The sequence below is a fragment of the Aulonocara stuartgranti genome (genome assembly GCF_965226115.1).
Source record: "Aulonocara stuartgranti genome assembly, chromosome: 7".
Lineage (NCBI taxonomy): Eukaryota > Metazoa > Chordata > Actinopteri > Cichliformes > Cichlidae > Aulonocara > Aulonocara stuartgranti.
The window spans coordinates 38,648,305-38,791,936 of record NC_138945.1 but is presented as its reverse complement, the minus strand read 5'-3'; the positions used below and the strand labels follow the sequence as shown (position 1 = coordinate 38,791,936).

General features: G+C 40.8%; 8 protein-coding genes across 12 annotated transcripts in view; 6 read left to right on the top strand and 2 right to left on the bottom strand.

The window, feature by feature from the left end:
• Positions 1-7,340: 7,340 nt before the first annotated feature.
• LOC309709721 (uncharacterized protein) lies at positions 7,341-9,700 on the bottom strand. Its single transcript, XM_082538503.1, has 3 exons — positions 8,753-9,700; positions 8,385-8,667; positions 7,341-8,293 (listed from the first exon to the last, which is right to left on the bottom strand). Exons 1-3 carry the CDS (start codon positions 9,049-9,051, stop codon positions 7,646-7,648), a joined length of 1,230 nt encoding a protein of 409 aa, XP_082394629.1. The 5' UTR covers positions 9,052-9,700; the 3' UTR covers positions 7,341-7,645.
• A 15,088-nt stretch (positions 9,701-24,788) lies between these two features.
• ier5l (immediate early response 5-like) lies at positions 24,789-27,363 on the top strand. The gene has a single exon (XM_082540574.1). It carries the CDS (start codon positions 24,964-24,966, stop codon positions 25,843-25,845), a length of 882 nt encoding a protein of 293 aa, XP_082396700.1. The 5' UTR covers positions 24,789-24,963; the 3' UTR covers positions 25,846-27,363.
• Positions 27,364-42,419: 15,056 nt separating this feature from the next.
• On the bottom strand, positions 42,420-72,899 carry ptpa (protein phosphatase 2 phosphatase activator). The gene is made up of 10 exons (XM_082541245.1): positions 72,725-72,899; positions 70,027-70,136; positions 68,109-68,195; positions 67,628-67,753; positions 67,424-67,541; positions 67,005-67,104; positions 65,770-65,894; positions 63,385-63,485; positions 49,326-49,433; positions 42,420-43,231 (listed from the first exon to the last, which is right to left on the bottom strand). The coding sequence occupies exons 1-10, from the start codon at positions 72,795-72,797 to the stop codon at positions 43,157-43,159; spliced, it is 1,023 nt and encodes a 340-aa protein (XP_082397371.1). The 5' UTR covers positions 72,798-72,899; the 3' UTR covers positions 42,420-43,156.
• Positions 72,900-73,050: 151 nt separating this feature from the next.
• On the top strand, positions 73,051-82,318 carry crata (carnitine O-acetyltransferase a). Of its 3 annotated transcripts, none has more exons than XM_082541240.1 (14): positions 73,051-73,240; positions 74,139-74,429; positions 75,001-75,119; positions 75,832-75,885; positions 76,033-76,198; positions 77,664-77,838; positions 77,921-78,099; positions 78,583-78,683; positions 78,908-79,027; positions 79,652-79,774; positions 81,104-81,239; positions 81,368-81,430; positions 81,612-81,749; positions 81,924-82,318. In XM_082541240.1, exons 1-14 carry the CDS (start codon positions 73,214-73,216, stop codon positions 82,137-82,139), a joined length of 1,908 nt encoding a protein of 635 aa, XP_082397366.1. In that variant the 5' UTR covers positions 73,051-73,213; the 3' UTR covers positions 82,140-82,318. The 3 variants fall into 3 exon arrangements, with proteins under 3 accessions (XP_082397366.1, XP_082397367.1, XP_082397368.1); XM_082541241.1 differs by lacking the exon at positions 73,051-73,240 and adding an exon at positions 73,268-73,383; XM_082541242.1 differs by lacking the exon at positions 73,051-73,240 and adding an exon at positions 73,546-73,565.
• Positions 82,319-87,758: 5,440 nt separating this feature from the next.
• LOC309711159 (leukemia inhibitory factor receptor-like) lies at positions 87,759-95,318 on the top strand. Its single transcript, XM_082541243.1, has 11 exons — positions 87,759-87,962; positions 90,541-90,686; positions 90,778-90,928; positions 91,015-91,278; positions 91,388-91,514; positions 92,527-92,663; positions 92,745-92,890; positions 92,980-93,133; positions 93,560-93,673; positions 93,774-93,864; positions 94,312-95,318. Coding segments are annotated over exons 1-11 (1,395 nt in total). The 5' UTR covers positions 87,759-87,898; the 3' UTR covers positions 94,313-95,318.
• An 11,579-nt stretch (positions 95,319-106,897) lies between these two features.
• On the top strand, positions 106,898-120,279 carry LOC309711156 (leukemia inhibitory factor receptor-like). Of its 2 annotated transcripts, XM_082541237.1 has the most exons (18): positions 106,898-106,989; positions 107,116-107,250; positions 111,966-112,111; positions 112,203-112,353; positions 112,440-112,703; positions 112,813-112,939; positions 113,952-114,088; positions 114,169-114,314; positions 114,404-114,557; positions 114,673-114,734; positions 115,015-115,237; positions 115,651-115,830; positions 115,911-116,012; positions 116,092-116,250; positions 117,615-117,743; positions 117,845-117,938; positions 118,033-118,099; positions 118,278-120,279. In XM_082541237.1, the coding sequence occupies exons 2-18, from the start codon at positions 107,187-107,189 to the stop codon at positions 118,761-118,763; spliced, it is 2,691 nt and encodes an 896-aa protein (XP_082397363.1). In that variant the 5' UTR covers positions 106,898-106,989; positions 107,116-107,186; the 3' UTR covers positions 118,764-120,279. The 2 variants fall into 2 exon arrangements, with proteins under 2 accessions (XP_082397363.1, XP_082397362.1); XM_082541236.1 differs by having other exon boundaries at positions 106,907-107,250.
• A 4,052-nt stretch (positions 120,280-124,331) lies between these two features.
• LOC309711157 (leukemia inhibitory factor receptor-like) lies at positions 124,332-134,773 on the top strand. Of its 2 annotated transcripts, none has more exons than XM_082541238.1 (17): positions 124,332-124,650; positions 125,865-126,010; positions 126,102-126,252; positions 126,340-126,603; positions 126,914-127,040; positions 127,687-127,832; positions 127,914-128,059; positions 128,149-128,302; positions 128,396-128,457; positions 128,742-128,964; positions 129,364-129,555; positions 129,636-129,737; positions 129,817-129,975; positions 131,455-131,583; positions 131,685-131,778; positions 131,872-131,938; positions 132,276-134,773. In XM_082541238.1, exons 1-17 carry the CDS (start codon positions 124,587-124,589, stop codon positions 132,735-132,737), a joined length of 2,688 nt encoding a protein of 895 aa, XP_082397364.1. In that variant the 5' UTR covers positions 124,332-124,586; the 3' UTR covers positions 132,738-134,773. The 2 variants fall into 2 exon arrangements, with proteins under 2 accessions (XP_082397364.1, XP_082397365.1); XM_082541239.1 differs by having other exon boundaries at positions 124,333-124,650; positions 129,376-129,555.
• A 3,313-nt stretch (positions 134,774-138,086) lies between these two features.
• LOC309709454 (leukemia inhibitory factor receptor-like) overlaps positions 138,087-143,632 on the top strand; it is a gene marked incomplete at its 5' end in the record, with an annotated part of 16,655 nt that continues 11,109 nt past the window's right edge. Inside the window, 2 exons of the mRNA XM_082538072.1 lie at positions 138,087-138,104; positions 138,728-138,773. Of these exons, the coding sequence (XP_082394198.1) occupies positions 138,087-138,104; positions 138,728-138,773 (64 nt within the window). The remainder of the gene's footprint in view (positions 138,105-138,727; positions 138,774-143,632) is intronic.

Sequence of the window (143,632 nt, the reverse complement as noted above, 5' to 3'; positions counted from 1 at the left end):
AAGTCATGAAAGATTTATGCTTTACAGCAGCGGTCCCCAACCCCCGGGCCTTTGACCGGTACCGGGCCGCGAGAGTTGAGGCTCAGGTGTGAAATGTATGGTTTTCAGGGTTTTTATCGGTTTTCAGTGTTATTTTGTTATCGTTTTGATCGTTAACTCTGTTTTCCTGGGTCTTTTCACATGTGTTATGAATAAATCTTCCTTTTTTCGGTACCTGTACTAGTTTTATTTTCTTGTATTTATCCGCGACACCTTAAAGGCCGGTCCGTGAAAATATTGTCGGGCATATACCGGTCCGTGGCGCAAAAAAGGTTGGGGACCGCTGCTTTACAGTCATTCCATCCTGGAAAAAGAAAAAATTCAAACAAATCAGCAAAAGCCCCAAAATACCATAGCATTCATTGCCATGATGAGTGTATGGAAACCACTGAACATTACTGGTTACCTGGGCAACCAGAGCAAAGATTGTGTGCTAGCAAGTGACCATTAGCTAGAAAGGGACGTGTGAATTTCTTCTTCTGTAGATGCCCCTTTATAATGACATGGAAGTGTCTGTTGGGATTTAATTACATTAGAAGCATCTAGTTAACAAATGGAAAATGACATCGCCTGAGTGTCTCCTTTAATAACCAATAAGCACGAAATATCTGAAAGCAAAGACTTTATCAACAAAATCCAGTTCCCTGTAAGAAGAACCTGTTAGTTTTTTGTTTTTTTAACTTCAGTTTGGAGACATTAATAAAGTTGCGGATTTGTGAAATTAAAACCAAAACACAAGGACACTTTTTTATGTGTGTCCTTGTGTTTGATAATGATTTTTAACAGTTTACTCACTGAGGACTGATCTCACAAGCGCCCCCTGCAGTACACCCAGCCAAATTGCAGATATTTTAAATATAATGGTATAAAAAGGAAGTGGACTGTCTCTCTTAGATCACCTTTATCCTTGAGCTTGTCATTGCATTCAACATCTGCACTGTGTGATCGCTGGTCTTATCTAACAATGGCAGTTCAGCATTTTGTCAGATGTTGGCATGTTTGAGGTTTACATGGGCAATATTAAGAGTTTTTTTTTCAGTATTCTTGTAAAGTTTATTTTACTAAAACATTTAGGTTTCATGTTTTACTCCGTATTATGGCAGAGTGAAGAAGAAGAAACCCAATCTAAATAATAAATTTGCTATGAACCGGCTTCTCAACAATGCCTTGAAAATAACAGCTTCTGCCGCTGAAACGATTCTCTGTCTTTCTCTCTCTTTCCCTGCCACACAGAAACAGACACACATTGGAAACACCACCACCACCACCACCACCCCAATCCCTCCCTCCCCTGCTCCCTCTCCTCTTTGCTGTGCTGCTTCTATAATTCAAATTCTGTCATGCTTGTTCCAGACTGCTGGCTCCAGCCTCCCTCCTCCTCCCTCTCCATCTCTTTCTCTCTCTCTGTGTCTTTCTTTCTCCCTCTCTAGGAAAAGAAAAGTGTGGGGGGAGAAAGAGCTCTTTGAGGGACAAAGCTGACAGAACCACACACAGACAAAATACACCAAGCTGCACTGAACAGCAAATGTGGAAAAAAACGTGCAGTGCATTTGGATTCTTGCAGGAACACTGAGTATTGTCTCCTCACTCCTCCTCCATCTTTCCCACTCATTAGTTCAATTTTCCTATCTCCCTCACCCCTGATTTCAGTAAGAGAAGAAAGCCTGTTTCTGGATCACTTTAATTACGCACTTAAAAAGATACTTCATCAATTTAGTGTCACACTTCGAATAATCTCTGGGGACTTGTGAGGGACAGATTGCCATCTTATCATCCACCAGGTTACAGGAAACCTGTCTATAGAGGTAGGATTAGGACTGGGGATTGTTTAGATGTACGCTAAATAGACAGATTTTCAGAAACTATTACATTTTTATTCTTTCAATCTAGGTATCATACAATAATTTAGGCACTAATCACAGGGGATGGTATTAATTAAACTGAAGCCTATGTTGCCTATGATCTATCTAAGGTTAATCCTAGGAGGTTAACAGATACCTGGTCATCAGTTAACCACTTAGTGGTATGTTAAGAGGTAGGTTAGGTTAGCCACATGGTCACCAAGGCTTCAGTTATTTGGGTTTTACAGGTTTTAGGTTTTTATCTGCATATGCAAAATAGTTGAAAATTATATGCAATTGGGTATGTGTGTATCTAATCATAACCCTTAATAGGTCAAAGGTAGCCAGGTGCATGTTATTAAAAGGTCAAATTTATTTGACAGAATGGTCAAACACATGTAATCCTTCTCAAACTGCCAATGATCAGTTTCTAATAACAATTGTTCACCTGCATTTGAGTCCTACAGAAAAAAAAAACTGAACACATCCGAAGACATGTTGAGAAAAAGTCTTCTTGCATCATCAAAAAGATACGCTTCATGATATTTAAGCAAACTCCTCATGATCAGCAGCTTCAAACCCAGATCCTTCCAAACCAAAAAAATCTGATTTCCAACTCTTTTGGTAACTACACAGATCCACATACACAGATACAGAAGGATAAGAAGGCCCTGCGTAAATATGGTTATCCCAGTTGGACATTTGTCAAAGCTGGAAAGGCACCTAAAGAACGCTCCTGGTGATCCAGGAGAGAAGGACAACTGCTGCCTAAGCAAAAACCCGTAGTGATACCTTATGTGTCAGCAGTAACAGAACAGCTGAGACTCATTTTCTCTAAACACTGCATCTCTGTAGCTTTCAGACCCAAAACACGCTGCGCCAAAAATTGGTCCACCCGAAGGCTGGTCCACCCTGGTACAATCAGAGTGATGTAGTGTACACTGCTAAGTTCCAGGAGGATTGCCATGAACATCGGAGAAACCAAACAACCTCTGGCTAAGCGGATGGCACAACACAGAAGAGCCACCTCGTCAGGCCAGGACTCTGCAGTCTATTCACACCTACAGGCCAGTGGACACTCTTTCAATGATGAGGATGTACACATCCTGGACAGGGAGGAACGCTGGCTTGAGCGCGGAGTCAAGGAGGCCATTTATGTGAAAAGGGAAAGACCATCTCTGAATCGAGGAGGGGACCTAAGGGTACATCTTTCACTATCTTACAATGCTGTGATTGCAGCCATTCCCCAACTCTCTGTGAATGGTACTCATGGGCACTGATCAATGGTCGTTGATCAGTGCTTGTTGATCAAAGGTCATGAAAATGTGCATATCAATGATCATGAAACAGACCGCACGACCCATTGTTAGTCAGTGGTGCTATCAGCCATTATGCAAGTGTACATTTTAAAGGTTGGGGAAACCTGCAGTCAGCTGAGACTGAACAAGTCACATGGATGAGCTACGAAACGTTTCTCCCACTGAAAACACTGTCCAGATGAGGATCATGGCTAATGAGAATATGTAATTTTTGTTTTTAATGAACTGTTCTTGTAAGTCTAAATCAGAGAACGAAAGAAATAGTCATCCTAATTGTCACACACACACAAAAAAAAGAAGTCACCTTTCTTTTTTCGGGGTTATGGTAGGGATATGTTTACCACCAATATGACGTCCGAGACTTCAGAAGATGCCTCATTTGTTTTACTGTGAAACTGTTTTTATTCTGAGAAGAAAGAAATAATTATAGAACAAAAGTTTCTCCTTGCTAGGAAACCCAAGAAAGCAAAGAAATCACTTCTAGGTGACATTCAGGAAAGGCACATTATATCTTCAAACAGTTTTCCAACCAAGACCAGACACTGTCCCATCTTGCTCCCCTCGCCCTCATGAGGTTGCAGTAGAGGGCCGCCCCTCCCTGAGCCTGGTACTGCTGTAGGTTTCTTCCTGTTAAAAGGGAGTTTTTCCTTCCCACTGGTGATAAGAGCTTGGTAAAAGGAGCTTGCATGATAGTTGGGGTTTTCTTTATATTATTGTAGGGTCTTTACCTTACAATATAATACCTTCAGGCAAATGCTGTTGTTATTTAAAACTATATAAATAAAAGTGAATTGAATTGAATTGAATTGAACTGAATTGAATTGAATTGAGAAGACAGTCTTTACTGCTGGGAAGAAGCTCATAATGAAAAATAACCCCACAGAACATTAGGTGGCCATTTGATCACAACTAGTGTTTGGATCACCAACACAATGTGATCTAAGCAAAACCTTCCCTTTTGAACCAAATTTGAACCATTTATTTGTGCCATTTGGACAGCTGTTAGACCTCTAATCATCAGAAAATTGCTCAGTGGCTGAATGTGATCGGTGAATGTAATTAGGTTGAATTCACATCTTTGTAATTGCCTTAATAACGTAATAACTTGAAAGTACATCTTTTTAAAAGGCCATGAATGCATCTTGATTTAGTGTAGAAAACAACATCCATGGATGTTTGGTGCTTCATGGGCAATATATCAATTTCATCCTAATAAATTCTGAAAATTCAAAAGAAGAACATTTGTGTTTGCTGCAGGGGATGTATTAACTAATATTACCAAGGATTACCCAAATACTTACATCCAACAAAACCATTTTCAGTACTAGTAAGTGAACTGTGCCCTTACGTTTACCTCGAATCAGCTGACAGGCACACACTGTTCGCCTGATATTATACAATCAATAACTGCATTAATGACCTATTACGATAGCTCAAAGCATTACAGCAGCATACGTGCATGTTCTGCCAAAGAAACAGTAAATGACCAGTCATTATCAGCTTCCTCTCACCGTTACCGCCAGAGCAACCCAACCTGGCTCCATTAGCATGCTAATCTAACCACTGATGAAATCAGCATTATTAGATGGTTCTGATGGTGTCACTAGATAAAAACTTAGCAGTGTAGTGGTCCACCTAATTCTCACATCTGTAACTCATGCGACTGGCATTTCTAATAAAAGAACAAATTGGGAAAACCTAAAAAGATTCATTTTAACAGCAGGAAAAAGCAAAAATAAAAACATATGGTGTGGAAAGTTCTGCACATTTTACAATATCCTGTTCCTAGATGAAATACAGTGGATATGAATTCACTGACCTTGAAACAGAGCTTAGAAAATGGTCAGATCACAGTTTGGCAGTTACTGTTTCAGTCATATCACACGTACACGTACAGTCTACTGGGAAGCCTATGTTATGATTACAGTCATTTGACTGTATCAGAAACTCCAAAAGAGCTACTAAACAGACCCTTTTTGTCATGGTCCGGGTGTGTGCCAGTGTGTCTCCCTCCGAGCCGGCATCTCCACCCCGGGGAGGGGCCTCAGTGTTTTGCTGATCGCTCACACCTGCGGGTAATTTAGCCGGGGACTCATAAGGCCAGCGTACTCAATCTCTCTTCGCCAGATTCTCTGCTAACACCACCACACCTAACTGCCAATCTCCGCCGAAGAGCTCCTACCTGGATATTGGACCATCTGGCAGTCCCACAGGCTGTTTACCCGAATCACCTACCTGCCTCTCTGCCTCCACGCCAGGAGTTTTCGGACTACACACCCGGACCACTCACCCCTCCACGCCATCTCCGACCACCCGTGGCAAGTACGCAGTACGAAGGAGGATTCTGAACGAACAACATATTCATATGTCTCCTTATTCGTATCTGAACGTCTGCACTCTGTTACAGTGACCCTGACCTTTTTCCTGGACCTAATGTGATTCGCTCTCCAGCCCAATCCCCAGAACTGCTGTTCCCTCTGACCAGGACCAGACTGTTACTTAGATTCAGTTGTGGCACGTCGTACTTGTCAAACTCACTTTCCTGTTTATGAATATTTTTGAGTAATTAAATATCATCTTTAAAAACTACTTACGTGCTGTTCGGCGTCCTGCATTTGAGTCCTGTCACCCGTCTGAAGCGGCCCCGGCCGTAACAGTTTTACTGTTATCTCAAATGTATATAATGTCAGAAAGAGCAATAACCAAGAGTCTGCACTACAAGCTGGAGGTCTGGATAAATAAACTTGACTTTTAAGTGCCCTCTTATAAAAAATAAATAGGGTTGATGTCTGGTATTTATATGGTAGTCACAGATACTGAGTACTTCAACCCCCCTCCCGTCTCCTTTCTTCAAGGTCTTGTTCTGTGTAAGAGCCTGAATGTCCTTGGAGATGCAGAGCTGATGGACAAAACGTCCTCCTACTTGTCTGGTGACCTCCACACCTGACTGGCAAGACTCACAGCTCACATACTGTGGCTAACTCACCATTGGCCACGCGGGGTAATTGAATCATAATGGAACATTTACCCCAGCCCAGCCCGGCCCGGCTCATTGCCCACAACTCTCTGATGATGCAACAGCAACAACTTCAGTCACAACTAATGTCATCCAGGACCAAGGTAGCCATGAAATTGCTTCCGTCCCCGAAGCTGAACATTTTTTTCTTTTTAACATGAATTTAAACTTCTTGGATGGATCACTCTGAATGGTAATTTGAAAGATTTCCACAGGTAAACCTTTTTCAGCTCCTGGCTGCCTTTCAGATATTTGTCTTATCCTTATCCAACAGCTCTTAGGTATAATGCAATCTGTCCAGTTTGACATCCACTAGGTCACTACCGAGCCACTTAGTGTTACAGCTGGGTTCTGGGTTTTAGTCACATGCCAAAGATTTTTCAGTAAAAATTTCTTTTGTTAGGTTGTTCCAAACAGGTAACAAAGGGGTTGCTGTTAAAGACTTGACCCTAAATGTTGATCAATCTAAGGTTAACATTTTGCATGTCTACTTCAATTTCCTGTGCTTGGAAGAACCAAAAGGCAAAACTTAACACAGAAACTGTAGCATCCAAATGTTTGAGACTTAACCTTATCCAAATCCATATTACTTTTTTGTCCTTATCTGGAGTTTGTGATGGGCTCTGTTATGTGACACAAGTGATTAGTGGACTAGTCTGCCATTTTGAAGATGTTACAACATTGGTTAAAGTGAATAAGGTCCAGGGACACAGGAATACAAACTGGTGCACAATCGATTGCCAACCACTGGTCAAGAGGAAAAAAAATTATATTTTCCAACCAGTTACAAGTTGTTCCTGGAAGCTAATGGCAGTTGCTGGGAAAAACACTGCTAATATCTTAGTCACTGACAGACGTTTCCAACTACTCTGTTGTAAAAACTGTTTTCCTTCAAAGTAAAAGTTGCACACTTTGCAATATGTTGGTTACAGCACTAAGGCACAACTTCTACTTTGAAGGCAAACCTTCTCCATGTCCAATTTGTATTGCAGTTACAGTTTTTTCTGATTGCTTAAGCACATTTTTTGTAACTATCGGCTAATTTTGCAAAACTCTACACACAAATAAAAAAAAAACCTGTCACCCAATTATCAAAACATTTTAGTTCTCTTGCAAAAACGAACACAGCTAGATTAACCCTTCACACCTTTGTAAAAATGTTGTTTTCGTATCAAACAGTACACACAAGCCATCATCTACTAAGCACACAATGCGCCAACTGCACACTGATGGTATGAATACAAAACACATCTGGCTTTTGCTTTCTCTGTGTACAGATGTCAATTTGAGGTCACACCTTTGTCATAGTGTCATGTAAACATACAAGGATCCAAACGTCAAGTATTGGTGTTTATTCACACTCATCAAAACCAAGACAAAGTCAGAACACAAAATAGGAATTCCACAAATAAAAGGGGAAAAAAAGACAATCAGCCTACATCATGTCGTCTTTCTGGGTCCGGCCACAAAATTTCGTCCACATCGCATGCGATATCCTCCAGTCCAAGGCACCGGGGAAAATATCTCCTTGAATGCCATATCCAGGCCTGACATGATGCCTGGTCAATATCTCCACATGCCTCCTCCATTGCCTGTAAAAGGGCTACCTGTTGATGAAGATGACGGTCATACACTTTCCAGCGCCAGGCAGAGAAGAACTCCTCGATGGGATTCAAGAATGGAGAGTATGGAGGGAGGTTGAGTGCCATGAAGGATGGATGGTCTGTAAACCAGTTGCGGACCAAAGCAGCCCTATGGAAACTAACATTGTCCCATATGATGACATATCGGGTCTGCTCTGGTCTCTGAACAGCGAGCATGTCATGCAAGGTGTCCAGGAATGCAATAATGTGTGCAGTGTTGTATGGGCCTATGGTTGCATGATGGTGAACAACACCATTTTGGCTTATAGCTGCACACATGGTTATGTTACCACCACGTTGTCCTGGGACATTGATGATGGCACGGTGTCCAATAATGTTCTTGCCACGTCTCCTGGTTTTACTGAGGTTAAAACCGGCCTCATCTACAAAAAGTAGCTCATGTCCCATTGCATCTGCTTCTAGTTCCATCACTCTCTGGACAAGACAAAACAAATGCAACACATCAGGCTCATGCACAGCACTACAGTATGCACTTCCAAATTCAGAACCAATGACACTAGCTTACCTGCACATAGTCATATCGCAGTTGCTTTACACGTTCTGTGTTTCTCTCGAAAGGAACTCTGTAAATTTGCTTCATTCTTATTCTGTGGCGCGCAAGTACACGACTTAGTGTAGAAATGCTTGCACTGTGTATATTTTGAAAGATGGTGTCATCATCCATTATGCGCTGCTGTATTTCACGCAGTCTTATTGCATTATTGGCAATCACCATTTTCACTATATGGGTCTCTTGCTCTGGAGTGAACATTCTGCCTCTGCCCCCAACATCTGGACGTCTAGCAATTCTGTAAAGTAACAATTTCAGTATTTTTGCATGTATGGTACTGTTGTGTTTCTCATTAGAGTATGGCAGTGCTACAAAGTACTTACCGATTCTCATTTCGAAATGTCCTAATGATGCTTGCCACAGTGTAGCGGCTCAGTTTAGGCTGAACCCGTTGGCCAGCTTCCCTCAGGGTCATCCCATGGTTGATAACATGGTCCACTATTGTAGCTCTGGTGTCATCAGTTATTCTGTTTCTTACTCTTCTTACCCTTCCTCTTTCCCCTCCTCGTCCTCTTCTTGCTCCTCCACGTCTTCTTCCTCCAACTTCTTCACCTCCATGTCCTCTCCCTTCTCTGATTCTCACTCTTCTCACTCTTACTGCTCCTTCCATTGTACTCCACATAGACAGCTTACCTGTGGCCTGTTTATAGTGCTTAGGCTGATTGCAAAGTGGACTAATTATCTAAAACAGTTTTCACATGTGAAAGTGTGCCAGACAGTTGGCAAATTAGTGTTAATGATAGCCATACATGTGTATACTTTTGCTAGGAGTGTGTTGGAAATTTGGTAATTGAGTGTTGTGCAGTGAATTGTGCCTACAGTTTTGCAAAGTGTGTGTTACAAAATTGCAAACTGAGTGCAAAGCAGTTTTTGTGCTTTTAGTTTTGCAAACTCAGTGAGTGGTTTTGCTATAAGTCTGAATAGTTTTAGAAATTGTGCTACAGGAATCACAGTTAGGGTTTAAGCATTCAGAAAAAACTGTAATCAAGCTTTACTACCACGTGGCTAGGAGTTAGTGAGTATTTGCAGGTATAAACGAAAAACTGAAGGTAACCGTGGAAACCTGTTAGTAACCTCCAGGAACCACTACCAGCCATGTCACACGAACGCATGGAGGACATGGAGTGTAGACTCAGCAAAAGTCTAATTTTTTAGATTATATTGCATATTTGACGCTGGCAATAAAATATGTTTAATGTTAGGGTAGTCTGCGGGAAATTATTTCAAATCAGCTCAATCACGGGCGTATGTATTATTAAATCCACGTCTTAGGATACCATTATTTTTGAACAAAAAAAGAGCACAAATAAAGAATAAAAGTTACTCCTTGTAACTGTTGTTCAGATTTGTCCAAACTGAATTCCACACACATATATTTTCAGACTATCTCTGTCTGCATCTGAAGGGGGTAAAAACAGCTGTCCAGACATAACAGTGTGTGTCCTGACAGTTTGGGAATGGCTTCTATCTGAGGCAGTTTCAGTGGTAATCTGAGTCTTGCATGCACACACACACACTCTCTCACTCTGTGGACTCACAGAGTACATCTACCATTCGTAAGCCTTGCAAACATCTGGAAAATGCAGGAAATGTCTTTGTGTAAGCAAAAAGTAGCACCCATGCCAGAATAGAATGAAAAAGTGCTGTACACTTCCACTAGCACCATAATTTCACACTCAGAATTCAGGCGCTCAAATAAAACTGCCCGGGGTAAATATAGTGCACTGGATCGTGAATGGGGAATAGCTTCAAACAGCCTGTATCAGCCACAGCCACAAATGTTTCCTGCAGGCATTCACTAAGGGCAAAGCTCTATTTTTGGTACCCTTGGTGTCCCTATCTCTCACAGATAATCCAGTAATTCTGTGTATGATAACATTTCACTTTGAATTGGGCTATAATGCATAATGACCATGTTTGATAGAGACATTCAGATGATTTCTTTCTTCTTCTATACACTTGCAGTGAGGCAGTTTTTTCTGCTATTGGATAATTTACTGTGTTGCCAAGTATAGTTAACCCTGATATGCATAGATACAGCATCCTGTGAAACTCCCCCTTTATTTTTAGTTAAGTACTCAGCTCCCTGATATGTCCTTTAAAGCTGACCTGCGATGACTTTCCTCATTTCCTGTCATGCATTTCCTGTTTCAATTTCATGATAATACTAAACCTTTTCAAAGGTGTATGCAGTGGTTCCCAAACTTTTTTCGCTGGGCCCCCCTTTGTTTTACAGAAAAATGTTCGCGCCCCCCTCGCATGTGCGCGCACACACACACGCACTAACACATCCTCCAACCACACACACCCATATTTGCTCAATTGCGGTTTATTTCACACCTCAAACATTTAGTAAACAATTAAGCAAATACAAGTAATCTGCAGGTAGTAAGAAAATAGACTACTAACTCTTTTACGCTACGTCCGCACCTACACGGGTATTTTACAAAACGCAGCTGTTTCATCCACACGTAAACGGCGTTTCGAATCACCGAAAACGGAGATTTTTTAAAACTCTTTTTTTGCGTTTATGTGTGGACGAGGAATACAGAGTTCGTCACGCAACGTTAAAGGAATGTACCTTTTTTCACGTCAGCTGTGCGCCACGTTATTGCTTACATAAGAGGAATTGCAGAATGGCAGATAGTTAGATTAACAGTATTTTGTCTCTATCTTCAGGTTTTACACGCTTACATATAAACACGCAGTTACTGTCCCTCCATTTAGAAAGGCAGAGGCACGGTGTAGTTGTTATTTTCCTGTGTAATAATATTCAACATAGCTATCAAGAAATTTTTCAAAATAAATGCCTCTCTGTGCAAAATGGGTTCAAAAACATGAACAGCTGTGGGATACTGTTTGTCCGTGATTTAGACAAGGGGAACAAATCGTGGCAGGATCAGCCTGATATTATTTGTATCTCACTGTAACTTTACTGTATAAAGAGCCAACATCTCCAAAATGTCAGGAGTAGTTAGTAATTACAACAAGTGTTTGTGAACTAAAAATCAAGAATGTGGGATACTGTTTGTGATTTGGAGAGCCCAGCGAGGAAGGAAAGACCAATTCTGCACTTGTGCAGGTGAAGCCAAAGGAAAGATCTGCTTCACCATATTTTCTAGCCTTTGGCTTAGAATGAAGTTGGTTTGGAAACATATTCAGCTATGCTTCATCTCCTGCTTTGCGTTTGTGTAGGCCCCGTGCTAGCAGTGTCCAAGCCTTGTTTTTCTTTTTTTCCCTTTTCATGCCGCGCCCCCCCCTGCAATGGCTCTGCGCCCCCCCTAGGGGGTGGGCCCCACACTTTGGGAAAGTCTGGTGTATAGGATGAATCCACGTGAGTAAAAAGCTCAGGCTTCACACTAATTTAAAAACAGTTTCAGACTGTTTTTTCCAACTCTTAGATCTGTGTGATGTCATAAAGACTAGGTATTCCTAATATGGTCATCTCAGACACACAGAAGCTCCACCCACTTCTGTTTATGAGGGGCACCCTATAAGAACAATGTTGTCTTAAAGTGAGAGTAGCTGAAACAGCTTGTTTCTGACTGAAGAGCCAGAATTAGATAATAAGGTGCAAATCATGCAAATTATGTAAAGCTGCTGAAAACATGTTTTTTAAGGTGATAGTGACCTGATTACCTTTGATAATTCCATCATTAGGCTGTACTTTCCTGTCTGGCCTGATGGTGGCGCTGTTGTCCCACAGTGATAGTGTTTAAATCCAGACAATGATGCAGTAACATAATTATGTAGAGATATTTGTGGAGTAGCACTTCCTTTGTTGGTAGAATTACAGTCCGGGATTACTGGATAACAATACTGATCAATTGTTGACAAAGCTAGCTACTTTGAGCTGATGTATTAGTATTCCACAGTCTCATGCAAGTATGGTCACTTCTGGCTCCAAAAACCTCAAATGGCAGTGCAAAAATGCTGGTACTAATGTTTCAAAACTAATACGCAATATCACGCTTGCTATGTCTGTCTTTTATGTACAGTCTATGGTTTTAACATGTCTTAAAGTAGTAACCAAATCAGATTTCACTTGGCTCCGAAACACCTGAATGATAACAGCCTTTAAGATAACTTGAATATATATATAGTATTTTATTTATAGTCTCCGGTATCTGCACCAAAAACTTTTGGGGTTTCAAAGTTTGCGCGACCAGTAGAGGTCGCCTATTCAATCTGTGCTGACTTATGCTTCATTAATACAACAGATGAGTAATTAACCCTCCCGGCTATATCTGGGTACCTGGGTACTCATTTGTATAGTAGTGGTGCACAAAAACATAAAGTATTCATTTTCAAAAACATCCCCACCACACATGGTAGAGAAAGAAACTGACTAACAGCTGCAAGAAAATATACTGATATATGCCGGCAGAACCGTTATAACGGCTGATGAAATAAACCAACGGCAGCCTTCATTCAGGCACAGAAGGCGAGTAAAAAGAGGAGACAAAGCTGGAGGGCTGAAAGCAGAATGTTTGCAGGCTTTTCTTTCTGTTTCACTGCTCCCCTCCCTCATTCCCTCCACCCCAGTTAGCTGGAGACGCACAGAAAAACAGAGGCTGTTTGGAAAGGTAAAAAAATGTAGGCAAAACGAAGTCACACAAAGGCAGCGCTCGCTTTCTCCATCGCCAGCTCACTAATCGGCGTCTTTGCTGTGCTGCATGCCTGTCGCCCGTTACACGGCAGCATTGCCATGGCGACCGGGGTCTGAGTAATCATTTGTGCAATGACCCCTATTCTCCAGAGGGAAGACGGAGGGATGGGGGAGGGATGGAGGAGGGAGAGCAGGAGGGTGGAATGAAAGCAGAGCCAGCAAAAGCAGAGGAAGGGAGGGAGGGAGGAGGAGGATGAAGAGGAGGAGGAGGAGGAGGAGGAGGGGTGGGGAGCAGCAGAGCAAAGCAGCAGGGACCCAGACGGGGGGAAAAAAAACTGATTTTCTTTCTACTGGCAGCAGGGAAAGAACCTTTTATGTTTTTATATGACGAAGAGTCTCAGAGAGGAGGAAGAGGGAGGACGAGGCTTCATTATAACTGGGGTTCAGTGAGAGATAATGACGGGAGAATAAATGATGGACCAGAAAAATAGGATGTGCAACTTGTGGGGAAAGACAAAGGATTTCCAGAGCTAATGTGCTGCCTTTATTATTCATTGCAGTATGAAGGTGGACATAAATATAAGGTTTGTCCTGCAGGTGGAGCTAGAGGAAAAGATCACAAGATCATTAAAGGCGATGATCCAGCTCTAGTTATTTATTATTCTTGGACTTTACTGGAGTAGCTTTGTATGATTCACAGCTAAAAATAATCTTTATTTATCTTACACTGGACTGCAAGCTGTTTTAGCTCCACCCCTCTAAGTTATCTTTCGGCTGATTGGCTGCCCTTCGTAAACAGTATGCGTTAGGCTTCCATGCTGTTAGTCAGTGTAGACTGCAATGTCATCCATTTTCAAACTTAAGTCTTAGCATTTTGTCTAGCTTACCACATTCTTTACGGTGGAGACGGTGGCGCACAAAGTTTTGAGTTAGTATTAGTTAACTTGGTTAGCAAGCTGCATCCATAATAAAATAGAATAGATTATACTTTTTTGCCATTGTACATGTATAAAAAAATACAACATAATCTGTGTTGGTGCATCACACAGAGACAGAATAATGCTAAGTTACAGGTAATGCTTAGAATTTCACTCACTACAACTGAAGCACATGCTTTTAAATAGTTTATTAAGATAATTATCTGCACAGCAGTCATATTATTATTTAGCTAGTTACATTATAAATGCTCCAGCTGCACAAACAAGGTTCAAAGGTCAAGTTCAGGGACTCCAGTTAGCTGAGGCTAAATGCAGCAGACACCTAGCAGGTATCTGTGCACATTAACTTTGAGCTTTACCAGTATCCAATTGAATGAATGATAAAATTCACCCCTGTAGAGTAATTATAAAGGGCCAAACTATCCATAGAAAACAAGACCACCTACTGTAGCAGTCTCAAGGAACTGAACTGGAGCTGGGGCCACGCACAAGGTACAGGAGTAAGGATTTAATGGGTTTATTGAGGTCACAGAGTTTGACAGGACTTGATAGTGAGATGGTATTTTTTGGATTTAACTGGTAACTTCCACACAAAGTGTCTGCATAAAAGAGAGTAAGGTTAGTTCGGGGCTAAAACAGGTCTAGTGGCTAAATCAAAGAGACAGAGCATGAGGAGCCGAATTACACAACCATGCTAAGTGCAATGATCTGGTGACAACTGAGGGATTTCTTCAGCCTTAAGTAGCTGGCAAATAATCATCACATCGGCCTTGCCTCTGGAAAACATGAGCAAATTTACAACTAACACACCTATGCACACACTGAAAGAAGAGTAAGAGAGAGCATAAGGTGGTGAATTAGATTAAAGAGGTAGGTCAACACAGGAGGATAAGAAAACCATGACCATGACCTGACCATCTTCCTCTGGAACAGGAGATATGAGACAGGAAATTGGGAACAGAAGATTATGACCCTTATGGTTGGTTCCATATTTGATAGGCTCGGTGCGCAAGAACAATTGACAACAAATATAACAAATCTATTATACAACAAATCAACGCTAAAATCTAGACCAGGTAGTAGTACTTCTAAGGTAGTAATGGATTGTTCGCTCTTGTTACTGCATTTGTTATGCAGGGAAGCAGACGTGTTAAGAGCTTCTTGCAGCGTTCACACCAGAAGAATACTCCACCAGAGTATCCCTGATCTGGACCCATGTCCATCTCTTCCAACTTATGCTCGGGTATGCAGAATTCTACTGATTCTAGTCATATCTAGTGAAAGTGCCTGACTTTGTCCTCAGATATCTTAAAAAAATATTTTTAACAAGAATTTTGTCTCCGTGGGTCAAAATGTTGAAATCTGTTGTCTCTTGACTTCACCTAATGTCACACCTGGCTGTATTCAGGTGTGAGTGCTTTCACCTGTAAGTCGTACTAACAGGTCCAGAATTAAAGAAAGAAAAGCAGACTTGATTCGAAGTGGTCAGAGGGTGTCTCGGTGGATCCCAACTTTTACAAAGTACATTGACTTTGTCACTGAGACGGCATTGTTCCATCTAAGAATATTGCTAAAGTCAGACAGCATCTTGCACAGAAATTGATTGACACCATCTCAGTTCGACTATTGAAACACTCTTTCGCCTGGACTCACCCAGAAATCAATAAAGTGACTTCAACTGGTGCAAAAATGCAGCTGCCACAGTTTCTCCCATTTGTCTCCACAAATCCAGCTGCTATCGGAGCTCATTCAAAACCACAGCGCTCAAAGAAAGAGGAGTTTCAAAAAAGATGAGCTAACACTGTGGGGTAACTGGAAAATTAGTGACAGTATAATGAAAAAAACAAAAAACAAACCCTTCCCAAATAAAGCAAGCAAACAAAGAGGAATAAAAAAAATCAGATTTTCAGAGTTTTTCTTTTGTAAGGGTTATAACACTTAAGTTATTTCTATAACACTATTCAAAAGGGTTCATCAAAAGTGGAAAATAAAAGACTGGAAAACTGATGATGTGGTCATGACTTTCCTGACATTCATACAGTAGGGTCAGAATTTGGTGCCAACAACAATAAAACATGGATCCATCCTACCTTCTAGTTTAATTCAGTTCCATTTTATTTATATAGCACCAAATCACAACAGCAGTTGCCTCAATGTGCTTTATTGTTGTAAGGTAAAGACCCTAAAATAACACAGTTCAAGCTGTTGATGGATGTGTAATGATGTGGAGGATATTGTCTCACCACACTTTGGGCCCCTTATCACCAATTGAGCATTGTTTAAATGCTGCAGACTACCTGAGTATTGTCGCTGACCATGTCCATGTCTATGAAGCCTGCTCCCATCAGGACAACGCACCATGTCACAAAACTCAAGCCATCTTAGTTTCTGTGCTCAGTTGGCCTCCACAGTCTCCAGATCTCAATCTAACAGAGCACCTTTTGGATGCACATCAGGAGATTCACTTCATTGATGTGCAGCCAACAAATCTGCTGTAACTATGTGATGCTGTCATATCAATATGGACCAAAATCTCGGAGGGACATTTCCTGCATTGTGTTGAATCTGTGCCATGAAGAATTAAAGAGGCAAAGGGAGAACTGCACTTTGAAGGACTTAGCTGTAATGCCTATGACCATAATGTTCATTGGATCAGCATATAATTAAACATGGATTATTTAGTACAATGAAATGTTGACTTTATTTTCATTTAATGATATTTTCTGATATCTAAAAACTGTCTCCATGCACTTATAAAGGCCCTGCATGGTTAGAGGTGAGGTCCAACCCTTAAAGTATTTTATTGATTTTACTTTAATTGGCAAGGAAACAATAAAAATGCCATCTATGATTAAGTGGCACTGACTTATAGTGGTACACAAAATAAAAAATTTTCCATACAGTACAGCGCCATATATTGCATGTGATGCAGCCCAAGGCTGATCATAGACAGATATCACTCTCCAAAGCTTCATTAAAATCCAATCAGATAGGTTTTCTGTGATGATAGACGTAAAGAACTGGGTCCCTCCCAAACTTCATTGTGGGAAACAATGACGCAAGTCTTCATCAATAAATCATCCTACTCCATTTTCACAGTTTATTGCCTTCTCCTTTGGAATACATTGGTGAAATCTAATTTCTCAAAGATCAGCTGCAAACACAGAGAAAGCCAGACTGAGCGTTGCGTAGAAGTGCAGTAATTAGGTGCAAGGTAGAAGAGAGAGAAATGAGGAAGCAAGAGGAGAGGCATGGTAGTAATAACTGTGGGTATGGATGCAGAACTGTGGCAGGAGCTGCAGAGACGGATACTTGTGAAATGGTCTCCAGTGCTGACCATGCATGCAAAGGAAGCTGAGAGAAAACTCCATCTACTCTGCTGACACCTGCAACTGTGCTGCAGTGCTGCATTCCTTCACCGGGAGAGAAATAACCATGCTGGGGAAGAAACAGAGGGGAGAGGAAATAAAAGAGCACGCAGAGGAGTGGTAAAAGGAGCCAGAGAGTATCGAGCAGCGAGGCTGAAAAGATGAGGGGAGAACATAAACGGAGGAGATGGGCGAGGGCGGGAGGACGGCTGTGAGCAGGGGGAGTGCAGATACAACGAGGACAGACTGAAAATAGAAAGAGACCGCATTATAATGGAAGAATGTGGAGAGAAAAGGCAGCTTGGTAGTGCAATGAAAGCTGCACTTCTAGTGCGAACATATTCATATGATTTCCATGTGTGCTTTAGGGTACTGTGAAAAGAAGCTGTACGTATGAACTGTATATACTAGTATGTACTTGGAGGTTGTGCTGCATCCTAATTAGAACAAAAGCAGCACCAGCTTACTGAGAACTGAAGAACAAATGTCCCTAGATTATGAGAGAGGTTCAAACAGTGGAAATGTACATTAAAGAAACAGATGAATATTACAATAATGTCTGTTTTCTTCCCCTCTAACAGTGAGATCATGTTAAGCATGTGCCAGCTGAATAGAAAAAATTGACTGGGACATTTTTGTTTGTTTGTTTTTTCAACAGTATCCCTTCAACATTTTGATTTGATCATACTGACATTAATTATGTTGCCCCCCCCCCCCCCCCTTTCATAAGTGAATGTTATGATTGGGTAGGACCCTTTTGTTGGTAAAGTAGGACAGTTGTTTGCTATTCTTAAGTAAATCACAGGGAAGGCACTTTCACTAAAACCTAATTATGCCAAAATTGTTCAGTTCAATAATTTTTCATTATGACACGTTTACAATTAAACTAAGTTATAAAAACAGAAAAAGTAACATCAACATACACGTCATTTGGCCCCCTTATTTTACAATTTTTTGCATTGTAATTAGGTGGGTAATGTGGGACTCTTTAGAGTCAGGTAGTTTGTCCAGTGAAACTAGTGTGATGTTTTTTTTCTTTCTTTTGAACAGTTAAATAAAAGTGTGGAGAGTATTTTAAATTTCATTTGCTACCTTTTTTCTTACAAATGATTGTGAATGTTGTGATAAGGTGGGATATCCATCTGTCCATCGTCTGTTGCTAATCTGGATTTGGGTTGTGGGAGTAGCAGTGTAATAAGTGAAGCCCAGACCTCCCTCTCTCCTTGATTATCTTCTCCAGCTCATGGCGGCACACGAAGGCCAGCTGAGAGATTTAATATCTCTTTTTCTTATAAATGGATCCATAAAGACTTGCATACAGGTTGATAACATTTTCGAAATGAAACTTTTTCACCAAAGTGTAATGTTGCTGGCACCATTACGGTGGTAAAGTGGGACATTTCACTTAGTGATTAAATTTAAATATGCTTCTAAGCAAATTATTCTGAAGATTAGTGGTTCGATTTCCAGCTTCCCCAGTCTGCATTTCAGTCTGGAGACTGGACCAACCAAGTGCTATAACTAACTCATGAATGGACCACTTCCACTCATAAGTGCTAAATAAAAGTGGAAAAGTGCCATATAAATACTGGTCTGGTTACATAAACATACAAGATTGTGGATTCACAGTCTCTGATTTTTAAGTCCATATTCACCAGAGACAGAGTTACAAAGTTCAGTTTAATTAATTTGGTTAATTTGCTCCAGTACATTTTACAACAAAACACTGTACTCTTAATGATGGCGTGAATATTTCTTTTACAAGGTTTTTGCCATAGTTTGACATAAGATTACCATTTTTGATTTACCGATCTGCTGCTCTACTTCTTCCAGTTTGAACAAAAGAGGAGGCTGAGGGTGGAGCTGGTTGTAGAAGTACAGAGGCCAAACAAATGGACCAAACCATCTGCTGTGAAATCATAGGGGGGATAGAGTTTCTGTGTAGTGAGGTAAAGCAGCAGACAGGTAACTCAAAATTGGTAATTTTAGTTATTGTATCTGCATTTCCTGCCTTTTGCATTTATAATATTTCATATTCATAATAAAGCTTCAGTTTTTGGTTAAGATCATTTTTGTGGATTTTTTAGACTATTAGTTCTTAAAATTGCTTACTTTGATATCTATGTAATTTTGGTGTGTTTATAATCTTTGGTTAAATTTTACCAAGAAAAGTTGTAAATTTGGTTTTTTTTTGGTTTGTTTTTTTAGCTGGCTTAATGTTTAGTATTATTTTATTATTATTTTATTATTTAACATATATATATATATATAGGTAATCCCACTGAGAGTCAACAACTCATTAACAAGAGAAACTTGCTGGCCCCATTTATATCTGGCTCTTTTGAGTAGCTAGACTCCTTTATAATGTTTTAGACATTAGGTATAATTTTACTAATTAATTAAAATTTGAACTGTACTATTTGCACCTCCACTATTGTACCTGACTGCTTGGTCTGTCATATTTGCCCAAGAAAAACACGAAGGAAACATGGGAGTGCTTCCTCTGGGATTTGGTCCTTTTTCCTGTCATTATTAGGTTTTATAATGAAGATATTGCGGCCTGTCTTTCTTGTTTTCCATCAGGAATAGTAACAGAGTTGAGATGAACAGGATTCCTTAAAGTTACTGAAAGTATTTAAGAAACAGACCTACAATAATGAAATCCAGTAAGGAAAATTATATCCTTAAACTGAACAGGTGACACATGTATTTAAACAGGTTACCTCCCCCAGAAGCAGAAAGAACAAAAGTTACGTGATTTCAGATTTAACTATCAAATCTGTACAGAACATCTCTCACATCTGGAATCACTGAGTCATGGGTATGTATATAGGTTTAATGTTTAATGAGTGATTGGAAAGTGATTAATAATGTCCATAGTCCTTAACATAGTCTATCCTAGCACATAGATATAGCATTAAAACGTGACCTGATGCTTGATGTTAGACATACTTTTGCGTAAATAAAGGTTTTCCATTACTATTCGATGAAGTACAGGCAGAGATTGCTCAAACAAAACTTCCACCCATGCTCTGTGCATAGAGCACTGAATATCTGAAGCACGGAGCAGCAGAGATTGAGTTTTTGATGTGAAAGAAGAAAAGTGAGTGTTTGAAGGTCTGTTAGCATATGATGACTAATCAGGCTGGTTTAAATCAGCTTGGAGGTATTTCAGTAGTGTAGCTGTAGCATGTGGAAATAATCAGCATTTTGACTTCTTATACTAATGTAATAAGTGTCACTGCTGAAGAGGATCGAAACAGGCACAAATTCTAGCTTTATTTTCCTAATGTTGTAGAAATTTTGTTAAAGGACACCCTTACTGCTTTTCCTTCTTTCCTGTCACGTATACAGCAGTGTTTAAACAAATTCTCCAATAATGAGGTCAGAGTACATAAAGGATATGCAGACCTTATGTGGATGTGGTAAATATTCCAGTAAGTCTTTGCCAAGCAGCAGCAGTAGTCCTCACGTATCCCCCCCAAAGATGCTAAAAACAGGTTTATTCATAAACACTGTTACTTTTTAAAAATGTCTTAAGGCAGATAGTAACCTTCTCGTGTATTTGACCCAAACTGTTTAATTTTTCTGATGATTTTTGCGATGGGAGACCACAAACTCACCAGGAAGATGTTTACTATGGAAGCTAGTTTCTGAAACAGAAAAAAAAGAAAGAAATCACCATCAATAAATCAAAATCTCAAATAACAAATTCAAATAACAGCTTGAATTTCTTACTGCAACCACAGGTGTCGCCCCCTGCTGGCCATTAGAGAGAACAGAAGCTACATCCGTGCGTTTACGGCCTATGGTTTTAAGGTGTGGCTACATAAATTATGCTTGGTTCAGGTTAAACACATTCATTCAGTTCAGTTACCATGTATGTTTGTGAGACACCAGCAGATTATCCGCAGCTTTGATTAGACTTCATGAGAGTGAGAACAGGGTGGGACTTTTTTGTTCCATTTAAAATGGATCTATTCTGCATTTGCTTACTTCTTGTTCCTCCTGTTCCAGTGGTGACTGTTCATATTAAATATAACCAATGTTTCAGATAATGAGGTCAGTGTTTGTACAGGTAATCCCTCTGAGACAAAAGCTTGGCCAGGTCTAGACTGCTATTAAAACTCAGCCCTATAATGAGGATAACCCTAATATGGAAACCTTAGAAACTTTGTTTCACACAGGTGAAAAAACAAGCAAAGGCTTGATCTGACTGATAAACCCAGGATTGACAAGACATTAGCCAATGAGAATTGAGATTAAATTGGATACATTCATCAGGGAGGAAAGTGTTTACTGAGTTTATAGCAAATGAGCTGAAGCCTGTTTCTCCATTACACTTCTTCGGCCAAAGGAATCGCCCTGTGCTAGCTAAAACAAAGAGTAGGGATAAGACAGTGCACTGAGTTCATTTTTCTTTGTACAGATCGGGCAGCCACAGTAAGCACAGAACAGAAGCCCCACCTACCTCAAATTTTGTGATTAAGAAGGGCAACCAATCAGAAGAAAGTTGGCTTAAATAGTGAGGGAATGGGTTTCTGGGCCCTTCATAAGACAAACTGCGGTTGAAATGAGCAGAATGGTCTTTATGGTTTGAATTATATTACAGCTTAGTGTTTCACAGAGCTTCCACTTGGATAAAGTGAGTATGGAGTTCCCTAGTGATCCAGATGTCCTCTCTTGGTCCGATGGCAGACTCATAACTCAGGCCTCTCACACTGAACCCCTTGTGAAACCATGTTATTTCATATTCAGTCCTTTTCTTTAGCTGTCATTAAATTTGTATTCAGGGCCATCGTTCGCAGATTTAAAAAAAGAAAAAACATGCCTGAGCTGTCCTCGTTAGACAAATGTGCCTCGCATGCTTCTTATGTTGAATCTGTAGCTCTTCCATCAAGCCTTTATTTTTGCAGATATTCGTGTTTTTATACTAAACTGAAGGAAACCTTTCCTGTGTCAGGGCTGCAGACCCTCTGGGGCGAGCTCCTCTTTGCAAACAGCTACCTCCTCTGGAAGAAAAGATGAGAGTCTACGTGTGTGTGTGTGTGTGTGTGTGTGTGTGTGTGTGTGTGTGTGTGTGTGTGTGTCACACTCTGCATTCATCATTCACAGAGAACATTACAAGCAGCCATCCCTCAGCATGGTCCTGGGCTCATCCAGGAGGAGCTTTCTGAGCCTTCTGCCGTGAGAATAAATATCTGGTTGCACTCGGTGGGCTGTGTGGAAGCGCTGTCCCACCTCAGAGGGGGGATTTGGAAAGAGTAACAAAACACTAATCACATAGGGCAGAAAACTAGTGCTGCACTGGCCTCTACAGGTTCAACACAGGTTATTGCACTCACATGGCAAGCTTTTGAACCTATAATTAATCTGTAGGGGCCCCTGCAAGGCTGGTTTCCTGCACAATGTGCTCATACATGAGCAGTGTGGGTTTTCTCTCTTTTCACTGCCTTTTGAATTGGGCCATGTTTGAGCACATTCTAGAGGTCCAAACAATCGGGAGGCCGATTTTTGTTCTGATTTTGTCCAAGAGTGTCAAGGGTTTTTCCAAAGCTAATCCACCCCTGTTTACGGTGATAGGTTCAGCAAGCGATCAATCCACCAACCAGTACCAAAGCATACTTCTCTTTAAGCCTCAGTGCACAATCAGTCTCAAATTTCCACTAGAAAGAGCAGCAAACACGACGAAGAGCTGGCTGTCTAATTACAGAAAGATGCTGGGGCTTTTTGACAGGACTCCTGTGCAGCTGGGAGAGTTTGTGGAGCCACCATCTAGTGGCCATCAAGTATTTCTGCTCCAGTTTTCAGCAGCACTGCTTTCTGCTTATGTGCTTTTACTGCATCCATAAAATGGAAATTCTTGTACAGGACAAGCTTGAGTCAGACATGAAATAGTGCGTGATTACTGCAGAACCCTGTGTTGTGCTCTTTTGTCTGCCTACTCATAATGACTAAACCCAACTGTGCGCTTTCAGTTTGCAACACAAACGCACTGCAGATCTTCTTCCAGTCCCTGCGGGCCAGAAATATCTAACAGTCTTATTATTATTGCCTGTGAAAACTCCTGCCTTCATTTAACTGTGTGCAAAATGAAATATTCCGGCAGTTGACCACAGCTTGATTTCTGCCCAACGAGTCAGAGAAACCAGGCTATACTGATATCAGTCAGATATCTGTATATTCTTACTGATATCGTAACAGGAGACTGACAAAGACTCGAAAAGTGCAAATTTCCACATTTTTGTGGAACAAGTGGAGACTTATATAACAATAAAAAAGGTTCATCACTAATTTCTGCCTCCACCCAACAGTCTAGAGAGAACAGCATCCCTACCTGGATAATCTAAACAACTCAACAGTCTTCAAACTGAAAAGCTGCAGTTCCTCTAATGTCCATACTACCAAGTTAAAAAGTCTAATTTTACAGCAGAAGAAAAGTCTGCTTGGATTCACCCCAGCCAGTTGGAGTCCCTGAGCTGGACCATGTTTGTGCTTTTCGAGATTTTTAATGGAATAAATGTGGTTAGTTGACCACATGGTTAATTTTCCTATCAGTCCATCCATTAATTAGCAGATATCTGTTTTTGTATATTGCACATTTACAATAAGCACTAGCTGGTAACTTAGACCTCCATCCAAATATGGTCACTTCTGGCTCCAGAAAACAAATAATTTGTGGATGATGTCACAGTGCATATGTCCATCTTTTATGTTCAGTCTATGGGAATATTTCTTTGATTTAAAAGAAAGTCATGAAAGCATGGTGTTTTATGAATTTATGAAGACTATAATTACCTATCATTATTCATCGTGGATGGATGTTTGTGAATCAACTGAATGAAGCAGGCTTTCCTGCTTCATTTTTTCTGAATATGCAGAATTTGCATCTGTTGTGTTAAAAAGCCAAACTGAGCATTTCCTCATCAGTGAAACCCGCAACCCCCTTATATATATATATATATATATATATATATATATATATGTTTCATATGTATAAATATGTAAGAAAGCACAGTTTTTTTTGTATTTTTGCTTTTATAATTGTACCCTTTTTCTTTTTTTTTTTTCCTATTTTCCATTATAAAGCAGTTTGTTCCCTGCATTATACTGCAGGGAACAAACTTAATATTTATTTCTTCAGCTACTTGATCCAGACGTCAAAATAAAGAAGTTTCTTTACTTTTAAACCTGTGTGGAAGTCTTTCACTCAGAGACTGGCTGGTTTTCGGAGTTGCAGCTACAGGCAGCTGAAATGAGGACATTCCTGGTAGACAGCCTGGGTGGAATTTGAATAGTACAGAGGAACCGCCTGAAGCTGATTGGTCGAGTGCGACATATTTCCAGAGCTCCTGCTTGTCACTCAGCAGATCCCAGGCGGCTGATTGGCTCCCGCAGAAGTGGGCGGGCGCTGTTTCTAGGCTATATATACATTCTGGTTTTAGGGCATCTGCAAATGATTGCTGGCTTTCAGAGGGAGGCGGATCTTTGTGTCCAATGTGTCTCCACAGAGCTCACTTGAACCTTTCTCCTGGAACCAAACGAGCCCCGCTGAGATAGCTGAGAGCCGCTTTCTCTCTCCCGGAGAGGAGCTGGAGGCTGACCGGGGGAACGGAGCAATGATCAGCACCATGGAGTGCGCCGTGGACGCGCAGAGCCTGATCTCCATTTCCTTAATGAAGATCCACAACTCCAGGACGCAGAGAGGAGGAATCAAGCTGCACAAAAACCTGCTGGTCTCCTACGTGCTGAGGAACGCCAGGCAGGTCTACATCAAAGAGAAGTACGCGGAGATCTACAGGATGCAGCAGTACGAGGAGGTGATGACTGTCTGCAATGAGATCCAGGAGCTCAACCCGCTGGATCTGGAGGCGGAGGACGCGGAGAACGAGGAGCAGGCGCGGACTGCTTGCTGCGCAGAGGAGGCGAGCGCGTGCGGCTCTCCGTGCCACAGAGGCGCGGCGCATTGCCGGGCGGCGGGTACTGTGGCCGGCTGCTCCCTGTTGGAGGACGGCTGCAAAGAGCCGGAGCCCTCCTATTACCGCAGCTGCTGCATGGAGGCGCCCCCCGCGCCGCTCTGCGAGCAGTGTCCCGCAAACAGCAGCGCGCACTGCAACAAGACCACGGTGTTGGACCTGGACACGCATGTGGTGACCACGGTGGAGAACGGCTACCTCCACCAGGACTGCTGCTGCGACGCGCTCCAGTGCGGCCAGAGCGCGCAGTCCCCAGCCAAGAAGCGGAAGGTGGAGTTCGGCTGCTGCGCGTCGGACGCGGAGGAAGCGCCGGACTTCACGGCGGCTCGCAAACGGGCCAAACGCGAGGACTGCTCCTACTCTGCCCCGGACTATACAGACACTTCCAACATCTCCAATCTGATCTCCATCTTCGGCTCGGGGTTTTCGGGGCTGCTGAGCAGGCAGGCGGACTTGGAGCAGATCTGTAGCAAGCAAGCCCTAGCCAGCCTCGGAGCGTGGACCCGAGCCATCGTCGCGTTTTGAATGGAACACTTTTTGTTTTGGGGAGGGGAGAGCGGGCTCAGCTGGAGCGGGACTGTGTGATGCGTCCAGCTCCTGTGTGGGTGATGAGAGGGTGGGGGGGTCAGTTTGCTTCAAACTTTAAACGTTCTGAGGTCCCAGAAAGTTTACAGAATCGCAACATTCTAGCAGAAAGTGAGAGAAACTCTGCAGAAATGTGGACGCTTTTGCACCTTCAGTAACATGGCATGGTCACAGGAGAGGGAAACTTATCATGAGACACAAGTGGTAAACAGGGGGTCAGTTTTAGCGCTTGTATTCACAGCAATGCTGCTAACTACAGCTGTCACTTTTCCCTAACAGTTTTGCAAATTTAGCCTCTTATTTTGTGGAAACTAGGTTACAGAAATTTGGGCCCTTATGGGGACATTTAGGGGTCAGCTTGTACTCCCCTTTCTTCAGAATTGGGCAAAGAAAGTTTCCAGTTTTAAGTTTGTGTGTTCCAGCTCCCCCTTCCTGCCCGCCTTTTCCAGTGTCAGCCATAATAAAATCCCATGTGCTAAATAAATCAACAACTCCAACTGAATTGTACCTCAAAGCACACTTGTGTCTTACAAATCAATAGCAATGCTTCTAATTGGAGGAAATGGAGGCATTCCAGCTGAGCCCACTCTCCCCTTACAGTGTCTAAATCGACTTTATTTTTGCAAGGAAAAAAAGAAAAAGAAGAAAAGCTATTTATTAAATGAGCAATTTAATGATAATAGTTCTTTGACAGGGAGAGGCGGGAGAGTTGTTGGTGTCATGTGCAGGCTTTTCATAAAATCTGACAGAAATGGATCCTTTGCCTTAAATCCAATGCACACTACTGCTAGCTATTGTCATAAACAGAAAGTCCATTATTGGAAGTGACTGAATGTGTCTGCCGTCCTCTCCCGTCCTGAAACTCTCAAACTGATCTTGCACACTCCCAACAGCTTTGTCGTCCTGTGAAGCACCACGTTCGAGAACTCACTCCCCAGAAAACACTCTTGAAGGTACACGGACTCTGAAGCAGCTCATATCGCTTGATGGAGTGCCAACACTTTATTCCACGTGGTCGTCTCTGCACCTCCGCTCCCACCTCCCTTCCAGCGTGTGGTAGTAAACAGTCCGGCTCATTTCTGACAGTCTGACATTGTTTTCTTAATCATGGTTGTTGCTCAAAGCCTTTCACAGCAATTCATGATTCCAGCTTTGGTTTTGTGAGTTTCACTTTGTACAAAAATACACAAAAAGTACATAAATAAAAGAGAATGATTGATTTTTAGTCCTTTTGTTTTAAAAAGGCAAGCTCATGTTTTTAGCCATAACCTGAGAATCCATGCGTTAGCTTTATGAGCACTATGTGTACCAAAATAAAGAGAGTATTCAGCCATTCTCTACATATTTTGTTGTTATTCTTGTATTTTTGTGCTTAATAAATTGTATATCACCGGGTAAAACTGTTCAAGAAAATATTTGTTAAAATTTATAATCTTAATAAAAAATGAAAACCTTAAAGCTTGTGTTTGACTGCCACATGAGGTGCTGGGATGCAACCTGATAATCATGCACACACACAGACTCACACTAAATTATTAATGACACACTTTGATGCACAGGCGTTAAAGTTGCGCTGAGCTGAAAGCCGCTGTTTGCCATCAGAGGGGCTTTCCAGCACCGAAAGGGTAAATTTTAACATCAAGCCATGATCTGTTCTCAGACCTAACCAACAGGTTTAGTCATCGACACTCAACCAAACTGCCGCTGAGCACAAGAGCAAAATAGTCTGTCAAAAAACACAACGGCTGAGGATTGATTTTCGTTTCGCATGGGGGACTCTGAGCTCGGTTTTACCAGGTGAAAGTCCTGGGTTTGACCCCTTTTATTCGCCGTGTTCCTCTCTGTGCTGCTCTCGCCACTGCCTGAGCCACTCTTCAGTACTTTTCCGGTGTTTTCCCCCCACCTCCTGAATTGCAAACCGATGACATCACAGCAGCGTGTTTGGTCAGTTGCAACAACACTTCCTGGAGCAACATTACAGTGTTGTAGGAACAACAACAACACAGCAACAGCTACCAGTGTGCTGGTCTGAGGCTACAGTTATGTGTGTTACTGGGTCACATTCAAAGGTCTGTCAGTTATTCAAATCTGGATTTATATACACTCACAGCTAATCACACTTTTGCTGGACAGGGGCGTGAATGACTGGTAGAAAAAGTACAGAGTGACGTTAAGTTCCATTAAAATGACTTCTGTTAGGGTTAAAATAATCCTGATGATTGTTATTTCACTATCAACTCAGTATCCCTTGGTTGTTGTTAGTATTGATAATTGTTTGAATTAGTGAAGTTAGGGAGTGCAATCATATCTTTGGCTCCTGATGAGGTTGGGGGCGTGCTTCAACCACTGGGCGATAAAGCCAGGTTAGCTGTTTCCCTCACAGAGAGGCATAAGATAACATACAAGACAAGAAATACTTTATATCAGTTGAAATAAAAATGATGATCATTATTTTTGTCATCAAATCTGGCCTCTGAATTTTTCTAATCTTGTGTGGTTGCCATTGCCGACAAAGCTGGGCTGAAGACACAAGAGTACAATCGTGACGGTTTATAGTGCCATTTTAATGATATAACACTACAAAAGGTCAGAGATGCACAGATTAGAGACTTCATCTATTCCTACACCAGTGCTGATGTGGAGGTTTTGTCCTAGAGTAGAGGCTGATTGTTCAGGAGAATGCTGAAACAACTAGTTGTGACATCAGCGCTTGAATAAATGGTACAACAGCACTATGGCGACCAATGTGACAAACAAACATTACAGAGCCATAAAGAGGCGTCCACACAGGATGAGGCTGTGGGTCAGAAAGTTAGTGGGTTGATCTCCAATTCCTCAAGTTGGTCAAGATACCGAACCCCGAGTTTCCCCCATTGCATCCCTCTGGTTGTAAGAAATCATTTTGAGTGGTCAAATAGAAAAGTGCTGCATAAATACCAGTCTGGCAAAACAGCAAGCAGAGACCATGAACTACCAAATAATAGGAGAAATATGAAAACCATTCAAAAGTAGAAGAATTCAGATTTAAAGTTTTCTCAGCTTAAGCTACATACACACCACAAGCGATTCACAGCAACGTGACGACCACAACATGGCCAGTGAAAGCTAATCACTTTATATATGGTACTGGCTTTTAAATAAAAAGATCCAAATAAAATAGTAGTAATAATAACAATAAAACAAATGAGTGAGTACCTTTAAACAAAGCACGGCCATTGTCTTGCACTGATTCTTTATGCAGAGTTAAGCTAGGTTAGGCTAAAATAAGCTAAGCTAACTACCTGCTGGCTATACATAGACTAATAAGTTATAACAAGAGATTATAAATCCCAGAAAAAAATATCTAGTCTTATTTATTATCTCTCAAAAAATGACAGGCTAATAATTTAAAATATAGCTTTTAAATGGATTAAACAGATGATTAGAGATTAGAAAACTAGATATAGCATTACTTACTGAACTCTATAAGTGTTATTTGGTGTATTTTAAAAAAAGCTAAGCTAGATTTTACTCTGCGTTTCTGGTAAACTGAGCTTTTTGGCAATTTAATAGCAACCTAACTCCTTATAAAATTCATGACTGATTTAGGTTAGAATTATTTTTAACACGATTTAAGTCAATTTCATCTCCGAGTGTTAACAATATAAAATACTCTGTTTTTCTTCTTTATGACCATATATCAATCTTAATCGATGAAGCTAATATATTATATGTATTCTTTTCATTAGATTAAATAGTATTAAATCCACTAAACATAATATAACAACTAAGAACAGTAAAATTCAGGCTTTTGGAGGCGGTTGTACATACAGTATGTATTGGCCATTGCAAAGGCACAACACTGTTTTCTTAGATTATAATACATTTCTTCATTTTTCTCCAATTTGTCATCAGTAATGAATCATCAGACACTCTGTGAGCTAAACGGCTATCTATTTTGCCTCCTGCTCCCATGATGCACTGCTTCTACCATATGCGACATAGCTCACACTTCACATCTCAGCCTGCAAATTCCTCCTCCAGAAAAAAAACAACAACTTTGAGCCCTGTTATCTCTGCTCTGTGCCACTTGGTGGTGTTCTTTAAAATCAATGAATGAAGATATCAGCCGGGCTGTGTATGCAGAGCAGAGCCACCTCGGGCTGACCCTCCCTCCATCACTCAGACCTCAACACCCTCCTCCTCCTCCTCCTCTTTTTCCACCTCCTCCTCTTCCCGGCTGGCTCGTATTTTGGGGTTTTTTACATCAGAGTGAGGCATCGCTCTTCCCCAGCACATCACATCCATCGCTTACTGCTGCTGCTCCTCCAGCTCTGCAGGCTTTTTCCAGCCGCCGCTACCCATAATAACTTGCAGTAGGTAGGCTGTAATTGAAGTGATGAGGCAATGTGGATAATGCATTGTGTAATTATGCGGAAATTGGAAGCAGGGGGATTTATTTACAGAAAATGTCTGCCTACTGCTCTGAACCACGATTCAAAACACAATAAAAAACACGAAGCGATACCAGAAATGTCTCATGGCTCAGACCTCTCACTGCTGTGTAGATGGTGCTTTTGTTTTCTGGTGTATGCACAGCTCCTCCATCTGGAGTGGGAAAGACTGACACCCATGCACACACACACTAATGCACACACATACACACAAGCAAAGTCAAATGTTTAAATAAAGTTATTTCATGCATTTTGGTTTTATCTGCTAATATTATTCAGTAGTAAGACATTTAGCACTCTTAAAGAATCTGATTATGAAGCAAATTAAACAGCTATCCAGATCAAATCAGGACGTATGCACAATAAAAAAATAGCAAATATTTCACTAATCTCACAATTTTTCTGGTCACCTGGTTCTCCGGAAAGGACAATACCAGGTGTCAGGGGGTGATGTGGGGTTGTTGTTGTTGTTATGTGGGGGTGCTGGAGAAAGAACAACAACAAGAAGGGGGATGAGAAGGAGGAGGAGGGGGAAGATAACAGAGGCAGCACTGAGGGGGGAGGGAGGCTTTGTCAGGAGAAGGGGTTTGATGTGTTGGGGGGTTTGCAGGGGGGGGGGGCACATGTGACAGCAGAAGGGGTGAAAGAGGGGGGAGGAGGTGGACTGTAGGGAATAGGTGTGCTGGAAGGAGGGGGCAGCAGTGACCACACAGGTCAGACAGGTTGTGTGATGGGAGGGGGAAGGGAGGTCAGGGAGGGTTTTTGTCACCAGGATCTGATGCAGACCAGGATCTGGATCAGGATCAGACAAAGTGAGCTGAACTCTAATCGGTTTCTGCTCTGACTATTATGGCTTTGGTAAATTTAGGATTTATTCCCATTTTATAGCACTGATTCACAACAGCAGCCATCATGGAGCACATTTACAGCAGTTTTCCAGAGCAGGTTTGCTCATTTCAGTTTAGTTTTTGTTGTTTGAAGTTTGGTCTTAGTCTTTTTTCATTATTAATGGCACATGCTTGATGCAATATTTTGGAGAAATAAGTGATGAAATAAGTACAACTAACTTTTCAAAATCAGTTCACTCGAGGTCTCGTAGACATCGAAGTCTAACTAAACGCATCTGTTAAAGCCTCATCAGGCAAGCTGTGATGACAGATTTCACTGAACTGACAAATGCTAAAACTAAGAACTTTTTCTCTATATTTTATTTTATTTTAGTTTCCCAAAGTTCATGGAATTTTTTTAGTCAGTTTTAATTTTTATTTTAACTGAATATAAAATACTTTCCGCTACTAGTTTTAGTTAACTTTAATAACCCTGTGTATCACCATTTCTATGTAAAAAGATTGGTGCAAACATTTACGTCTCCTCCACTGGATGTGTTCTTGGGGTTTGGCACTTGCTTCACCCCATGAAAGCACCATCTCATTTTACTCTGACATCATTGTCCTCATTCAGGTTATCTTAAACCTCTTCTTAAAGCTTTCCAACAGCAGTCCGTCTAAAGGCAGCTTTTGGAGCTCTTTCACTGGGAATCCTTAAAATGAATCTGAGCAACCTTAGCCATGTTATCTTAATTTCGAGTTGCAGCTTTTCATCTTCCAAAGGTTGTTGCCAGAGATCTCTTTTTTTTTTTTTAGCTTGTAGAGCCTTCTAAGACAGCTGTAGAAGGCAGTTTTGATCAAACAGTTTGACTTGTATGGTAGTCTTGGCGCAATGGTGCCGTTTCAGAGCTAGAGCATATTGTTTTGACTTCCAGATGTTATAGAGCCACACCTCTGGCTTTGTTAAGTCTTGGCTTGATGTTTTCCTGACTGCTAGTCAGGTCAAGTCGAGTTCTTCAGCATTCCTCTGAATCACTGAGTGGGTTGGCATGTAGATGAACATCACTTTGGCCATCTTTTGGCTGATATATACTGTACACCAGCTTCCTTAGTCTGACAGGTGAGTTTTTCTTGATGACTGCTAGACTGTCTGTGCAGAACTCTTGAAGCTACAAACCCAACAAGAAGTCTGCCACTTTCAAGTCTTATAAAAACTCTCCTTTCAGATTTAACGGGATCGACTTCAATGTTCAGTCATTTTTATCTAGACCTTGGCGATTCTAAATTGTGAAACTTTTGTTCAAGGATATGGAACTGGTGCCATGGCAACATTTAAAGTTTCACCAACAGCAGTTTTGAATTTTATTTTTTATACCTCAATTGTACGTTGTCCAGTCTACCCCAGATTTGCCTTTCTGCATAAGTAGCCAGTCCCAGAAGCATCTAAATGCCAATCTTGCATTTGCATTGTTGGTTTATATATGTATATAAATGCAACAAATAATGGTCCAGAGTAGTCACCATTATTATTTTAAGTTTTTACATACGTTAGCAATCTTAATAATTGTCACTTTCATTATACAAATCAGATATTTTTGTGTCTTTTCATAGAAAGTTGTGCCTTTCATAGTTCCTACACCTGGGTTAGAAGAAAACCTGATTACAACGAGGAGGGAGGGGGGAAAGAGAAAAAAGACCCTTTTAAAAGGAAGGAACCTCCAGCAGGTCCAGGCTCAGGGAGGTCGGCCATCTGCCGCCACTGGTTGGGGGTGGTGAGGGGAGAGCAAAGAGAGCAAAGAAGAGAACAGACACACAACAGACAATAAAACACTGGGTAAACTGGTGGAGGACCAGTAACAACAGATCAGGAACCAGCTGGAGACACATGCAGAAAACAAAGGTAAGAGGGGAAAAAGATGCAAGCTTAAAAAGGTATAAATCCACAGAGAGTGAAGGATCATAGATAATCATCACCTTGGGTTTGTAGCAGCATAAAAGGAAAAGGTAAAAGACTGGACCAGTATGATGTAGCAGTCCTATTTCACAAGCACTTTATAGATGAAGCATAACACAATAACTATAAACTTTATCCAAAAAACACTTCCAAGCTGGTTTCACAGAAGAGTAGTCTGACAACTAAAGGCTATGCCTCCCATTCTGCTTTTAAAAGCTCTATGAAGCACAAGTAAACCTGCAGTCTAAGAGCACGGGGATAAAATGTTTTGGACACGAGGCTTGACTTTGCATCCAACCAGAAGGATTCTAAATTCAATTCTGGATTTAACAGGGAGCGAATGAAGGAGCTTTCATTCTTGTTCCTGTTAGTGCTCACAGTGCAGCATTCTGAATCAACTGAAGGCTTTTTCAATTCGTTTTTAGAACGACCTGTTAATAAAGGATTAAAGTAGTCCAGCCAAAAACTAACAAATGCATGAATTTGTTTTTTAGCACCACTCTGAGACATCTTGTTTCTAATGTTAGGCATTTTATCGATATTGTGCAGATGAATGAAAGCCGGCTTACTGATCTAACTATAATATGTCAAACCTGTTTATTTGTTTGTCAGCAAACTCCTCCTACAGCATCAGGAATTGAGCAATCTGCCTTGGTACAGTAGCATTGCTACTGTAGCATGTTGTAGCATGTTATAGGATTTATGCACCTATAAAACCTTTTGAATGCACTGTTTCATTTTGATTTCACAGTAGTAGCATCTAAAGCATGTGTTGAGTCACCATGTTTCTAAATACAGGAACCTCAATTTTGTCTAACATTAGGAGTAGAAAACTTAATGTCATTGGCCTTTGTGTCTCATATAACATCTGTAGTTAACTAAATTATTTGAGTCTGGGTATCATCTGAAAAGCAATGAAAATCTATGTTTTCTGATAATATTGCCAAAGGGAAGCATACCTAACATAAAAATTATAGGTCCCGGTACAAAACCCTGCAGAACTCCATGACTAACTTATATGTTTGAGGATATTTGCTTATTTACATGAATCAACTGGAATATATTGGATAATAATGGCTTAAACCAGCCTAATGTGTTTAATAAAGAGTTGTGATTTATTTGTTAAGGTTTGGGGATGTTTTCTGAGACTTTTGTCTCCACTCAAATATAGGAGGTGAATGGGTGTCATCACAGTGGGGTTTTTTCAGGGGACTTTTTAAAAAAGAAGTAAATAAAATAACTTTTCTGTCATCAAAATAATCAATGGCCAGTTAAATATTTATATTAAAAAAGCAAACAGAGCGATACCCTCTTACCTACATATTGAGAAATTAAAAATAAATAAATCAACCATGTCTGTATTTACATACAGACCACCCCTGTATTTACATACCAGGGTGGACCACTTTGTTTTGCATTCACTGTAAGACAACTGGACCCCGCCCTCATTATCATAAATTAGAATGAAAAAGCAGACCACACCTCCTGTGCATACTTAATGATGCATATTGATGAGAGAGTCACATTTTGACATTAAAACAAAAACAAACAGGTCACGTCCTCGTTTCAGTGTCAGATAGTCTGCTGGATGTTATTCTACACTAAAAACCAGGTTGTGACATCATTTAAAAATGACAGTTTTATCCAATCAAAACTTTATAAAGACACAGTTATGGTAAAGTGGTTTAAAAGCTACTTGATGTTACATAAAGTACCCATAACAGAAATAAGAAAAAAAATAAATAAAGTATATATAAAAATAAAGGACATGTACATAACATTAGATGTAAATAAGCAAAATACATTAAAAATGACACAAAAATGCATACATTTACAAAAAGATTACAGAAATTGCTGGTATAAATGACAAAATAATTGAAACTAAAAAAATTAAGGTTTATTTCCTGTTTGCAAGAGCGAAATCTCAGAAGTGGAATTAACAGTTGATTTATTAATGCACTTATGTGCAGAAATACGCATCTTGCGCTTTATTTTGTTGTTTTGATTCTCTGCATTATTGTGAAGCCCTTTGGTGTGCCTTTGGCTTTTTCAATATGCTATATAAATAAAACTGTATTGTATTGTATTGATTTGTATTATATGGATAAAAAAAGTAAGTAACAAATCATTAAATATGACATACATACTAGAAATGAGTATAACCCACAAATGTTATTAGAATACATGTATTATTAAAATGTCATCACACCAACATTATTAGCTCATCGACACATTTCTGACACATAGAATTAATTAATTTATGTCCCCAAGTGGAAGAATAAAGTTACTGTCCATTAAAATTCTGATTTTTTTCTAAATTATTACAAACTAGAAAGCTGAATAAAAGCGAAATATTTCACTTTGCAGTGCAGTGGAATTAGAGAGACGATTCAAACTGGAAGACAAAGGCTTTAAAATTAAGAACAATAGGTTACTTGAATATTTGGTTTCTTTCCACTGCCACTCTACCCCAACTTAAGTCTGCAGCTGCATCCCATTTCAGAAACTGCCTCCATGCTCGACCACATTTCAAGCCCAAACATGTCAGAACGGGTCGATGCAGCTGTCCCATTCCAAACATTCCTCCTAATGAGGCCATGAAATCCAGCCTTTCTTTGCTTCACATTTCTGCTCCAAAAGAATTCACCAAGCTGCACTTAAACTTCTGAACGATCAATTGAGACAGTGGTTCATAAAGCTCTCCATGTTTCCAGGTAAAATAATTCTGATGCTTCACCTAAAGACGACAGAAAATAGGCAAACATCTCTCTGGATTCATGAAATTTCTCTGTCTCTACATGTGTGAGTGTAAAACAACAGTAAGAGTATCAGTTTGTTCACAAACCCACGAGCAGAGAACAGAAGGTTGGTTTAACAGACCACATGCGGTGTTGAGCAACGTGTTCAGGCTGCTAACAGGAACAAACAGGGGAGTGTATGCCTGGCTTTTCTTTTCTTTCTTTCTTTTTTTTTTTAAAAAATGGTGGCTTTTTCTGTGGAGCAGTTCATGTTTCAGTACAAAAGTCAGGCAGCTCAGTATTATTGCTATAAATCATTTTCAGTAAGGGCCATACTTTCTATGTCTGCCCCACTGGGAGAGGGCCAGGCACAGAGTTTATTAACATGCTTAAAACTCTGGGTTATACTGGCACGTATGACCTTTTTCACATAGACTGTATATAAAGGATGGTCAAAGCGACTGCATCATCAGCAGAGTCCAAAGTTGTTTCTGTAGAAGGCTGTAAAAATGGTTATTTCTCCTGTAAAGTTGGACTTTTTAATAAAATGTCAAAGGCCTCAGTCAGGAGAGGGCCCCAGTTTGTCACTTATGGGTGAGATTCTTGAGCTCTGAATCTTCACTGGGGTTTCCTGAATCACTCTTTATCTGTCGATTTTACATGTCGAAAGGAGCCAGTTGAGGTGGTTAGGATGCCTCCAGAGGTTTTCTGGGCACACCTAACTGAGATAGACCCTGAACCCAGTGGAGAGATTATATATCTCATCTCTGTCTGGAAATCCGTTGGGATCCTCCAGCAGAAATTGGAAAGTGTGGCTGGGGAGAAGGACATCTGGAACATCTTGCGTAGCTGGCTGCTACCACAACCCAACTTCGGATAAGTGGAAGACAATGTATGAATGCAATATAATACCTTTTTAATTTTCTGCTTGCACATATTTCTAAAGTCTTGAAGTTACAACTCAAAAGCTATATGAGAAGTTTAATTTAATATAATGCAGGAACCATCATGTAGTTTTACTGTAAAGTACAGGATGTAACGCATAAAATCCTACAAATCACAAATTACATTTCAGGTCATGTGACCAGCTTTATAGAGACTGTGGAGCATTTTCAAAAGTTTTTATCGTCATTTAGTTTTCATAGTTTGATCAATGGCCACTATGTTAGGTACACCTATTCGACTGATTGTTAGTGCAAATATCTAATCATCCAATCACATGACAGTAACCTAGGTTTATAGACATGGTGACGATGACCTGTTGAAGTTCAAACTGAGCATCCGAAAGGTGATTGAAGTGACGTTGAACATGGCACGGTTGTTGGTGCCAGACAGGCTGGTCTGAGTATTTCACAAAGTGCTGACCTGCTGAGATTTGCCCACATAAACATCTCTCGGGTTTATAGAGAACACTTCAGAAAGGAGAAAATATCCAGTTAGCAGCAGGTCTGAGTGAAAATGCCTTGCTGGTGTGTGAGGTCAGAGGAGAAAGGCTAGACTGCTTTAAGTTGATAAGAAGGCAGCAATAACTTAGATAACTTAGATAGATTGACTCACTCTGTGTTAATAGACCTCTCTGCATTGAATCATATCTGTTATTACCCTCCGTCTCTCTTCCACAGCATGTCTTTTATCCTGTCTTCCTTCTCTCACCCCAACCGGTCGCAGCAGATGCCGCCCCTCCCTGGGCCTGGTTCTACCGGAGGTTTCTTCCTGTTAAAAGGGAGTTTTTCCTTCCCACTGTCGCCAAAGTGCTTGCTCATAGGGGGTCATATGATTGTTGGGTCTTTCTCTGTATCTATGAAGCGCCTTGAGGCGACTTTTGTTGTGATTTGGCGCTATATAAATAAAATTGAATTGAATTGAATAACCAGTCATGACAACTAAGGCATGCAGAAGACCATCTCTCAATGTGCAATATGTCAAACCTTGTTCTGGCAGCAGAGGACCACACTGGTCCTTTAAAAACAGAAAACTGAGTCTATGATTCACAGAGGCTCACAAAACACTGGACAACAAAAGACTGAAAAAATGTTGTCTGGTCTGATGAGTAATGGTGTGGCATACTTTGGACTCCTCACTAATGACTGAGCATCATTGAAACCCTGCAGTCTGCCTGAGTATTGTTGCTGACCATGTCCATGACCACAGCGTACCATCTTCTGAAGCCTGACGAACCTAATAAAGTGTCAAGTGAACACTGATTTCTTCTCAAATCTTCAGTGTCCCACACAAACATCACTCTTTACCACACATTTATTTTTGGGGCTTTAGTTCTTAGCCCCACCAGGGAGGGACAAAATTTACTGAGAACCTGAAGAGACAGATGAAAGGGCAGATTTTCAAATACGAGTCTAATAAAGAAGAGCAAATAAAAACCAAACCAGGTTGTTGTTGTTGTTGTTGTTGTACAACGGACTGTTTTTTTCTGAGAATGTAGGAAAACTTGGCACATTTCTTCCACCTCTTCACGTCATCCCAGGCCAGCTCGACGATGTTGCATCAGTTGCAGATGTTCTCCAAAAGTTCCGGGAACATTCAGCCCCTTTGTTGACTGTGTTTACACTCTGATCAGAGGCCTGTACTACGTAGCAAGATACTTCTATGTAGTGATCAACACATATAAAAATAACCCTCACACCTCAGACTGCAGATACTTGAGAGTCTAAAGACAGAGGAATGCCCAAAGTCTTACTTCAATTGGAAATATACCCCTGCTGTATGCAGAGGTCGTAACGCTGGGGAGAAATCTGAGAAATGTTCAGAACTATAATCTCAAAAAGTCCTGAACCTTTCTCTAGCACCTAAAGTTCTCAAACTAAGTCAACACAAAGACCTGGGACTCGTGAGTTAGAGGGAGTTTATGACTGTGAGTCAGGGAGCAGGGCTCGTCATACTACACTGACTCATGTGTGGAGCTTTTAGCTTACGGCAGTTGAACAAATGTGAAAGGAGAGCTGCTTTTCTGGTTGAACAGCATTTAGTCTGAAGCCGCTGCTTCGCCTTTAGACTTGTTTTACTCTCAGCTCTGCAGTCCTGGAAGTCAGGGGATTTCCAGGACTTTGCTTTTTTTCCCACTTTTCTCAAATAAAGGACCTTCACAGTTGTCAGAGCTCTCTTTTACTCCTGATAGCCACATCTGAAAACTAAAAATCTTCGCCTGCATGAAGGAGCAGTGTAAAGTAGACCGACTCATGCAATATTCAACACTTTCCCCCCTCGTTTCAGAATCCATCTGCCTCACTGCTCAGTTCATCTGTGGGTCACAAGCAGGACGTGTAAAACTCACACAGGAACCGCTCGCACCAGCAGACCGCGCCTTCGGTCACGTGAACGAGCGATTTAAGAGAATTTGTGACCTCTCACTCCTCCTGCTTTATGACTCGCACTGTACGAGAAGTCAATATCTGAGTCAGCGAGACTCGGCCTCTCTCCGCAGAGGGGAGAAACACTCGTTTGATTCAAATGTCTCGGAACAGAAAATAATCAAATGTAAAAGTACCACGGTGACTGATAACAGCCAAAACAAAGAATAAAAAGAGGTGTAAAATAACTACAAAAAAAAGTCCACAAAGATGTAAAATGTTCAAAAGCAGAGACATCAAAGAAGTGAAAGGACATGTAAAAAAAACTAAACCAAGACTAAAATTCACGAAAATGACTACAGAGAGATGTTAAATGACAACGCAGATGAGGAGTAAAACAATTCAGAGATACAAAAGAAAAAGAGCCAGAAGACAACCACGAAGAAAAAGAAAATAGCCAAAAAAAATAGCCTTGGATGACTGAGGAGTGATGCGAAATAATCCACAAAGACAGCTGCAAAATGAGGGAAAACAACTGCAAAAGACAAAGAAAGTCTGAAAAGAGACAATAAACAAAAAACAACTATCAGAAATTAACTACAGTTTTTTAAAAAATTGAAGCGAGAAGGATAAAACAACCAGAAAGAAACAGAAAACTACAAAAATAAAACTACAAAATGACAAACACAGAGATGCAAAGAATGACTGACATGACATAAAGCTAAAAATACTGCAAAGACACATAAAAACCACTGGGAAGGAAAACAAGCACAGGCATAAAACAACTAAAATAAGATATGAAATGACATAAGAGAAAAAAATGATCTCAGTGAGATTTAAAATTACAAAAAAAGACATCGAACCACAAAAACACAGATGACAAACAGCTGGAGAAAAACATAAATGAACCAGAAGCAGACATAAAGAATCCACAGAGAGAAGTCAAATCACTGAGATGAGGTTTAAGAAGAATCTCAGAGACATAAAATAGCTGGAAATGAAAGAGACAATAATAAATCACTGCACAGAGAAGACAAAATGACTCTAAAGAGATATTAAATGACACTGAAGATGCTGAAATCACCACAAAAATGTAAGATAAACAATTTAGACATAAAATGATGACAAAAAAGATGTAAAAACACCCCAAAATTGACATATGATGGTCATAATGAGAGGTGTAGTGTCTGTGAAGATGTGCACTCTCCTGAAGAGACACAAATAAAAACAAGCAAAGAAAGGAGTGAAGTGGAGCAATAGATGACGAGATGTTTTAAGGGAAGTAAAACGACTACAAGGAGATGCAAAATGATGCGGCAGGGATAAAAGAATTAAAAGAGATATAAAACTACCAAAACAGACATGAACAGAGATTCAAATGAAAACATCCCAATCTGAAACAGTTGTAGACACATCAAATGGAGCAAACCAACTGCAAAGACGACAAAAAAAGACCCAAGCAGATGCAGAAATGACTAAAAAGAGATTAAAAGATCCACAAAGCTGTATGATGAGCAAATGACAGCAAACTGACATAAACTAATGAAGGGAGACACAAAACAATAAAAAATTAACATAAAATAATCACAAAAACATTTAAAATTACTGAGATGAAGGGTAAAATCATTCCAAACACACAAAAATGATTACAAAGATAAAATCAACAGCAAAAAGCCAGAAAACAAAATCTAAAAAAAGAGCAATAAATGACAAAAAGATGCAAAGTGACCACAGTGAAGCACCTGAAAGAAGACCTGAAACAAGAAGTTATAAAACTAGCTGGAAAAAGTTTTTTTTAGTCCCTCAAAACCCACCTGCTCAACATAGCCTACTCTATATAACTTCTCCATGCTCTTAAACTTTCTTCTATTATTGTGTTTATTTCCTGTTTTTATGCCTGGAGTATTTGCTCTGTACAGTGTCCTTGGGTGTTTTGAAAGCCACTTTTTAATAAAATTTATTATTGAAAACGTCAACTTCAGCAACTAAATGAGGGGAAAGAAAAGAGATTAAAACGAGTGAAAGCAGACATAAAACTAAAAAACTAAAAAAAAGATGTAGTAATGAAAAAATGAAAAACATTTCTTGCTCCTGAGACGTACCTCTCAACATTTAGGTTCCAAAAGCACCTGCATACATGTGTCTGTCGACCTCATCGTCTAATAACACGTCCCTTGAACTCACCGTACTCTATAAAAGGTGGGCGTATTTTTTCATCAACAAGGCGATTCTCAAAGAGCTAGTAGTAGAAAACTTGGTCTACTTTGACATGGAACGCATTCTGGAGCTTCAGTTGATCCATCTACCATTCACTGAACCCTCGTCAGAAATGGTCCCAGTGGAAGAATGGCCACCAAGAAGCCATTACTGAGAAAGGGAGACAGGGCTGAGATATGAGCCACATCACATAATAACTGGACTGAAAATCAGTGAAAACCGGTCTGATGGAGTGATGAATCCAAATTTCAGTTTTGGTTCAAATCACCGTCAGTATGCACTGAAGTACAACAGTGACTAACTACAGCCATCTGTAAAACACAGTGGAGGCTCTGTCATGGTTTGGACTGCATTTCAGCCAATGTTGTTGGAGAGCTTGTCAAAATTGATAGCAGACAAGTACAGTCAGATTTTGATACAAAATGTGATACCACCTGGAAAGCATCTGATTGGCCGCACCTTCATTTGTCAGCATGACAGTGATCCCAAACACACTGCCAATGCAGCAAAAGCATACGCTGACAGAAAAACACAGTGGGAAATGATCAGTCATTGACTGATCTCCTCAGAGCACAGACCTTCGCAGAGGTAGGGCGGGATCATAGTCACAGAAAGTGTCAGCCAGCATCCCACAAAGACCTTGGAACGTCCTTGAAAAAGAACTATTTCTGAAGATTACCTAGTGCAATTATGGGCAGCTTGATTAAGAGAGTTAAGGGTGTTTGCACGTTTCAATAAAATGGTAAATGGCACGTTTCAATAAATGCATTTCATACTTTCCCCCCAGAAATTAAGAAATGAAGGGTGGCTCAAGACTTGTGCACAGGACTTTATATAGTGGCTTTAATGTTACACTGAAAATATGAAGACAAATCAAGTGCACAGAGAGGTGAAATGTATGAAATCAAGTTTTGGGGGTCACAAAAATAGCTTCTCTTTTATTAAATTAAAACGGCTTTAGAACACGTAAAATGTAAAGCAGGAGAGAGAAATCATAAATCTTTTGTTTGTGGTGAGCGTTTTCAGGAAAAAGCTGCACAGAACAACCACAGCAATTTATTCATGGTTTGTCAATTTACAGTATTTACTATTGGAGCTGATGTCAGATGAAATAAATGGATTCAGACTGGGCCGGGATTGGAAGAAGACACCGGTTTACACTACTGACGGTGACAGCGAGGGACAGAAAACTAATGAAAAAGAAAGCTTTCATGCAAAGACAGTCAAATCTAATCCGTTACTTTTCCCACAATACATTTCTTAAAGTATAAAATATAGAGTACATTTTTCATGTCAAATTATGAATGAGAAGTTTGGGCAAAATGGGAAATTTAATTATTGGTACATCTGCAAAAAAGAAAACAAATGCAAACATTTGGTTGAAAAAGCAGTAAAACCGAAGATGGAACTATGGCAGAAGATTATGAAGAAGTCATATTTTTATCCACTCCAGTGTCAAATTTAAATATAAAGCACCAATGAGCAAACCTGATAACAAAACAAAAGTCCCTCAAACTCTATCCATCACTTAAATAACATGACAAAAATGTGATGCTCCAGATTCACAAAGCTCTTCTTCCACCTTTGCATTAAAGTTATGGATATCTGCAAGCTTTCATGACCACACGCGTGCCCATGAGGGGATGAGGTGTCACACTACATGTGGTTGTCTTTTGCTACTGTCGGATTTGCACGTGAGGACGCCAGAGGAAGGGAAACTGCAGGTTCCAACGAGTTGGGATTTTGGTCTTTTCCATCGTGTTTCCTCGCATGAGAGTCAAGGCTTTGCTGGCTGGATGGACAGCAAGCTACCGAACTTGAAGTGCTGGATCACGGGGAACTTTTCCAAACACTGAAAACAAAGGGGAAACAGGCAGGAAAAAAGACTTAATATCTCAGTTTGCTTCAGAGAAGTAGCAAGCTAACTGTGATCTGAAATATAATATCAAAAGTATCTAAATTTGTCCATTTGAACATTTTTTGTGACAGCTGAAACAACAAAAGAACAAAAGTGTAGATGAATCGTATGGCAGACGTAAATGAAAACAAATAATCTAAAAGGGGATAATAAGGTCCAGGTGAACTCAAGATAATATCACAAGTGGAACTACTGTGGGAAGAAAATATACAAAATATATTTGAGAAACTAAGACAAAGATGTATATGACAGGTTAAGGGGAAGAGAAACACGAGTCAGCAAACAGATGTAAAAAAAGTAAAATGGCTAACTGTGATCTCAGGGTTACTCTGAAATACTGTCAGAATGTGTACTTTCTGTGTGACAGCGAACACACATTTGAAACTAATACACAAGTGCAGAGAAACTGGAGAACAAGTGTGAATGAAAAACATGATTTAAAGGGGACAATAAAGTACAGGCGAACTCAAGACGATGAGAAAGTGAGGAAAGAGTACGCATGTAAAGGAAATGTAAAGGAAATATGAACCACGCGAGGACCAAAAACTTGTAAAATTAATGTCAGCAGATATCAGAAATAGAGAACTACGTAATTAAGTGGCTGACTGCCATTTTTTAGCTAATTTGAAACAGTGTTTAGTAGGGCTGGGTATCATCACTGATTTCTAGAATCAATTTGATTCCGATTCACAAGGTCCTGAATCGATTCGATCCACGATTCGATTCAATTCGATTTGAATCTGGGAAATTTTGCCTCAGACAGTCAGAAATATTATAATTCAGATCAGTACAATTACATATTTTTGTATCTATAAAAAGGAAGCTGACACACGCAAGACTTTATCAAAGGTGTGAGCATCACAGCAGATGCCTTTGTGTCAAAGTAGCTGAAGATAAAACACAGAAAAACATGAAGGTGATTTTCCTGACCTGGGAATTTATAAAAATATTCTGCAGTACATCAAAAATGAAAGAAAACCATTAATCAACATATGAACGTTGCCTCTGAAGTTACAGCGGTTTTGTTAGAGACACGGCTGAGCGTTTTGCATTTTGTATAATTTTAAAAAGTTTAAATTTGTTCAGAAGCCTATTGAACGGCAGAAATTAGGTTTTCTTTTCGGAAGTGAGTAAAAGGAAAAAAAAACATTGGCCGACAGCGCTGTAAACACCATAGGCTTGTGCGTAACAAGCAAGCGAATAATGCAGAAAACAGATTTCGGGGATAGACAGGAAACTGTTCTTGAAGTACACTGAGAAAGAGAGAGAGCTGTGCATGAAGTGTGATTTTATTGTGGTGGAAGCAAAACAGCAAAAGTCAGAGGGAGTCCATGACGATGTTTATGTGAAGCTTAGTTTGGATCTTCTTTTGCTGCTGGTTCGGTCAATATTGTTTGGAGAGAGATAAAACTAACAGCTTTAGAATCAGCGCAAAAAGGGCGTAAACACAAAGCGTGGACCCGCCGAAACATCAGAATCAGCGAGCTGTCGGCTTTCAGCCCCGACCGTGTCCGTGCCGTCGGGTGAGAAAGCCACATCTCACCGATTCTGATCCGCGGTCCGTGCTTTGTGTTTACGTCTTTGTGCAGAAGCCGTGTACCTGCTCTCATTTACTGTTTAAAATGTTTGGTGGTTCTCAAAATTTTGAGACGTTTCACCTGAGATTCTGGAATTTTGGGCAAAATACATTTATATAAAAAAATCGATTCAGGATTTTAATGAATCGATATCACGTTATCCAAGCCAGAATCGATTTTAATCGATGATTTGCCGTGTTGTGGCATTAACGTCGTTTCAGATTGTACCTTTACGCCGACATCATCCTAGTGCAAAGACAAGTGAAAGCAGACAAAAACAACAAGCACGCATGCTACAAACTACCCAAGTCATTTAGACAGCCGTTAGCACATGATTCTCCTTATGGGGACCTGATATGTTTAATATGCTGCTGAGAATATAGCCCAGAAGAAGCGTATAGTATAGCTTTTATTTTGGAAAGAGACATTTCTCTGTAATAAACTCTCTTTTCCAAAGATGAGTGATTTCTCGATCAGACAGATTTATTATTTTATCCCTTTGTTGTTTCAGCAACAGTAAATTTAAAAACTGTGCTTTTGAGTTAAAATATATATTTATAATTTTAATAAATGACAAATTAAAAAGGCATGAACATTTTTTTTGTATTGAAAGAATATCGAACCGTGACACCAAAGTATCGAACTGAACCGAACCGTGAATTTTGTGTATCGTTGCACCCCTAAAATTTTTATTTATACATATATACACACACACACACACACACACACACACACACACACACACACACACACACACACACACACACAGACCAGCCACAGCAAATGGCTCGCCCCGACCTGAACTCTTTCCACCGGTCTTTCATGCCGACTCCGTTCAGAACAGTTGTGGAGGAGCCCAGAGGAGGCTCTTTGTGTGCACACACGGACCTGTTTTTTGGGGGGGGGAGCGGCGGTGGGGGGATGGGAGGAGCGTTCGGGCTGTCTGTGCCGTGACACTATCGGTCACGATCATGTGGGCAGAACTGGGGTGGAAAAACACGCCTCACAGACCTTTTGTCTAAACAGATATTCAATCAATGTTTAACTTGTAAAAGCATCAAACGGTCATTGATCACAGCCCAACTCTTCACACACAGCATTAAAAGCCTGTGTAGGTTATCTGTCACAGACCGTTAGCAGGACAATAACACACATGCAATTAACGCTACTGAGAAGTTACTTTGATAAACCATCACAGCAGTTAACCTACAGTGGTTCATTTTGTTCTCTAATTAACTGCTGACCATTTTATGTGGTGATAACTTCTATTTTTCCTGCAATCAAGGGCTGTTTACGTTTCTTTTCCCAATCTTCACAGAGCTCCGCTGTCCTCCAGGAACGATTAAAAACACATCAGCGAGCCGCACCGCTGCTCAAGAACACTCGCCAGAGTCGCTTACTCACCCACCCACCGTCTAATTTAATCAGAGAGCAATTTAACAGCACCCTGATCGCTTTATAATAACCCAGGCAGTAAACTCCAGACCTGAAACATCAAGTGCCAAAGGCTGCAGTTCCTCTAACATCCACCAGAGGCTGGCTTTACTGGTCACTCAGTCCTCATAGACTCCCATGTTAAAAGGGACAACTTTACAGCAGAAATAAAAGAGTTTTGGCCTCTATGGATAGTTTAACCTGTCATAAATGTACAGGGGGTGGATTTTTTAAAATAACTTACCTGTTTACATTTCATTAAGGCTTAAAGTTACGTATGTTTCAGGTCACAGCGGCTTTGACTAGCACGTGGGCGCTGTGTGAGCATTGCTGGAATTTCCATTGTTAGCATCACATACACCAATACAGCTATTTTTTTTATTGTGGACTCATTTTTGAACAGTGAGTGGTAGCATTTAGCCATTTTAGCTTTTTATTGGCTGGTCCTAGTAATCAGAAGGGCCTGGGTCTTTTGTGCTCAAGTTGCCCATATAAGGGTATATGGGCAACCTCCTCTCTCTGTGACAGCATAGAGGTCCACTGGGTGAAAACGAGTGTCTGAGTAGCCTATTTTAATATCAATGTGACAGCAAAGGTAGAATAGTTGCTCTTTAACATGTTTATTAATCACCTTCAGGAAACACTCCTCAGCAAATGCATGACCTTCCTTCAGTTTGACTTGAAAGTACCTCTTTTAGCAAATTACACACTCACTGTGATCTAACAAAAAGTATGGCCTGTGTTTTTTAAAGCGTTTTCTACCTTCCAGACTTAATTTTTTGCCTGATTTCAGAAGATTATGGGGAAAAATAAATATGTCACTTGTAAAAGGGCTAAAAATCACTGGCAACTAGGATCCTGGCAGTTTCTTTATTTAAACTATTACAATACACACTCCTCTAGTCCCTCTAGCATTGTTTTTCCTGTGTTTGTGTTTTATTTCACAAATTCAGATGCTTCAAAACAGCCAGCGAGGCCCCAGAATGAACTCCTCTCAGACTAAAAATGGTGAATTCGGCTCTTTCTAGGTCTACTCCGGCTCTCTGCTCGAAACCCTGTGTGGGGCCAGGAAAAGGGAGAGAGGAATGCAAGTCTGCTGATGGTTGCTCCAGGCTCGGAGGAAGGTCGGGACAGAGGGAGGGGAGGATTTAATGAAGGGAACGGCAGAGGAGGAGGAGGAGGAGGGGAAGGCAGACAGCTTGGCCCCTCAGCTCTTTGGGAAGACTCACAGGCTGCTCTGGAAAACACAGGATGTGGGCATGCAGGCGGGGAGAACGGGCTTAGACAACCCCCCCAACCGCCCACACACACACACACACACACACACACACACACACACACACACGTAATTCCATTCTCTCTTAACCCTTTCCTGCCTCGCTCCTCCGCTCCCTAAAAGCACAGCCAGTCTGGGCATTTTCTGGTCTCAGTCGGCGTTAACTTGACTTTTTAAATGTCACATAAACAAGAAAACGCAGTTTCCTGAGTCCGGGTGAAGAATTACAAGAAATCCAGTTTACAGAAGAATGTTTTTTTTGTGTGCATTTCAGTTTTTTGACTGCATGTTGCCTAACTGGGTTCACGAAACCACAAAAGCTACAGCAGTGCAGCAGGAGAAAAGAAAAGAGCTTCAGACGTCACTAAATCTTTCAAGAAATCAGCCGTGACTTTCAGTTTGGAAGACCACACATTCAAAAAGATCCCACTTGGGAAGAAACAAACATGGCGGCTGCAGTTCCTCTAAAATCCACTTGAGGCTCCCACAGCGAGTCCATACCCATAGACTCCCAATTTAAAATGTCCAACTGCACACCAGAAATAAACATTTTTACAGTCTGCTGCAAAAAACATTTTAGATCTTTATAACTTATTTCCATCTTTCCTAATAACTATACAGTTATATATTTTTTTTATAGTTCACTTATTTAAAAAGCATTATATGGTCTATGCCCACTATTTTCACCAATAATATGGCTGCTGTGGGGTTAAATGTATTGACAGGCAACCTAAGATGTTTGAGAGCTAGTATTTGTGTATTATTGCTTTATTACAACCAAAATTACTGCAACTGCGTGTATGAATGTGTTACAATTAGGATTCAAAATGTGGAAAAAATTGAAACAGTAGATGTGATCTGTTAGCATGGCTGCAGATTTTCAGTTCAACACCACACAGCAGTTAATTCTGCTTTAAACTGGAGGAATATACCCTGCAGTATACCTGTCACACCATCCATTTCACATAAACTGGTCCACCTGAGAGATACAGCTCCCTTTGCAGTATAAAAAAAGACAGGTATGAGTGGTACAAACACACTAGAATAAATGAAGTAAAGTGCTTTACATGGATTGACGAGTTTAGACCCTTTTGGCAGGGCTCGAGCAACCCTAACTTTGATAACATCACCCCTGAAAAAACAAAACAAAGCATTGCCCAACTTCTCTACTGGAGACAGGTTACAGGTTATAGCAACTCTAGTATTCGTTTGTATTTTGTCCAGATGTTTAATGTGGCATTATGAGCTTTTTTAATTGCTTGGAGTACAAGGGACTGAAAAAAAGCTATTATTCGCTTTCCTACAAATTGTTCTTTTACTTAGTTTGGAAAATTATGGTCAAAGTTATTGAGCTTTTGCTTCAGGTTCACAACTAAAATTCTCACGTTAAAACCAGTAAATTATATTAAGAACTGTGATTATTTATTCCCAGTCATTCTTAGACACTACATTTTAAGACAAACATTTAAATGTTTATCTAGTTCAATTTAGGTTTGCAAAGGTGAAAAGGACTGAATGTGTTTGCAAGAAGCATATTACATTAATATTAATTGCAAGGCACCATGTGCATGAAAATATGAGGTTTGATCCTAGAATTGCCCCTGTTTATCTGATCTGTAAACTTCTGATTTGAATTGTTCTCTCTGTGTTTTGGATTTGGATTCTACAGCAAGCTGTTTGTCAGACTGATGAATGGTCAGTGAGACTGGGGGGTGGGGGATGGGGGGGAGAGCAGGCGTACCTCAGCTTTGTACATTCTGATCAGGCCCTGGTTGACTTTGGACCAGGAGGGAACGGCACTGATGTTCCACAGCTGGTTGGAGTGTTCAGCAAATGGACCCGTCTTCATCTGCACACAAAGAGAGAGACAGTTTAAATTCTACATCTCCTTAATCCACTTCATCGCAATGCCTAAATACTTTTTTAAAAGATAGTATTTCAACCTTTTTACTCCAAAATCTGTCTTAGAGCTTCAAACAGCCCCCCTGTGGGTGGTAAAGGTAGCTTTTATAAGGCTAGAGTTTCTCCACTGATGGAGCTTTGGCCATTTTAAACTGAATCAGATGCAGAGGATTCCAAATATAACCCATTTACTTGGTAGGAAAGGTTTCCACGGCCATTACTTCTTTTCTTTTACACAGTGAAAACTCTAAATGTGTAAACTCCTGCAGACCTTAAAAGACTAAAAAGTCAACATTTGCCCAAAATTATTTATAGACCTGTAAAGGCGAGATAGGGACAACACATGATGTGTATGGTACAAACAGACTGGCGTAAGAGGCTTTGGTGAGTGTTCAATCACTTTGACCAGATGATGGCACATCTTTGAAACCACAGGGGTTGTTGGGGGCATGGCCATTTTGAAGCAATGTCAAAAGAAAGGTGATTGGTCAGTTCCATTAACGATCTAGGAACAACACTCATTATGAAGTTGGAGGAACACTTTGTATGGCTATAGCTAAGGAGGTAGAGCAGGTCATCTATTAATCAGAAGGTTTGTGGTTCGATCCCTTGCGTACCAAAGTATCCTTGAGCAAAATACTGAAGTTTTCCAGAGTGTGAATGTTTGACAGAAAGTATTAAGGTGTAGAAAAGTGCTTGATGATGATATCATATCATGTGCTGGGAGTCACTAAACTGGACATACAGTCCTTTACTGACAATAAATATGTAAACAATGTGAAAAAGATCAAATAATTAAAGTTTAAAAGTCTTAAGTTAGCTAATATCTTAGCATGTCACCATCTCATCTAACTACAATCAGTTCTGGCTCTAAACACAAAGACGCAAACAACAAGGTTGCCAAAATGCTAACACCAAGGCTCCAAAACATGGATTCCAGAAACCAAAGGGTCATGTCCACCTTTTGCAGACAGTCTATGGTTGGCAGTCACGTGAAGCTACTGACAGCATTCCAAAGAGTGACAAGCTATGAACAAAGGATCGAGTTAGGGAGAAAAAGAAAAAGCTCAAATTAGCTGAACTTCCGCCTTAAAGAAACTGATGCAATCTCTTGATGCCAAAAAGAAAATTCTACTTTCCATTTCTAATGAAGAACTGTTCTGATTGGATGTATAGAACCAACGACATGTGATTAACTGTTTAAGGTACGAAAGACTCCGATCAGATGAGTAAAAGCGCACACAACTTCAACAGGTGATAAGACATCAGTTAAATGTTTATTGGCTGAAAATCAGCAGCTGATAAAGCTGTAAAGACTACGCTGCAAACCTTACAACCAAAACAATGAGCTGAAAGACACAAACAACTGCAGGGTCTTCTTCCATGACACACAGTCATGTGATCCACTGCTAACACCAAAAGGTTAGTAATTAGAGTTTCAAATGTGACATTTCAGAGTTTGAAGAGAAACTGTTTTGCAATTATAAATAACTGATTAACCTCTAATCAGGGTTTCATGAGACTTTTTTTAAGCTGTCACCCTCCTTTCTTAATTCCATGCAGAGAAACATGAAGATAATGTTTGAATTCATAAAATGCTGATTTAAGATAGAAACTGTGGAGTCCAAAACATGACAACAAACTGTTTCATTATAAATGGTATCATCTTAACAAATATCAGCAGTCAAAGGCTGAATCTGTGAGTTTTTGTTTCTCTCGCTTTAGCTTCAATGGCAGCACCACTCGAGTTGTTTGGACTCCACGGAAGATCCTAAAGCTCCTGTGATATCAGTCTCGATTAGGGTCCAGTAGGGTCAAGGTCATGGGACTTGAGAGGAAGTGTGACAACCTCTCGGTCTTCTTTAGTCTTTGAGTCATTTTTGAGTCAAGTTGGGAGGTGTGGTTGAGCACGTTATCTTGCTGCATGTTGAATCGTTCTACACAGAGATGCAAACCAGAGCAGGCACCTAAGGAATGGAGTGATACCATTTGGTAGGTTTTCTGCCAGATCCAATTTACACAATTCGTTTAATCCTCATTTTCAAGTCTGTGCCAAAGCCTAATCTAGAACCAAGTCTAAGATTTGAGGCCTGTGAAAAAAGACTCCAAAAAACTCCAAACGAGAGAGGGCTACTACAAGAAACTGACCAACGGCTGGCAGGCTGAGAGCCCACAGTTTCTATTTGCCATGATTTCCTGATTTCCAACATTTTGTTGACCAAAACACTGCAAACCCATGATTTGTAGCTACACTGTGAATTATTAAAAACTGAGCTTAAAAGATGTGCTGCACATGAATGGTGCTAAAAAGAAGCCAAAGAGACTGGGAATGAGCCGGAAGCAGAGCTGATATGTCATCACTTAACAGGTGGATTGTTCCTTTTCAGCTATGATACCAAACATTACATGAGATATAAATCATAATATAATTAGTTTTCATTTCACAGTTAACTTTTATGTCTCTCTGTTACACGAATGAATAATGAGCTTTCAGTCACACTTTTAACAATAAAGACATGCAGAAAGCTTCTGATTACAAGCTTTTTTTTTAATAATAATAATTATTGCTACATTGATTATGGGGCTTTTAGTGATTTGATGAATGTTAAAAAGAACAAAAGGCTGATTGTTCATCCAGCAATCACCTCAAAATTAATACATTCTGCATAAGCTCAGAAACACACAAACAAAAACAAATGTATGAATTTCTAAATGCATAAATTAAAAAGTGAGGCGCATCAACGGCTTTCCCACCATTTTCTCCCAGGAGGGCCGAGGAACCCAAACCCAGACCCTGAGGGGAATCAATCTAACAACCCCCTCCTTTTTTTCTTTTTTTCCTTCTTTCCATCCCCCTCATCCAACCCCCGGCTCCTCACACAGCTCCAGACACTTTCCAGGGCCTCGCATGAGAACACATGGGGGGGGGAAGGGCATGGAGGAGGGGGTGGAGACAGCCCGTATTCCCTGGAGGAAGGAGTGATTCACAAGAGCATGTGGGGAAGGAAGTGACTCATGTTTAGGACGCACACACACACACACACTCTCACACACACGAGAGCCTTGTGTTTAAATGAAAAAAAAAAGAAAAAAAAAAAAAAGAGTCTGAAGTATCCACATGTGTGTGAATGGGAGGAAAATCCTCGGGTATGGAGTGGAGTGTATGCTTACAGGCAACAGTAAACAAATGAGGACAAACACGCCGGCAGTCGAGACTGAATTAGGCCAGTAACACATCCAAGAAAGGAAAGGGCGCTGAAGATGTGTGTTATCGTGTGTATCTCAGACTGTTTACAAAGAAAAACAAAGTGTGTTTAAAGTGTATTTATAGACACAAAGAGTAAGCTGGAAAGAAACCTTGCATTATTTTATGGACACACAGGCAATCCCAAGCTAATCCTGTCTTAAATCTAATGGAAAGTGTTTACTTTGAAGGGTTTTACTGAATATTTCCTTTCAAAATAAAAGTTTTTGACCCGCATAATGGTGCAACTTCAAAACAAAGGTGGATAAAGACACTGTGACTTCTCTCATTGGTTTTTGGGCATATTTTGAAGGTTCAACATTAACTTCCTGTTCTTGAGTATAACCGGTGGTTTGCTCTTTGTTGTAAACCTTGGGTTTACACTCCTTATTAGGGTGTCTCTCGAGTGTAGACGCCGACCTCTTCGATACCAATCTTGAGTTGGTAGATGCTGTGAAGTTGTTTTTACTAACAATGAAAACGATTCTGTGATCATCAGCTTTAAATCATCTTGTGACTTGGACTAAATGAAGACATGGATAGGCTCAATACAGCGGGAACTCAGCGTAATTGGCAGTCCATAAATATAATCAAACTGTATATGAGCGACTTTGGTCTTTGCGATGCATGGCGCTCCCTTCACCCCACCAGTAAGGAATATACTTTTTTCTCACATGTCCATCACTCCTACTCTCGTCTGGATTATTTTTTGGTCAGCAGCTCACTGCTGAACGACATTTCAGACACTGAGATTCACCCTATAGCTGTCAGCGATCATGGTCCTGTATCTTTAACACTAATGCACAAGAATAATACTATGCCAAGAAAAAACTGGAGATTTAATATATCACTACTTAAAGATGAAGACTTTATTAAATATTTTAAAAAAGAGTGGACTTCATATTTGGACTATAATGACACTCCCGAAACATCAGCTTCTGTTCTATGGGAAGCAGGGAAAGCTGTGATGAGAGGTAAAATAAGTTCTTTCTCATCACATAAAAAGAAAAAAGAAAACAAAAATATTCAGGAATTAGAAAAAAAACATCAAATCACTAGAAGAAGCCTACGCGTCCCACCAAGATCAGGAAACATTGAACAAAATACGCAAGACAAAACTAGAATTAAATGAGATAATTGATAAAAAAACAAAATTCTTAGTACAAAGACTACGCCTACAAAATTATGAACAAGGTAATAAATCCGGTCAATTTCTAGCAAACCAGCTAAAAATAAATAAATAAATAAAAACAACTATATGTGCTGTTCAAGATTCATCTGGGAACACAATATATGATCCGATACAAATAAACAACATTTTCAGGGATTTCTATAAAACGTTGTATTCACCACAAATAAACCCATCTAAAAAAGAAATTGATCAGTTTTTGGACAACATAACTCTTCCAAAATTATTAGACACTCAAGCAATGGCACTGGATTCACCACTGACACCAGGTGAACTCCAGGAAGCCCTGATAAGTATGCCCAATAATAAGGCTCCAGGTCCAGATGGCTTCGCTGCAGAATTCTACAAAGAATTCTGGTCGATTCTAGCACCAGTTTTCTACAGAACGTTGTTGGAAATTAAAGAAAAGGGCAGACTTCCATCAAATATGAATTCTGCAAACATTAATCTCCTGCTAAAACCAGGCAAAGACCCTGTATATCCCTCAAGCTATCGTCCAATATCCCTTATAAATGTAGACCTTAAAATAATCTGCAAAGCTCTCTCAAAGAGACTGGAGAAAATAACCCCCCTCTTAATTCATCCTGACCAAACTGGTTTCATAAAAGGTCGGCACTCATCAACAAATACACGTAGATTACTTAATTTGATAGACTGCTCATACAGTAAAAACATCGAAAATACAATATTCTCTTTAGACGCAGAAAAAGCATTTGACAGAGTTAACTGGAAATTTCTATTTGCAACTTTACACAAATTTGGTTTTGGATCCTCTTTCATAAACTGGTTAAAAATATTATATAATTCCCCAACAGCTTGTGTTAGAACAAATGACCAGACATCCTCCAGCTTCTGTCTCTTGAGGGGCACCAGGCAGGGATGCCCACTCTCCCCTTCACTGTTTGCAATTTTTATTGAACCACTAGCAGCAGCAATTAGACAGAATTCAGTAATTAAGGGCATAAAATGCAAGAACGTGGAACATAAAATCAGCCTTTATGCGGATGATGTGTTACTCTTTCTCCAAAATTCACAAACCAATATCTCTGGGGTGATTGAATTGATAAACTCTTTTGCAAGAATATCAGATTACTCAATTAACTGGTCAAAATCTACAGTTCTACCGATTAATTGCTCCCTCCATAATTCCTCTTCTACACCACTGCAATCGGGAAATATAAAATATTTAGGTATTAATGTTTCTCCCAAGCTTGCAGATCTAACTAAATTAAACCATATCCCACTTTTAAAGAAGGTAGAAGATGATCTGGCTAGATGGAAATGTCTACCCATATCACTCATGGGAAGGGTTGCCGCTATAAAAATGATGGTCTTACCAAAAATAAATTATTTATTCTCAATGATCCCAACTAAACCGCCACAAGATTGGTTCAGATCTCTAGATTCATGTATGTCCAAATTCCTTTGGAAAAATAAACCCCCACGTATAAGCTTAAAAACACTACAAAAGACCAAGGATAAAGGAGGACTAGAACTGCCTAACTTTCAGCACTACTTCTTAGCCAACAGGCTTCAGTTTATCTCAGGATGGCTAAAACATACCCTCTTAGATGAACCTTGGCTAGATGTAGAACAAGCACTTTGCAATAATCTAGAGATTTTCAGATCTACCATTTATCAGCTCAAACATCCAACGACATGAATGCTTTAAAAGCATCAACATCAGCTCTTCTCTGACAGCATGGTGGGAGTTTCTAAAATTGACGGCGTCTTCATTAATCCCATGCAAACGTACACCTATCTGGAACAACCCTGACATATTACAAAACAATAATATGATAAACTTTTCAGATTGGAGTGGTAAAGGAATCAAATATTTAGAACATATACTAGAAGGAACAGAATTTATTTCATTTGACGGACTAGTTACACAATATGGGATCAACAAGAAAAGATTTTTAGAATATCAACAAATTAAATCCATAGTAAAAAAGAAATTTAAACCGGGTCAAGTTGAACTACAAACACCACCAAGTGTGGTTCAATTTCTTACTCTTAAAACCCCCAAATTACTTTCCAAAATATACAGAATGCTTTCTAAAACAGATGAATCAATATCACTTCCTATTGCAAAATGGGAAGCGGATTTATCAGTTAACTTAGACCTAAACTTCTGTCTCAGATTTGCTTAAAAACCTTTCATCTAATTAGAAATCCCAGTCTTCAATTAATTCAATACAAAATATTACATAGAGTGCACTATACAGGTCATCGGATGTTCAAGATGGGCTTTACATCTACCAACAACTGCTCACACTGCCAAACCAATTCACCGGACAATTATATCTACGCTCTTTGGTTCTGTCCACCAGTTCAGAAGTTTTGGCGCGAGATATGTGAAGACTTATCGAATTATCTGAAATGTAACATTCCAACTTCCCCCCTAGTGTGTTTGTTGGGCAGCTTAGATAATGTCACTTCAGAAAAGAATATCGCCCATATGGTTTTCACTGCCCTATGCATAGCCAAGAAAACTGTCCTCATGAACTGGAAAAATAAAAATAATCTTAATTCTAACCAATATAGAAATTATCTATTAGATTACATTAGTCTTGATACAGCCTCTGCCACCACATCAGATCAATTGCTCTGGGCTCCTTTGATCAGCTCCATCACCTAGTGGGGGTGGGGGGTCATAGTTTGGTCCCGCCTTCACTGTTGTGATTGGTGTGGGGGTAGGGACAGGCTTAGGGCGTCGGGGGGTTCCCCGGAGGCATCTTCCTTGGGGGGCTCAACCCGGGGTAGCGGTCATGTCCGGTTAGGGGCTCTGTTGGCTCTCAGGTGACTGTTTCCTCGCGGCTGCGTGCAGCGGGGCTAGGGGAGGGTCTGTGCTGACGGACGTGGGTTACTGACCTGGTAGCCTGGCTGCCCCTGGGTGGGTCCGGGATGGGCGTGAGGTTCTGGGGGCGCTCCGTCTCTGGGCTGGGGCCCGGGCCGGGCCTCGGGGGCTTGGGTCCTGGTTGGTGTGTTGCCGGGGTTGTGGGCGGGTGGGCACTTGCCTCCCCATCTCCAGCTGCCTCCCTCTTCCCGCTCCACCACAACCACCCACACATGCAGGACCTTGGAGTAGGGGTATGTCACCAGGGTGCAGAGGAGGCTATCCCCCCCCCGTCCCCTTCTGGCTGCCTCTGCCTCAATTTTATCCCACAACTTAGACATTCACATTACTCACACTCTCATTACACATACATATAGGATCTTGGGGGTGGGCACGATACACGGAATCCAAAGTACCATCAGGGTGTACACCCCACCCCTGGCGTCGTTGCCCACCTCTCAATGTTAAATACACGCAGACATTGAGGGCTAGCAGGAGGGACTATGCGCTTACCTGCTGCTCTCTGGCAGGTAGCTCCATGCCCTCCTGGGTTTTAAATGCACCTTAGAACACACATGCATCAACATTACAATGAGTGGGTGGAGGGAGGTTTGGAGTCTTCTCTCACCCCCGTTCTCTGCGGCCTGCTGGAGCGGGGGGGCTAGGAGGAGGAGTTGGCCGTCCGACTGCGGTCTGGAGTGTGGGGCCTCCCTGCTGCTGCGGAGTCGGGGCGGTCTGCCTCCCCCCACCGCAGGGAAAAGGGTAACACCACCTGGGTCTGGGTGCAGTTCCCCCCTCCAGGGGCAAGGGTACCTAGACCCGGTTTGTAGAGTACGCTTGGGGAGTGTGATCGTGTGTACAGCGTCTCTTTATGTCTGTCTCCACGTTGGTTGAGTGTGGAGTAAGTGTATATGAGAGCATGAGGGTGGGAATGGATGTTTGTATCTGTGTGTGCCTGTATGTCTGTGTCTATATGTCAGGTTGGGTATCAGACGCCACCTCTCTGGGGACATCTCAGGCCCTCCAAGGTTTGGAGGCCTTTCTCCCCCTACCACCACTTCCCCTGCCAGTGGCGGACTCTCTCAGACATCGGTGCGTTGGTGGTTCTTTGTGTCCGGGGATGGGCGTCAAGGTACACACCGGCTCACTCCTTGGCGGCCGCTTATCGGGGCCTGGGGCTCGCTCGGGCCACTTCGGAGGTGGGGTGCCCCCGGCCTCTCGGCCTAGGGCTCGGTCACTCAGGCACGGCTGGCTGCCGGCGGAGCTCACTGCAACTCCCCCTGGCTTCTGCTCCGCGGCTGCTGAGTGAGCCCTCATCTGGGACTCTCCTCAGCTCTTTCTGGGACAGTGGCGCGGCTGCCCCTCTGTTGGTCTTCCTTGGTCTCTTGTGTTCTGGGGGCCTCTGGATGTCTGGAGTTTTGATCTCCTCCATACCTGCTTCATGCCCTGGAGGACGGGGCTGTGCCCCCCCCCCCCCCCACACCCTCTAGCAGATCATTACACGAAGGAACCTTTTAAAAAAACAAAAAACAAAAAAAACAAAAAAACAAGCGCGTCCATGCTCACAGGTGTACACACGGGTGCTCACACCCACAAACTACACCCTTTTTGGCTGCTACCTCAAAGCACACTGTGTTCTGTTGATCTTATGTGCTGCACAATAATGTTTAATATTTAGTATTTACTGTTATATTCCCATATATCATTGTGATGTTGTTTATTCTATTACTCTTGTTCTCTTCTGCTTGCTTTCTTTTTTCTTTCTCAGCAGGTGATCCAGGTGATTGATATATGCATTTTTTTCTTCTCTGCCCGTTCTGTTGGTTTTTGTTTTTTGCCCTTCTCCCCCGTCCCTCTTCTCAGCTGTTTCTCTTTCCCTCTTTCTTTCTCCCCTTCTTTCCCCCAGTCAAGTCTGTCCCGTATTCAGTAAGTGAAAATAAAATAAACAATAAAAGGTGAATCAAATGGACCATTACGGCAAGGCTGGGATGGTCAATTTGGTAAAGTAAATCCGTTGGGCATCTTTCTTTGCCTTTAGACAACAATTCTGATGGCAAAAGAGCCAAACGGGACAGGCAACAAAAAAAAAAAATCATCTTGTGATCTTTCAGGGTTTTAGATGTTGCTGAGCTGGTTGGTGCTTTCCTTATTTTTAAGTGTACCAGACTGTTGATATGGCCACAGCTAGAGTTTCTTCTTCCTCTCTGACAGGTTTGTTTTGGTTTCACAGCCCAATGATGGGCCTCCCTCACTTCCATCAACATCTTCTTGGACCTCATATTGAAAGTTCATGCGAAAAGCTACCAGTTCAGTTGAAATCAGCTTCAGATCTTTAATCTGCTTAATTCAATTATGACACTATTTCCTGGTGAACTGTCCAATTACTTTTCAAAAGGAAGAGTATCTGTATCAACTACCGTCTGGTGGCCTTCAGACTGAATGCAGGTTTTAAGTATTTCGGCAGGGACTTCCTTTTTCAGACAGCGAAGTTACGTCCATGTGCTGCCGATTCAACTCAATTTTATTTTATTTATATAGCACCAAACAGACAACAACAGTCACCTAAAGCTGCTTTATACTGTAAGGCAAAGAACCTACAATAATAAGGATGTAATACTTGTGTTAGAGCTCCTCAATTAAAGTCTACACTTCAATCACATTTGGACTGCTTGGTTTATAAACCACTGTGGTGGTGCACACAGGCAAAACTAGAAAAATTGCGCCATTGTCTAAAAACTTATGGATTGTCTCTTAGTCTGTTTCACTTCAGCTAACTGGAGCCCCTGAGTTGAATTTCTCGATCAGTTTGTGTTTGTGGTGTTGGCATCTTTGGAGATTCGCACTAACAGAATCTTCAAGAAGTCTGAGCTCCAGTTTTGGTGGGTGAAATTGTTTGATTTTTTTATCTGTGCCTGTGTGATGCCATCATACAGAAGAAAACATTTATTCTTCCTTTGCAATGACATGCTATGGTGTTGCTGAGGTAAGTGTGGTGCGGCTGGAAAGACTTTCTTTTTTCCCCCTCAATCTCAAAACCTTTTTAACACTGAGACACAATACATATTTTAATGGGAATATTCTGGTAGTTTCCACAGAGGAAGATCTGTTGCTTTAATACAACTTTGACAAACAACCAAAGACAGCCACAAACATACAGAATCAGCCTCGTGCTTGTTGTGTAGGCTAGTATCTAATCAACACACTACCTGCTTTAAGTTTCACATAAAAACGAACCAAAGTTGAAGAAAAGTAATAAAGAAGAAAACAAAAGCTTGAAAAAACAAGCTGTGAGCCAGCTGACGAGCTCCGTGGACACAGCGGCAGCATCCTTCCATGACCGTGAGGAAGAGGAGGAGGAAGAGGAGGAGGGAGAGGTCAGGGAGGAGAGGGAAGGAGGAAAAGGATGTAGTCACTCCACCGACGCCCTCATCTACTTCCCTCCCCTCCTTTTCCTCCAAAAACCCCAAACAAAGCAAACGGTTCCTGCTCTGGCATGTTCCCAACAAAATCCATCTGCCTCCTTTCTCCCTCCTCCTCCCTCTTCATCTTCCTTTTCCTGGACAAAACCACATTCATCTGTGGTCCAACTATTTACTTCTAACAGCTAAATCTACATGCAATGTCTCACGACACACACAGATTGTATACCAATCAGAAATGAGATTAAACCCCCTCTGATGAAGTGGTTTATAAAAATCTTAAATGCATTTACAGTGGTCATGCTGTCCATTAGATGGCAGCAGCGCACACGTGGACAAACCCACGTCCTATTGTGATGCAGAGCGAGGAGACTGTTGAGCCAAACGGTGAAGGTGAAGAAACAAAAATAAAAGCTGGGAGCTGACGTCCTGCTAACAAAGGTCATTTACAGGCTCGCTTAACCTCTACATCTACAAAAAGGCCAATTCTTGAAACACTAGTTTTCCAATGTTTCTTTCCCTCTTAAAAGGTTTTTGCTTATTTTTTAGCTTTTTTATTGCTTTTGATCTGAAATAAATCACAATCACAAAAACAAAATAAACAATATGACTCTTCTGTTAAACCAGCTTAAATGTGATTAAAGGGTTTTTTCAGCTGCTCCTATTCATGAAAATAAAATCTGATTGAATGCAGACAAACTGCTTCAAAACACGTGTGTATCTACAGGACGGTGACAATACATCTACAAACATATGTTACATCTAAAATGCTTAGTTGTACACTGCTAACAGTATAGAATATGAATTCACTGGTCAATTTATTAGGCACACCTGCTCAGATGGTCGTTAACCGAATCAGCCAATCACATGGCACCAAGTCTGTGCATTTAAGCAGGCAGACATGCTGAAGACGACCTGCTGAAGTTCAAACCGAGCATCAGAATGAGCAGGAAAAGTGACTGGAAGGCAGCTAACTCAAATTACAACCAAGGTGTGCAGAAGATCATCTGAATGCATAACATGAAGCAGATGGGCTAAAGCAGCAGAAGGCCACACCACTCCTACGCCACTCATGGCAGGTAAGACCTGCACAGGCTCACCGAAACTGGACAACCGAAAATGAAAAATGGTGCCTGGTCAACACGAAATTGGAAATTTTGACCACCGTGTAGCCATCCTATGATACCCACTACCACAAGCATAACACACCATGAAACAAATGTTAAAGGACCTCAAACTGGTTTCTTGAACGTGACATTAAATTCTGTTTTCTCAAACAGCCTCCAGAATCGTTAGGATGTGGTTGATCAGGAGACTTACATCATGCAGCTATCATATTGACCACAATTTCTATCTTGCATGGCAAGATTATACACAAAGTTGATGCTATGAAATTAACTGACCTCAATTCAAAATTTTTTGTAAAAGTTAAAATATTTCCCATCAGGCAACAATCAGAAATGGAGGAGCTGGAGCTCAGAGTCGAGGCTTTTAGATTGAGAGAGAAAAGTGAACTAAACTGTTTGTAATGGTAAGTTCTGAAAACATGTTTCCATAATTTGATACCAGCTGTTGGTTGGAGTCTTCCCCCTATTTGCTGTGGGAGGCAAATATTCAAACTTTGCTTTATTTCTGTTACAAGAGAAGAGTAGAAATTCCTGTGAAGTACCTCTAAATATAGTCAGGCAACCAGAAAAGAAAAGAAAAAGAAAATTATGATCTGTCATATAACCCTGTTTAAAAGTAATAACATTTAGTTTTAACAGGGGTGTAGGATGGGTCATAAAAATATGTCCCAATAAATAAACACATCCCAAAAACGTTGAACTGAAGCAGGTTAACAAAACAAGGTTGTACCAAATAGGGCTGCCACAAACGATTAGTTTGATAGTCGACTAATCAGATCATGCATCCACTGGGCGTAAAACGTACAGCTTATTGCACCAGCATGCGTCTCCTCTTATATAGCTATCATTAGCGTACAGCTTGAAGTGTTTAAGGTATGTGCTAACTGAAAATAAAGACAAGATGATAGTTTATTAAACTTTTAAATGAAATTTGCAGATTGTCTCGGTGGAGTTTAATAAACTCAGCCGTCTGTTCTTTCTATGTAAAATTTAACAGGACACTGGAGTAAATTCTCGACCATTTCACACTTCTGTTTAATCAGTTCTGTTTGACGTTTATTCAGCTGTGTAAAAACTATAACTTTAATCTCAGCCAAACCAATTTACTGAGGAACAAATAAAACACTGAAAAAAGCCAAACAATTACATTTTTAAATTATCTGAGTGACTTATATATCATGTTTAACCTGAGTAGGGGGTTTGAAAATAATGTGCCGGGAGATCACTGTTCTCGCCGGCTCTAGTGAGCCTTGAACCCTCTAGCTATTGAGCAGGTGGGTAAGAGACATCTCCGAAAACGTCAGAGCACTTTTGCAAATATGTGATGTCTTGATAAACTGAGCAGATATTTGAGATTTACACAGCTACATTCTCGCCTGAAAATATATTAAACGTTTATTTTGTGACCCAGAAAGAATAATAAGAGTAATATTAAAACTAAGTAGCTGCCGCCATTGTTGAAAACTGGAATTGGCTGGGCCGCTTTATGAACTCTAAGATAGGTTGGGCCACGAAGGATACACCCGACCCATTCTTCAAATCTGGGGAAATGAAGGACTCATTTTTCGGCCACGTTTGGGGGAGTCTTCGAAATTTGGACAGGCTTCATCGTGTCGCTGTAACGTAATTGGCCTACAAATCCGGCATCCAAAGGATGCGGCCGCTAAATTTGGACACAGCTATGAAACCGGACACTGCTTCTTCTTCTTCGGGGTTTAACAGCAGCTGGTATCCCAGGACATGTAGTGCTGCCATCTTCTGTTTCAGTCTGTTATTACACTCTTAAATACTACCACTTATTCCTGCGCCTTTCGGGATCTTACAAAGCGTCAACCGACGCGTCGACTATTAAATTAGTCGTCAACGATTTTAATAGTCGACGTAATCGTCACTAGTCGACTAATCGTGGCAGCCCTAGTACCAAATGAGGCAGAACAAACTGAAGTAAAAAAACCTAAAATTAAATTTTGTGGGGCACAACCTAGAGGACCTCAGGCTGTTAATATTTCCTCTAACCAGTGGGTCACCCAGGTGAGTAAAATGACACAGGTGGACGTTTGCTGGAGTTTGATTTCCCCACCTCATTGATGAACTTGATGCACTCTAGAAACATGTAGTCCTGATGGTGCTCGTTCACCACCCGCTCGTCGACAAAGTGCCGAGGCTCCAGTGTTGGGTGATCTGAGGAGGAGATTTGGACCGTAAGTGCACATGCTCAACAACGCGTGTCACTATGCACCTGAAGTACAGCAGTTTTAGTTCATTTTAAGTGTTTTTAAAGAAAAGAGGGGGAAAAAAGGCTACTTCCCTTCTTAATTTCATATTCATTTCAGGCACAGAAGGCCCACCCACTTATGTTTACGAGGGACAGCCAATCAGAATAAAGGTGGGCTTAAACTAGGAGGAGGTACCAATTTGTTATACAGACAAAGGGTGACTTGAAGGGCTGCTTCAAGGTCCAGGATAAGATAAAGAAGGATTATTTTAAACTGATGATCATGCAAAGCTACTATAAAAGAGTCCAAGTACAAAAATATGGAGCTGGAAAAGTTTAGTAGCGTCCTGCTGAAATATGGAAGGCCCTTCCTGAAAAAGATGTCTGGACGGTGCATATGATTCTCTAAAGCTTGTATATACCTTTCAGCACTGATGGTGCCTTTCCACTGATGATGAACCCACATACCATCAGAGGTGCAGGCTTTTGAACAGAGCGAGAGGAACATTTTTTTTTAATCTGTTTCAGTTAGTAGATGCAGTGTTTTGCATCATCTTCTGCCCACCTTTGCTTCTGATAAACCTTTGAGCCATGTTGCTAAAATCAAATTCCAAATAAGCTCCTATTTTTCTTAAAAATGTCAGTTTTCTCAAACACCTGAAGTGGTTTCTGTGTTCTAATTTGAATAAAATAGGGGTTTATACGATTTTTATTTACACTTAAAATCATTGCCTGCGTTTATAGAATCAGGCTTTGATATTAAAGTGAGCTTCAACCTTCACACGTTGAAGTAAATAATGCAAGTCTTGCAAGTGTTTGCATTATTTTTAAACTGGGTTATGAGTGGTGTTTTTTTTTGTTTTTGTTTTTTTCTTAAAGTTTAATGTAGTTGGGGGTTACGAGTTAAGTTATGAGAGCACAGTCGTGGTAAAATAATTTAAAAGTACCAAATTTCAACTTGCATATGTACACTTTGAAGGCATGTAACTGTGAGAATATTTAAAGTATGAGGGTAAAACTGCTTCATTAAATAAAGTTACTGTACATGAAAAAAATCAGCTGATTCATGTGGGAGTCACTGATTTTTCACGCACTGACCCAGATATAATATGTTTACTGTTAGCAGCTGCAGTTAGGCTGGTATGTCTGCCTCTGATCGATAATGGACTGAGGACCCCTAGTGTACAGGGACAGTCACTGCACGACATGTATGCAAACTTAAAAAGCCTTCACATTTTCAAAATGTAGAAAATAAAAATAAATAAACAAATAAGTGTGTGTGTGTGTGTGTGTGTGTGTGTGTGTGTGTGTGTGTGTGTGTGTGTGTGTATACACACACACCTATATGTATAGTTCAGCTTAGGTTTGAGAAATTTACTCATACTGTGTTGTCCTGAACTTCTTAAATCTTACAATCTGACAAATACTGCCATCGTCACCATAACAAGCAAAACTATCCATGAAACTTAAAAATGACACTAAAACATAATACTTTTATGCTAAAAGTGAACAGAAATGAGCAAACCCACATAAAGCAAATAAAAACGAATGAAAATACAAAGACCTTCTGACAACAGCTGCCCACTCAGCCAACCTCAATGAGACACTGTCTGACACCAAAATTGAGGATTATTTTCTTTTCTCTTTATCTAATTGACATAAACTAAAACTGCTAATTTACATCTGTCATCTCACATAAAAACATTACACCAATCAAATAAGACAAAAAACCATCAGATATAAGTAAGATGGTCAAAGGTACAAGGTTTCAGCTGAGTCTTAAATGTGGGAATAGTAGACCGCTCCTTTATTGCCACTGGAAAACTGTTTGAGTATTTATTTCCTTTTACTGACACCGCAGTTTGTCCTAATCTAGAGCATCTATGAGGCACCTCACAGTTCCCTCTAGTGGTGGCCAATAAGTTATAATCTTTGAGGTTTGCATCATATGTTAAGTTCCACAGGAGAAAAGACACCTTTCCTGGAATAAGGTACATGGATCAGGTAGCTTCTTCCCTCGAAGCCACCAGTTATGTCATCCTTAGATGAAAAATTTCTTCTCACTTCTATCTCAGCTTGTAAATAATCATGAATGAGCTGAACAAATTGATTACTTTAAAGGATTTTTTTTTTTTTTGGAAATGGAGGAAATGAAGGAGTGCTCAGTTTAGACTTAACAAGCAGACTGGTCTAAAGATGTAGAGGAAATCTCATGTGCTTCCCTCCACAAAAACACCTGATGGCTCTTACCTATAAACTGGGAGCTGCCCCAGATGAAGGGGAGAAACTGGAAGTCATCCAGCCCCCAGACACCCTGACTCCCAGCCGGCTCCATTCTGTAGGTCTTCTGCAGTTTCCGCATCACTTCGAGATACCTGAAAACACAATCAGGACAATGTTCACGTGCATGTAGTAGGGATCAGTCTCAGCAGCGACTGTTTCATTCTGGCACAGGTCTGTAATAACGTCAGAAATAATGTTATTAGAAAGAGAAAGAGAGCAAAAACTATGGAGAGTGTAATAAAAGCAGGGAGAGTTTAAAAAAAAGAAGAGAAGTGCGTGGGGAGTATAATAAACAGTGGTGCAACGGATCAAAAATCTCACGGTTCGGATCGGATCAATTTCGGATCAGCAAAAAAAGAAAAAAGACAAATTTAACATTTACTTATTGAAGTATTTTTTTTCCTGTTAAAAACATTCAACTCAAGACTCATTCCACGCAATTATTAAAAAAAAATTAAAAATGATACAATATAGGGCAGTACAGTCTTTGTATCTACCACTCAATTCAATTCAATTTTATTTATAAAGCGCCAAATCACAACAACAGTCGCCTCAAGGTGCTTTATATTGTAAGGTAGACCCTACAATAATACATACCGCTCATTATGAGCGGTCACGGTCACGTAGCTGTCCGTTGCCCTGGAGGTCCACCCATTTGTAGTAGTTAGAGCAACAGAAGTTGCCTGGGACAGTTCAGCCATAACTTTAAACTTTTCCTGCTCATACATGCTTGGAACAATCTTGCCACTAAAGTTGACGCGCAACGACATATCATAGCGTGGCTCGAGCACGTTCATCATAGTTTAAACCCCTTGTTTTGGACAACTGAATACGGCCTCCCATCTGCAGCTAAACACCCAACAGCCTTTGTAATAGCTTTAGCCCGGTCGGACTGGGCAACAAAGGGCTGCTTAAATACCGCAAACTCCTCTGCTCCTCCACTTGGACCGCTAGCACTGACCATAACTATCGCTTGACAGACCCACCACGCGCACCATACGCATACTTTTTTTTCTTCTTTTTCAAATCTTCGGATCACGTGGGATCGGTTTGGATTATGGATCAACCGTGATCCGTTGCACCACTAATAAACAGGGAGCAGTGCTTTTTGGTAAATTAAAGTTTGTAACAAAATCAGATTTTTAAACCTGAACATTTACCATTGCATTAACAGCATACTGCAGTTTAGTGTGACAGCTCACCTGTTGAACACCTTAAAGACGATAGCGAGCTGATCATCCACCCTGAGCGCTCCAACCTTACAGAGACAGCAGAGGAACGCTGCGAAAGCTGCTTCATGACCTGAAGAGACAAACGAACATTAAACAGCTGCAGGATTAGTCTGCAAAGTGTGTGAGCTGCACTCAAACGCACCGCTGAGATCACTTTTCGGCATCTGACTACAGCACCAGGTCTGAGTTTACTGCTGCTGTAGACCAGAGCAATGCTTTGGGCCAGCACTGATGAGACGATGCAAAACTACTAAAGAACAACAACAACAGCTGCAACAAGTTCAGGTGGAGCAACAACTTTTTTTTGATTTGTGGAGGAAATAAAGATCCGGTAGCAACATAACCAATCAAAGCTAACTGATAACTGGAGTGACATAGAGCACTGTTACCTGTGCCGTAGTCTATCCTGGTGGAGTTTCCCACAGACTCTTTGAGATAGACAGCAATCTCTGGAGCTGCTGCACGTTTATCAGCAGGGAGGACCACCGACACCAGTGCCTCTGCTTCCTACAAACAAAACATACAAATAAATTAACTGCTAGCCACAGCCCATGTGCATGGATGTGTGTTAGAACATGTGTGAGCGTACCGACCTGATCTAGTTTGGCGAACCAGGTTCTGTACGCCTTATTTCCGAAGCGTGACGGCTGGTCGACGGGAGGCGTCTCATTTATCCATCGGTCCAGAGTTCCCAGAAGATCCATGAGCTTCTCCACCGTCTGGGAAAAGTAACAAGGCAGTGACTGCAGCAGGACCATCGTGAGTCGGGGCAGATAACAAACCAGCTCAAGCCTGTTGGTTTCTCTAAAATCGAAATTCTTTATTTTAATGCTTTCTTCATTTTTGTTGCTCTTACTTGTAGTGTGGTTATATGTGACACATGCACGAGGCCACATTTTCTGGTTAACATCACCAAACTATCAGCTTGGCACTTTAAAATGCACCAAATATTCTCTACAGACAAAGTTTAACCTGACAGGCGTTAAATGACAGCTGATGCTCTGCTCTGCTGCGTTTCTCTTGCTACGCAGCAGATCTGCTGGTTTAGTATACAAAAACCAGCAGATCACGTACCTCAGACACTTTATATTCACATGTGAGCTTCTTTCCCTTCACACCTTCGTTCAGCGTCAGAATAAAGCCTATGTAGTCAGCGTAGGCCTGAAAGCAGAGAGGCAAGTTAAAAACACACATCAGACCAGTGTTCCAGCAGTATGGCATACACGTGACTGCTAAACATTTGATGTTAACTTGTCCTCCATTTTGGCAATGTGACAAACAAGGTGACAACGTAAGGTCAGTCACACAAGCCTAGAGAACAGTCTGCAACCATCTGGCAACTAGGGCTGGGCTATATCATACCGTTCACGGTAATACCGGTGTAATTTTGGGCAACGATAGGAAAATGAAATATCGCGATAGAATATGGGTAAAACGCGCATGCGCAGTGCCTTTGTTTACATACGCATATGGCTGCGATGCAGAATGAGAAGAGCGAAAGCGGATCATTGAATGAAACTGATGAACCAGAATTAGTTTGTAAAAATGCTCCAACTTCAGTGGTGTGGAACTGGTTTAGCTTTCGCCCGTCAGATACGCAACAAAGCACTATTTTTGGTAGAGCATGCTAGCAGGCCGTCGTTATTACCGTGTTGTTTGGAAAATACGGCACACTTAAAATCAATCCTTTGATTTTTCTGAAAATCAACAGGTCCCCTTATAATCCCGTGTGCCTTATGTATGAATTCTGGTTGTGTTACTGACCTCGAAACGGTTTTATGTACACGGCGCTCGAAAATCTGTCAAATGTTTTAGTACGACTTTGCTAAGCTACAAACACGCACCGCTTGATGGATTGTCGGAGCATTACGGCTATCGTAGGCAGGAGCCTCGCGGAGTGATACGTACAGTGCTTCAACATAATATTACCGTATTGTGTGTGTATAACCTCTTTTTAAGTTTTGTGGATATTATACAAGGTTATGCTGAGGATCTGTCGGCCAATTTCCACTGGAAATGTCTTTTATTTATTTATTTATTTATTTATTTTTTGTTTCACACATGGTACAGCAGTAATTCCTTTCCCATACGCAACCTTTTGGTTAAACTGTCAGCAAGGAATTTGCACAACTTTAATGCACATAAAAAAAAAAAACAGCAGCTTGTTTAAGTGAAAATACATTGATGGGGTTTTTGCACTAATAAAGTTGTGGAGTTGTAAAGTATTTTGTCTAGTGTCAATTATATCGTCAGTTATATCGTTATCACAAATTTTCAAATGTATATCGTGATAAATATTTTTGGTCATATCGCCCTGCTCTACTGGCAACCACTGGTGGCAACGAAAAATGAGTATCCTCTAACAGGTTTATTGAGTGTTTGCTGAAGTTTGGAGAATTGATTACTAAAGTCAGTCAGTAGGGCCCCCCACCAGCAACCATGTCATTGGGGAAAAAAACATGTGCTCCTTGTCAGATTTTATTAGGGAAACCACCTGGTGATGGATCTGGTTGCTAGCAGATTGCCACAGCTGCCGATATTTTTCATGAGGAGGACTTCTCTTCAAACACTCTGGGAAAAATCCTTTGCTTCCAATTTTGAGATCTTCTCCTCCTATATCAGAACTCATGTGAAGATTTTGTCTGAGTGGCGAGTGCTTGCGCCCTCAGTGCTGGCAAAGTAACCAAGGAGGCGACCAAAACTGGAAAATCACTGAATACTTGCTAACAAGTTTGTTGCAGATGACATCTTCCTCACAAATTACAGGCAACAGAGGCAACCTGGTAGCATCCAAAACAATCAGAAGGCGGTTTCTGGTGGCGTGCCCTCTACAGCACCATCTTTGTCACCAATTTCACCATGTGACAGCCGAAAGCCTCCAGAAACGACTCACAGCCACACTTTTCCTTCATAGTCGATGGTTATATCACGTTCAATATGACAGACAACTCTCGAAGAAGACACGTGCACACGCCCACAGGGAGGAACCAACCTGAGAGCGCTTCCACTTTCCCATGTCAGGCACCATGCTGATTTCTTTCTTGGGCACCATAAAGGTGAAGCTGGCCCCCTCCTCGGGGGCTTCATCTTCAGGAGTGGATCCTAAAAAATAATTCAGAACAGAGAATTTTCATGACATCAGTGCATAAATAAGTAATCCCCATGAGCCAAAAGCTCCGGCTGCACACTGCTCTTAACTAAACTTCAACCACTCGAGCTGATAAGTGATGCACCAAAAGCTACAGTTCCTCTAATGTCCACTAGAGGCTCCATAAGCAAGCCAGTCCCCTAGAGTCAACATCTAATTTCACCCTCTTGTCCTAATATGGTCACGTTGGCCTCAAAAACCTAAAATGGGGGCGAATAACAATGAGGCTGAGTCAAAAACCAGTGGGTGTTTCCATCTTTTCTATACAGTCTGAGATGTAAACCTGCACTCTCTGTAATGTCCAGCAGGGGGTGGCTCCAGGTTGCAAAGATTAGACTGTATAGCCGTTTATGAGAAAATAAGCCTACTTCAGTCTTGATTTATGATCTGAGTAAACACTTTCCCGATGATGTTATGGACTCAGTTACCAAAACAAACATGAAGTTTATTTAGTAAATGTTATCGCCATTTAGAGTCAAAAATCAATCGCTTTCTCACTTATGTTTGGTGACAGCCAAAAAGTTAAACTCAAAGCATCAAAAACAGATTTTTGAACTAGTGGGTGACATCACAGTTACATTAATCTTTTATATACAGTCTATGGTTAATGCTCTTTCAGCTGCTCCCTTTAGGGATTGCCACAGCTGATCATCTGCCTCCATCGAATCCTCGTCTGTCACACCAACCCTCTGCACGTCCTCCTTCGTTTGATCCACGAATCTTCTCTGTGGTCTGCTTCTTTTCCTTCCATGTTTAACATCCTTTGTCTCCCACACGTTAAACCTGATCGGTCCCTCTGATGTTCTCCTTTCTGAACCTGTTCATTCTGGTCAACCCCAATCAAAATCTGAACATCTTCATCTCTGCCACCTCTACCTCAGCCTCCTGTTCTTTTTTGTCATCGTCACCATCTCCTAACCATACATCACAGCAGGTCTTACTACTATCTTGTTAATATTTACTTTCACTCTTTTTGCTACCCTTCTATCACAAATCTCCGACACCAGTCTCCAACCTCTCTTCAGTGTTGTCTGGTGCTTTGTATGGTTGACAACCAGGTATTTAAACTCATCCATCTTCACTACTTTTATTCCTTGCAGCATCATCGTTACACCTGCCCCTCCTATTCGCACACATGTATTCTTCCTCTTCTCTCCAGACCCTCCTGCACCTGTAAACATTATAGTCCACAGAGACCTGTGCATCAACATCAGGTCTTAAATAATCAGACCCCATCTTATCTTAATGACCTTGTAGTACCATATCACCCTATTAGAGCACTTCGCTCTCGCACTGCAGGCCTACTTGTTGTTCCTAGAGTATTTAAAAGTAGAATGGGAGGCAGAGCCTTCAGTTTTCAGGCCCCTCTTCTGTGGAACCAGCTTCCAGTTTGGATTCGGGAGACAGACACTATCTCTACTTTTAAGATTAGGCTTAAAACTTTCCTTTTTGCTAAAGCATATAGTTAGGGCTGGACCAGGTGACCCTGAATCCTCCCTTAGTTATGCTGCAATAGACGTAGGCTGCCAGGGATTCCCATGATGCATTGAGTTTTTCCTTTCCAGTCACCTTTCTCACTCACTATGTGTTAATAGACCTCTCTGCATTGAATCATATCTGTTATTAACCTCTGTCTCTCTTCCACAGCATGTCTTTTATCCTGTCTTCCTTCTCTCACCCCAACCGGTCGCAGCAGATGGCCGCCCCTCCCTAAGCCTGGTTCTGCCGGAGGTTTCTTCCTGTTAAAAGGGAGTTTTTCCTTCCCACTGTCGCCAAAGTGCTTGCTCATAGGGGGTCATATGATTGTTGGGTTTTTCTCTGTATCTATGAAGCGCCTTGAGGCGACTTTTGTTGTGATTTGGTGCTATATAAATAAAATTGAATTGCAAATAAGCTCAAAGACGACCGCTGATGTAAACCCACCTTCAACCCAGAAGTACCACGGTTCTTCTCTTAGCGCCCTATTATCATAAGCTTTCTCTAAATCCAAAGACACAGTGAAGCTCCTTCTGACCTTCTCCATCAATACTCTGAAAGCAAACACTGCATCTGCAGACCTTTTTCTCTGCTTGAAAGGATATGCCTGTTCACCGACATTCAATACCTAGTATTAGTAATTTAATAATCTTTCCAGTGTGTTTTCAACAACTTTATTCAAGCACAGGAATCGAGGTCCCCTTTAAAGACGACACTAATCAATGTGCTGACTCCGGTTAGCAGCCAGAAAGTACTGAGTACTTTTTACTCACTGTGTGCAAGCTGACACCTCACACACAGCCAGGTAAGGAGACTGTGTCTCTGTCAGACTGTGCTAAAGTCTGCTAACATCACCGTATTTGCGCCACAGAGTTCAAATACAACCAGCCCAGGTGGAGAACCTGCAGTCAGTGAGTGTGGACAACTCTTGGCTTCCAGGTTCATCTAACAGCCCTTAAATCAAACCCTAAAGCCTCGTTTCTAAAGGTCACTGCCTTGAAAGCGTCAAATAAACATCACACGACACACTGCTGACGCCGAGCACGAGCATCAAGCCGAGCTTTACCTGACTGCTGCTCTGTTTCCGCCATGGCGAGCCTGACAGTCTTCTTCGTGGTGTGTTTTCCCGGCAGACTCATTACTCATGGCTCAGTACTGCCCCCACATGTTCGCATACTGAGTGGCACCCCAAGATTTCTCAAATTGTTGAAAATCAAACTTTTATCTTAAAGTACATTTAATGCTTTCGTATAGTGGAGGTAAAACGAGAAACTAAGAGGTTACATCGAATTTGTACTTATAAGTGCGCATAACTGCTACTCTGCCACTTATTTATTGCATCTAGGGCAGCCGGCCACCCCGGCTCTTTTCCAGCTGAGTAACTTTAGCAGATAAAGCACTGAGCAGCTGCAGAGAGGCTGTGCAGTCAGGCTACAGCACCGCCCGCCTGACGGATAAAAAAAAATAAAGCTGTGTAAGATCGTGGTGGCCGGACTCTGTGCTTCATTGGACTGCTCTCTGTGTTTTTGTGGGCGTTTCTACCTCCGACTGCAGAATGTGGGGCATTTGCAGCAGATCTGTGGTGAGTAACGGCAGCTTTAGCGGACTGACTGTTGGTTTGTTTGTGTGTCCCCCACCCCCCGAGTTCAGCTTTCACACTCTGACAGAATTAATGACATCCACGTTAATTAATTCACCCGAGACTCGATTTTTTTCTGAGCTAGAGTAAGTTAATTAGCTCGCTGCTGCTACTAGGCGGAAAATTCTGTTTGTTAGCTGTTAGCTGTGGCTAATATTTAACGCACCGGCAATTACAGAAGTGGGTGAAAGGTGAATTTAGCTCAAAGACAGTGGAACACCAGCGTGACTGCAGCTTTAAAGATACCTTTAATGTAGTCCAAGCCTGTGTAAGTTGGATTAAAATCAGATGCTACAACATAAATACAATAAACCGATGAGATTAGCATGTGTGCACACCTTTTAAACACATTAAATACTCTTTGGTTGAATCATAATCTGGTTTTGTAGGTTTGCTGTTGACCCTCTGCTCATTATCCTGTGATGTTAGTTTTCCCCATGAAACTAATATGCAAAGCTGTAATAACTACAGAGGTATAAAGCTGGTGATCCATACCATGAAGTTATGGGAAAAGGTTGTTGAAGCTGGGTTAAGGAGAGAGTTGAGGATCAGCAAGCAGGAGGGTGACTTCATGCCAAGAAAAGAGCACTGTAGATGTGAGGTTTGCTTTGACAGTGTTTATGGAGAAGTGGCTATAGAGAAAGCATATGATAGGGTGCCAAGAGAGGAAATGTTATAGTGCATGAGGAAGTCAGGAGTGGCAGGGAAGTATGGGAGGATGGTGCAGGACATGAATGAGGACAGCGAGAGGTGGTGAGATGTGCTGTGGGAGTGGCTGATGATCCGCTGTGGCAGTCAAACCTTTTGTCTTAATGTCATTTCTCTTATTTCTCTGTTAAAGGTGGGGATGATGAAGCCCTGCGGTTTTGTGAAGACCAGTTTCTTGGTCAAACCGGTATCAGCCACTCGAGCCGCTGGCCGATACTTCACCCACCAGAAGGGGCTGCCATGCCTGCCTGTCCCCACTTTGCAGCAGACCTGTGAGCGATACCTTGCCGCCCTAGAGCCCATTGTGGAGGCAGACGAGCTGAAGCACACCAAAGGGCTGCTGGAGGAGTTTCAGCGAGCTGGAGGGCTTGGAGAGAGGCTGCAAAGGGGTCTGGAGAAGAGGGCATCCAAAACTGAGAACTGGGTGAGCTCAAAAAGGGGACCTTGTTTTTGGCACTCTGGTCCTTTAAATATATTAAACTAGACTTATGGTGCTTATTTCCACCTCCATACTCTCATTTGTGGACTCTGCTAGAGTAGCTTTGTTTGAATTTCAGTTCAAAATAATACCCCTTTTTCTTACTTTGGGCTTTTAATTCTTCCTCTGTGTGAAATAAGTCAGATTTCACTTCCTCACACTCCTCACAGCCAACTTTCTTCTGATTGGCTGACCCCTCTCAAAGAACAGGAGGGTGTGACTTCTGTGCCTGATTTGACCATATTAATGATATTCCTGTATGACATCACACAGACCTAAGAGTAGAAAAAAACTGACTGTCTAGAGCAGTTTCTTCTCAACCTTTTTTATGCAGTGTTGATGTCAGACGTCCTGCCTCATCTTAGTTTTTGTTGTTGGTGAGGAAGAGGCTAAGGGGTCTTTCTGTAAGATCTAATATTTCTTCTTTAAAGGAAAATCTGATAACAAAGTTATTTTGTGTCCTTCTTCTTGGTGTGTGATCCACTCAGTGCCTATCTGTGTGTTTGTCTCTCTTTAGCTGTCACAGTGGTGGGTTCAGGTGGCTTACCTCGACTATCGTTTGCCTGTGGTCGTCCATTCAAGTCCTGGGTTGGTTTTGCCTCGCATGAACTTCAGTGATAAGAAAGGACAAATAAGGTGATCACATGCAGCTTCTTCCAAATGTCAGAGTCTCTTTATTGCTCTGAATCCCAAACAGGTTTTCGGTGTCTCTTTCCCTGCAGTATAAAGTCATGCACCTTGATTTCCCTGATGATGACTGAATTGTTTGTTTTTACAGGATCTGGTTGGACCAAATTAATTTTGTCCATTTTTTTTTTGGCTTTTTGAAAAAAAAAAAAAAGATGCAACAAATAGATTTTGACTAAATGTCATGTTTTTAGACTAAAATGTGAACGCCACTGAACATGTGGTGTTTAGGGTTAGGTCTGAATCCATGTGTCCATCATAAACACATTCAGTTCAGTCATTGAAGTAAATAAAAGATGTGGATCTTTGAACCTTCCTTCCTTCCTTCCTTCATTCCTTCCTTCCTTCCTTCCACCCACTCATAAGCTTGCATCATCTTCCTCTTCTTCTTCTACTCTTTCGTCTACTTTTTCATCTACTTTTTTATCCTTCATTTCCTTTTTGTTCTCACTCTCACTTCCTCATTTCCTCTCCCTCCCTTTCCCCTATTTTTTCCTTCTTTTTATTTCATCTTTCCTTTCCTTTACTCCTTTCCTTTTTTCTTTTCCCTTGTCAAAGTTTCATGTTTTTTCAGCATTTTCTTTGGCATACCCTGTGAATCTCTGGGCTCCTGTCACTGAAACTCAATAGATTATATTGATCTCTGTCTATCTGTCTTCAGGTTTGCAGCTAAACTGATAGCAGGCGTTTTGGACTTTAAGACAATGATTGATAAGTGAGTACGTATTTTAAAATGTGGTTTTTATTCAGTTATGTTCAGCAGGGATGAAATTTTATATTTTAATGAGATAACATGATCCTGAATACGTTTTAATCAGTCAAACCGAAGCATGCAGTAAATGATAGAATATTTTTCTTTCAGTGAAACTCTTCCGGTCGAGTACCTGGGAGGGAAGCCTCTCTGCATGAATCAGTACTACGAGGTGCTGTCATCATGCCGGATCCCTGGTCTGAAGAGAGACTTGGTGGTGAACCACGCCAAGAGCTCACGACCCCCCAAACACATCACCGTAGTGCACAACTTCCAGGTAAGCAGCTCGCCTTCTGCAGCCTGACGTTAGAGATCAGCAAACACGGTAAACTCGAGTTTTCCAGAGTACACTCGGCACTTTCATGGGTCTGAACGGAGCAGCCACGTGAAACCTGTGTGGTGTTCTGGCCACGGAAACAGGCCGGCAGGCTATGTTTGAAATAACAGATGTTCAGAAGTCCAACTTTTTGTGCGATGGTTAGCATCTTCCTCTGCCTTTTGTGTGCTACCAAAGGTGCCTTTGACAGTGCAAAATGTTTCGTCGACATTGTTGCGTTTGTTGGGGAGAAAACTTACAAACATACAGTGCAACACTTCAGAGTCAAAATTGCACACAAAAAATCAGTGAGGACACGAAAGGTGAACGGCGTTATACAAGGGGACCGCTGTAGTTATTAGTTTGAATTCTTTTTTTCTTTTTTTTTAATATATATATATATATATATATATATATATATATATATATATATATATATATATATATATATATATAATTTTTACTTGCTCTTTTAAAAAAAGAAGGATTTCCCGGAGGAACCTACTTGAGGGATTAATAAAGCTTTATCTAATCTAAAACCACCGGGGCTGAAATATCAAAATGCATAGGCTATGTATTTTCTCTGCTTCAGATTTTAAGATTTTGAGTGAACACACTCATAGCTTGATTGAACAGTGATGTGTTATCTTTATCACCTATCCTGACTGGTGATAATAAATGAAACTAGATGAGTAAAGCGATCCTGGATATGTTAAACTTGCTTTGTAGTTGGCACATCTGAGCGAGCATGGCCTTTAGCAGTCCTGGCACTGCTTTACGCATTTTAGAAACAATAGAAAAGCACAGTCAGTCAGTCAGCCATCCTATTTATTAAGAGTCTAGCTGCTTGCTGTTGTTAGTAATTAATTTTAAGGCTGAGAGTTTTAAACACTGGGACCTTTTGGGGGGTTTTTTCTTCACTGCATCCACCATTAGGGGGCGATATTCAGCTAATGCCATACAGTATTCCAGGGTTTGTTCCAGGCTATTAGCCTGCAGTTAGCAATACCCCCTAATACATTCTTCCAAAGTAGTAATATTTATATAGGTTTGCAGATCTATACCCACAGACATAAACCTTTTGTGATTCATATAAAAGGAGGAACTGAGCGCTCTTCTAGTTTCAGGATCATTTCCTTCATCTTTTGCATTTTTGATTCATAAAAAAAAAACAACTTTGACTGGGCTTGTTTTTAAGAAACAAATTAGTATATTAATCACTTGTGATGGATGAATGTTTGTATGTCACCCTAGTAGAAAGATTAACAAATCCCCCAAAGTTACCACTCTAGCACTTTTGCTTCCTAATTTAAATCAGGAACTATTCAAAGAATGTGTTAGACACAGGTCTGGACACCAGCTTTTGTTGCATCTGCATCTGGCAGACTGATTTCTGACTTAACCTCTTTCTTCCACTTGGATCCAGTTCTTTGTGCTGGACGTGTACAACAGCGACGGAACTCCGCTGACTGCAGGTCAGCTCTGCGTCCAGCTGGAGAGGATCTGCAGTGCCTCAGCAAACTCCAACTCGGAGCCTGTCGGCATCCTCACCACGCAGCACCGAGACTCGTGGGGCAAAGCCTACCTCAACCTCATCAAAGGTGAGCCAACAGGACGCTGACTGTGTTATGAGAGCTGCTAGTCTGTGGAGCAGTTTAGTCACTTTTTGTTTTGTGTGTGCAGATAAAACCAACAAAGAGTCGGTGCTGGCTATCCAGAGGAGCATCTTCACACTGTGTCTGGATGGAGCGATGCCTCGGGTGTCTAATGAGCTTTACCGCAGCTGTGCCGCCATCCAGATGCTGCACGGAGGAGGCAGCCAGTGGAACAGTGGCAACCGCTGGTTCGACAAGACGCTGCAGGTGACCTGCACGTGCATACAACAGTGATCACAAAAGACAGCAACAACCTCATTAGACAGCCTGCACGCCAAGGTGTCTGTACATGCAGATGTTTCTCTCTCACTCAGCCTAAATTCAGCTTGAAGTGTTGTAAGAGAAACATCAGTATTACAGAAGAGCCTTTAAATCCCTCAAACTCTTAACAAACAACAAGTTTAACTGAAGGAAGGTGGCTGTATCTTAGACTGCAGGACAGTTTTAGCTGAAAAACATGAGTGGATGCATGTTTTCATGCATCAAGACATTTGATGTTTCTGAACCTGTCTCCTGCAGCAAGGCCTGGTTTCCTCACCCTGGTGGTTTGGTCTCTCTTCAGTGGGCTTTGATGTTTGATAAACTGGAACTGTGGTTACTGTAATAATAATATAATAAGGCCGTTAAATCCCTCAGCAATAGAGAAAACGTGCAGTGTTTTCCTTAAATGTTTTTTCTTCTGTCTTCCAGTTCATTGTTGGAGAGGATGGGGCGTGTGGAGCAAACTACGAGCACGCTCCGGCTGAAGGTCCACCCATCGTAGCCCTGATCGACCACGTTGTAGAGTACACGTAAGTAGGTCACAGATTATCTTCAGTTTATTTTCATAGAGGAACCCTTTAGAGCCTCTGGTATGGGAATGTTCACCACAGCGTGATTGGACATGTTTGAAAGCACTACATTTGTTTCAGTTGCTCTCTGCAGCTCAATTTCCATCTCATCCACTCATTCAGATTTCTTTTTCTGGTGTAAACACAGAGTCTGTGTATGTTTTGTTTTCTCTTTGTGTTTACAGGAGGAAGCCTGAGATGGTGCGGTCTCCCATGGTGCCTTTACCCATGCCACGGAAATTAGACTTCCACATCACGCCGGATATCAAGAAAGACATCGAGGAGGCCAAGAACAGCATGAACACGTGAGGGCAGCATTTGGGATGAGTATCATGTTTGGGCAATATTTTATTTTTTCAGGACAATATTTGTGTTAACCCAGGTATAATTTGATATAGATTTGAGCAGTTGTGTGTAAAACAAACATAAAGAGATAACCTTGTTCAGTACTGACATGTGAATATGAAAAAGCTAACATATGGGTTGTGATTTTTTTCTTTTCTTTTTTTTTTTCTTGATTTTCTTAACTTGTGTTTTTTTTCTTGGGGACTAAAAATGAATCCAGTTAGAAGCTTTACCCTCTTTATCCAAAGTTTTCTTCAAGCTTAATCTGTGTGACCTAGCTTATCTGTATCGGTAGGACAAAGCTAAATATACTGCCGCTTTAATACGCTTTGTGGCCAGTTTCACATCTCGCTGAGCTCAGCAGATTGTTTACAAGTACATACTGCCCTCTGGTGGGGCTTTTGTGCAGCACACAACAAGGCAAATGGAAATATATCATCTCCTTATGTAAAGGAAAGAAGAACATCTTAATATGATGATACTGAAAATCATAGTCTAAATACTCTGGTACAACAATGTTGTCCAAACTTGCTGACTGCATACGTGTTAACAGTCAGTGTAAATGTGACATCTTTCCCTTACAGACTAGCCCAGGACCTGGACATGAGGGTGATGGTTTTCGGACACTTTGGAAAAAACTTCCCAAAAGCCCACAAGATGAGTCCCGATGCCTTCATCCAGATGGCGCTGCAGCTGGCCTACTACAGGTGAGGCGCTGGTTGGTGTTAGTGCCTGGCTTTCTAACTGTAGCACAGAGGTTGGACTAGGGGTGGGTTTTTATAATCGATTTATCGATTAAAATCGATTCTGACTTGGATAACGTGAAATCGATTCATTAAAATCCTGAATCGATTTTTTTAATATAAATTTATTTTTCCCGAAATGCCAGAATCTCAGGTGAAAGATCACAAAATTTCAACAACCACCAAACAGCTAAGACAGTAAATGAGAGCGGGTACACGGATTCTGCACAAAGACTTAAACACACAGCGCGGACCCGCCGACGGATCAGAATCAGTGAGATGTCGCCTTTCTCAGCTGACGGTCGGGGTTGAAAGCCGACAGCTTGCTGATTCTGATCTGTTGGCGCTTTGTGTCCACGCCCTTTTTGCGCTGATCATAAAGCTGTTAGTTTTATCTCTCTCCAAACAATATTGACCGAACCAGCAGCAAAAGAAGATCCAAACTACAAATGTAAACTTTTTAAAATTATGCAGCCGTGTCTCTAACAAAACCGCTGTAACTTCAGAGTTAACGTTCATATGTTGATTAATGGTTTTCTTTCATTTTTGATGTACTGCAGAATATTTTTATAAATTCCCAGGTCAGGAAAATCACCTTCATGTTTTTCTGTGTTTTATCTTCAGCTACTTTGACACAAAGACATCTGCTGTGATGCTCACACCTTTGATAAAGTCTTGCGTGTGTCAGCTTCCTTTTTATAGATAGAAAAATATGTAAATGTACTGATCTGAATTATAATATTTCTGACTGTCAAAATTTCCCAGATTTAAATCAAATTGAATTGAATCGAATTGTGGATTCGGGACCTTGTGAATCGGAAACGAATCGATTCTAGAAATCAGTGACGATACCCAGCCCTAGGTTGGACATCATATGAGCCATTGCTCTGTCTGTGTAGGGGCTTTTAATTTAAAAATTTACAAGATTTTCCCTGTTATTCCTCTGTGTGTCTTCTAGCCTTCTTTATCATCTCAGTGCAGCTAAACCCAGGTTATGTAAAAAAATTATTATTTTTTTAAAAAGGTCCTGCAAGATCCTCTTAAGCATCTCTCAGCAGAGAGATGATTTTGGGATGCTTCTGTAAACTGCTGTAATCGGTAGGATTACAAGTGTCATCTTTATTTAGTTTCGTTCTTATATGAATTTAATATAAATATAAATTCTTCTGTAAATCTTAAATCTTAATTAAATTAACTATGTCTTCTGAAGTGGAGCTGTGACTGAACATCAGAGCAGTTTAATTCCTCATTTTTGTTCCTGGAGGTAAAATATCCTCTCCTCTCTCCTTGCAGGATGTACCAGCAGTGCTGTGCCACATATGAAAGCGCCTCCCTGCGGATGTTCAGACTCGGTCGTACTGATACGATACGATCAGCTTCACGTGCCTCAGCCGCCTTCGTCAGAGCCTTTGATGATCCTAGCAAACAGGTCGGCCACCAAACTGATCATACAGCGGCCAGGAATGAATGTTTTTATTTGATTTAATGGCTTGTTTAAATTCAGTGAGTCAAGTTTAATGCAAGTTTGATTTTTCCATCTTCTTCCTGTTTACACAGAACTCTGAGAAAGTGGATCTCATGGAGAAGGCTGTAAAGGCTCACAAGTCATACACTAACATGGTGAGTGCTCACAGCACTGGGACTGTAAAAGGTCCAGCAATGAGCACATCTCTGCAGTGACAGTAGAGGTGACTCTCGCCTCACATCTACAGTATGGGTGCAGAAAGTGAAGGGACCTGAATATTTAGTGAATCCACTGGAAAAAAAAAAACATTGCTTTTGCTCTGTCTCTCCTTCATAGGCAATCAGTGGTCAGGCCATCGACAGACACCTGCTGGGTCTGAAGATGCAGGCCATCGAAGAGAACCTCTCCGTCCCTGATGTCTTGAAAGACGCCGCCTACACTAAAGCCTTACACTATCGACTGTCTACCAGTCAGGTATACAACAATATTCTGAAGCAACACATGCAAGTAGAAAATGTGACCCTGCGACCTTGGCGGTTTCATGTATATGTAATTCTTTTTATGTAACTTGAGCAACACAAACTCCAGATGAGTTGAAACATCTAAACGTCCTGCAAGCTAACCTCTACTTCTTATATCTTCAAAAAGGTCCCATCCCAGACCGACTGCGTCATGTGCTTTGGCCCTGTTGTCCCCAACGGGTACGGTGTGTGCTACAACCCCATGAACGACCACATCAACTTTGCAGTGTCTGCTTTCAATAGCTGCAAAGAAACAGCCGCAGCACAGCTGGCTCAGGCAGTGGTGGACGCGCTGCTGGACATGAGGACACTGCTGGAGCAAGCGCCGAGAGCCAAACTGTGAGGCTCCAATCGAACGTTTCCGGAGATGAAACAAATGCTGCAGTGAGACAGTCGATTTGTTTGATTTATGATGCACTTTAAATGAGACTGAATCAGTGAGAACTGCTGTCCTCCACATTTCTAATGATTTTATGATGTTACTAAAAAATAAATAAAATAAAATAAAAAATCACAGAATGAGTGAAGCACATGTTTACAGCATGAAAATTTAACTGTTTGGTGGTTTTGACTGGATATTTCACCATCACATGATCACCTGATCAGACCGAAAACCAACAAGTCAAAACTCTTTGAATCTTTAAAAAAAAAAAAAAAAATTTAAGCTGCAAGCAGCGTTATGAGGGCCCTCGCACCGCGGCGCGTCGAGCCACGACCAACACCTAAAACCAGCACGTCCGATCTGATGTCACATTGATGGAATTCATGCATTTAACCACCAGCTTACTTTTCATCTCGGTCAATCATGATTATTATAGTCATCCTACTAGGTGGCGCTCTAACCAATACTGACAAGTGGCATAGCAAACATTTCCGAGCTCAAGTCTCATCATGCCTGCGACCTTCGGGAGAGATTGGACATTGTGTTTTTGAGTGACAGCAGATTACTGCTTTTTGGCGAGTGACTGAAACTCTACGTGCAGCCATGACCACCCCGTTTCCCTGAACGTAAAAAGCTTCGCAATTTAACATCACAAAGGTCTTTAGATTCCACACACTGGAGATTGGTTCAATATGATGAAATCACTTGGAGTTCGTCAAAGTACGGTGCCTGAAAAGAGGGGAAAATGTCACCGAAATTACACATTAAATTTAAAATGGCTGACTTCCTGTTGGATTTGGGATATTGCTCCAAGAGACTTTTTTTGTACATCTTGATATCTTGTATAAGTTTACCAGGTTTCAGACATAAAACACAGAGCAGGGGCTGATGTTTTGAAATTTTGTAGGGGGCGCTGTGGAGCCATTTTGCGCTATTCAATGAAAATGATCACATAACAACAAAGCCTTCATCACGTTGGAGGTGTGGCCCAAATTTCAAGACTTTTTAAACTTTCCAAGCCCCTCAAAAGCCACTTCATTGTTCATGGTGAACCGCGTTGCCACCAGGATGCGCCGTTCAGTTTAAAGTCACAATTTTTGCACTGAAGCATCATGAAGGACTGATGGTGATATTCACCGCTTTTGAGGTGGTCACAATGAACCTGTGAAAATCAGTACAACAAAATTAAAGCCATGACATTTCCTGTTGCCACTAGGTGGCGCTGTGCGTATTCCTGACAATGGGCACATCAATCTGTTCAGGGCGGGTCTGACATCATGCCTGTAAAGTCTGGTACTGATCAGACTGGATTTCATTGAGTTACACTAATTTGTTTCGCCATGCTGCTGGGGTCACACCCTTTCGCGAAAAGTCACAGTTTTCACTGTAACCCAAGACCAACTCCTTAAGGCTTTCCTAGAGAAATTTGAGGCTGCAGATGTCACCCATCACAGTACTGTACCCCAAAGTGTAAAACATGACATTTCCTGTTTCCACTAGGTGGCGCTGTCCCTGATGTCAAATATGGCAGTTGAAATATGTTCAGGGGTGGAGCCTTATCATATGTGTGCTCTTTGGTCCAGATCGGACAATGTATGACAAAATGAGAGGCTATAAGATTTTCATGGCGAGTCATCGAAATTCGCCGTGGCGCCACGGGCTCACCGTATCGCGAAAAGTCAAAAGCTCCACAATTTAACATGGCCCAGGTGTGTAGTTGGCACTGACCAAAGATGACGCTTATACGACCAAATCCCAAGGAGTTCAAAAAAGTTCGAGGCATGGAAATGGAAAAATTAGAGCCAAAATGTCACCTTCACTTCTAAATTGCGGACTTCCTGTTTGGTTTGCGTCAATGGGCCCACAGACTTTTTTGTTTGTCTCGGCATGATACACATGTGTGCCAGATTTCATACATGTAGCTCAAACGATGTGGTCGTAGGGCTGCATTTAACAAGGCATAGGTAGCGCTCTAGAGCCATTTCCCAGTGCTCATATGTAAAACCATTAAAATACAAAATTTTTCACCAGACCTGGCATGTGTGCAAAATTTCATGAGTTTTTGAGCATGTTTAGGCCCTGAAAAACGCCCTTGTTTTTCCTGAATAATAATAATAATAACAAGAAGAAGAAGAACAAACGGAGCAGATACAATAGGGCCTTCGCACTCTCAGTGCTCGGGCCCTAAAAACTTGATCACACAGATTATTTTCTGTACTTTGAAAAAAAAATCATTAATGAAGACTGCTCGTTGTCTGATAAGAATATTTATCTGTTATCTCTAGTTATCTGTAGCTAGCAGTCTGGTTTGTACTTGTGTGCCTTAGACTTCCATCATTGTGTAATGCACAAAGCTGCGCAGGGTGAAAATGTTTTTATTACTTTTTTTAGTCTTGAACTTGTAAAAATAGGAGAAAGTTTTAGAAAATAACATGTTTGGACTATTCCATAGTTTAAAACATAACCAGAGAAGTTTAGATCAAGCCCACCAGAGACCACATTGTTGGAAATCAGTAACAGCTGCAAGCCATTTTGCAACCCTGCTCTACACTGCCTTCTCTTCTTGATGACTTTTCCCACACTGTGTGAACTTGACTTTTGACTAGAGTCTAAAAGTTCACCACAATCATAGATCGCAAATGGCCTTAACTGGGTTTAAGGCCATATGTTATGTTGCTTTGTTCTGCAGCACTTAACGATTAGGCTTTAAGATTACACTAAAACATGTTTACTGGAGTCTAAATGAGGTTGTGTGTTCACATTTGACTAACAGAATTTTGTTGGCCAGTTTAAACGATGGGAACGATATAATTATTGTGAATGTAAAAAATACAAAGTTAAAAGAATGATTAAATGAATATTGTTCAAAGCACTTGTTTCTTGTATATTTTTCTTTATTTTATTCTTATGGTAACATGTGGGGTTTTTTTGTTTGTTTTTTCTCTTAGCACCATGGTTCATGGACACTCACAGCCACTTCATTAGGTATACCAGTTAAGTTGTTTAACACAAATCAGCCAATCACGTGGCAGCAACTTGGTCCTGTGAAGGTGATAATATTTACTGAATTTAAATGGGCTCCACAGTCGGAAGGTAGACTCATAATCTGCTAAAACAGGGGTGGGGAACTCCAGGCCTCAAGGGCCGGTGTCCTGCAGGTTTTAGATATCACCCTGGGTTAACCCACGTGAATTAAATAATTAGTTCATTACCAGGCCTCTGGAGAACTTCAAGACATGTCCTGCAGGACACCGGCCCTCGAGGCCTGGAGTTCCCCTGTGCTAAAATTGCTGTTGGAAAATATATAACAAGCCCTTTTTATGATGTGACGGTGATGGTGAATAATTTGTTTAGCACTAGGGGAAAAAACACTTTAACCAAAGCTACATAAGCATGAAAGCATGAACAGTCTGATGTGTTACACCAAATGCGAAGCAAAGCTTGGCCTCGTGTTGCCCATGTGAATACAGTCACACTGGAAAGCCCCAAATATTTGCCACTAACAACAAATAGGATGAGAAAGAGTCCAATGTTATTCCAACTGGACATTTAGTATGACATGAACATTTAATATGTGACCTATGATTATTCTTTCAAATCATGCTGACCAAAAAGCACCGGCCACCCACAAACAGAATCAAACAACTGCTCCTGATGGGTTTCCAGGACACGGCGTGAAGCAAATTTTTGGCCAAAGATGAAGCATAAAATGAGCACGAATTTGGCTCCTCTGGAGTCAATAAACTCAGTTGGCTGCAGACTCCCATCTCTGCAGGACCTGTACACCTCCAGGACACTGCGGCGTGCAGCCCGGATCTCAGCTGACCCTTCTCACCCTGGACACAGTCTGTTTGACCTGCTCCCCTCAGGCAGGAGGCTCCGGTCCATTCGCACCAGAACCTCTCGCCACAAGAACAGTTTCTTCCCCTCTGCTGTTGGACACATGAACAATAACCACATGATTGTCCCCGCCACTAACACATGACCCTACGCTGTGTCACTGCATCATTTCATGTTTGGCACTGATCACCACCTGCACTCATGTATATATCTTTCTACGTAGCACTCATAATTCTTATTCTCATGTATATATCTCATGTATATCTCATGCACATATCTTTCTTTCTACATAGCACTTTAATTCTTATTGTTTGCACTGAAGCACCGCAGCAATTTCCTAATGTTGTAAACCTCAACATCTGGCAATAAACCCATTCTGATTCTGATTCTGATTCTGATTTAACTCAACCACAACTACAATAAGTACCTTTAAGGTTCTTAAATGCAGAAATCATAGGAGCCTCATGCCGTGTGTGACTGGTGGGAACTGTGCAGGACACTTGTGTTTTTATATTGCTGTAGTCAGAAGGTGACATTTCCCAGCAGACGAAACATTACAGTGAATTAAACATGAAAAGACTTTGAGTAAACCAATGACTCAGTGCGGCTCATGCTGGAGCTGAAGTTGAGTTCCGGTTCATTCAGACCCTGTTCTTTGTCTACCTTGAACCCATCCCTAAAACCAAACACTCACAGGGAAACTGCAAACTCACATTTTGACTGTCGTGCTTGAATTTCTCTGAAATTTCTAAACCGTCACTTGCTGCCAAAACACAGTGGGAAGTGGAAGGAATTCTTCTGTTAGTCATGACTGAAGACCCTCTTTGTAATCTGTGTAAAGATAATTAATCTTTTTAAATGACTGGAAAAGTAGAGATTAGGTTATGAGAAATACATCATCATACAACACATCATTTTCCACAGATTTCGCCCTCACAGTCACTCAGACCTTAGAAGGGCTCTTTGTATGGACTGAGAAGTGTGCGTGTCTGTGTGTGTGTACACTGGGTGAAATAATTATTTGATCCTCTGCTTAATTTGTAAGTTTGCTCACACACAAAGAAATTAGCTGCCTCCAATTTTAAAGGAGAGAAACAGAATATCAACAAAAATCCAGAAAAACACACATAACATAAAAGTTTCATCTCCTACAAATGACCATCAATCACACTCAGTCTTGGACTCCAAGCAAGATCTTGTCTCGTGGTGGATAACAGAAGAAGTGACAGACCTCAAAGCTATCTACAGCAGGTGACCAGAATCTGAAAGTCATGTCCTTAAGAACTAGGGGAAAAAAATCCAGCAAACACCTGAGAGGTGCAGCTGCCCCTTCAGCTGATTCATCTGCTGTTCACTGAAGACTCATCAGAAATGGTTTCAGTGGAAGGGTGGCTGTCAAGAAGCCATTCTTTATGAAGGAAATGGGTAAAAGAGGATGAGGTATGCCACACTGCACAAGAACTGTACTGAACACTAGTTCCAGCAGGTGTAATGGAGGGATGAATCCGATGAGGAAGTTTGGATTGATTCTGTTTGTTGGCTCTGATTCACTCCCTCTGACTGATGTTTTTCTAAAAGGTCAGTTCCCAGTAAAAGCAGCAGAGTGGGTGAGGCGTGTCCCAACTGGCAGCTGAGTCCTAGTTATGAGAACACACAGCTTCCTGTGTGTGGTCCACCTGGCTCTCACAGTCATTACTATATAAATGGATCTGCAGAGTGAGTGTGTGAATGGAGCACAGCTCCACAGAGTAACCTGACACTAACTTTCTTCTTCTCTCTGATATTTTGCGCACTGATTCTTCAAAAAAAACCTGAACCTTGCTTCATATGCTTTTCAGCCACCTGTTAGCTGATGCTCATTGCCTCAAAGGAAGAAGATCATGATCACATGGTTGCTACTGTTTTCACTCTTCAGACAAAGCACGCAAGATGGACAAGGAGAGGGTAAGTATGTCGTCCTCTGTAATAGTCTTCAGGTATGAAAAGGATTGGATATTTTTAGTAAAGAAGATTTCAGATTTCAGCTCTTAGTTGTGTATACACCTGAGTTTGCACAAATAATCTTTACTATGTATGCTAAAAGCCAAAGACATGCAGTGGAGCTCCAGGTTATGTTGACTTTGCACTCACCAGAGTTTTCAGGAAGCATTAGCCACTGAGATGCAGAATCAAGGCATAAGTAGTGTCTGTAATTTCCCCTTTGTAACAACTGCACAGGGGGTGATTTTTTAATTGATAATTCGTTTTTTATAACCAACCCATTTAAATGTTTTATAAAGGTTTAAAGTTTGCATTTTCAACATCGTTTTGACTAGCAGATGGGCACAGACCTCATTGCGAGCTATCTGTTGGTCTTTAGCTTCGATAATTGTGGACCTCTTGTTGGTGGGTTTGGGGTTTTTTTGTAACTCAAATATCTGACAAAAAATATAAAATGCTGTGTGGCTAATTTTACTAACAGGCCCCATGAAGTCTGCTTCAGCTTTTTTGAGCAAAATTCTAGGATATTATTATTATTATTATTATTATTACTATTGTGGACACAAATGGTCACATCTTCAGTTCACCTCACAACTTTACAGTGGGATTCCCAAAAAGTTGATCCTGTTCATCTGGATGTATCGTTTCATTACTCATCCAAGTGACTTCTTCGGGCTTCAATCCAGATAAACAAAATCAACTTTTTGGGATTTCCTTACCTGGAAGAGTAAGCTTGCATCAAGACTTGCTTGATGGATTTTTCTTCTTTGCTTTTTTGCTTTTAATCTTTAGATATCTTCATGGGAGTCTTTTCTGTATGAGAAGGACAGTGTTCTCGAGCTGTAACCTCCTTCTTCTTTCTCCAAACATAAGCAGCATTTCTTTTGCGCAACATCTCTAAAATGAGAAATATCCTGTCTCAGAGTGATGCTGAAAAACTAGTTCATGCATTTATTACTTCCAGGCTGGACTACTGTAATTCATTATTAACAGGAAGTCCTAAAAACTCCCTGAAAAGCCTTCAGCTAATTCAAAATGCTGCAGCAAGAGTACTGACAGGGACTAGAAAGAGAGAGCATATTTCTCCTGTATTGGCTTCCCCTTTTTGGCTCCCTGTTAAATCCAGAATTGAATTCAAAATCCTGCTCCTCACAGACAAGGTCTTAAATAATCAGGCCCTTCGCTCTCACACTGCAGGCTTGTTGTTCCTAGAGTATTTAAAAGTAGAATGGGAGGCAGAGCCTTCAGTTTTCAGGCTCCTCTTCTGTGGAACCAGCTTTCAATTTGGATTCAGGAGACAGACACTATCTCTACTTTTAAGATCAGGCTTAAAACTTTCCTTTTTGCTAAAGCATATAGTTAGGGCTGGACCAGGTGACCCTGTCCTCCCTTAGTTATGCTGCAATAGACGAAGGCTGATGGGGGATTCCCATGATACATTGCATATTTCTTCTTCAGTCACCTTGCTTACTCAATATGTATTAACAGACCTCTCTGCATTGAATCAGACTTGTTATTAATCTCTGGCTCTCTTCCACAGCATGTCTTTATCCTGTCTTCCTTCTCTCACCCCAAACAGTCTGGGTTTTTCTCTGTATGTACTATTGTAGGGTCTACCTTACAATATAAAGCACCTTGAGGCAACTGTTGTTGTGATTTGGCGTTGTATAAATAAAACTGAATATAATTGAATTGAATTTAGCCAAAGAGATCTCATTTTGTCGTATCTACTAATGGACATACTTCTATTATGCGTAATTTTCTCCACGTGTCCTTAGCATACTTATGTCTGGCTTGAAGGCCTCTCTGCAGAAGAGAAGCTTTTCTTGGTCTTTCTCTGAGTCTTTGAAATCTTTTACCTCCTGCCTCTGGCAGACTTGTGCTGCAGTGTCTCTCTCTCCTCTATTTTTCAATGATACATCTCATTCCAGTTTTGACCTTTGGACATGCTGTGATAACTTTGTACACCAGTGCCTGCTTTGTAAACTTTAACAATGTATTTTTTTCTCAAATGTAAACTGATTTTATTTTGTTTATTACAGGGGTTTACAGAGGCCAAAACTCTTTTGTATCAGGTTGTGAACATGTTTATTTCTGCTCTAAAGTTGGATATTTTACCATGGGAGTTGATGGGTATAACTACATTACAGGACATTGCACATGACGGGATCACCACAATTTTCTGCCTCATAGCTTGATGCTCAACACTGGCTAACACAACATGCACTTCAAATACGATATCCAATTTTTTGTTGGTGGCTCATTGTTTGAATTCGAGAACTGAAGTAGTGTTTGAACCTGAAAATGTCTAATGACATCAGCTCTAAGAAGTGGATTGCTATAGTAGGTTCATTCATCCACCAGCACAGATAGATATGACAGTCTTTAACAAAACATCAGTATTTGATGCCCGGGCAGTGACGACACTATTGGCACCACTGGCTGTGTCCTCACTGACTGCTGTTCAAATAGCCCAACGATGACTGTGAAGAATTGTTCAGGTCACTTTAACCATAAAATGTCCTGTGGTCACTTCCTTTAGGTGTTTTGCGTTGTGGACCTCAGAATGTGACTCTTGACTACGACAGTTTCCTGTTAAAGTGGGAAGATGACCCTTCTTGCTCTGTGATACGAGATGGGCTCGTGTACGAGCTGCAGCTTCTCATTGCAGACAAACCTGAACACAATGTAAGAGATTATTATGGGTAACTATAATCCTCACTTCTGTAGCCTCCAAACAAAAAGCTGTTCCTCTAATGTGTTTATGATAATGTTGTAGGGTGAAGTTGTTGTGGCACCTGCACAGATAGGATCTACTCATTCCTGGAAATGGACTTCCCATTTACCATCGCAGTGTGCTCGCCATTCAGTCCGGCTCAGGTCCCAATACAACAACCAATCAAGCCCATGGATGCAGAAGACGCTACCTGGTTAATATTAAGTTCAAATCATTTGATCTTTTTTGATTCTTAAACACTTTACAGTCTCGTTTATTCTTATCACTGTGCTTCTTCAGACCAGGGTGAAATACTGGTTCTCCCAAGAGACCAAATATTGGAGGTGGGCAGCACAGCCACATTCTGCTGCATGGTGCCAGATGGGGAAAGTATTAAAACAATGTTTCTATATGACTACAAAGGCACTAATGTAACAACTACAAAGATCAGTGAACATGTGCACTCCCTGACTGTTCACCTGGACCAAGAATCAGAAAACTATAGTGATGTAATATGTGAAACAACCAAAGGAAACATCAACGGAGCCAGTTTTCACGCCAGCTGTAAGTATGATGTAGCATTTGAGATTGTGGTTTCTCAAATTGATCTTGTAAATAAATGGTTCTCTTTTAAATGTGCTTCTGTTTTTCCTGGTATTTGCCACAAACTTAGATCCTCCTGATGACAGTGATCTTAAGTGTGAAACCCGGGATCTGGAATCAATCGATTGTTTTTGGAACGTAGGAAGGGCAGCAAACGAACATCCTGCAATGGAAAGAACATATCAGCTCCAAGGAAGGTATAATAAGACCCAACCACCCCTAATATATCTACAGTCTCCTGTATGGAAGCATCTGAGGGTGTGAATCTTAAAATAAGACACCTCACTGGACACCTTGTTAAAAACCACTGCAGACCGTTTCAGATTCAGAAGAACAAAAAGTTGATGAACAGTACTTTTAGATGATCTCGATGATCTGTAGTCAGAAGTTACAAAAATGAGCACTTGCTATACAACTTCAGTTGCAGGATGATTTATTGGGGGAAAAAAACCTGAAAAAATAATAGTCAGAAAGAAAAGTGCTCTACTGCGAGAGCATGCAGACTCCAGTGCTATCACAGACAGACAGGCTGCCCTGTTTACTACTTTTAGTTAGAGTGAAAATCTACAACATATCAGGCCTTGTCAAAACATTCCCTTTTAAAGTGCGCCACTCTCCTTTGTAAATTCCATGCATATCCAAGTATAAGCCACACACACACGCAGAGATGGTTAACACATTATTTGAAAACTAAAATAAAGTGCCCAGAATAAACATAGTCCAAAAAACAAATTGATTAATTATGGGATAAACAGTAGTTATGCTTCTCACAGTATGTAATGCCATATAGGTCAAAAGTCAAAGTGAGTTTACAAAGAGAACGTCCTTGATGAAATCACAGTGGAGTTGTTTTCAGGGCTATTCTTCTTTAATTTCACTTTATATGATTTGCAGTGAAAACTGCACACATTACACCTCGTCACCAGAGTTCTTAAAAAACCCAAAAACCTGAATATTTATAAAAGTAGTTTCAAGCAGTTGAGAGAAATGCTCTGATTTAGAAGACCATCAAAGCAAAAACATTTTGGGATCTATAGACTAAACTTTAAAGCACCAAACATTATTGATTAAGCAATAAGGAGTTCAGTCAATGACAAATTTAAAATGTACTCTTACTTTGCTTCCTAGTGAATGTGCAGTCCTGCTAGCCTCTGTATTTGTTTAGTTGTAAATATTTAGTAATAGCGGTGTATATTTTTTACATTTTAGCTCATGCATCAATGGACGTTCAGGTAAATGCTCGCAAAAAGTAAAGCTGGATGCAGCTGAGAGGAACTGGACCTTAACAGCAACTAATCGGCTGGGAAAGCTCGAGATCCATGACAACGCGGACCTGACCAAAAGAGGTAAAGCTTTGAATAAAATTTGGTTAAAATGATTATTTTTAATCTTTAAGATCAGCTGATTGTTGTGATCTCTTGTTTTAGTGCACATGGTTGCTCCAGACAAAGTGGCAGCTTCAACTGTGAACCCCAGAAACATCAGTCTGAAATGGAGCTGGACTGTGCAGAAGTACAGTAATCTCAACCTCACATGCCAAGTACATGTCAGTGATGGAAACTCTAATACCAAAGTGAGTAGATTAAAAAGGAGGCTAAGGTATTGGCTTTTCAAAGTAAAAGTCTTCACTGAAGTCAGCTAACATAATTTTTGTCCTTGTAGACTGAAAACATTGGAGTTGGCCTCACAGCTGCAGTCATCAAGGACTTGATACCACACTGGGACTATGTTGTGAGGGTCCGATGTGGAACAGCACAGCATTTCTGGAAATGGGGTGACTGGAGCAAAAGTGTCAAAATCTGCACGAAGGGTGATGGTAAGTATTTTCTTTAAAAATCATAGGGTTTTAAATAAAACTGTATGATGAGATACAGATGAGTCAAATCTTTTATACAGTCTGAGTAAAGTCAGGTCATATGAAAGTAAGAAAAAGTTGCTGCTTCTCAACTGATGTGACTTCAGTAAACATTTACCTGATGAGCTTTTGGTCTCAGTTGATTGATTAAAGTCTCTTACTGAAGTAAATGTGGTGCTCATTTTGTAAATCATGGTCCCACTGGAGTCATAAAAACACAGCAATCTATCTTTTGATTGATTATGAACATTTCTAGAAGAAAAATATTTAATCTGCAAGGTTTGACTCCTGATTTTGTTTCTCTACACAGAAAGATTAGCTGGTTGCCTGAAGATCATAAAGATGTGTTTATGTTGTAATATTGGTGGTCACTCTGTCTTGATACAGTCGCTCTTGGAGCTACCAGCCTGATTGAAAAGAACCTGAACATCAGTTCGTACACCTTCATGATAAACGCACAAACAGCAGTTTCATCCAACACCGTTACTTTGAATCCATCGAGTAGGTTACTTTTTTCATCTTGAAGACTGTTTTCTTTAATTAGACTGTCAACTGTATCATTTTCTTTGATTTACTCGATGCGTTTCATTATTTTCACCAGCTTACTTGACAGTGCTGACCTTGATAGCCCTGGGAGCAGTTTTTATTATTCTGTCCATCTGCACAATCCTCTGCTACAGACACCGGGTGTGGTAAGCAGTGCACATTTGCCTCTTTTGTCTCCAAATCTTTGTTTGGCATTTATTTTCATGCATTCTATCACCCAACAGCATCAAGCACAAAGAGAGCATTTGGCTAAACATGTCAGTTGTGGTCCGATTTGGGAGGGAACCACAAACTACAGAATCCAGCATTGTTTAGGCAACGTCACGCACCGATTCAATATTAATTTTAGTGACCCCATATTGACATATCTGTAAGAGAATCAGGATATCTGTCGGGGAACTGTTGTTTCTTTTGTTAGCTGATATTTCTTGTGTGTTTCAGGTCAGTTTATGGACGCAACGAGGAGTGCAATAAATTACTTTCTGTCTGGCTGCTTAATGCTACCTCTATACTCCACACAACTGTACTACTCAGTTCTTTATTAGTTTCCTTGTATATTGCATTATCATGAGGTCATTTTCTCTGTTTTTCAGAATGAACATGTGTTTGATCATCATCACTTTGGTCAGAGTCACTACAGCGAGGTCATGGATGTTCCTGAACTGCATGATAATTTCTGACCACTAGAGCCTGTTGGTAGCCAGGACCTGATGTGTTGTACCTTCTCTCCATCTTCCAAAGATGACTACAATAGGCTTCTGCAGAAACCCCGCCATGCCCCACTTTACCCACAGAGGAGTAACCACACAGTCCCATTTCCTGTGTGTCCACATACATTTTATTACTACCAAGACATCTGCATAGCTGCTAGATGTGTGAACACATTTAAACTTTACACAGGAACTTTAGACATCATTAACTACAACAGGGGTGGGCAACTCCAGGCCTCGAGGGCCGGTGTCCCTGCAGGTTTTAGATGTGTCCTTGGACCAACACAGCTGATTTAAATGGCTAAATTAGCTCCTGCAGTTCTCCAGAGGCCTGGTAACAAACTAATCATGTGATTCAGGTGTGTTGACCCAAGGTGAGATCTAAAACCTGCAGGACACTGGCCCTCGGGGCCTGGAATTGCCCACCCCTGAACTACAACATAGTTAATCAACTTCATTATCGTCTTCGGCTAGGGTTAGGGCTGGGTTTTGCTTCAGTCACATGAGCCAGTCACTGGCTCTCTTTCACAGCATGTCTTTGAGCTGTCTTCCTATCCTCACCCCAACAGATTGTGACAGATGATTGCCCCTCCTTGAGCCTGGTTCTGCTGGAGGTTTCTTCCTGTTAAAAGGGAGTTTTTTATTTCCATTGTTGCTCAAAGGGGGTTGTCTGATTGTTGGGGTTCTCTTATTACTGTAGGGTCTTTACCTTACAATGTACTGGGCCTTGAGGCAGCTGTTCTGATTTGGCTCCATATAAATAAAATTGAATTTATTGATTAGATAGTTTGTATTCTTTAAATTTGTTTTTATTGTTACCTATTTATTGGTTTTATTGTTATGTATTATAAATGCTGCTACCAAGAGCTCTTTCTAACAGCTGATGCTCAATGACAATAAAGGTTTCTGATTCTGAACTGAATTGATTTGTACCTTCTGAGGACCAAAGAGGCACATACTTGTTCAAAACCTGTAAAAGGTATACATTAGCACCCATTCTTTTATTTGTTTAGGTGCAAAATCAAAAGGTTGTACGTGGTTAAACAGACTGTTGCGACCAGCTGTTGCTCCCGATCCTTTGATTCTGACCTGGTAAGACACGAGACAGAATACTTCACTTCCCATGTTCCTCCTTATTTACACATGCGCATGGGGAGATGTGCACAGTGCTCCTGCAGATCTGAAGGACGCTCCTTCAGTCTGTTACATTTATACTCTAAGCCCACAATAAATTTAGAACACCTTTGACCTGACCCCCACATGTGACTATATCACTGAATCCATACACACTATCCTATGACCGTTGGTATGTGCAGCTGTCTTGTCTCTTACCTACATATATCCTGGCTCCACATTCCTCCTGCTATTCTCAGAAATGAAAAATGTCACATTGCCCTGTTTATTTCCCTGTTTCCTGCTTAAGGCCAGGTCAGAAAGCGGTCACAGTGCAGATACATATGGACACATTCTGGCGCCTCTCTTCCTATGTTGTCTATCCCCACAGTTTCACATGAGCCATAGTTTCACATGATTTTCCCCCTTGCTCAAACTATTCATACTTTATTATTCAACTGCATCTCTGCAGACAGAGGCCTCTCTTTTTTTTAAAAAAATCATGCAAGCCCTACGTATTATCCACACAGAAAAGGAAAAATTTGGCAAAATATTATTTTTTCTATGAGATTTGAATCCCTTCATATTTGAAAACCACTCCTCTAAGGCACTGTTGTACCTTTGTGGTCTGTTCATTACACAGACTACTGGCCAGTCATTCCTGCTTCTCTTTAGGACACAAAGAGGAAAGGTTACTGCTCCTATGACAAAACGTATCCCTCAAGTTACCTTATTTTCTAACACCTCAGTCGCCCAACCCTAGAGACTCGTCAGAGATCATCTGGCGACCACTGGTTGCCATGTAAAAATGTGTGTTTCCTGACTGGCTTCAAATGGGCTCCGGAAGTCGTTCGTTTGAAACTGATGTAGTGCTTTGGTTACTAGCAGGTCTCTAAAAAACACTTGATAACTCCTCTTTGAGCAGTTGTGAAATTGTGAAGAGTGTGACAGAAACCAGAAACTGGTAGTGTTCACCTTCACAGTAAAAGCTTTGCCTTACCATTGCAACCAATACATTTAAACGATGCAGCTTTTACTCTGAAAGGAATCTTCTGTGTTTACGGTTTTAGTGCCCTTACTCGGAAACTAAATGGAAAGTGTTTACAGAGAATTTTCCATGGAAACTACAGTCAACCGTAGCGATGGGAATTGGATCCAGTACTAATGATTCCTTGGAATCACTAGTCTGCCTGCCTATCGATCCTGTTTATTGGTTCTTGCACTGTCACTATGATCAGCTGATTTCAGTTCATGTGTCAGACTGGCTCTGCCATCACTACAGAAACTAAACTGGTCATGTTGGAGCTTCCACAGCATGTCTTATCCTGTCTTCCTTCTCTCACCCCACCTGGTCGCAACAGATGCCCACCCTCCCTGAGCCTGGTTCTGCCGGAAGTTTCTTCCTGTTGAAAGGGAGTTTTTCCTTCCCACTGTCGCCAAAGTGCTTACTCATAGGGGGTCATATGATTGTTGGGCTTTTCTCTGTATTATTATAGGGTCTGCCTTACATTAATAAGAGCATTGAGGCGACTGTTGTTGTGATTTGGTGCTGAGTAAATAAAACTGAATTGAATTGAACAAGTATTGCACACCAGAGTGACCTTAGAACCGACTGACTGATCATTAATGTTTAGCCTATGTTAGTGAAAAATTTGATGAGAGATATTTTCCTTTGATCTGTGTTTATAAGAACCAAGAACTTACCTTTGATTCAATGCTGTAAACCAGTAAAACAATAAGCTTCCAAAGTGCTTTATGTGATGCTTTGATTGTGTCTGGTTACTGCCAGAAACTTGGTTGTTGGTTTCCAGAGAAACAGTAAAGCACCATGAAGACTGTGTGACCTGCGGTGTTGATTTTGGCATGAGTAATGAACACTAGAGGGAGCCAGCTCTGCATTAATGATGAGCTGTCACACGTTGCATGCCAGGAGTGTAAAGTGCATTTACACAGCTATCATAGCTGGACTGGCCATCGGGCATACCGGGCATTTGCCCGGTGGGTCGCTGGCGATTTTTTGTTTTTATGGGCCGATGGATTTTTATTTTTATTTTAGGAAGGGTATATATAATGAAAGGTGTTGGATTGGCCAATTGGAAATGATCGACTCTGGGCTGGACCAATTACAGCCGAGGAGGCCAGATGCACCCTCCCCCTTGTTTAGCAATCACGTGATTTTCACGCATTGCATGCCGGGAACTCGTGGCAAAACAATCCAAGTACCTGTGAAGGTTCTGTCATCCAGGTCATCGTAGTCAAAGGAGCTTGCAAAGAAAAGCATCTGGACTTCTTTAAGTTACTTGAAGACGTTTCACCTCTCATCTGAGAAGCTTCTTCAGTTCTAAGGTCAAATGGTGGAGAGTCCCAGATATAAACCTAGTGGGAGTATCCCCCCACAGAGGGACAAAAGGACCCCCTGATGATCCTCTAATCGCCTGAGCCAAGGTGTGAAACTGGGTGTGGGTCCCAATCAGCCAGAGTTTCTGGTGTGTTCATTGTGAAACCTGGCCCCACCTTATCATGCGAATTCCTGAGGTCAGATGGCCCAGGATGTGAGTGGGCGTTAAGGTGTCTGGGAAGGGATCTCAAAACTGGATTATAGATGGCAGAGAGTTGGTGTCGTAAACCCCCGCCTCTGTTCAAAGATGGTCGCTCACAGTGGACATAGATGGCTTCTTTCACTCCTCTTTCAAACCATGTCCTCTCTGTCCAAAATGTGAACATTGGCATCCTCGAAAGAGTGACCTTTATCCTTAAGATGCAGATGGACTGCTGAGTCTTGTCCTGTGGAGGTAGCTCTTCTATGTTGTGCCATGCGCATGTGAAGTGTCTGTGAAGTGGCAAGCTCCTTTGAATCCAAGTACCGCATCAAATGCAAACATTTGAGGCACCGCAAAATGATCATTCTCCGGTTCCAATACCTTCTTGTTTTTTCTTTGCCGCACAAAAAAATAATGTACAAAACAAAAGGAGAACAATGCCGGTCCGTACAAAGACAGACTCGACGAAAAGACAAAGAAAAGATACAAGGAAAAAATCAAAGGAGTGAAAGGTTTAGACCCTTACGAGCACACAGAGTGGACAAAAGACGTTAGCGTGCTGCCCAACTTTCACCATGCTCATATTTATAATCATACGGTTCTTGGAGTGAGTGCATACACTCATGAAGTTTAGTAACTTCAGGTCACTGCAACAAGCCCAGGTACAGTTTACCGACGGACAGGTGCAGGACCTTGAAATGCACCGTGTAGAACGAAAGACCATCGTACGAACAAAGGTAAGTTTACCAGTCTCACAAATCGTCGTCATAAATACACATTCGTTAACCGTTTATTAATATAACCTTTGAGCTTAACGGTAATTAATTAGCAGTGGAAATAATATCTGGTAGCATAACAGAAATGTAGCAGTGACAATAATATTGTATGTTGTAATCGCACTGGACAATTGGTGATACAAAGCAACTGTTTTATCCTGTGAATAAAAGTATATGTTTTTGTCAATGTACCATAATAACAGAAGCGAAACGCAATATTGTGTCAGGACAATTCACTATTTATGCACAATAAACAAAAGAGCGACAAGGTAAGAGGACGGAAGGGAGAGGTAAGTGACGGACAAGGTAAGCGACTCATGTTGTAACTGACGTCAGACGCCGGAGATTTTGGCGGAAAATTAAAGCAAATGGTAGTTTAGATTTGAACAAATTCATTTAAGCTTCAGTATTACCAAATACACTTATCAACTGTCTTATAACTAACAATATTTGTGTAAATAATCTCCAACACCCTGGAGAACAACGGGGAGAGTTTAGAGACTCTCCAAGATTATATTGATCAGTGCTTTCAGGATCTCGTGATGAAGAAGACCCAGTGTGCAGCTTCCCCGGCCAAACCTGAGACGCCGTCGTCGAAAAGACAACGCCCGGCAGATTCCCCCGGCTCAACATCGCCAGCCGGCAAAGATATTGCCGACATACTGGAGTCAATCGACAAGTGATTGTCCAGTTTCGACGCAAGGCTGTCCTTGGTGGAGATTCTTCACCGAGAATTTAAATGCTTGCGAGAATCCCTGGAGTACAGCCAGCAGCAGGTGGAAACGCTTGCTGCTGAAAATGCCACGCTAAGGGAGTCGGTGAAATGTCTCACAGATAATGTTACCCAGCTCAATAACGAAAATAAAAAAATAAAAGAAACAGTTATTGATCTACAAGCTCGTAGCATGCGTGATAATCTGGTATTTTCTGGTATTCCAGAAGCCGCTGGAGAGGACGCGGAGACCACGGTAAAAAGCTTCATCAAAACCCACCTGAAGCTGCCGGAGGACACTGTGAAGAACATCGTCTTCGATTGGGTACATCGCCTCGGCCCCATTCGGGCTACGGCCGGGAGGCCACGTCCTATCGTGGCCAAATTCGGCCACTTCAAACAAAAGCAACATGTGAAAAGCCGCGGCAGGGAATTAAAAGGAACGGACTTCAGTGTGAACGACCAGTTCCCCAAAGAGATCTTGGAACGACGCAGGGTCCTCTTCCCAATCCGACGCGGCTTCATCCAGAAGGGCTCCCGCGCTGTCATCGCTGTGGACCGGCTGTACGTGGACGGACAGCTCCACCGCGACCCCAACATCACTCCGTGGCTGTATTAACCTCACACCAGATAAGAATCAGCTGCACCATTTCCCTATCCACTCACACTAACTTGCATTAACATCTGTTTAACTTACCAGTATCAAATCGCATCTTAAAGTGTGATTTCATAGCAGAATTAACACCGTCACTCTCCGTCAGTGATTTAATTGGAATGTTTACGTTTTGTTTTTGTTTTTTTTTCTTCTCGTTTTTTTTTCTCTCTTTTCCCCCTCTTGGTTTTATGCTGCTCACCCCTGTCCTTGGTTTCTTTCTTTATTCCTTTCACTGCCTCGATCACCTGCTTCGACACTCATCCACAAACATCCTTTATTTCGACACATACGCACCATACGCTCAACGGCAGCACATTTACTTCAGTCAGACAGCGCACACAGTCGTTTAGGACACACACACTTAAGCCAAGCCTACTTATATTAGTAACTATGCATACACAAAGTCAGACTCAGGGAGCATCTCGCCACACATTTTTTCTCTCTCTCCTTCTCTTTATTTATGAACAAGTGACGTATTCTCTCCACCTGTCTAAGCGACGCACACAGCATACATCCCTAGTTATACACAAACATCTATGGGTACACTGAGGTTCATTACATGGAATATAAATGGAGCTGGCTCCAGAGAAAAGAGGTTAAAAATATTTAACCAACTCAAAAAACTACAGGCAGATGTTGTCCTTTTACAAGAGACCCACAGACCTCTTAGAGGTTCGAATGAACTTAAAACACCTGAGTTTCCTAATGTGTTCTCAGCTTGTTATAATTCTAGACAAAGGGGAGTAGCAATTTTAATACATAAAATATTAATTTCACAGTACTCGATACAGTTGAGTACTGTTGGCTCTGTTGGCTCTCAGGTGACTGTTTCCTCGCGGCTGCGTGCAGTGGGGCTAGGGGAGGGTCTGTGCTGACGGACGTGGGTTACTGACCTGGTAGCCTGGCTGCCCCTGGGTGGGTCCGGGATGGGCGTGAGGTTCTGGGGGCGCTCCGTCTCTGGGCTGGGGCCCTGGCCGGGCCTCGGGGGCTTGGGTCCTGGTTGGTGTGTTGCTGGGGTTGTGGGCGGGTGGGTGCATGGGGGCCCAGCCCTGGCGCAGGGTGCCCCCGGTGCATCGAGCCACCTGGGGGGCTCTTCAACTGGTGGGGGAAATTGTCACACCTTGCAGGAGCTTTCCTCTCCTCAGGAACTCTCTCTGCAGGAGGGGGAGATACAGGAGAGGTGGAGGAAGAGCTCAGCCTGGGCGTCTATTGTCTTATGTAGTCTGGAAGATAAGTGGATGGTGGGGTGGGTGCAGTTTTCTCTGTGGTGGGGTTGGGTGGACTGTCCCGGGCTCTGTGGGGCTGGGAGGCGCTGCTGCACTGGGCCCCGGTCTGGATGGGCCTGGGCCCCCTTTCCCTGGCGGGTCGCAGAGTATGGGGGTGCCTACTGGGGTCAGCGGGGGAGCTGGCCCCAGGGAGGGGTCACTTGCCCCTCCCTTCCTTCCCTCCCCATCTCCAGCTGCCTCCCTCTTCCCGCTCCACCACAACCACCCACACATGCAGGACCTTGGAGTAAGGGTATGTCACCAGGGTGCAGAGGAGGCCACTCCCCCCTCTGTCCCCTTCTGGCTGCCTCTGCCTCAATTTTATCCCACAACTTAGACATTCACATTACTCACACTCTCATTACGCATACATATAGGATCTTGGGGGTGGGCACGATACACGGAATCCAAAGTACCATCAGGGTGTACACCCCACCCCTGGCGTCGTTGCCCACCTCTCAATGTTAAATACACGTAGACATTGAGGGCTAGCAGGAGGGACCATGCGCTTACCTGCTGCTCTCTGGCAGGTAGCAGGGAAAAGGGAAACACCACCTGGGTCTGGGTGCAGTTCCCCCCTCCAGGGGCAAGGGTACCTAGACCCGGTTTGTAGAGTACGCTTGGGGAGTGTGATCGTGTGTACAGCGTCTCTTTATATCTGTCTCCACGTTGGTTGAGTGTGGAGTAAGTGCATATGAGAGCATGAGGGTGGGAATGGATGTTTGTGTCTGTGTGTGCCTGTATGTCTGTGTCTATATGTCAGGCTGGGTATCAGACGCCACCTCTCTGGGGACATCTCAGGCCCTCCAAGGTTTGGAGGCCTATCTCCCCCCACCACCACTTCCCCTGCCAGTGGCGGACTCCCTCAGACATCGGTGCGTTGGTGGTTCTTTGTGTCCGGGGATGGGCGTCCAGGTACACACCGGCTCACTCCTTGGCGGCCGCTTATCGGGGCCTGGGGCTTGCTCGGGCCACTTCGGAGGTGGGGTGCCCCCGGCCTCTCGGCCTGGGGCTCAGTCACTCAGGCACAGCTGGCTGCCGGCGGAGCTCACGGGCGCGTCACTGCAACTCCCCCTGGCTTCTGCTCCGCGGCTGCTGAGTGAGCCCTCATCTGGGACTCTCCTCAGCTCTTTCTGGGACAGTGGCGCGGCTGCCCCTCTGTTAGTCTTCCTTGGTCTCTTGTGTTCTGGGGGCCTCTGGATGTCTGGAGTTTTGATCTCCTCCATACCTGCTTCATGCCCTGGAGGACGGGGCTGTGGCCCCCCCACACCCTCTAGTAGATCATTACATGAAGGAACCTTTTAAAAAAAAACAAGCGCGTCCATGCTCACAGGTGTACACACGGGTGATCACACCCACAAACTACACCCTTTTGGCTGCTACCTCAAAGCACACTGTGTTCTGTTGATCTTATGTGCTGCACAATAATGTTTAATATTTAGTATTTACTGTTATATTCCCATATATCATTGTGATGTTGTTTATTCTATTCTGTTCTCTTCTGCTTGTTTTCTTTTTTCTTTCTCAGCAGGTGATCCAGGTGATTGATATATGCATTTTTTCCCCTGCCCATTCTGTTGGTTCTTGTTTTTTGCCCTTCTCCCCCGTCCCTCTTCTCAGCTGTTTCTCTTTCCCTCTTTCTTTCTCCCCTTCTTTCCCCCAGTCAAGTCTGTCCCGTATTCAGCAAGTGAAAATAAAATAAACAATAAAAGGTGAATCAAATGGACCATTACGGCAAGGCTGGGATGGTCAATTTGGTAAAGTAAATCCGTTGGGCATCTTTCTTCGCCTTTAGACAACAATTCTGATGGCAAAAGAGCCAAACGGGACAGGCCAAAAAAAAAAAAAAAAAAAAAAGAGCGACAATTTCTGTTCAGCGCCAGACTTGCTTGTAACCTATTTCACCAATTATGTTATGAAAAATGACGTATTAACTACTACAAAACTCTGACCTTTGTGGGAATGCTTGGAGCAGACTAACATGTGAGCTGGAGTGTTCTGAGACGTTATATTTGGTATATCCAGACCATCCGTCGGCTCTTACTTCGGAAACATGGCTTAAAAAATTTCTCTTCAACGACTTAATCCGATAAAAAAAAACGATCTCTTTACCCGTCGGCTTCCCGTGGCTGTCATGCGACCGGCTATTGCAGTTAATAATACAACAACTTCTTGACATTTTTTGGGTTTCTTTTTATCGCTGTGTAACTGAGTTCAATTGAAAGCCTGCGTGCGCTAGTACCTCTTGCCACAAGTTCCCAGAATCTTTTGCGGTTTTACCCCTGAATGACGTCACATTTTCAATCTTTATCCTGGTGGGCCGGTCTCTAGTCAAAATGCCCGGGCCGACAGCTATTATACTTAGGTGTACTTCTTGAGGCATTTCTACTTCTCCTGCATATCCTGATTCGTTGTGCTTTTAATTATATTAGAGTTACCAGCAACAGCTACAGACTACTTTGACTCCAGCAGAGTAGTTGAGGCACCCTTTCAGCCCCTCCTACTAATATTAGTTTAACTGTCCATTAGCAAGTTCCTTCCTCAACCACATGCTTTTAGTTGCCATCAGCACGCTTCTGGTAAAATTCTGGCTGGATTTGACCTTCTTGGCAGAACTGATGAAGTTCATTTAATTTGACTGGTTTCCTGGATAAAGACTGGATCACATAGTTTTCAGTAGGGTTGATTGGGGAAAGTTACTCCTGAAGATTATTGTTGGCCTGACTTATTCCAAAATAAGTGCTGACGTATATTTGGGATTACCCAACTCTGTCCAAGTTTTAACTGTGTGAAACTTAATGGTTGAATCTACTAATTCTAGATAAAGATGTTCAAGGTAAAGTTGGAGAATTTTTTAAGGGCTCATTTATGGCTTTTCAAAACATTTTCTGCTTAAGCGTCTCTGATTTGCAAAAATAATTTATGATCCAAAATTTAGACATATATAATGATTCCTAATTTTTTTTTAGCTCCATATATCAAACGCTTTTCTAAATATTTGTGTTTCAAAAAAGTCCAGTCTAACAGACTTTTGAGCCCTTAATTTTTTGCATAAATCTAACCACACTAACTGCATGGACTATGGGAGGAAGCTCCAGCAAACTCCACACAGAAAGGCCCTGCCCAGATGGAGGAGTCAAACTCAGGACCTTCTTGCTATAAGGCAACAGTGCTAACCACTGCGTCACTGTGCTGTCCAGAATAAATATTCATATTTTGAGCCCACAGTATGCCTCAAGGTCATGAAACTCTGTCACACCCAGTGGTTGTCCACTCAATCCTCTGGCCAAACTTTATTGTTTCTCTGAAACACCAAGTAAAATATCCTGGAAACGTCCCCCCCAAAAGAGCTATAAATGAGCAGCAAAGGCACCATTTAAAGTCACTTCTGGTAAATTATTCTGTTAAGAATTAAAAAAAAACCCATCTGTTTATCAACTGAATTGTATTAATTTGTACCACATGATGGTGGAGTAAGTATATGTGATAAAAAAATAAATGTAATAATTTAAAAGGACATGCCCGACAATATCTGTGTACACAGTCTCACAGAATGATGACTACAAAAAGCAACTTAATGTTCTTATATGCTGAAATCTGAGAAAACTGTTTGAAGCTGTGTGTCATTGGTGAGAACACCTTAGAATAGGATCGTTGTGTTTTCATAATTCTGTGGACAGGAGATAACAAGAAAGAAAAAATTCCCAACAGCTGACATCACACATGAAGACGTGGCTAAATACACGTCTAGTAAAACCAGTGACTCAGTGCGGCTCTCAGTGCAGCTGCAGATCAGCTAGTAGCTCAGTTTAAAGTCAACACTGCAATTATAAACTCACATACTCACTTGCCTTCTCTGGAATTTCTGGAGTGCTGTGTGGTTCCGAAATGAAAATTCAGTGGAAACAGGGAGTGGAGGGAATTCTTTAGATGTTTAGTGGGAAAAGGAAAGACTGAACCTTTTCTTTGTTGTCTTTGTATGAAAACAAAACTAAGCCTGTCATTACGATCTGGTTCAAATGACTGATAAAGGAGGAATTTCATTAGATAACTGACTCGGGTAATTTTCCTTCTCACAGTCACTCATGACAACTAAAAAGTGGCTTTGTGCATGAAAGTGTGTGTATGTGTGTAAACAGCAGTTTTTGTTGTGTTATTATCTTATTATTACCATATTAGAGACAAAAAAACATCACAAAATTAACATTTATTTAATGATTTATGGTTTTATTTCCCCCCCCTTATTTAATTAAATGCTTTATGTATTCATAGTGTCTTCTTCCAGTCATTTTCTGTATACGGAACATTAAAGCCACGACCCTGAATTGGATAAGCAGGAAAGGATGGATGAATGGAAGAAATTAAGTGCCTGACCACCCGAAGGAGTTGCTTGACCGTGGAAACTCATGCCATGAAGCCCCTGGCTCCGGGTTTCTGTGCTGATGTTAATGTCAGCAAGTTTTGCAGCTCTGCAGTCACTGAGTAAGTAGAGCATTGGTGATTTTTAGGCACTTCAGCAACTTCCTGTGGTTCATAAATGCTTCTGCTTTGCAGTAACACCACATACTCCTTAGTATTCAACAGGGAGGAAACTGACATGTTGCAACAGTAGCATCCTATATTAGACCAGTTCAATGAGCTCTTTCACAAATGTCTGTGAAGTCAAACTACGTGGCTAGGTGATTTGATTTCATACACATGTGACAATAAGACAGAAAAAAACCTGAAGCACCATTTATGCAGTCTATGTGAGTCCTACTGTACTGTTAAGAGCTCATCCCAGGCACATCGCAACACTTTTATTTACTGTCCATATTTACTGGCTCCAAATGACATGTTCAACCAATGTCCACACTCCAGGAAGCAGAGGGCAGGGTGAGGCAGAAAGGATTTTACTCAGAATTGGGGGAGGGGAGTCAGTTTTACTGCTGTCAGGGGATGAGTTGGAGGAAAGCCAAACAAAAGGAGTACATAAAAGCTTGTAACAGCCTCTTAATAAGAAGTATTGTTTAATGTAGCACTTATTGAGCTTCCTTATCTTCAATTTTCCTTGTATTCCTTTCTTCCTGTTCCTCCCTTTCATTACTGGAAAAACTGCAGCATACTGACTGATAGGTGAACTGACAGAAATCTCATCCTTAACCAAGATCTGAGAAGCCTCTGTTTAAGAGATTTAATCTGGGCGTGTTGTTTTTGTTTACCTGGAAAAAAAACTCCCTGCTTCTGTTCTGAACCACTGATAACAAGTGTTTTCCTTAGTCTGATGACCGATTCTCTCTCTCTGACTAGTGTTTTTCTAAAAGGTTTCAAGTCTGAAAACAATCTTAGAGCAAGTGAGGAATGTCTGGCCTCGCTGCTGTGAGTCACAGTTACGAGAACGCGACTGCTCTGTTTCCTGTACTGGAGCTCACATGGATTTCACAATCATGAACTGAAATGATTTCCCAAAGCTTACATGAGAAGGGAGAGCGACTCCAGGGAGTTATCTGACACTGACATGGTGACTTTTCTCTTCAGAGTCTTCAAATAAAACTCACAAAAGTGTTTTGTGTGTGAAAGTTTTTTGTTTCTATAAAGGAAGCCTCAGGAACCTGCTTTACAACCATTTGTAAATGTTTATCACCAGAGCTATGGCAACCATTTGACTCAATCCATGAAGTTTTTTTTCTACAAAGAAATAAACACGGGAGGATTATCATGATCGCATGGTTGTTACTGCTGTCACTCTCCACAACGAGCACACAAGATGGACAAGAAAACAGTGAGTATTTCATCGTCTTGATTGAAGATGTCGTGTTTCAGCTGCTCCAATGAGTAAATGCTCTCAGGTGTGCATGCAGGATATTTTTATGTGCAGTTTTTCCTGTTCATATAACAAACACAAGGCGTTTCAGGGGATCATGCTTTCCACACACTACAGATTTCAGTGAGCATTAGCTGCTAATTGCTAACCACCTATTTAAATTTGATTACACTTTGCCGTATTAGAAGTATGGCTATTTTGACTGTGAGCTCCCTGCTAGGCTTTACTGCCGCTGATTTGTGTGGATTTCTTGACCCAGTTTGTTTTTAATGCAAATATCTGACAAATTATACATTTTTCTGTGGGTGTAATTGAACAGTACCTAAATTCTAGACGTCCATGTGTGCCCAAATATGGTCACTTTGAAAGACCAAGAGGTTGATGACTAGATGAACTGTCTTTGAAGCAAGACTTCACAAACCAGCATCATGGCAGTGGTTATGATGTTTGCCCCTGAAGCTCTGCTGCTATGATGGCTGAAACCCAACAGTTAGCTCTATGTCTTCAACATCTACAATAATGCATGATTGATTTCCTTTTTGTCTTGCTTTATGTCCACATACTTTATGCAGACAGTCAGCTTCTAACTTCCCATCTTCCCTTGCAAAACTTCTTAAATGCTTCCTTCCAACTTTCTCAACAGTCATTGTGTAAAAAGAGAAGAGCTCTCAAGTGGCCAGTTAGTGAACTGGCTTTTAAACTATTTGTGCCCTCTGAGGTTCCCCCAGAAAACTTGTGATTTTTAAAAAAAAAAAGAGCGATGGGTGGGTGACAGAACATAAAATTGATCACTGACAGAAGAGTGGCTTTTACAGGTGAAATGTAAATGTTGTTTACAGGCAAATTATAATAGAACAATACAGAAGAAAGGAAACAAAAATATATAAAAAATTACAAAGATGTATAATAAAATATTACAGAATAATAGAAATGTATTAAAGGTATGTGGAATGTATTAAACAGTATTATTAGACAGGGTAGGCTGCAATATTTGATCTAAGTATTTATGAAGGGAGCTTAAAGGAAATGAAACATGTAGTTTGTGGCTGGACCAATGGTGACCCCCCCCCCCCCAAAAAAAAAAAAAGAAAAAAGAAAAAAAAAAGGAAATATCTTGGAATCAGAAAGGTTTGGGGAAATTCCAGGAGACAGGTAAGACAGCTGGACAGGGCCCAGCAGCAGGACCTGTATCTGTTTCTTTCTGCAAGGATGAGCTCTGCCAGAGCTCCACAAAATGACCTCCACCATGCCACTGCTGTAATAATAATAATAATAATGATAATACATTTAATTTTTAAAGCGCCTTTCAAGACACCCAAGGACACTGTACAATAGATAAAAACACATAATATAACAATGACACTATGAAGAACAATAAAACAAAAGCACAGGATATAATTAACAAACAGTGAATATACAGATTTGAACTGATGGGTTTTGAGTTGAGATTTAAACTGGGGGAGAGAACCAATGTTTCTTATATCTGGTGGTAGAGCTCCACAGCCTGGGAGCAGAGCAGCTAAAAGCTCTGCTTCCTGTGGTGGTGAGGCCAAAATAAGGCACAACAAGCTGGACAGAAGAAGATCGAAGTGAGCGGGCAGGAAAGGTAGTGCTTAACAGGTCAGAAAGGTAAGGAGGTGCGAGGTTATGAATGGCCTTGAAGGTGAGCAGAAGAAGTGAAGTTCCTGAAGAACTTCCAGGAGAAGAACTTCCAGGCGATTAGAGGATCATCAGGGGGTCCTTTTGTCCCTCTGTGGGGGGTCACTCCCACTAGGTTTATATCTGGGACTCTCCACCATTTGACCTTAGAACTGAAGAAGCTTCTCGGATGAAAGGTGAAACGTCTTCAAGCAACTTAAAGAAGTCCAGACGCTTTTCTTTGCAAGCTCCTTTGACTACGATGACCTGGATGACTGAGAACCTTCACAGACATATTCCTGAAGAACAGGGGTGATGTGCTGGTAGGACGGGGTTCTGGTGATAATCCGAGCAGCAGAGTTGTGAACCAGTTGAAGCTTATGGAGGGATTTTTGGGGGAGACCATGCAAAAGACAATTGCAGTAGCCAATACGGGAGGTAACAAGACCGTGGACAAGAATGGACGTGGACTGTGTGTAAAGAGAAGGACGTAATCTGTTAATGTTGCGTAGATGGAAATAGGCAGAACGGGTGAGATTACTGATGTGAGACTTGTAGGAAAGTGAACTGTCTAATGTGACACCAAGGCTCTTAACCTGAGAAGAAGGCAAAACTGTGGAGTTATCGATGGTGAGTGAGAAATGTTTCGCCTTCAAAAGGTTGGATTTGGTGCCAATAAGGAGGATTTCAGTTTTATCCTCATTGAGCTTTAGAAAATTAGAGCTAAACCAGAATTTTAATTCGGATAGACATTCTGTAAGGGAAGAAGGTGGGAGGGAGGAATCAGGTCTGCAGGAGAGATGTAACTGGGTGTCATCAGCAAAACAGTGAAAGTGAAGATCAAATTTGTGGAAAATGGTACCTAGAGGGAGGATGTATATTATGAAGAGAAGAGGGTCTAAGACTGAACCTTAGGGTACACCAGAAGTGACCGGGAATAGACGAGAGTGGAATGATTTCAGTTGAATAAACTGGGAGCGGTCGAGGAGATATGATTGAAACCAGGGGTTCAATCATATCTGTGTGTCAGAGACAGAGATGGGCAGTAACGCGTTACTTGTAACGCGTTACTGTAATCTGATTACTTTTTTCAAGTAACGAGTAAAGTAAGGGATTACTATTGCAAAATCGGTAATTAGATTACCGTTACTTTCCCGTAGGAACGCTGCGTTACTGCGTTACTAAAACCGTGATTTTTTGCGAGAATGTCTCACGACAGTGACGTAAGCGAGTGCGCCGTTAGTGACAACAGCTGTGTTCAGATCAACAATGGATCACATATCGATTGTGGGAGAGAGTGCAGCATTTAAAGCGTGGAAGTACTGACCTTACTTTGAGTTTGATTCCATAAAAAGTGACAAAAACATTAGCGTCCATCGTGCGTGGGAAGAAAACTTCTTTTTACAGCGAAAAAAACCCTAAACTTCCAAGCAAGCACCGAGTGCGCCATGACGTAATGGGAAACTCACAGAGAAAGTCGCGGATTCTTCAACTGACCGCGGCACACCTGCACCAGAGTAAACCTCCGCCTACCGCAGTCCTGCTTTACAGGTGAAAATAGAGCAACAGGACCACTGAGTCTTTGACTTTATTTATTTTCTGCTGTGTTTTACTTGCATCTATTTGAAAGAGTGAGTGTAAACACAAAAAATATTTTATTTTATGTGCTGGAATGTGTAGAAAATAGGTTTAAATGTTAAACTAATTTCTTCAAGTCAGAGAATGTTGCATATAATTAAATTTTTGCTTGATCCATAAAGTTAAAAGATTAAAACTAATAAAGCAAGTTTTAAAAAGAGACTTTTCCATTTGATTACATTTTGTATGATGGATTATGCAGAAAAAGTAGAATTGGGCTGAAAGATCTATCGCTTTATCACCTCTTCAGGTTGTAAATCGTGTTTTTAAAAAGTAACTAAGTAACTAAGTAATTAATTACTTTTGAAAAGAAGTAATCAGTAAAGTAACGGGATTACTTTTTGGGGGAAGTAATCAGTAATTAGTTACTGATTACTTTTTTCAAGTAACTTCACCAACACTGGTCAGAGATGCCAAGAGAGGAGAGTCTGCTTATAAGGACAGAGTGAAAGATGGTGTCGAAGGCTGAGCTCAGATCTAAAAGGATGAGAATGACCAGAGTCGGCTCCGATTAGAAGATCATTAGTGACTTTAAGTAAAGCAGTTTCTTTACTGTGACATGAACGAAAACCAGATTAAAATCTCTTGTAGATGTTTTATATTAACCAAGTGTGAATGAAGTTGAACTGCAACTACTTATTAGATATCGGACGGAGGTTGTTCAAGTTGTTAGGGTCTAAAGAAGGTTTTTTCAGTATGGGAGTGACTGAAGCAATCTTGAATAAGGAGGATAGCAGAGATGAGTGGGAGTAAGGAAGAGAGGCAGGGAATCTTTCTGACCAAACAATCAGAAACTGACTTCATTAGGGTGGTTATCCATCGTCACGTCCGAGTGGCATCTGCCATAGATTGCAGTGATGGACATTCTGACAACCTGTTCTTTTCACAGATGAAAGCAGGTTGACCCTCAGCACGGAGAACAGATGAATCTACTTGAATTAGCTGAGGCAAGAGAGAACTAGTGCCCTATTTGGACCCATTTGCTAGTCAAAATGGGCCTGAAATGTATAATGAGGAGTCTTAATACAACTTAAACAGTTGCTGCATGAGTGAAATTTGTTACCAAGTGCAAAAAAAAAAAAAAAAAAAAAAAATTGTATGAGGCTGTAAACATGTTTTGCTGTAAAGCTGGGCATTTTGAACAGGGTGACACATCTATGGGAATTGACACACCTTTTAAGGATATCTCAAATGAAGAATAGATGAACTCCATTTTAGGCAACAGTTTTTAACAAAATCTTTAACAAAACATCAGTATTTGATGCCCGGGCAGTGACGACACTATTGGCACCACTGGCTGTGTCCTCACTGACTGCTGTTCAAATAGCCCAACGATGACTGTGAAGAATTGTTCAGGTCACTTTAACCATAAAATGTCCTGTGGTCACTTCCTTTAGGTGTTTTGCGTTGTGGACCTCAGAATGTGACTCTTGACTACGACAGTTTCCTGTTAAAGTGGGAAGATGACCCTTCTTGCTCTGTGATACGAGATGGGCTCGTGTACGAGCTGCAGCTTCTCATTGCAGACAAACCTGAACACAATGTAAGAGATTATTATGGGTAACTATAATCCTCACTTCTGTAGCCTCCAAACAAAAAGCTGTTCCTCTAATGTGTTTATGATAATGTTGTAGGGTGAAGTTGTTGTGGCACCTGCACAGATAGGATCTACTCATTCCTGGAAATGGACTTCCCATTTACCATCGCAGTGTGCTCGCCATTCAGTCCGGCTCAGGTCCCAATACAACAACCAATCAAGCCCATGGATGCAGAAGACGCTACCTGGTTAATATTAAGTTCAAATCATTTGATCTTTTTTGATTCTTAAACACTTTACAGTCTCGTTTATTCTTATCACTGTGCTTCTTCAGACCAGGGTGAAATACTGGTTCTCCCAAGAGACCAAATATTGGAGGTGGGCAGCACAGCCACATTCTGCTGCATGGTGCCAGATGGGGAAAGTATTAAAACAATGTTTCTATATGACTACAAAGGCACTAATGTAACAACTACAAAGATCAGTGAACATGTGCACTCCCTGACTGTTCACCTGGACCAAGAATCAGAAAACTATAGTGATGTAATATGTGAAACAACCAAAGGAAACATCAACGGAGCCAGTTTTCACGCCAGCTGTAAGTATGATGTAGCATTTGAGATTGTGGTTTCTCAAATTGATCTTGTAAATAAATGGTTCTCTTTTAAATGTGCTTCTGTTTTTCCTGGTATTTGCCACAAACTTAGATCCTCCTGATGACAGTGATCTTAAGTGTGAAACCCGGGATCTGGAATCAATCGATTGTTTTTGGAACGTAGGAAGGGCAGCAAACGAACATCCTGCAATGGAAAGAACATATCAGCTCCAAGGAAGGTATAATAAGACCCAACCACCCCTAATATATCTACAGTCTCCTGTATGGAAGCATCTGAGGGTGTGAATCTTAAAATAAGACACCTCACTGGACACCTTGTTAAAAACCACTGCAGACCGTTTCAGATTCAGAAGAACAAAAAGTTGATGAACAGTACTTTTAGATGATCTCGATGATCTGTAGTCAGAAGTTACAAAAATGAGCACTTGCTATACAACTTCAGTTGCAGGATGATTTATTGGGGGAAAAAAACCTGAAAAAATAATAGTCAGAAAGCAAAGTGCTCTACTGCGAGAGCATGCAGACTCCAGTGCTATCACAGACAGACAGGCTGCCCTGTTTACTACTTTTAGTTAGAGTGAAAATCTACAACATATCAGGCCTTGTCAAAACATTCCCTTTTAAAGTGCGCCACTCTCCTTTGTAAATTCCATGCATATCCAAGTATAAGCCACACACACACGCAGAGATGGTTAACACATTATTTGAAAACTAAAATAAAGTGCCCAGAATAAACATAGTCCAAAAAACAAATTGATTAATTATGGGATAAACAGTAGTTATGCTTCTCACAGTATGTAATGCCATATAGGTCAAAAGTCAAAGTGAGTTTACAAAGAGAACGTCCTTGATGAAATCACAGTGGAGTTGTTTTCAGGGCTATTCTTCTTTAATTTCACTTTATATGATTTGCAGTGAAAACTGCACACATTACACCTCGTCACCAGAGTTCTTAAAAAACCCAAAAACCTGAATATTTATAAAAGTAGTTTCAAGCAGTTGAGAGAAATGCTCTGATTTAAAAGACCATCAAAGCAAAAACATTTTGGGATCTATAGACTAAACTTTAAAGCACCAAACATTATTGATTAAGCAATAAGGAGTTCAGTCAATGACAAATTTAAAATGTACTCTTACTTTGCTTCCTAGTGAATGTGCAGTCCTGCTAGCCTCTGTATTTATTTAGTTGTAAATATTTAGTAATAGCGGTGTATATTTTTTACATTTTAGCTCATGCATCAATGGACGTTTAGGTAAATGCTCGCAAAAAGTAAAGCTGGATGCAGCTGAGAGGAACTGGACCTTAACAGCAACTAATCGGCTGGGAAAGCTCGAGATCCATGACAACGCGGACCTGACCAAAAGAGGTAAAGCTTTGAATAAAATTTGGTTAAATGATTATTTTTAATCCTTAAGATCAGCTGATTGTTGTGATCTCTTGTTTTAGTGCACATGGTCGTGCCAGACAAAGTGGCAGCTTCAACTGTGAACCCCAGAAACATCAGTCTGAAATGGAGCTGGACTGTGCAGAAGTACAGTAATCTCAACATCACATGCCAAGTAGATGTCAGTGATGGAAACTCTAATACCAAAGTGAGTAGATTAAAAAGGAGGCTAAGGTATTGGCTTTTCAAAGTAAAAGTCTTCACTGAAGTCAGCTAACATAATTTTTGTCCTTGTAGACTGAAAACATTGGAGTTGGCCTCACAGCTGCAGTCATCAAGGACTTGATACCACACTGGGACTATGTTGTGAGGGTCCGATGTGGAACAGCACAGCATTTCTGGAAATGGGGTGACTGGAGCAATAGTGTCAAAATCCGCACAAAGGGTGATGGTAAGTAGTTTTTATTTTAAGACTTTATTTTAATCTTAAAATAAAAAATATTTTAAGATAAAGACCTAAAAGGTTTGTGAATGTAACAGATGTCGTTTGTCTGGTTGCACCACAGTTCCAGATGCTCTTGACGTGTGGATGAAGGTGAAGGCAGACCAGACTGTAATCTCCTGGAAGGTGAGTCCAAGTTGGCTTTTACAAGGCTTTTATGAGGCCTCTTGGTAAGGTCTAAATCTGGAAACTGACTTTTGGAGACAGCCTCAAGTGGTCTTTAGAAGAACTAGAGCTTTTGGTACTTGCATGTTGGATTCATTTTTTTCCTCACAACTTGATGCAATAAAAAATATCTTTATTAAATCTATTTGACAAAATATCAGTGCAACATCTTATACAGTCAGAAAGTGATGTTTCAGAGGACACTGTTACCATTTCAGGTCTTGATGTTACGTCTCCACAGGTGCCACTGACCAATCAGAGCCATGGAGAAATCTTTGACTACAAAGTGTCCTGGGCAAAGACCAAAGACAAAAATCAGTCAAACCAAACCAACGTGTCCAGAAGCAATCACAGTCTTACACTCACGCTGGACCCCAGTGAGGAGTACATGGTCACTGTCACGGCTAGAAACATAAACGGCAGCTCATCACCATCGACCATCATCATCCCCCGCTGCAATCTAGGTATGAAGCTAACAGAGCACCACACATTACAGATAAGCTCACTTTGATTTCCATTTGGGGAAGAGGTTTGATTTTATCTAATCTGTGCAGAAGGCTGTAAGCAAAGGGGTTTCCAAACTAATGCAGAAAAGGAATAGCAGTTTTCATGATCACATGATTGAGATTATATCTATTATAAGTATACAAATTTGTAATTGTTGTGTTTATATTCTATATATCCAAGTCATGATGAGTATGTACATTTTTGCACATTTTATTGGTCTGCAAAGGGAAGCTAAATGCCTTAAAAGTGCATGAAACTGTTTTTAAAACCCATGAAAAATTCTCAAGGTTTAACTATATATACTGATTTAACCTCTTCCTTTTTTAAGTGGAGTATGTTGTAAAATCTAATTTTAAAGAGTCTTTTTCAGATACATCCGAGGTGAAGACCTCCTGGATCAGTGGCAGCAATGGTAGCTTCTTCCTGTCCTGGCCTGATAGTCCTAACGCCAGCTGTGGCTACATAGTGGACTGGTGTCCAGTCTTCGGTAATTGCACCTTCGAGTGGATGAAAGTGCCTCCCAACAGAACTCATACCACAGTTTTTTCAAGTACGTCCTCATCTTTGCCTACAAAACTGTTGCAGATCATATTTGCATCTGTTTCAGCACAGCTCCTTTTGTTGTTCCAGAGAACTTTGAAGATGGTCGGAGATACCTGCTGTCCATATACGCCTGCACTGAGGGAGCTGCGGTGCTACTACAGAGAAGAAAGGGCTACATCAGAGAGACCAGTAAGACTGATTCAGTGATTTCTCACAAAATGCGATGGTTCAATCAGCAGTGTATTTTATGCATGTCACATCTTTCCAGAAATAGGAGTCGAGCTGTTTAAACTCAAATACAAACAGGAAGACTCGGCTGTTGAGGTATCCTGGGAGCCCATACCTCTGGAAAAGCAGACTGCTTCCATCCATGGATATATTCTCTACTACCAGGACAAGAGCGGGAACGTTTTTAACGTGAGCACAGGTACAGTATGAAGGCATACTCACTCAGGCCAGCTAAGATTTCAGTCTGGACATTAAGTATAGGATCAGCACTTTTTTTTTTTGTGATCAACATTTTATTGATTTAAAACGGGGTTGGGGGAGGGGGGGGGGGGGGGGTACAGACATATACAGCACATCTGTAAACTGCAGTAGCAAAGCAAACATTGGTCACAAGGCATAGGGACAGCAAAGAAAAAACACAAAAACACAGTCAAAAACAGTTAGTGCCTGTTCCAGGAGATAACTTTGGATGAGAAGATTTTCCAAACTTCAACAGTCGTGGGTCGAGCTTTATTTAATTTTGCTGTGGTATGTTCAAAATTAATAACACGGATAAGACATCGTATCCAGAATGATTCCATACAAATGTCAGGACTGAACCATTGCTTTGTAATAGTCTTCTTTGCGGATGTGAATGCAGCGAACAACATTTTGCATTGTATTTGTTTTAAGGAGATTTCAGAGGTATCATTAAGGAGACAAAGACCAGGATTGGGAATATAAAAAACGTCCAGCACCTCAGATAACACAGAGTTCACAAAGACCCAAAAATTGGATACAACAGGACAGTCCCAAAACATGTGCAAAAACGTGCCTGGTGACGAATCATTGCAGATGTGACAGTGATACGTAGCCTGTAGTTTCATCTGGAACCTCCTATAGGGTGTAATGTTTGTTCTGTGTATGGTTTTGAAATGAATCAATTGATGCGCCAGGTTCTTAGAAGTCAAAGGATCAGCACTTTTCCATAGGTGCTCTGTTAGCTGATTTTAATCCATCATTAGTGTTTACCTCCTGGCATATGATGATTTTATTGGGTTAATTTGACCATGATGCCACTTTTTTCCATTATCTTGGACTTAGAAACTGTTAATAATGCCAGATCTAACAAATGGAAATAACAACCCCTTGTGGCACAAACGTAAAACAAACCATGCCTGTTTTATGGTTGTAATTGGATGAAATATTAAGGGCTATAACTCTTCAAATTGGTGGCAGAAAATATCAGATTCGTTTGAAAGTCTTTTATACTAAAAAATGTCAAAAATTATGTCTTCAACTGATTTGCTGTACATCAAGTTTTTTCTTGCATCTTTTGTAGTATTAAGGTGTTAACTGAAACATGTTGCCGACGTGTCGTTTACAAATTGATTGTCACTCGGACGATGACACACTTAATCACACTATTAAGTTTCTCTACTGATAACAAAGTCCTGGTTTTGTTTCTCCACACACAAAGATTAGCTTGTAACTGAGATAAATAAAGTAAGTCTCCAGTGTTGCCCGATGATCGTAAACATGTATTTATGTTGTAATAATGGCGGTCACTCTGTGTTGATTTAGATGATCCTGAAGCCACCAGCCTCACTGCAAAGAACCTGAACATCAGTATGTACACCTTCACGGTGACAGCATCAACAGCATTTGGACTTTGTGGTAATTTATCCATCAGTGTCACCTTGAATCCCCCGGGTAGGTTAATTATTTCCCCATATGGACTATTTTCTTTAGTAAGACTGTCAACATTTGTCATTTTCTTTGATTTACTCGATGCGGTTCATTGTTTTCACCAGCTGATCAACTGATAATGCTGATCTTGATATCCCTGGGAGCAGTTTTTCTTATTCTGTCTGTCAGCACAATTATCTGCTACAGACAATGGGCATGGTAAGCAATGCACATTTATTTTCTGTGAAATTTGCCACTTTTGCTTCCAATAATTGGTTTTGTTTAAATTTTGATGCATTCTTTGACCCAACAGCATCAAACACAAAGTCTATCCTCCAATCCCAAAGCCAGTGCTGACCGACCAGTGGCTGACATTACCAGTAAGTTGAGATGGCCAGTACTATATCATGTAGCATTGGCCAGCTAATGATGCATCTATATATCAGGATATTCTACTATTCAGTTATTTGTTGATTTCCTTGTATAGTCCATTATCCTAATCTCTAAGCACCAAGATATCTTTCCTGTGAATGTGAGGTCATTTTCTCTGTTTTTCAGGATGAACATACGAGTCATCATCTTCATTTTGATCAGAGTTACTACAGAGAGGTCTTGGATATTCCTAAGCTACATGATCAATTCAGACCACCACAGCCTGATGTTGACCAGGACTACAAGCCTTTTACCTTCTCTCAGACTCCCAAAGGTTACTACAATAAGCCTCTGAAGAAATCCCAGCCATGTCTCACTTTACCCACTACAGGCCTCACATCTCAGCCAGGCTTGCCATCTTCTCCAATCAATGGCGTATTTCCTAATCCGTCGTACAACCCATCGTACAACCTGGTATTGCAAAGTGTGGACCGTGAAGTCAAATCAGGGCCCGAGGTCCATGAGGGAATACCTTTCATCAGAAGCTTTAGTGGATACCAGCCTCAGAGTCCTGATGAGACCTTTACCACAACTGAGTTAGAGGAGTACCCAAACAGTCCCATATCCTGTGTGTCCACATACATTTTGCTACCACAGAAGACATCCAACTAGCTGCTGCATATGTGAACACATTTAAGCCTTATTCAGGCACTTTATGCATCGTTAACTACTGCATAGTTGGTTAGCTTCATCCACCAGGTCATCAGCAACTCAGCTAAAGTTAGGTGTGAGTTTAGTTTCATTCACACAAACAGGACATTTTCAGAAAATAGAAGATGTTTCCTTTCAAATGAGATCCTAGGAGTACATTTTGGCATTAAAGCTTTTCTGTTTAGATGCTCACACACTCACACCTGAATTATAATCCTAGTTGTTTGTTGTTAGCCAATTATGTTAGTGGACCAGAGCATTAGTGGTTTTCAAAGATTTTGTGCCCTGCAAATTTATTTTGTTTGTCACCACATCAGTGACACATACAGTATGAATGGCGGGTTTGAAAAACACTGCTCTAAGATGCTGCTGTTGAACCTTTGGGGTCTGTTCGTTTCGGACACTACTGTACAGTCATTCCTGTGGCTGGCTCACATCAAGGTCTCTTTAAGACATGAAAAGGACAGGTTTCTCTTGTTGGTGTCCAAGTGGCACCAAATGGGCATTATTTGAATTTACTCTGGAAACACTGCTCTCATGACGGGACATTGTATCCCTCAAGGTACTTAATTTTTAAGGGCTCTGTCCCACAATACTAGGGACACATCAGAGAGTACAACCACTGGTCGCTGTGGAAAAATGTGTGCTCCCTGACTGTCAGTTGACAAGAAATTGGTCACAAACGGGTATACAGTGCTCCACTGATAACTGCTTTGGTTACTAGCAGGTTGCCAGAAGTTTGAACTTGTCTAGAAATAACTTGTTAACGGCTCTCTGAACTGTAATGAAACTGTGAAAAAAGTGTGCCACAAACTGGAAATGGAGATTCTTCACCTTCTAAGTAAAGGCTTTGTCTTACTAATGTTATCATCACATTTAACGTTTTACTTTATAAGGGAACATTTTCTGTTTCTGTTGCACTTACTCAGAGAGTAAATGGTGAGTGTTTGCAGCCAGCTCAGCATCTTCCATGCAAATTATGAGAGACTGCAAAAACCTCAGTGACCTTTGTCAGTGAATACATAGTTTATCCTAGATGTTCCTAGGGCATTGCTAACCGATCTCTAAGAAATTCTAAAAGTTTCTTTAAATGTATCTAGACGTTCCACTGAGTCAGACATTTGAGAGAAGCCCCTCTAAAGCTTGAATTATTTTTCTGTGTTGAATCTCTGCAAACCTGACTGCAAAGTCTGTACAAGTTACAGCTGTTTGCATTTTTACTTTAATGACGTGTCTGAATCTCTGTGCCATCACCACAGAAACTCAACTCATCATATTGAAGCAAATAAATAATGAACAATGAAGAGAGGACTTCAGTACCGACCGATTGATTATGTGTGTCCTACCTTATTAAAAAATGTGAATATTTCATGTAGCTGCTGAGAGGTCTTTGCTGTTGATCTCTGTCTGTAAGAACCAAGAAATCACCTTTGAATCAATGCTGTAAACCAATAAAACAAGAAGCTTCAAACAAGAAGTGTTTTTTTAATGCTTTGATTGTGTCTGGTTTCCTTCAAAGTCTGTTCATATGGAGAGAAACAGTACAGCACCAGGAAGGCTGTGTGACCTGCTGTGTTGATGATTGCATTGTTACGTCCCTCTGCAGCCGCTAATCTCCTCAATGTGTTCAGCTGGTGCTAATTGGCCACACCTAGTCAGGTGTGGATAAAAGCATACCTGAGGCAAGCTTCCAGGGAGCTCACTTGTCTTTGCCTTGGTGGCACCAGCCATTTTAGCCAACCTGGTATTCCATTTTAAGAAAAAAAAACCCTCTTCTGACAAACGGTATTTGTCTCCTTTTTTATGTTGCGGCTTTTGAGCTGGGTCGTAACATGCATGTGTATCAAACACTATATAAGGATATAATTAAGCGTATTTCTGAGGTACCTCTACTCTTAGTGCATGTCTCCAGCGAGTAGTGCGGTGCTCTGAACGGATAATTGGAGGTGAGCTTCCCTCCCTCCAAGACATCTACAGGAAGCGCTGCCTGAGGAAAGCGGGGAGGATCATCAAGGACTCCAGTCACCCCAGCCATAAACTGTTCAGACTGCTTCCATCAGGAAGGAGGTTCTGCAGCATCCGGTCCCGTACCAGCAGACTGAGAGACAGCTTTTTCCATCAGGCCATCAGACTGCTGAACACGTCATAGACACCTCAGCTTCACTACTGGAACTTCAACATTATGCACTCCACACTGTATATAAATGCCACTTGTTTTGCACATATTCAACTCTGTATATTTTATATATTTTATTATTATTATTATTATCATTATTGTTATTATTATTTTATTATTTTTTTTATTTTTTATTTTTTACTATTTAATTTGTAAAAATGTGTATACACACACACACACACACACACACACACACACACACACACACACACACGTAGGAAAATATTTAGTATACACATCCAGAAATGCATACACTATTATATATTGTACATATATTTATTAGTTTCAGGTTGGCCATTCTTGTATTTTGCTCGTTTGTGTTGTTGTGTTTGCACATCTCTGTTGCTTGTGGGGCTCGCACACAAGAATTTCACTCGCATGTGCTGTGCCAGTGTGCCTGCACATGTGATGTGACAATAAAAGTGATTTGATTTGATTTGATTTGATGTCCTGATTCTTTCCACTTTTATTTTCACTTATTTTATCACCAATAGCTAAAGGCACAAATTGCTTTAATTACAGCAGAGTAGTTAAGGCACCCAACGCTTGTTAGCTGTTGTCAGGGGGTATATAAAAAGGCTAACAAAGAAAAACAATCTCTATAAAATTAGTTGCCCTTCATGTGCCTTCTGGAAATGTTGGAATGTGTCATTTACCGGTACCGTATACAATTACATTTACCACTTATTGGGTGATGTACCACATGTCATGGTCCCTGTGTCTGCCCGGCCGGCCCCATGACGATACATTTGTTATGGTTGTTTTATTTTAGCCCATTCAGTTGAGGCCACTAAAGGGAAACTGTCATCTGAAATTTAAATTGTTCTGGGGTTTCTATTCATGACCATTAGAGATAAATATCATTAAATGACTTTCAGCCACAAACTTCTTATTAATCATTCTTACAACTGAGCCAGATATATTGTTAATGAACATACTAAATATTCATTTTTTGAGCCCCTACTATTCCTCAAGATCATAAAAGGCTGGCATGCCCATTAAGTGTCCTCTGGCCACACTTCATTGTTGTTGTTCAACATCTTTTAGAAAATCCTGGAAACACACCAATAAAAAAGTTGTAAGCAAAATACCCCTTTAAAGGCACTTTTAGTGTTAACAGAAAACAAAGTTTAAAACCATCCCAAAGTAACTGAAGTCTACAGCTAAGTCAAGCTGTCACACCACTTTGATGTTGCAGCAAATAAATGTCAGCTAAAAATAAATGTTTAAAGTTAAAGATCAGCAACACATATCTGAAAACATCTGTGTACAGCCATACGTCCTATTCTGCTTATCGAAGTCATAGGGGGGCATGAGCCTATCCTAGTTGCTATAGGGCAGGAGGCGGCACACACACTGGACAGGTTGCCAGTCTGTCAAAGGGCTAAGACAGAAAGAGAGACAACCATAAACACTCACATTCACACCTGCGGGTCATTTAGAATAACCACTAAACCCGACCTGATCCACCCTTTGAACTGTAGAAGGAAGCTGGCGTACGCGAGAGTACCCACTGTGATCCATCAGTGCTAGCCACATGCCACTATGCCCCCATGTGTGTGCAGGTAAACAGCTGCTCCCTGGCCATGAAACTTCAGCTAAAACTGACAGGAAAAAAAGCAACTTCAATGGTCTGAAATGCTGAAATCTGAGGAGGCTCGTACTGTGTGTGTTTCTGTGGTGTATTTCCAGTACTGTTTGTATATGCACAATATTTTAACATATCTGAATAATATCAGCACTAAATAATAAACTGGATCTTTGTCAATTAAATATTTGTCAGTATTATACACTCTTATCCCAGAGTTACCCCCAAAACTGGCCAGTGTTCATCTGTAGTTAGTGAATTCAGACAGCAAAATTGCTCCCGACCTGATCCACCCTTAAGCTCTTTGTTGGACCGGGTAGGCTGTCATTCCACCGTTTACTGGATGGGCTGATGAGTCAGTGAGACTCACTTCTGACAGATGATATTAATACTGAGGTTAGTTGTTGAGAATATCCTGAACTTTTCTGTCAGAAAGAACTGCTGTTTTTATCTGTTAGCTGCTGTTAGCCAACAGCAGAGAAATAATCTATGGATCTTTGTTACACTCTTGTGAATAAACTCTCATGCAATGTAAGTATGTAATCAAACCAAAAAAAAAGTTACTTCACTGTTAAGGCAGTGATTTTGAAGGACAAAAGTGATGGCCTACAAGAGCTGCTCAGGCATAGAAACCCACACCGTGAAGTTTCCGCTCAGTTTTATTGAAGCGTAGCATGAACATTCTGTGTAAAAGAGACAAAGTGCATGTACGTACATGTTAATGAGATTTATTTTTCCCTAGAACTGTAGTGTTAATGCTGGTCTTCATGGCCTCAGCTTCCTTTGCTGACGGTCTTCCGTTTTTATGCAGATAAATAATTCTTTGTTTCACTTATTGGAGTAAACTAATGGAAATCTCATACTTGTACATGTTGAGCTTTCAACAGGAATAACAGGAATTTTCTTTGATAGGCACCTACTTATTTATGGATACATGAAATGTTTTGGCTGCAGGGTTAGCAAGGGTGCAGACATTTAATTATCTAATCATAAAAATGTGCATACATAATTTTGACTGTATGCAAACAATAGAGCTACCATTTTGGACTCCACATTTTAAAGCATCAGCAGCAACTTTTTGTCTGCCATGTTGTTGTTGTTGTTGTTGTTGTTATTATTATTATTATTAAGTGGTTTTTGGTGCTTATTTACTTTGTGCAAGAACTCAGAGAAGTATTTGGATTTGATGCTGGAGTGCCGAGTTATTAACTTCATAAAAAGCAGTGTGCCCTAAAAGTGATGTCACAACTGCAGCACCAGTATAAAGGGTCAAGTGAGCTTAACCATTAGTTCTTCAGACTTTTTCATGGTCTTCTAGCATTTTCCTTTGGACATTGTCTGCTTTTGCTCTCACTTTCAGTCCAGTCATCGTACCTGGCTGTTTTCAGAGAAATGTTTTACCACTTAACACTGAACTATGAATCATTCATGCATAAAAAAAACACTTAACTAGAAGGATGAACCAGTGTAGTGTCTACACAGAGAACTTAGCAAAGAATCAATTTTAAATTAAAGCTTTACAATAACTGGTCTGAAAATCAGAGCCGGCAGGTCCTGTCATTATGCCAAGTTTGGAATCATCATGTTTTTCAGAATCTAAGGCTCGATTCTCCCTGACCGATGTTTTTCTGGAGCATCAGAGCATGTCTGAGCTCGCTGCTGTGAGTCACATTTACGAGAACATAATGCTCCATTTCCTGTGGTGGGGTCCACATGGATTTCACAATCAAATGGATTTCCATATTGTATATGTGAAGGGAGGGAGGCTACAGGGAGTAACCTGACACCAACACTGTGACTCTTCCCTGTTCGAGTCTTTGTTGTCGGATTCTTCAAATAAAACCCAAACTTCCCCGTGAACATGCTTTTGTTTCTATGAAAGAAGCCTCAGGAATCTGCTTTTCAACCACTCTGACGAGCTGATGTTTATCACCGCAACTACCCGGCTGAATTCTTGAAGGTTTTTTCTATCTAAATAAACAAACAGCTCTAAACGAGGATTATCAGGATTATTATTATCATGATCACGTGGTTGTTATTGCTCTCACTCTTCAGAGAAAGTACACAAGATGGACAAGAAGACGGTGAGTATGTCATCCTCTAACCTCTGTGACAATCTGTAGGTACAGAAAGTATCTGATATTTTTAGTAAAGAAGTCTCCATTTTCAGCAAAGGCTGTAATTGTGTATACAGGATATTTTTTTATGTGCAGATTCTTACTGGTCATAAAACAAACAAATACAGTGCGTGTCAGCAAGATAAAGTTACAGCATGCGAGGGTGGAGGTGTGGTCATAGGTGGCCCAAGAACTCATTTTTGTGGATGTGAAAGAATATGTGCATAATTTCTTTTTAAACATTTTGTGTGTGTAGAAATAGTTTTTTTCTTAATTCCTATTCTGAATCAAATTGATAATTCAAATTTGTTTCACATAAATGTTCAAAGTTTGCAATTTTTCAGAACCAAGGTCATTGTAACTGGCAGACTGGTGCAGACAAGTCTGCAAGCTATCTTCTTTACCTTCACTAATTTGTGTGGATTTCTTGTTCCTGTCTGTCAGTTTTTGAGCATTTTAAATGCAAATATCTGACAAATAATATCACTTCCTGTGTGGTTAATTCTCTTGACAGAACCCCAAAAACTCTGTTTCAGCTTTGTAGAGAAAAATATTATTGTATTATTAAGAAATATATAGCAGACATCCATGTGTGGACACATATGTTCAATGACTTGATGAAGTGGTTTGAAAAAAGACTTTACAAACCAGCAGCGCATCATCTTTGCCCTTAAATCACACATCAGTTAGCTGTACAACATCACATGACTGCACAGTGGCTTTTCTTTTTCATCTTGCTTTTTTAAAAAAACATAATCGGTACAGAAAATCACCTGTTATTCCCCGAAACTAAAGTGTTCCCTTGCTATTCCTCATCAGTCAAGTCTAAAAATAGAGCAGAGCTTTCAAATGTCTGCTTAGTAAGTTGTTTTTATATTTACTCTCAGCTCCTCCCAAAAAATGATACAGGCAGCACGATTTAACCACTGATTTTGGACTCTGCATTTTTAAGCCTCAGTGTTTTAGTGTCCTAGTCACCCCATCTGGCAGACATAATGGACGTGCCTATAATACTATACTTGTTCATGACACTGTTTGTGTCTGCTAGATACCAGAGGCCATTAACAAAATATCAGTATGAGTCTGTGTGCTCACTGACAGCCTAACTATGTCTTTTTTATCTCAAGAATTGCTCAGTGTTCCACTTTAACCATAAAATGTCCTGTGGTCACTTCCTTTAGGTGTTTTGCGTTGTGGACCTCAGAATGTGACTCTTGACTACAAGAGTTTCCTGTTAAAGTGGGAAGATGACCCTTCTTGCTCTGTGATACGAGATGGGCTCGTGTACGAGCTGCAGCTTCTCATTGCAGACAAACCTGAACACAATGTAAGAGATTATTATGGGTAACTATAATCCTCACTTCTGTAGCCTCCAAACAAAAAGCTGTTCCTCTAATGTGTTTATGATAATGTTGTAGGGTGAAGTTGTTGTGGCACCTGCACAGATAGGATCTACTCATTCCTGGAAATGGACTTCCCATTTACCATCGCAGTGTGTTCGCCATTCAGTCCGGCTCAGGTCCCAATACAACAACCAATCAAGCCCATGGATGCAGAAGACGCTACCTGGTTAATATTAAGTTCAAATCATTTGATCTTTTTTTGATTCTTAAACACTTTACAGTCTCGTTTATTCTTATCACTGTGCTTCTTCAGACCAGGGTGAAATACTGGTTCTCCCAAGAGACCAAATATTGGAGGTGGGCAGCACAGCCACATTCTGCTGCATGGTGCCAGACGGGGAAAGTATTAAAACAATGTTTCTACTTAACTATAAAGGCACTAATGTAACGACTACAAAGATCAGTGAACATGTGCACTCCCTGACTGTTCACCTGGACCAACAATCAGAAAACTGGAGGGATGTAATATGTGAAACAACCAAAGGAGACATCAGCGGAGCCAGTTTTCATGCTGGATGTAAGTATGACACAAAGTACTGAGAAAAAGGAATTACTGTACACACAACACAGGCCAGGGAGCTTTTGATAGCATTTTGTCTTAATGAAAAAAACCATCACTTAAAAACTGTATTTTGTACTTACTCTTTTTTTTGTCTATTGTTAACATTTGTTTGATGATTTGAAACATTTAAATTTGGCACAATGAGGCCAAATACTTTTTCACTGCACTGTAGCATTTGAGGGCGGTTTGTGGTTTTGTCAAATGTACCTTGTAATTAAATGCTGGTTCTTCTTTTTTGTTTTCTTGACATTTCCCTTAAATTTAGACCCCCCTAGTGACAGTAGTCTTCAGTGTGAAACCCAGGATCTGGAATCCATCGATTGTTTTTGGAATATAACAAGGAAAATAGAGGATGTTGAAGAAGTGAGAAGAAAATACCTGCTCCAGGAAAGGTAAAAGGAAATACACAACACCTCTGTTGTAACAATGAGCTCCAGTATGGGACTAAAGAAAGGCTAGTCAGAATAAGTAAATAAAATGTAATCTGACTACTGATTTCAGAAAAATATTATACAGTCACTCCCTGCTTTACATATAAATGTCTTTGTTGTACTAGATTTCATTTCATTTTCTCTTTCTGAATAATTGATGAAGCAACCTCTGTTGGATTAGTGAGGTAGACGGGAATATGTGAATGGCCGCAGTTGGGACCACTGAAAATCTCTTATGTTTATATGTTTGTTATATACAGTCCAAAATGCACAAACATCGGTTAGTTTGTCTTTTTCTTTTTCTCTCACTATGAAAGCTAATGGGCTAAATGGATACCACACTCAGGCACAGTAGTATCGAGTACTGCATCATACTTTGTGTTTACTTTGTGGTAAACAGAGAAGCCAACAGAAGCCTTTGTGGTAAAGATTTAAGCTACTTATGCTTTTGCACTACAGCATTGGGAAAATGCTCACAAAACCTGCCGGTGGAGGCTGGTGAGAGAAAGGGCCTTTATTTGCTTCCATAAAACATTAGCAGTCCTGCTGGGTTCTTCGATTTTTTGTTGTTGTTAATATTTAAGCAGTGTATATTTTTACATTTTAGCCCATGCAACATTGGACCAATGCATCAATTGGGTAAATGCTCGCAAAAAGTGGAGCTGGATGCTGCTGAGAGGAACTGGACCTTAACAGTCACTAATCCTCTGGGAAAGCTCGAGCTCCATGACAGGGTGGACCTGACCAAAAGAGGTAAAACTTTGGAAAAAACGAGGGGAAAAAGGCTATTCTTAATCTTTAAGATCAGCTGATTGTTGTGATCTCTTGTTTTAGTGCACATGGTTGCTCCAGACAAAGTGGCAGCTTCAACTGTGAACCCCAGAAACATCAGTCTGAAATGGAGCTGGACTGTGAAGAAGTACAGTAATCTCAACATCACATGCCAAGTACATGTCAGTGATGGAAACTCTAATACCAAAGTGAGTAGATTAAAAAGGAGGCTAAGGTATTGGCTTTTCAAAGTAAAAGTCTTCACTGAAGTCAGCTAACATAATTTTTGTCCTTGTAGACTGAAAACATTGGAGTTGGCCTCACAGCTGCAGTCATCAAGGACTTGATACCACACTGGGACTATGACGTGAGGGTCCGATGTGGAACAGCACAGCATTTCTGGAAATGGGGTGACTGGAGCAATAGTGTCAAAATCCGCACGAAGGGTGATGGTAAGTTGTTTTTGTTTTTTGTTTTTTTTTAAGAGAAAAGACTTTAAAAAGTTTGTGAATGTAACAGATGTCGTTTGTCTGGTTGCACCACAGTTCCAGATGCTCTTGACGTGTGGATGAAGGTGAAGGCAGACCAGGCTGTAATCTCCTGGAAGGTGAGTCCAAGTTGGCTTTTACAAGGCTTTTATGAGGCCTCTTGGTAAGGTCTAAATCTGGAAACTGACTTACTTTTGGAGACAGCCTCAAGTGGTCTTTAGAAAAACTAGAGCTTTTGGTACTTGCATGTTGGATTCATTTTTTTCCTCACAACTTGATGCAATAAAAAATATCTTTATTAAATCTATTTGACAAAATATCAGTGCAACATCTTATACAGTCAGAAAGTGATGTTTCAGAGGACACTGTTACCATTTCAGGTCTTGATGTTACATCTCCACAGGTGCCACTGACCAATCAGAGCCATGGAGAAATCTTTGACTACAAAGTGTCCTGGGCAAAGACCAAAGACAAAAATCAGTCAAACCAAACCAACGTGTCCAGAAGCAATCACAGTCTTACACTCACGCTGGACCCCAGTGAGGAGTACATGGTCACTGTCACGGCTAGAAACATAAACGGCAGCTCATCACCATCGACCATCATCATCCCCCGCTGCAATCTAGGTATGAAGCTAACAGAGCACCACACATTACAGATAAGCTCACTTTGATTTCCATTTGGGGAAGAGGTTTGATTTTATCTAATCTGTGCAGAAGGCTGTAAGCAAAAGGTTTTCCAAACTAATGCAGAAAAGGAATAGCAGTTTTCATGATCACATGATTGAGATTATATCTATTATAAGTATACAAATTTGTAATTGTTGTTTATATTCTATATATCCAAGTCATGATGAGTATGTACATTTTTGCACATTTTATTGGTCTGCAAAGGGAAGCTAAATGCCTTAAAAGTGCATGAAACTGTTTTTAAAACCCATGAAAAATTCTCAAGGTTTAACTATATATACTGATTTAACCTCTTCCTTTTTTAAGTGGAGTATGTTGTAAAATCTAATTTTAAAGAGTCTTTTTCAGATACATCCGAGGTGAAGACCTCCTGGATCAGTGGCAGCAATGGTAGCTTCTTCCTGTCCTGGCCTGATAGTCCTAACGCCAGCTGTGGCTACATAGTGGACTGGTGTCCAGTCTTCGGTAATTGCACCTTCGAGTGGATGAAAGTGCCTCCCAACAGAACTCATACCACAGTTTTTTCAAGTACGTCCTCATCTTTGCCTACAAAACTGTTGCAGATCATATTTGCATCTGTTTCAGCACAGCTCCTTTTGTTGTTCCAGAGAACTTTGAAGATGGTCGGAGATACCTGCTGTCCATATACGCCTGCACTGAGGGAGCTGCGGTGCTACTACAGAGAAGAAAGGGCTACATCAGAGAGACCAGTAAGACTGATTCAGTGATTTCTCACAAAATGCGATGGTTCAATCAGCAGTGTATTTTATGCATGTCACATCTTTCCAGAAATAGGAGTCGAGCTGTTTAAACTCAAATACAAACAGGAAGACTCGGCTGTTGAGGTATCCTGGGAGCCCATACCTCTGGAAAAGCAGACTGCTTCCATCCATGGATATATTCTCTACTACCAGGACAAGAGCGGGAATGTTTTTAACGTGAGCACAGGTACAGTATGAAGGCATACTCACTCAGGCCAGCTAAGATTTCAGTCTGGACATTAAGTATAGGATCAGCTTCCTGTTTACGTCCTGCCATACGATGAGCTTTCTCTCCACCTACGAGGATCCTCAGCATGAACATTCTTCCCAGCATCTGTTTAACTGTCAGCGGTGCCTCAAAATGTGTTTGAGTTTGGGAAATGAAAGCGTATTTGGATGGAACATAGACTTATATAATGCCCGCTTGTGGTGCAAGTTTAACAGAAACCAAGTCCCCCTTTTTAGTGGTGTCAGTCTGTCGATTTAAGCAAAGTATGACTGCAATTGGATAAATTAACTAAGAATTATAACAGTTTAACTTGGTTGCAGAAAAGATCAGATTGGGGGGGAAGTGTCTGACACAAAAACGTTTTAATAATTATGTTCTTAGCCAAATCCATTTGTTCTTTATTGGTAAATGGTAAATGGACTAGTTCTTATATAGCGCTTTTCCACTCTTCTGAGCACTCAAAGCGCTTTACACAACTTGTGCATTCACCCATTCACACCCATTCGCACAAGCACAACTGACATTCACACACATTCATACTCCGATGAATGCATCGGAGAGCAATTTCGGGTTAGTATCTTGCCCAAGGATATTTGGCATGCAGACTAGGGGAAGCCGGGAATCGAACCACCAACCTTCCGATCAGTAGATGACCTGCTCTACCACCTGAGCTACAGCCACCAATATTGCACACTTAACTGCAATATTTTGCTGAGTTTGTTTATAAATGTATTGCTGGCACTAGTAGGACAGCACACTTAAAGCCTTTACACACTGGACGCGCAAAGGTTGTGCAAATATTTTGTGTGTTAGAAATATTTTTCAGGTTTACCTATTGTTAATACAGTTGTTCACACCAACAATGTAATTTTGCTCAATGAAGTTATGGCTTTTCTTTTTTTGAACCATGAACCATTTTTCTGATTCTATGGATGCAAAGACACAGATCTGACCAATTAGACCACTGCATTTAGTGCGCTGTAGCTCAAAACAAATATCACACTGTGATCCTTAAGTATGTTCAAATGCGGCTGTGATACAACCTCCTGGTTTAAACCAGAATCTTTTCTTCTTTTTCTGGTTCAAAGTTTTAGGACCAGCTGTCATCACTTCATGTTTTGATTGAAGTGTGATTTTTTTTTTTTTAAGGACATATTTTTCAGAAAAACACAAAGCTTTCTGTGTGTATGTACACAATATGAATTCACATCTGAAATATTTAGAATTTTGTGCCGTTTTCTTGCAAAGCACTTGTTGGGTAATGACCTTTAATCACACTATTAAGTTTCTCTTCTGATAACAAAGTCCTGGTTTTGTTTCTCCACACACAAAGATTAGCTTGGGACTGAGATAAATAAAGTAAGTCTCCAGTGTTGCCCGATGATCGTAAACATGTATTTATGTTGTAATAATGGCAGTCACTCTGTGTTGATTTAGATGATCCTGAAGCCACCAGCCTCACTGCAAAGAACCTGAACATCAGTATGTACACCTTCACGGTGACAGCATCAACAGCATTTGGACTTTGTGGTAATTCATCCATCAATGTCACCTTGAATCCCCCGGGTAGGTTAATTATTTCCCCATATGGACTATTTTCTTTAGTAAGACTGTCAACATTTGTCATTTTCTTTGATTTACTCGATGCGGTTCATTGTTTTCACCAGCTGATCAACTGATAATGCTGATCTTGATATCCCTGGGAGCAGTTTTTCTTATTCTGTCTGTCAGCACAATTATCTGCTACAGACAATGGGCATGGTAAGCAATGCATATACATTTTCTGTGAAATATTGTCCACTTTTGCTTCCAATCATTGTCCGACATTTATTTTAATGCATTTTCTCCCAACAGCATCAAGCACAAAGTCTATCCTCCAATCCCAAAACCAGTGCTGACTGAAAAGTGGCTGGCATCACCGGTAAGTTTTTTTTTTTTGTGTTCCTAAATCTAACCAATTCGTTTCTGGTGCCAAACTTAAGTTCAACTTAACTCTCAGATATATTTCAGATGTAGAGTTGGGTGCATTAACAGGGTATTCAAATGTTTGCACACTGACTCACTTTTTGCTGATTCACTTTTAGAGCCATTTGAAGTGTTTTGGACATTATAGCATTAGCTAGCTAATGCTAAATCTCTCCACTACACATTTGTACTACTCTGTTATTTATTGGTTTCCTTGTATAGTGCATCATCATAATCGATATGGATCCAGATGTCTTTCCTGTGAATGTGATGTCATTTTCTCTATTTTTCAGGATGAACATACAGTTCGTCATCTTCCCTTTGATCAGAGTTACTACAGTGAGGTCTTGGATGTTCCTGAACTACATGATAAATTCAGACCACCACAGCCTGTTGTTGGCCAGGACTACATGCCTTTTACCTTCTCTCAGACTCCCAAAGGTTACTACAATAAGCCTCTGAAGAAACTCCAGCCATGCCTTACTTTACCCACTACAGGCCTCACATCTCAGCCAGGCTTGCCATCTTTTCCAATTAATGATGTGTTTCCTAACCCTTCATATAACCTGATAGTACAGGACCAGGAGTCACAATCACATCCCGAGATCCAGGAGGGGATGCCTATAATTGATAGTGAATGCCAGCCACAGAGTCCTGAAGAGACCTTTACCACAACTGAGTTAGAGGAGGAACCAGACAGTCCCATTTCCTGTGCGTCCACATACATTTTGTTACCACAGAAAACTTCCAAATAGCGGCTGCATGTGTGAACACGTTTAAGCCTTGCACACGTACTTGAAGAGACCTTAACTACTGCATGGAACACAAGCTGCCCTCATCCACACAGTGACCCGCTAGATGTTCAAAGGAGCTCTACTGTTTTCATGTTTTGCTTCAATTAAAAGCATGCAATACATTTTAGTTCAGTTCTGTACATTGGTGGTGTTGTGGTGCTAGTTAGCACTGTCACCTTGTTGCAGGAAGGTTGTGCGTTCAAATCACCTGTCAACCATTTCTCACGAGAGGAAAATATGTGATTCCTTACTGGTTACAGCTGTGTCACTTTGGCCAGCGGTCAGTTGTGGATTTAAAGAGACGACAGCAGGCTCGAATAAAACGTAACACCAACACACTAACCAACACCTACAACTGCAGCTGGCTTCCTTTTATACTCGCTTCACGTGAGACCACCCAGATCTGGGGTAAGAAACAAATGAAGAAAATACACATCCACATTCAATTCAATTTTATTTATATAGCACCAAATCACAACAAAAGTCGAATCCAGTCTGGAAGCTGGTTCCACAGAAGAGGGGCCTGCAAACTGAAGGCTCTGCCTCCCATTCTACTTTTAAATACTCTAGGAACAACAAGTAGGCCTGCAGTGCGAGAGCGAAGTGCTCTAATAGGGTGATATGGTACTACAAAGTCATTAAGATAAGATGAGGCCTGATTATTTAAGACCTTGTATATGAGAAGCAGGATTTGTAATTCAATTCTCGATTTAACAGGAAGCCAATGAAGGGAAGCCAATACAGGAGAAATATGCTCTCTCTTTCTAGTCCCTGTCAGTACTCTTGCTGCAGCATTTTGGATTAGCTGAAGGCTTTTCATCAAGTTTTTAGGACATCCTGATAATAATGAATTACAGTCGTCCAGCCTGGAAGTAATAAATGCATGAACTAGTTTTTCAGCGTCACTAAGAGACAGGATATTTCTAATTTTAGAGATGTTGCGTAAATGGAAGAAAGCAGTCTTACATATTTGTTTAATATATGCGTCGAAGGACATACACAAATATCAAACCAAAATATAATACAAAGAAGACATATTTACACATATACAAACTCCAATAACAGCTTGAACAACATTTGTGCTTTATTCAGTGATGTATATTGGAAACACCCTAACCTAAACTCCCCACATTGACACATTGGTTTACCCCAGAGGAAGCAACTAGGAAAAGTTGAGGACTGCTAACACACATCAACCCCCTAAATAGCAATCACTCATACACTGATAAAAATACAGGTAATGGAATCCCTGGTCTGCATTACAGGCTGGTTGGAGTGACTAATGGAGGTTACTAGGGTGAAATTGGTCACGATAAGCTATACAGTGCTGCATCGAAAATCTTGCAATTGCAGGTTGCCAGCAGTTTGCATGGAAGATACTGGCTTGCCTGCAGACACTCAATAACTACCCTCTGAGCTCGAGTTACACTGTGAGAAGTGTGATGCTAAAAACTGGCTTTACAGAAACCTGTCAGTGAATACGCATTTCTCCCTGTCATCCAGAGATTTCCATGAGGTCCCCACTTGGCCTCTAGAACAGTCTAAAATTTGCGTTTTGTTCATTTTGTTTGTTGGACAATTAAAAGCCAACGGTGTAAATAAAGAAAATGTATCTAGAAATTCCACTCAGACATTTGAGAAAAGCCTTTCTAAAGCCTGATTTATTTTCACGTGAATCCTGTGAATTCTGTACAAATGTCAGCTGTTTGCATTTTCAATTTAGTGCTGTTGTTTGAATCAGACTGCCATCATCACAGAAACTGAGCTGATCATGTTGGAGCGAAGAGAAAATGAACAATAGAGGATCTCAGAACTGACAAACTGATTTATGTGTATTTTATGTATTTATGAGTGCCCTACCTTATTGAAAAAATGTGAATAGTTCCATGTAGCTTTGAGAGGTCTTTGCTGTTGATTTGTTTATAAGAACCAAGAAATTACGATTGATTCAATGCTGTAAACCAATAAAACAAGAAGCTTCAAGTGTTTTAATGTCATTTGATTTTGCCTGGTTACCTTCAAAGAGTTTTGATTTAGAGAGAAACATTACGGCACCATGATGATCTGCTGTGGTGATGTTTGCATGAATAGTGAACACTAGATGGAGCCAGCACTGCAGTACTGATGATAATGAGCTGTCACACATTACATGTCTGGGGTGCAAAGTATACGAGTGCATTTACACAGCAGTTGTACTTTGGTGTATTTCTGCAGTTCCTCTACTCCTCCTGCATTTCCTGATTGACTTTTATTTCAGTAGATTTATCATCAGGAGCTGCAAGCACAAACTACTCTAACTACAACTGAGTAGTTGAGGCACCTTTTCACATTTCGATGACTCATTAGCTGATCTCAGAGGGCAAATCTTAAATAACAAGGCAAAAAAGAAAAACAACCTAAAGTCGAAATTTAATTGGCTATACTTGATGTGCATCATAAAAAGAAAAACTTGTTTCTACCCTTCCTGAAATTACACATATTAGTGTCTCCACAAAGCCCACATAGGTGGTAAAAGATGTACAACCTAAACAAGCAGAAAACCACCACTGAAGTGCCAACAGCTCCTACAGTGCTCACTCGAGAGTGGCCCCAAAAATGAGTCTGGACTTTAAGAGATCGTCCCAATTTTAAACAAATCCCTTTCAAAACTACTAGCTGTAGTCTATCATGATCACTATTGAGAACTTAATAGACCTTGGTCTTGCCATGTAAAAAGGCATTGTATACCCTTCAGTACCACAAGAGGGAGCTGTCAGCAGAATGTTTGTTTTTCAGATTATTATACATGACCATTCAAGGTAAATTTAATAAAATGTGTCTGTTGGTACAAATTTTCTACTCACGTCAGTGAATGTGCAGTTTCTGACTGGAATTTTGGTGGTTTTCAGCACACAGACTTTTTGTTCTTTTTTCTTAAAACTTTCTTGTTGAATATTCACTGTTTAAGCCCCTAAGTATACCTCAATACCTCAAGTCTGTCACATTGGTTTTGAAATCAGGGCAACTTTAATTTTTTTTGCGTAACAACATTTAGATAATCTTGTGTTATGAATGAGCAGCTAATGATCCCTTTATGGGCACTTTAGATAAATAATCTTGTTTAAAACCTCCCCAGTGTAACTGAAGCGATCAGAATGTAAAGAAATTGTCATGGCTGTGTGCTGCGCAGGCAGGCAGGATTGAACCCAAAGGCAGGACTCGCGGAGGCAGAGGTGAACTGAAGATACCCGGATTACTACAGGAAAATAAGAAGAACAGAAAACTAACTAAACTGGGAAAACAAGTAAACTAACAGGCAAGCAAGCAAACCGAACACAAAGCAAGAATAAGGGTGAGCAGACATTAACTAAACAACAGAGAGCAAAGGAAAACACAGGGCTTATATACACTGGAGAGTAATCAGGGAATGGGAAACAGGAGGCAGACACAGCTGGGAGAAATTATTCTAACGAGACAGGGGAGAAGTAAAACTGAACACACTGACATCAGACTGGGACTATCAAAATAAAACAGAAAACATGAAACAAATCACAAAGACGCAGACTTGACACTGAGAGGCAGACTATAGAATATAACACATGGAACCCAGAGATGACCGAGACTTAAAGAAGAATTAACATCAAACTAAACTCATGACCAGAACCAAACTGAAACATCGATTTATAACACTCATCAAAACAGGAAAGCTAAAGAATCAGACATAAATCATAATACAGAGAAACTCCAAAACATAAGAAACAGAAAATGCTAGGTCAAAATGACCCAGAACCGTGACAGAAATGACCACAATCTGCATATGAACTGAAGTCAACTGAACTTGAGTTTTCATAAAGTCAAAAAAATGAGCTAAATCCTAAAGAGTAACTCCAAAAACCAACTTAAAGGGTCTTAAATGCTGAAATCTGAGGAGACTGTTGTGATCACTGAGAACTCTACAGGATATTCTTCAGGAAATAAGAAAAGCAAAACATTTCCCAACAGCTGACATATCTTCAAAGTGTGTGGGGTTCACCACCACAACCATAACTGTAATCTCACATCCTGATCGACAGCATTTTTCCCTGATTGGGAATTTCTAGAAAGCGTGTGTGAGTGTGTGAACAGGAAAGGCTGAACTTTCTCTTTGTGGTCTGTGTAAGCAACAAAGCCCTCAACCATGCTCTGGTTTAAATGACTGACACAGGAAGAATTTATTGAAATAATGTGAAATAAATCACATGACTCGGGTGTTTTTCCACAGAATCCCCCCTCGTTGCAAGTCATGCCAAGCTAAAAATATCATTTGCAAGGATCATTTGTGTGTGTCGTTCCCAATCACTCCCACTTTGTTATAATCTCACGAAGAGCAGACAGTGGAAAATTTAATAGTGAGGAAATTTTAACAACTGGACTTGTTGCACAGGTTGCATCCGATCATGGTACCACCCTGGAATTCACTGAACTCTTGAGAGTGACCCATTCTTTGACAAATGTTTGTAGAAGCAGTCTACATGCTTGATTTCATACACCTGTACGTATGGAAGTGATTGGAACACCTGAATTCCCTGAACTGGATAGAGATGGGAAACAGAGACCGTCTCTACTTTTAAGATTAGGCTTGACACTTCCCTTTTTTTTATAAAGCTTATATGGCTTAGGGCTGGATCAGGTGACCCTGAACCCTCCATTAATTGCGCTGCAATAGATCTATGCTGCTGTGGGATTCTCATGATGCACTGAGTGTTTCCTCTTCAGTCACCTTTATTACTCACTGTGTTTGTACACCTCTCTGTATTAAATCATTAGTTATTATTAATCTCTGGCTCTCTTCCACAGCACGTCCTTTTCCTGTCCTCCCCCTCACTGAGCCTTGTTCTGCTGGAGGTTTCTGTTTCTGTTAAAAGGGAGTATTTCTTTCCCGCTGCCACCGTAGCATTTGCTCAAAGGGGGTCACATGATAGTTGAGGCTGAGGCAGCTGTTGTTGTGATTTGGCACTATAAAAAATGAAACTGAGTGAGTGACTTTTTGCAATACAGTGCATAAACAAGTGTTCAAATAAATTAGATAGATAGATAGATAGATAGATAGATAGATAGATAGATAGATAGATAGATACTGGCTTTATCATCATTTTACAGTGAAGTGTTTTTGTTTGTTTGTTTTTCACTTGCAGTACTTCTTCAAATTCTTCATTGTGTATTTAGTGGTGATTGAACACACTTCCAAATTTTAAAGCTTGAATTTATGATACCTTCCTTGATGTGTTGATTCTCTCTCTGGATGATGTTTTTATAGTAATTGACTTCCAGGTATGTAAACAGCCTCAGAGCATGTCTGAGCTCGCTGCTGTGAGTCACAGTTACGAGAACACAACTGCTCCATTTCCTGTGGTGGGATCCACATGGATTTCACAATCATTACTACACTGTTAGAAAAAGCATCTTGAAAAAACGGTAATATTCCGGCAGCTGGGGCGCCAAAATACGACCGTAAAATAACAAAAAATAACTGTCCCATAAAAATACGGTTATTTCCAGTAATGAAAATAGAGTTTGTTGCGCTAATTTGACATGGGATCTCGCCTTTTTCAAGTGCCGCTAAACATTGAATTAGGAACATGTTAATGTCATTAAACAATGAAATCATCTATAAATAGGGGGAAAAAACATCTTAAAAAAACGGTAATATTCCAGCAGCTGGGGCGCCAAAATACGACCGTAAAATAACAAAAAATAACTGTCCCATAAAAATACGGTTATTTTCAGTAATGAAAATAGAGTTTGTTGCGCTAATTTGACATGGGATTCTGCCTTTTCCAAGTGCTTTTAGACATTAAATTAGGAACATTTTTACGTGATCAAACAATGAAATTACCTATAAACAACAATCATAATACGTAAATGTATAGAAATATACAGTTAACAGTTGGTTTAAATAATAACTGATTGCATGCCCTGGGACAGACTGACAGAGGCGAGGCTGCCATATCGCACCATCGGCCTCTTTGGCCATAGGCGGTAGGTGAAGAGTCTTAACCACGGACACAACGACGGAGAGCGTCCGAGCCGGTGCGCAAACCGGCAACCTTCTGATCACAAGGCGAACTGCCAACTCTTGAGCCACGAACGCCCTAACTAGCAATGATAATAATACTTATGTGATGTAACACAAGCTTATAGGGCTCATGTTATATACTTTTCCATAGCATTAAATTTGAATTCAACAGTTCAATCTTTCAAATAACAGACATACATTTGTGAAATCATGACACATTTGTGAATGTATTTTTACAATCTAAATATGCATATGTACAACAAAATATATTTACAAAACAAGTAAACTGTGTTTTATTACATTTACAGTGATGTTATGTTATTTTACATTTACATAAGTAGACTGTGTCAGATCACAGTCTACTTATGTAAATGTAATGATATTCTAGAAAAACACACAACTGTAAAATACACAGTAAAATAATTTGACATTACTATTTTTTAGAACAGTGTAATTCAAATGCACTTCCAAACTGTGTTTATGGAGGAAGGCAGGCTACAGGAAGTAACCTGACACAGACAGTGACATTTGCCTGCTGTCTGTGTCAGTCATCAAACAGAAATCTGCTTTTCAACCACCTTCGAGCGGATGTTAATTGCCATAGCTATCACAACAACTCGACTTGATTCATGACAGTTTTTTCTGTCAAGAAATAAACAGTTCTACACAAGAGGATCATCACGATTATTATGATAATGATTGCATGGTTGTTATTGCTCTCACTCTTCGGAAAATATACACAAGATGGACAAGAAAACGGTGAGTATGTCGTCATCTTACCTTTGATAATCTACAGGTATGAAAGGTATCTGATATGTTTAATAAAGCCAAGAAATATTGATTTCAGATGCTGTGTTTCAGCTGCCTGTGCATACAAGATCATTTTTATGTGGAGTCTTTTTTTTACTGGTCAAGCTTAATTTACATCAGCATGCAACAGTGGAGGTGCAACTCATTTTCAGGGACTTTGGAGTGTGTCTACATCATCTCGTTGATTGAGTGATTTGAGATTATTTGATTATAAGTGGGTGTTATAAATGTTGTCTTTAACTATTTTTATATGTGTGTGTAAATTATATTATTTTCCTCATCATCATTTTCCTCAGGAATTCCAAAGAAAATTGGTTGGCTTTGAGTAATAGTGTTATCGATATCATGCACAGTTTGCATTGAACTAGCATCACTGAGCTGAAGAACAAAGCCGAGGTATCATTTAGTAATTACTTTCACTAGTTTGTGTGAACTTGTTGACCTTGTTTGTGCTGTGGCTGGATTTTAGAGAATTATTCATGAAAATGTTTTATAAATAATATGACTTGCTCTGTGTCCAGTTACACATCATCCTAACACTGTGCTGCTATCATGAGTATCAGTTAGCTGTATTGATTGTACAACATCACATGATTGCATCATGGCTTTTCTTTTTATCTTGCTTTTTATCCTCACACTTAATGCAGGCAATCACATGCTAATTCCCCATCTTCTCTTGCATAACATCTTAAGTGCAGAAGTAGAGCAGAGCTGTCATTGCCCAGTTTTACACTTCCTGTGCCCTCTGAGTTCCTCCCACAAAGAATTTAAAAACAAAAAGATGCACAGGAATGGATGTTTAACACAGAACCAGAAAGCTCTACATTGCTATGTCAGATTGCTTAGCATATTAAGATTTAAGAGATGTTTATATTTACTTAAGATCAATCTACTTCAGTGAGCACATAACAAGCTGACACAGATACAAGTTTGATGGAGCCACCATGTAATCTATAAGAGCAAGTTTTGTACTCCGGCATTTTGGCCATCACCATGTTCATGCTGAAACCAGAAGTGATCACATTTGGACAAGAAGGTTATCAGTGTGTATGGATGATCCACAAAGACTCATATTCAGTTCAATCCAATCCAATTCCCTCATGAATAAGCACTTGGTGACACTGGAAAGAAAAAACTCTTTTGGTCAGGACGAAACCTCTGACAGAACAAGGCAAATGACCCCAACCTTTGGGGGTTAGGGCAGAAAGACAGGACAAACATATTCTATGGAAGAGAGCTACACAATAATAAGTACTGCATTTAATGTACCGTGGTGTATAAACACATAGTGTCTAAAGAAGAAACACTTAGTGCATCATGGGAAGTCCCGCAGCTTGCAGCATAACTGGGTGATAAATTCAGGGTCACCTGATCCAGCCCTAACTATAGGCTTTAGTAAAAAATAAAGTTTTAAGCCTAATCTTAAAAGTAGAGATTATATTTGTCTCCTGAATCCAAACTGGAAGCTGGTTCCATAGAAGAGGGGCCTGAAAACTGAAGGCCCTTCCTCCCATCCTATATTCTAGGAACCACAAGTAAGCCTGAAGTGCTTTAATGGGGTGATGTCTGTGAAGGTTCTCAGTCATCCAGGTCATCGTAGTCAAAGGGGTGATATGGTACTATAAGCTCATTAAGATAAGATGGGGTTTGATTATTCAAGACCTTGTTTGTGAGGAGCAGGATTTTGAACTCAATTCTGGATTTAACAGGAAGCCAATGAAGGGAAGTCAGTATAGGAGAAATATGCTCTCTCATTCTAGTCCCCGTCAGTCTGTCAGACATCCTGATAATAATGAATTACAGTAGTCCAGCCTGGAAGTAATTAATGCATAAACTAGTTTTTCAGCGTCACTCTGAGACAGGATATTTCTATTTTTAGGGATATCGCCTAAATTGAATAAAGCAGTCCTACAAATTAGTTATATTTGTGTTATAATATGCACATTGCAAAACATACCGGTATCCTGGTTAAAAACAACTCCAAGGTTCCTCACAGTGTTACTGGAGGCCAAAGTAATGCCATCCTGATCAAGCATCTGGTTAGCTACCATATTTTCAGGGCCAAGTACAATAACCTCAGCTTTATCTGAATTTAGAAGCAAAAAGTTAGAGGCCATCCAGGTCTTTATGTATTTAAAACATTCATGCAGTTTAACTAATTTGCGTATGTTATCTGGCTTCATGGACAGATAAAGTTGCAGTGAAAATGTATGCTATGCCTTCTGATGATAAGGGAAGCATGTATAATGTAAACAGAATTTGTCCTAGCACTGAACCCTGTGGAACTCCATAATTATTAGTGTGTGAAGAGGACTCTCCATTTACGCGAACAGACTGCAGTCTGTTAAACAGATATGATTCAAACTAGTGATGTGAGATACCACTGATTTCCTTTTTGATCCGATACCAAGTAAAAGTCAGGGTGGTATCGACGATACTGATCCGATACCAATACTCTGTACAAAAACGTAATGTTTCATTGTATTTCATAATACAATATATAATTGTATTATGTAATTGTAATAATATAACTTCATAATTATTGCAGGACATCAGACTACTTTTTTTATTGCTTAATAATGTAGAATTATCATGTAGAAATAAAAAACCTGAAGTTGTGCCCTATTTGAACATGTTGAGAGACAGACGTCTCTCAGGGAGTCCTGAGAGACGTCTGTCTCGCCCTAGCAGCACCTGTCCCTCTCCTCCTCTTCAGTTCGCCTCAACATAAGCTCGTCATATTCTGTGATGTGATTTACTCTCAGGTGTTTGACGCGGTTAGTGGTGTTGCCACAACACGTCACTGTCTTGCCACATGTATCGCAAACCGCGCCTCGGCCGTTTGTGGAGGTAAAATACGTGCACACATGACTCCATTTATGCTCAGCCATTGTTGTGAGTGCGCACGCCAGGGGCTGGACACATTTATACAGCTGTGTTTTGCACATGACTATGAAAGGCGTAAGAGGAAATAGTTCCTTCCAATTTAGACAATCCGAATGATATAGTTTCTTTCCACTTTGTTCCTGTTAATGAAAAACTACAAATTTACCCCAAAGTACTAAAATATCGATATTTTAATATGAAAATTGATTCTAGAGCATACAGGGAGTGCAGAATTATTAGGCAAGTTGTATTTTTGAGGAATCATTTTATTATTGAACAACAACCATGTTCTCAATGAACCCAAAAAACTCATTAATATCAAAGCTGAATGTTTGTGGAAGTAGTTTTTAGTTTGTTTTTAGTTTTAGCTATTTTAGGGGGATATCTGTGTGTGCAGGTGACTATTACTGTGCATAATTATTAGGCAACTTAACAAAAAACAAATATATACCCATTTCAATTATTGATTTTTACCAGTGAAACCAATATAACATCTCCACATTCACAATTATACATTTCTGACATTCAAAAACAAAACAAAAACAAATCAGCGACCAATATAGCCACCTTTCTTTGCAAGGACACTCAAAAGCCTGCCATCCATGGATTCTGTCAGTGTTTTGATCTGTTCACCATCAACATTGCGTGCAGCAGCAACCACAGCCTCCCAGACACTGTTCAGAGAGGTGTATTGTTTTCCCTCCTTGTAAATCTCACATGTGATGATGGACCACAGGTTCTCAATGGGGTTCAGATCAGGTGAACAAGGAGGCCATGTCATTAGTTTTTCTTCTTTTATACCCTTTCTTGCCAGCCACGCTGTGGAGTACTTGGACGCGTGTGATGGAGCATTGTCCTGCATGAAAATCACGTTTTTCTTGAAGGATGCAGACTTCTTCCTGTACCACTGCTTGAAGAAGGTGTCTTCCAGAAACTGGCAGTAGGACTGGGAGTTGAGCTTGACTCCATCCTCAACCCGAAAAGGCCCCACAAGCTCATCTTTGATGATACCAGCCCAAACCAGTACTCCACCTCCACCTTGCTGGCGTCTGAGTCAGACTGGATCTCTCTGCCCTTTACCAATCCAGCCACGGGCCCATCCATCTGGCCCATCAAGACTCACTCT

Excerpts from the sequence above, each read along its gene's own strand:
- LOC309709721 (XM_082538503.1), bottom strand. The coding sequence starts at position 9,051 with ATGTGGAGTACAATGGAAGGAGCAGTAAGAGTGAGAAGAGTGAGAATC. Across the intron at positions 8,668-8,752 it reads ACATTTCGAAATGAGAATCG|AATTGCTAGACGTCCAGATG; the intron begins GTAAGTACTTTG and ends GTTACTTTACAG. Across the intron at positions 8,294-8,384 it reads TGCGATATGACTATGTGCAG|AGAGTGATGGAACTAGAAGC; the intron begins GTAAGCTAGTGT and ends TGTCTTGTCCAG.
- LOC309711157 (XM_082541238.1), top strand. The coding sequence starts at position 124,587 with ATGATCACGTGGTTGTTATTGCTCTCACTCTTCAGAGAAAGTACACAA. Across the intron at positions 127,041-127,686 it reads AAATACCTGCTCCAGGAAAG|CCCATGCAACATTGGACCAA; the intron begins GTAAAAGGAAAT and ends TTTACATTTTAG. Across the intron at positions 128,965-129,363 it reads CATCCCCCGCTGCAATCTAG|AGTCTTTTTCAGATACATCC; the intron begins GTATGAAGCTAA and ends CTAATTTTAAAG.
- ptpa (XM_082541245.1), bottom strand. The coding sequence starts at position 72,797 with ATGAGTCTGCCGGGAAAACACACCACGAAGAAGACTGTCAGGCTCGCC. Across the intron at positions 67,105-67,423 it reads CAGGATAGACTACGGCACAG|GTCATGAAGCAGCTTTCGCA; the intron begins GTAACAGTGCTC and ends TTGTCTCTTCAG. Across the intron at positions 49,434-63,384 it reads GCATCAAGTTCATCAATGAG|ATGAAGACGGGTCCATTTGC; the intron begins GTGGGGAAATCA and ends CTTTGTGTGCAG.
- crata (XM_082541240.1), top strand. The coding sequence starts at position 73,214 with ATGTGGGGCATTTGCAGCAGATCTGTG. Across the intron at positions 73,241-74,138 it reads GCATTTGCAGCAGATCTGTG|GTGGGGATGATGAAGCCCTG; the intron begins GTGAGTAACGGC and ends TCTCTGTTAAAG. Across the intron at positions 81,431-81,611 it reads ACAAGTCATACACTAACATG|GCAATCAGTGGTCAGGCCAT; the intron begins GTGAGTGCTCAC and ends TCTCCTTCATAG.
- LOC309711159 (XM_082541243.1), top strand. The coding sequence starts at position 87,899 with ATGATCACATGGTTGCTACTGTTTTCACTCTTCAGACAAAGCACGCAA. Across the intron at positions 90,687-90,777 it reads CAGACAAACCTGAACACAAT|GGTGAAGTTGTTGTGGCACC; the intron begins GTAAGAGATTAT and ends ATAATGTTGTAG. Across the intron at positions 93,674-93,773 it reads CGTTACTTTGAATCCATCGA|CTTACTTGACAGTGCTGACC; the intron begins GTAGGTTACTTT and ends TATTTTCACCAG.
- LOC309711156 (XM_082541237.1), top strand. The coding sequence starts at position 107,187 with ATGATCGCATGGTTGTTACTGCTGTCACTCTCCACAACGAGCACACAA. Across the intron at positions 107,251-111,965 it reads ACAAGATGGACAAGAAAACA|GTGTTTTGCGTTGTGGACCT; the intron begins GTGAGTATTTCA and ends CACTTCCTTTAG. Across the intron at positions 117,939-118,032 it reads TGCTACAGACAATGGGCATG|CATCAAACACAAAGTCTATC; the intron begins GTAAGCAATGCA and ends TTGACCCAACAG.
- ier5l (XM_082540574.1), top strand. The coding sequence starts at position 24,964 with ATGATCAGCACCATGGAGTGCGCCGTGGACGCGCAGAGCCTGATCTCC.